Here is a 143827-nt window from a genome sequence, read left to right on the forward strand (position 1 = left end):
CAGGTTCCTCAGCGGGAGATGGACCAGGGAACTGGCTGAAAATTAGCAGTTTTGAAAGCAGTTTGACAACAGCTTAAATGACTTTAAATCAAGTCTGACACAGTCTCACTTCCTCTGTTATGCCAAAAGCTGAGTCAGGAAGCTGAGTAGGACAACAACTAGATATCCTTTGCAGGGTTAGTAACGTTGAGAGGATTCAGTACCTGCACAAACAGCAGGGATGTGGCTGACCCACCAAAGCAACCAGCTCTCAAACTGCCTTTGAGCTAATTTCCTAAAGAAAAAGACTGTACATCAGAGAGATTTGGTCATATCAACATAGGAAGGCTGCTACTCATAGATGTCAACTTTTTTTAAAACATAACATTCATATTAAGACCATTACAGAATCACACAATCAGTTAGGTTGGAAGAGACCTCTGATATCTATGACTGAACACCAGCTTGTCAACCAGACCATGGCACATCCAGTCTTTCCTTAAACACCTCCAGGAACAGTAACTCCACCGATCTCCCTGGGCAGCCCATTCCAATGTCTAATCACTCTTCCTGTACAGGAATTATTTTATTTATTATTTTAATTAATTAATTCCCTGGGCAGCCCATTCCAATGTCTAATCACTCTTCCTGTACAGGAATTATTTTAATGTCCAACCTAACCCTCCCCTGGCTCAGCAGGGATGTTCCCTGACATCCCCTACTGCGTCCCTTCACTTCTGTCACTTGTCTGAGAGAAAAGAGACTGAACCCCTGACTACACCCTCCTTTCAGGGAGTTGCAGAGCACTAAAATCACCCCTGAGCCTCCTCTTCTCCAGACTAAACATCCCCAGCTCCCTCAGCTGCTCCTCACAGGACTTGTGTGCTGCAGACCCTCGCCCAGCTTCCTCACCCTGCAGCCATTAGATGTATTTTGGGAAAACCCCCCAGCAAAAACAAACCAAAACCATCAAACACCAAGCCATCGGGTAGATAAAATGAAACAAAATTTATGATATTTAACCATGATATCTACAAGCAGTCATTGTGCTGGTCCCTGGTTCCAAGTACATATAAATATACTTGGAGACGAAAAAAAAATAAAAATAAAAAGCGATGCAGACAGCGATCACACACTGGGCTAAGATACCCCAGGGTGCAGAGCTGCGGCAGAGAAGAGTGAGGGGTGCAGCGGCTGCTTCCCAAAGCAGGGAACCGCCGGCTCGGTCCCTCCGGCTGCACGCAGCGCGGCCCCTCGCCCGCAGTCCGCCCCGGGAAGGGGCTCCGTGCCCCCCGAGAGGCTCCGACGGGGCTTTACCTCAGCCTGAGCGCGGTTTCCCCTCAGCAGCGCCGGGTTTTACTGCTCAGCCGACGGGCCCCGCCGCTCGCCCGGGCGAGGGACGCGGGCGACAGAGGCGAGGGACGCGCGGGGCCGCGCTGCCGGGGGAGGGGGCGGCCCTTTCCCGGCGGTCCCGGCGGCCAAGGCGGCTCCGGGCGCCACTGAGGCGGCGCGTCCCGGCGGCGGCTCCGGTGGGCGGTCGGGGGCGGTCCGCGGGCGGGGGGCGGTGGCAGCAGCGCGCTCGGTTGTGAGCGAGAGCGAGTGCGTGCGAGCGAGTGCCATGGCCGGAGCCCGCTGAGAGCCACAATAGGAGCGAGACCCCGACGCCCACCGGGACCCCCCGCTCGCTCTCCCCCGCGCCAGCCGCCGGCGGAACAGCAGCGCTCCCCGCCCTGCTCGGCACTGCCCCCCCCCGCGCCCGCCGCTCCCCCTCGGCTCGGCTCGGCTCCCTCCCGCCTCGCAGGGCCCTTCTCCGGGAATGTGAAGAGGCAGCAGCACCGCAGGCAGCGGGGAGTGCACGGGACTGAGCGGAGCCGCCCGCGCCTGAACCCGCCGCCGACGCCGCCCTGCGCCGGGGAGGCCGCGCTGCCGCCGCCGCCGAGGCCGAGGCCTACAGGGCTCCTGCGCCGCCGCGGCAGCGACCGAGCCCGGCGAGAACCGCACTCGGGCCGCCGCCGCCGCCAGGCATCGGCCGCGCTCCGCCAAGGCCGCCGCCGCCTCCCTCCGTCTCCGGCTTCTCTACCGGGAGCGTCAAGGTAACTCCATCGCCGGCCCGGCGGTGCGGGAGGAGGAGGCGCGGGGGGCTGCGGGAGGACATGTTCCAGCTGCGGAGATCCCGTCTGGAAATGACAGCCGAGAGCGGATAATTGCGCCTCTGCTCCCTTCCCCGCCGATAGCCGTCGGTATTTTCACTTCCCCCCCCCACCCCCGGGACCGGCGGATCTGATGAGCGTGGCTTCGTATTTACCAAAATACTCGGGGAATGGAGCGGAGGAAGCAGGGAGCGGTGGCCGGGTTTGCAGCTTTCCCCCTCGCACACAATAAATAATCTCGGGCTTTATTCCCCCCTCCCCCCCCAGTGTTGGTGGAAACAGAGTATTTCCCTGTGATAGTGTATGCAGGGCAGCGAATGTTCATTTGGAGAGGCGAAAAAAAGATCAGTGTTTACTGTAAGGTTGTTAGGCTGGATGTAGTCTTGTTGAATTAGAATTAGATTTTAATAATTTATAAAGCAGGTTAGGGAAACTGTTACTAAATTTACAGCGGTGAAGTGTCAGTAAAGCTCCTTGCTGACACAATGATCCTGCAGTTTAAGTGATCTACTTTAGTCGCTGTCCATTATTACTATTTTTATTATTTTTTGTAATTTAATTTGGAGGGAGCGTGCAAACATTTCTGCAGGGATGGTTACACTTTAATGATGCACGTGATGAGGAGGGGAAGCTTTCTGATGAGATGAGATGGGGCCAAACCGATTCAGGTTTAGGGAATATATTTTTGCTGATATATTCAGAATTTGGTTTATGTAACAGGTAACTTTGTGTGTTTTTTGGCGGACTGTTGAAATCTTAGAAGTGGGTTACTAAAGTACAGGCCATTCTATTCCAGTTTATCTGACTTTTTTATTTATTAATCTTGGCTGGGGCCTGAATGCCCTGGTGATGGTGGCTTTTTTTTTTTTTCCTTGCCCGGGTGATAAACAAGACCAGTTTAAGGTACGGGTTCATGTTGCTGATAGTATATTATATTTAGAAAGCCTAAGCTGGTAGTGAAAGAATACCTCAGGAGAAATCAAAAAGATGCAATAAGGTTTTTTTTCATTATTGTGATGCCAGCTGAACAGTTCAGCTTCTGGGTGCTGCACATGCTTCCTTGAAAAAAGCTATGGAGTTTGTACTCCATTTTTGATAGATTCAGTGCACCTATATGTGATTCTGCACTAAATAGTTCTTATCTTTTGGAGCTTGTTTACACTGTTGCAACAAATCATGCTTTCGAAAGCTTTTCTTACAAAAGACAAACCCAAATAATGCCTCTTTCCGTGGATTTAGTAATCTGCGAAGCACACGAGTAACCAGATATTTCAATAAAAATAATAAGTACTCGAAAGTGTTCTGTATGTTGTGGAATCAACTTCTTGTAGCACACGAGTCACTTTGGTAATTGAAGTCAACAGACATTGAGGATGAGTAATGCTTTCCAAGGACGTGCTGTAAGACCCTGATCCTGCAAGTGCTTACGCCGATGCTTAACTTTGCCTGTCCTGGCCGAAATCGACAGAGCTGCCCTGCTTAATGGTCCCGTCATTAATGCAGATGAGGCTGCTGGAGTTAACTGTGCACCGAGCTGCTCGTAACGTGTAGGCCTGAATTCCTCCTGTCTCCTCTCCCTTGAGTATTACTCATGTATTTCATCAAGCTCTGATGGGCCTTTTTAACAGGCAGGACCAGACTGGTAAATAAAATAGCTGGATGCATTAATTCAGTGTTTGCTAGTGGTACACAGTCCAGCTCCAGGAGTACCACCTAGGCAGGTTTTGTAGGAAGAAGCAAATGCCCATTGCTTAGGCCAGCTGAAGTTGGGAAACAAACAAACTTTTGCTTGCAGAAGCCTTTTTTGGCTCTCTGCCTCTCCCTGCAAACCTTGTGTGTCTCATGCCCTTAGAGCAGTTACTGCTTACCCCACTGCCAGTCGTCCAGAAATGCCAGGACATGGAATCACTACATGTAAAGGCACTCACAGGAAAATACCTGAGTGTTTCTGAAGTGGAGAATAAAGAAGTAATATGCACAATTTGTCAGTGAAATTGTGAAATGTAGCAGTACTCTTTACTATACTTTCCTAAATTTCTATAAAATCTTGTAGGTAGGTGTGGCAAATAAATGGAGTTTTTGTTCTGTCCTGTGGTTTTTGTCCTGTGCATATGGGTAACCTTAATGCCAAAAAACCATCTGTGCCTCTTTGTGTACCCATTCTTTAGCAGAGTAAGTTGAAATTACTTCATCCCAAGGAGCACATAATTTAAAGCTACAGCCAGGTCTGCAGGTGTATGAAGTTCTGTTCTGATGAAATTCTGAATGCAGTGATGTCAGCATAAGGTCTGATTTTTTTTGGCAAATAGGAGACACAGATAAAAAAGTAAGCAAGAGGAATTACTACACTAATAATTAAGTTCCATGAAGTTTATTCCATCCATAAGATGGGTTAGATCTCTCAACAGTTTACCAATGTGAGTTGTCAACAGGAGAGCAGTGCAGGAAGAAGATATATGGAAAGTTTAGATTAATCTTTACCTGTTTCACTCATTTGGAAGACATTTTTAACATGTTCTTTCCTTCAGTAGGGATATGTCCTCAGCACCAACTACTCCTCCATCAGTGGATAAAGTAGACGGATTTTCTCGGAAGTCCGTCAGAAAAGCCAGACAGAAGAGGTCACAAAGCTCCTCCCAGTTCAGGTCTCAGGGCAAGCCTATCGAGTTAACTCCCCTGCCTCTGCTAAAAGGTAAGATTAAACACAGTTTTTAATAATAAAACAATTTTTGCTCAACAGCCAACTTCGAAAATCAAAGTATTCTGTTGTCAGGAATTGCAGGGAAATTTTGCAGGCATAGAGAAATGTTTCATGCCAGATATATATGTATTTAAGCTCTACAAAATATTTTATCTGTGACTTGAGGGTGTGGTAATTGTTTGCAATACTTATGAAAGTTCTAAATGCTGATGTTAACCCCTACCATGACTTGAATTTTCAAGGCTCTCAGGCTTTGTGCAAGAGTGTTGTGGTTTGTGAATCTTCAGCAGCTGACATAAATCAGCAGTAATTCTGGTAAGGGTAAATGGACTTGTGAGCTGAAGGAAACTGGTTTTTAGTATCTTTCCATGGTGTGTGGATCTGCACCCTGGGATAGTGGTGCCAACTGCAGCTCCTACAGCAAGAGAGGAGGTGGGATCCCCTCTCATACCATTTGTGCATGGATAGCTCCCAGGTCCTGCCTTCTGCTGGATTTTGAAATGGAAGGGTCCCATGAGCTGCAGCCTCCCAGGGGGAAAGATGCTGCCAGTCTGGTCTTAGGCAAGGCCCTGCTGTTTTGAGATCTTGCATATCCCAATGCTGGTTGAGTTTCTGCTGGCAGATTTAACCTCTAATTTGAGAAGGAAAAATATGATCCAGCATACTGCTCTTAAAAGGATGCCAATATCTCTGTGATACCTTGACTGCTTCCCCTGAATTCTAGTTGTCACTGAATTTCAGCACAAATCCAGGGGTCAAAAGCACCTCTCAGAATGTCTGTCTGGGGAGGAAGGGGGAATCACCTTTCAGAAGTCTTCAACACTGACTTCTCAAATGGTTTATTTACTTCTGTGTGTTTTTTTCATTGCTATTCTTCATTTCTGCTCTAAGTAGTGAAAGTAGGCATGGCTGGTACTGATAATTCTGGAAAATAGGAAGTTTAGTACTTTGTCTGTCCCTTTTCTTCCTTTTTGGGCAAGTATATTCCCCACATTCTCTCATCTACCTTGGACAAATGTATTAATCAGAGTATTGAAACATGTAACAAATGAGGAACTGCACTTTGGTTACTTCTCAACCCCACTTCATAAAGATACAGTAGTTGCAAAAAAACCCAGCAAACCCCAAACTTCCCAAAAAATCTCTCACCTTAATGTGTGTCTTTAATTAAAAGTAGGATTCTAGGATTAGTTCCTGTGGACCTGTCATGGCAATACTGTGGGCTTCTTTCTGTGGCTCCCTTTAAGAATGCGCAAATGGAATCTCCTGAGTCAAATGAAATTTGCACCCAGCCCCCCTGCACCGTGCCTGGTGGTGACTTTTATTCAGTATTTCTCAGTTTAGGGTTGGTTGATGCCACTGGATTTGATTTTGTAGTCTGCAGTGAATATTATTTGTGATTCTTTGGGTGATCCTGTGCATGGCCGGGAGTTGGACTTCAATAATCCTGTGGGTTCCTTTCAACTCAGGTTATTCTATGATTCTAAATTTTTTTTCCTCTCTGTTGTTGAACTCTTTTGTTGTTTTGTGACAATATGATAAAGAAGCAAACACTTCTTTCAAGTAATTTTAAAGCTCAGTTTTATGCTTTTTCAGGTAATTTTGATATGCAGGTTATTTCATACCAGTTGCTGCGTTTTGGAAGGTGACTGGAGTTTACCCTTTGGCTTAAACGATGGGATTAGTGGAAAACATTAGGATTTGTATTTGTACAAATGAAGAAATTGATGTTGTAATTATTTCACTCTATTCTGTAGTCCCTTTCAAGGAGTAAACCAGGCATGGGCACAAGCATAAGTAAAACAGTGAGAACCTCACCTTGCAGAAACACAGGCGTGTCCAGGTGCTTAATTTGACTACTGCAGCCAGTCCTGAGGATTGAGATATAAAACTATAATAAGATAAAACAAACAGATGGGGAGCAGAGAGTGTTGGTGAGACATTTATGATTAGTGTCATAATGAGTTACAGTGGTCCAGCTTCAAATTAAGAATGTGATCCTGGGAGTTGGTTTTCCCTCTTGGCCTTAATGCGGGATTCCCAGAGGTGCAGGCATCTACCTGTGCAGATTAATTTGTGAGATTTGGGCCTAACAACCTCTCTAAACAGCAGAGCTATTGGTCCCTGCAGAAGGGACACTGGCAGCTAAAAATCTTGCTGCTGTTTGGAAATATTCTTGACCTACATTAATATTTGTAACATTCAGGATTGTTAAGTCTGCTCGAAGTGAGGAAATTATTTTCTCCTGTGTTTTTCATCCTTTTCTTGACCAATTTAATGAATGTCCTGATTATTTTGTAACTCTTATGGTTACACTCACCTTCCAACAAGTGACCAGTCCTATTCCTTCTGTCCAGTAACTGTATGATTTCCAGTTTTATCCTGGAAAAATTTGTCATTTAAACCCATATAGAGAAGAGATACCAGCAAAGTAGCTTTTTAAAGTCTCAGAAAACTGAACTTAGTTTGGAGATGTGCAATTGATAAGCTTCCTGGTTTGAGTAAATTTCAAGTTTAATTAAACCTCTTCAGAAATATTTCAGTATGGGAAATTTTTAGAGGACAGACCTCAACTTCGTATTCCTCAGATGTATTTCTTATGCATGATGGAGGGATTTTGCTTACACAAACATACATGTTATGCTCCCTTCTATTATTTTTTTAAATTTTTTTTTGTGGCTATATTGCATATTGACATTGGCAGGCTGCTTTATCTCACACAGCACTTTATGGCCTTCAGTATCTTCTGTGATTACAAGAATCATGTATGCAGAAAACTGGGTAACTGCTTGGTCCATTCCTTGCAAGTTTTTATACTCTGCCTGTCACCATAATGATCTGAGCACCTTCCAGTAGTGTATTAAGTGACATGACTACACATCTGTCACATCTTATCTGCTCTCCTTCCTTTCCCTAGGGGCAGAGTCACACAGAGTGAAATGGCTTGTTTTGGTAGTGTTTCAATGCAGTCTGTTGCCTTCTGTGAGCATACACGCCTGTATTGCAAAAACAGATAGATAAGCCAGCCTTGTTGTTGTTCATTTGGTAATAAAAATATTTTGGGAAAGAAAAATAAGAGAGATACTATGTTTTGATGCTGTGTGCAAGTCTGAAGGATAAGCTGCTATTTAGGAAATGGAATAAGAACAACTGGAATTTTCAGTGTTGTTCATTTCAGGGGAAAAAAAACTATAGAGAAATGAAGTTGTTGCTCTCATATTTAAAAAAAAAGCCCCATATGTGCATGGTATCAGTTTATAAACAAACATTTAATGTATTTGGAAAGCAAGGTGTTCCTTCTGAGGCTCTGCTGGGCTGAGTTCAGGCTTTCAAAAGCCGGAAGTCAAAAACTGCTGTTTGCCTAGAGTAAAGACTTAAATTTTCAGATGATTTCATTATATTTTTATTTATTGCATTGTGAATAAATCTGCTTTGAAGTTATCTTTTAAAATCTGACTATTGTCCAGTAGAACACTTGAAGCCCAGTGTTTTCTCCTTTGTTTCAAGTGTAGAGGAATGGGATGGGAAGTGCACATGGGAGCTGTGGCACAGTTGCATTTTGCCTGGGTGTGCTCCTCTGTACGTTCCTCACATGCGTTTTTTGAAGGTTGCATGCTTTTCCCTGGTGTGTCTCGCAGTGCATGATGGATTTTGGCTGTACTTTGAAGAGGCTGCTGGTATTACCCAGGCTGACAGGTGCCTTAGGTGACAGAGCAGTCCTGGTGAAGGGCCCTTTTTTGGGATTGAGTAATTCCATCTCTGTGCCTGAGATTCCCTTCCAGGTTTGCTAACCAGGTTTGTGGCGTGCCTCAAATCGAGCTTGTTCTGTAGAGGAAAATAGGATTGTAGATGCATTGGATAGGTGTATTATTTATTGGAGGACTGTTTTGCTTTCATTTTGTATAGCTGCTCTTTTTACTTGGAAGTCTCTAGAGGTGGAACAGCAGGAGTGCAATGTTAGAAAGCATTTGGCTGGAAAAAGAGTATATTGTAAGTGCTGGACATGTGAGAACAGAGCAATTTCAATATTACCTGTGAAAGGGGGAGGGGGAGCTCGTTTGTGTTTCTGCCTGGTGTCTGTAGAGGTAGCAGAGTGTTCAGAGGATGAAAACATATGCAGAGATGATTAAAAACATCATGTGTCTTACCAATGCACATTTAGCATCCTGAGAAATTGCACAGAAAACTTGCATGTAGCTCACAGCATCGCTGCCACCCCCCTTGCCCTCATTACAAATACAGAAGTTAGGCAAAGCAAACTATCCAAAAGCCAGACTGTTAATTGTTAAATCATTTGTATCCCATTTTTGTAATTCAGGGTGTGTTTTTTTTCTTGTCATCCTTCCACATTTTCCAATGATTTAATATAATTAGTGAAGGTTAGTTTCATGTTCTCTGCAACTATTGTATATTTTTGTCAAAAACATTTCAAAGTATGATATTTTTTAGATGGTTTTTCCTCCTTAAATAAGTGCTCAGAGCAGAAGTTCTCTGTCAACTGTACCAATTGCTTTGCTACCTCAATATTATGAAATTTATTGAGCTTCTAATACGTTTATCAGATAGTTTCCATGGCATTAAAGAATTGGTGTAGTGGCAACAAAAGAGCATTACATAGTCAAAAAGGGAAAAATCTCTTTCCACTTGCTGTTTGCTTTTGATCATTAAATTATTTCCCTATAGCTGAGATTTTATTATAAGCTTTTCTTGTGAATCTTATCTACTGGTCAAATGCTGAGGTTCCTAAAGAGTAAAAAATCCTAACAATTCGAAAAGACTCTTGACTGAGAACTGCAAGATGTGCACCTTCTTTTTCAAATGGGGTTACTTTTGAATATTTAAAAGATTCCTTTATCATAAAAAAAGTATCCAGGCATTTGCAGACCTATGGATGCCACCTAAAGCTCGTCATATGGGAAATAATTATGATTTGAGTTGTAGAAGAAGAAAGAGTTTGTTTTCTCTTGGCTTCCATGGGAGCTGCCTGCTTATCTTCTCTGTGCTGCTCTTCATTTGAGACATTTGGAATGTTTTACAGATATCAGATATACAAATATCAGTAAACTGTTAATAAAATCACTGAGCTAAATGCTCTCTTCTCATATATAAACAGGAATTTAGGGTCACAGTGGTTATGATTTCCCAAAATAAAATTCGGCTTTATTTACAGAATTAGAAGAAGATCTTAGGACTCCTAATTTATTGCATGGAAGAAACACTGGAACTTGGTTTGAGCTGCATGTACATAATCAGGGATGAATCCTGGAACTGCTTCTAGGAATTTTATGCCCATTCTGGTTGATATAAATCTGGACATAATAGGTCATTTCTGTGTAAGATTTGGGAACAGGGCCACAATCTCAAAAGGAAGAAGGACTTAGCCCAGTATTTTCTTTATGAATATGTATGATGTTCTAGTCATAAGTAATAAATTTCTTCACTTTCTTTGTGCTCTTGTCAGTTGGTTTTTGAATATGTACTTAACCTTCTTTATAATCTGTTTACATCTGTTGATTGTAGAAAATTTTTTCCAGTAATCTTAGAGGTTTCTGGTTGTTTCAATATACTAATTACATTCTGACTTTTTTATTTTTTGGTTGCTTGTTACTGTCTCCCACATTGGGAATGTATTTTTGTAGGACAACATTTGTAGAGAATGGACAGGTTAAGTAGAAGAAATACCCTTTTATCTTAACAGTGTATGTGTGAAAATGCAGTTGGTGAGGAATTCTGTCAGCTTATCCCCAATCTTCCAATGTGTCCAGTCAGTTCTCTGTATTGATTTCTGAGTCTCTCTAGGACTGGCGATTTTCCTATGGCCAGAGTGGTGGTGGCTTATTTTTTATTTTTTGGGGGAAGGTGGTTTGGTTTGGTTTTGTTTTGTTTAACTTTCTTTTTGAAACCTCCACCAGTGTAATTGTTTCACTTCTGGAATTTCTCAGTCTTGCTTCTGGAAGTGTGTAGTGATGATGATTCCCACCTTTTCCTTTTCTTTTTTCTTTTTAATAATTTTTAAAGTGAAGTAAGTTGTAATTATGTAGAATGTGTTTCTGTACTGTTCACAAGATTGAGTCTAAAATCTTGATAATTTTCTGCAGGGCGTTTAGACTTGATCATAGAATCACAGAGTCCCAGAATGGTTTGAGTTGGAAGGGACCTTAAAGATGATCTCGTTCCAACCCCCTGCCATGGACAGGGACACCTTTCACAGACCAGGTTGCTCAAAGCTCCATCCAGCCTGGCCATGAAAAACTTTTGGTTTCAGTCTGTACTTGTACAGTATGTCTTTATAACATTTCCCAGTAATACTTATCTCTCTAATAATATTGCCATTTTCTTTTCTGTGCCCAAGTGTAACTCTGTGGGTCTGTAATAAAACCTCCTGTTTCTGTAATAAGTGCCTCCTTTATATTCCTCTCCTGAAGTACCTTCATCAAATACAAGTTCTGGTTCAGCCAAGCTATTATTTCTATATAGTGCACATGATTGTTGAAGTATAGTGCTGCCTTTATAATTGATTATGTTATGGAGCTTTACTGTTGTGAAAGAACACATTTTCCATCTCTCTGGAATTATGTGTGTATTTATAAAATCTGTGTTTGTGTATATTACATGTGTATAATATATAAGTGTATATAAATAAGCTATAGACATATTTAATGTCTTATACAAAGTATGTTTTGAGTTTGTTTAATTTTCTCTTCTGTTTTTCAAACGGGATAGTGCTTCTGTTCATTGGTAGAGCTTTATAGTAAGGCAGCAGTCCTTTCACATTTATCCATTGTAAGCTATGCCTCCCTGAGAAAAGAGCACTTTCATTAATGCTTTCTGGGGAGTGGGAGGAGGACACACAACTATTTTTAGGTTCAGGGTAACTTCCTTTCACCTACAGTTTTTTCATTCAAGTTATTGCTGTTTCTTTGACTCAATCAGGCAAAAATCCTTAGTAACAGAGGAAGGGACTTGGGCAGTTCAGGGAGTTTTGGTGGGATGGGTATTTATGGATTACTGTACTCTTGATAACTGTATAACTCACAAGTATCAGCAGATGGGCTCACTTTGCTTCATGAGAGGTTAAGGCAAATCTGTTAGAAAAATACTAGAATCTTCCTTTGAAACCTCCCTGGTAATGTCATTCTGGTTGCAGGTGCAGTGACAGGAAGGTTTTTTTTTCTGGTGGCAAAACTTTGAGAAGTTCTGGAGCCAAGTGTGGCCTCTCATCTGCTGAGAGAAGTATTTGAGGGCCACAGTGTGAAACAGATTGTTGGGAGCATTCCACCTCCTCCTGATTTTAGTGGTGTGCTTGATCCTGTGTCCTCTCAAACAGTTAATTCAGCTGATCTGAAATGCTGGTGAATATTTATGTAGGGTTGATAGTTTCTGTGTCTGTGGTTTTCTGCTTAAAGTAAAAAACAGTGCAGCTACAGTCAGAGGATCTTTATCAAGCATTTCAAAAGATAAGGCATCTGTCCAAAGAATTAGTGTAAAATACTTTTCTGCCCTTAGTTGTTGCACTTGATTGAAAATTTCACCTGTTTTCAATGAAGTCTTGAAGTCAGACCAAAGAGGAATCAGTTTGATTAGGCGTAATAATGATCCACAGTAATGGAAAGTTTTTCACCAGTAGTTTTTTTCTAATTGTTAGAGTAAACGAATCTAAGAGTAAATGCATTTTCAAAATTATACATATCAGTATCATTTTATTTTTGAATTTCCTGTAGGAAGTTTATTTTTCAACTCACAGTATGTCTGGCATTAACCATTATTATTATTTTCTTTTTCTTCAAAACAAAGTACTAAAGATTTTATTTTAAAACACTTCAACATTTTTAATACATTTTATAAAAAAGGATCTTTATTTTGTATTTATTCTCGTTGTTGATTTTTCCACTCTTCCTCCTTTCCAATATGTATGGCAGATTCTTAGACAGTAGTATTTGCCTTGTGTGTGGAGTGCAAGGTCCTTCCTGTAGCATCTTCCAGAGAAGAAAAACAGAGGCAGAGAAGGAAAACAGTACAGCAGAATTGCTGTACCTGGTTAAATGGGCAGAAAGAAAAAAAAAAGTGAAATGCATCATTTCTGGGTAGCTTCCCAAAAGAAAGATTAGAATATCGGATTGCTGTAAAGTCTGTTTTACAGGGTTGGACATGGTGCCAGCTCTTCTGTAACAGCAGTTTCTCGTGTTCCCCGAGCTGAAGAGCTTGTTCTGATACCTCAGTGTTGGACTTCAGAGCTGACCGAGTTACAGGAGATGTGGAGACTGCAGACAGCAGTCTGCCGTTCTGATTATAGAAGTTTGTGCATAATTAGGGTATTTCTGAGGATTTTTATGCATTGGAAAAGGTGCATCTCCTGCAAAACACGAGTCACAGATTTAGCTGTCCTTACTTGATGGCATTTTGCAGAAGTTGAAGTAAACCATCAGTGGTATCTCTGGGGTGATGAGTAAATGCTGACACCTTTGTCCCCCTGCTGGTTAAAAGTATCAGTTATAGAACTTGGCCCCCAGCAGGAGATACAATGAACTACTCAGTTACAACTGTTTTTATTCTGAAAAATTAGATACCATCATGAAGAATAAGGTAAAGTTGAAATTGTGTGTTGTCTGGAGAAGTTCTTTGCTGTCAGATTTTCATTAAAACAATGAAATAAATATAAGTTGCATGGTTATCTGTTTTATATTTTCATTGTGAAGGCTGGCTGGGCAAAATTTAGTTTGGGTATTGGGGGAAAGCATTTCTTTGGGTATTCTTTCATCATAAGGCTAAGAAGATTTGTCATTAGAATCATTTGTGAGTTTCTAACTCTTTGAGGAGTATCAGAAAAAAAGTTTAATGTCATTAAGAAGTAACTGTATTTTGTAGTAACTGTAGTTGGATGTGGTCTGTAGTTTTCTGTAGGATTCCTGGAAGGTTTTCAGGAAGTTTTAGGGATGCATTGTGTGTGATGTATTTTTTCATAAAGCTTGTGATATAGCTACCTGCTCTGAGTTGTGCTTTTGTTGCTTGGGATTTCTATGCTTCTTTACCGGGTCATGAGTTTAATGTTATTATGACTTCCTTGGCTTTTTTTTTTTTTTTTTTTTTGCATGTGCTTGTATTGAACTTGGATTTTCAAGTTTTACAGTGTAGTTGGTAGCCAATTTGTTTGTTGCTTTGAATGCTTTTGTCATATGGATTATGCTGCTAAGGGAATCTACTGCAAGTTAAATTTCTCCTGTTACAAATTGATACTGTGGATAGTCAGAAACTGAGAGAAGGATGATTTCAGATTTTTGAGGAATTAAATATTCTTATTTTTCCTTTATTTTACCCAGTGGGATGTACTGTGAATGCATAAACTTCCATTAGTTTTCTTGGCAAGTTTTGCTCATGTGCTCTCCACTTTCACATTCCAGCAGCAGGACACAGATGTTATATGCAGTCTCTGTATAAATTAGAAAATCTAGTTAGTGTTTTCTGATTTCATATAAGGTTAACTGTTCAAAACTGTTTATAGAGAGTATGTTTTCCCATCTATGTGTAAACAGAAATGCAAAAGGTGGTGATTACAGCTGAGACAGTACTTGAATCGCCGTCGAGAACAAAACTTATTGGTTGAATATTGTCAGGGTTACCAAGGGAGAGTAAATTTGGCAGCTTGCTCTCTTGATGTTTTCAAATAACATTTTTGCGATAGCTTTTTGAAGAAGTTGAGGTGGTACTGTGTCATCTTGGTTCTCCTTCACTTTCTCTTTATTGCACCCAGCCCATACTTCTCCTGTTTTCTTCTGTGCTTGTTCCTTATCACTGCCTTCCTTACTTACTCCCACTTCTTTTTCTTCCTGCACCCTCTGATGGATACGATAACATATTTTTCCACAAGAGGGTGATAAAACTCACACGTGTTAAAAAGGAGCACTCCAGGTGGAGGGGATTGCAGAGGTTATGGACAAACTCAGTAGAATAACATTAGAGCTGTACTTACACAAAAAAAATAGTCTGCTCACCCTCAGCTCCATCCATGTGTTACAGTGGTTGTTTGTGTGCACTTCTGGAGGCAAGACTAGACCTGTCAGGATGGAGATCCACCCTGGGAAGAACATACCAGCTCCATCCTGCCTCTGTTGCAGTAATCAGACCTTGCTGCAAGACAGTCTTTTGTATCTGTTATTCATGCAATAATTTTCCTTTTCCTTTCTCTCCCATGCACTCCTGTGAGTAGTTCTTGTTTTTCCCCCTCCCTCTCCTGTTGACTAGGATACAGACCCCCCTTCTTCACTGGTCCTATGAAACCGCAGTGGTTGAAATTTCTATTCTATTTCTATTTAAAAAGTGCAGAAAGAATGAAAATGTGAGGCAGAGAGAGAGAGAGGAACATAGCCACTCTTCTGATTTGTCTCTAATAGGGAATCTTAGTAAAACTTTCTGGTTTTGACTGTACCCAGACTTGAACAAGTGTTTTACTCAGGACTAGATGCTGCTTCAGTTTTTCTTTTTAGGGCTAGGAAGGCTGATGGAAATAAGTGGTTCTTAGTCCTTCTGTCAAGAGCAGCCCCAAAATTGCGTGCCTTAAGTGATGGAGACCATGCCTAGAGTTCTGGCACCTGGGCTTGGCTCTTGGAAAAATGGTGTGGTGTGGCTGGATGATAAAGATGTGGGAGCAGATCCATTATATATGTGGAGAGGGTTGGGATGCAGGGCTTTTTAGATGACCTTCAAGAAGAAGTCAGCATTTCAGGGTGGTTGTTAGCCTATATTTTGGATGCCATAATCTCAGAAGAAGTGTCAGTTGCTGTAAATTGCTTTGGAATATGATCTGAGCTGCCAGATTAAATCTCTGCAGTCACAAGTAAAAAGAGCTGCTGTGAGTCTCCTAATATTAGAGAAATGAGCAAATGAGCTCTGTATTGTGGGTTAGGCATAAGTCAGGCAGTGGAAAGGCTCCTGGAAAAATTCTAAACACTTCATTGCCATGAGTCAGCGGGAATCGTGGCAAGGAGGGAGAGAGTAACAAAGTACTTGAGGTTATGTTTACTCCATCCTCCTATTAACTGTGAAATTCCAGGTCACAGAGTGAAATTTCTCACTCTTCTTTAATTTCAGGAAGAACAAACAAGTGTCCCAAATAATAAATAAAAAAGATTCTGTCTTTTTCTTAAAAGACAGCCACAGAGTCAATGATCTTGTCAGAATCTCTTTTTTAATATTTTGTCTCTCTTTAACTGTAGGAATTTCCAGTGGAAAGAGAAATGCGTTGAATTTCTCAGGACAAGTCTGTTCCTCTTCCTGCTCTTTTATTGCCCTGTTTGTCCCTAAACTACCACATCCATAATGTGCACAGTCAAGTTTAATAAACAGCATTTGGAGCTCTTGATTCATGGGCCAAGTTTAAGTTGTGGTTCAGGTATCCCATAATCTCAAATGGACAGAATCTTCCAATTAACACTCTTGAGGTGAACTTCCCACCCTCACAGCAGAAAAAAACAATCTACAAAACCCAAATAATACTTAGAATTTCTGTATATGCTTCTGAGCTGATTTTGAGTGTAAGGGAATTGGGGATATTCTAATTTCCATTAGCAATGTAAAACTATTTTTCTTAAGTTTTTGGGATATTCTCCTAATGAAAGAATGCCATAATACCTAGGAAAAAAAAAAGTAAATGGCCAGAAGCAGGCTTTGAGTATCTCTAAGCAAGTTTCTCTTAATTCCTGTTTGGTGAGGATCGTTCCTCTTGCAGAAACTTTATTAATCAAGGACTTTGTAGAGAGGAGGATTGCCATGCCCTTCATATAGATTCTAAGGTGACCTCATTTGACACGAGTGCAGTGTTGGTTTGTCTTCCCTTGTTTTGTACAGTTGTTCCCAACATGAACAGGCATTGCACTATGGCAAAAATTCATTTGAGAGCCAAAATCTTCAAAGTAATTTCAGTTGTGGTGAGATGTGCCAAAACTTCATGGTCAATAAAAAGCAAATGGTTTGGAAATGAGCATATTTTCATGTTTATTTGCTTTTGGAGAAGTATTATACTTCTGGGTTAAAGTGTTCTGATATATCAAATATAACAAAAAAAGCTCTAAAACACCACATCATATACAATAAAAAATTCAGAGACCGTTTTTCATTACACTTGGTCTTTTAAGCTAAAGCACTGGTACTTGATAGTATATTTTGCCTATGCAGTTTTAAATGTCTGAAGGAACAGGTCTTATCTCAAGTCCAGAGTTGCAACAAGGCGTGGAATAGAGCACCCACTCGTGTGTGCTTCATTTTGAGAGAGTTGTCAAATGGGTGAAAGGGAAGTAATTCAGCCTTCCCCCCATTCCTAGATTCAGTGGCTGGACAGACACTCCCTCTTCTTTTTTGCTCATGCTGTGTTTGTGGTTCATGCAGTTTTTCTGCATTGTTGTTTCCCAGGTTTCTTGTCCATATTGAATATCTATATTTGTGATTATTTTTCCCAGATGTATTAGCTGATGTTTTTCCAAACTGAATTTCACATTATTTTCTGGCTGTGTAAGGAATGTGCTTAGGTTCCTTTGTATTATTTCTGACTTTACTGCTACTCAAAGTTCCCTATTTAATATCCTCTGAAGATGTTATCTATATGCTATTTTAATCATTAGATCATTAAGGAAGTTATTAATGTCTGGACTAAATTGATTCTTATATCTCACTGGCATTTCTTTCCAGTTGGATACTTGGAGATTTTTATCCTTTTATTTCTAGACTTTTTGGCAGCACTGTGTGTGTCAGCCTCTTCTATCAAAAAAAAACTGGAATCTGCTTTAAACGTAGGAAAACTGAAGGGAAAACTGAAGTGTGATTTGTGCTGGAATAGAGTAGACCTTGTAAATCCAATTACAATTGAAACTGAAGATGTGTTGTGATCACCACATATGTATCTTCACATGGATTTCAAGATGCTGTCTTTTGTACTTTCATTTGTACAGTAGTAGTTCTTAAATGATAAATTATTAAGTAAATATTTTCCTAGTGGAATGTGCTTTCTATTTTTGTATATCATCTTGAGAACAGAATGTGATTCCTTTCTGTAGGGTCAGCTATTTGAAATACTTGCTTGTGTTTGTTCTAACTGCATAATCTATAATCCTCAATATGTCTTTAATCCACTTTATCTCCTACAGAGCTAAATCTTTGGAATTGGGGAGAATATAGTGTGATAGATGGTATCTAAGGTTATAAAGTTGGGGAAGATTAAATTTACTTCTGAGGTCAGATTGATAGATTTTGGCAAATAACAAAATAAATGACTAGTAAAAAAAAAAACACTACTCATATGTTCATGCCCATGGAATAAACAGATAATAAGTAAAAAAGAGGTTTTGTAGTATTTCATGTCTAGAAATAAGATAAAATTAAAGATGAAATTTCCCACTTGGCTATTACTAAGCATCTCCTACAGTGATAAGGAAAAGGAATTGATTTATTTTCTGTTTTATTTTTCTTGTGTGAAGTTGAATTGAACTCCAAAATGTTTACCTTTGTGTGCATGACTAAGGCAGAAACCAGAGTGCATTTTTTAGCACTGACCACTTGGGAGTGAGTGGATGCATTAATGTGAACAAATTTAACCTTGGGTTCAAGGAGAAGGTGTTTGCATCCACACACACGTCTTGAAGTCTGTGCTGGGAGAAATGAGTGTGTCCTGGGATTGTTTAGGGTGGCTTTAACACTTTGGGGTGCTGGTTTTGCTAAGGATTGCACAAAGTACTTCTGTGGCATTGCATCCTTAGAGAAATGGAAGGAGAAAACCAGAAAAACTCCTGGAAAAAAAACTCTCTTTTTTTATCCTTAAATAAAATAAGTTGTCAAAGGTCAGATGTCTGTGTTTGTCTAATAAAGGTATTAAGTACCGTTTGTTAGGGCATGATGGATTTGTCATTTCACCTAGTGATAAATAATCTGATTTTATAAGGTGTTTGGGGAATGAGGATAATGATCATGTCGAATGGCAGGTTTGCACAGCACAGTCTTTTGTTAATAAAGGCACACTGCGTAGCAGGCCTGGGTTCAAAGCCCACAAGGATTTATTTTGTTTTGTTTTAAGTAGTTGGTGTTTAACACAAAAATACTCCTGGTTTCATATGTTAGAGAAAGCAAGATGATCAGCAATGTTAAGTAAATCTGGCTCATCAGTCCTAATATTTGTTCTTGCAACAACATGCATAATACTGAAAAAAACCCACACGCTTCTAATACTAAACATAAGAAAAAAGTTAGTGTGGCATATCAGTATACTGCACTTGTAAATTTTAGGACAATCCTGCGAGGAGCTGTAAATTGCAGAGAAGCTTATTTACATGAGTAGAGATTTCCTTTATGGAAAAAAAAGCTACCGTGTAAAACATGGTCTTGTCTGGTAGAGACCCTTAAAAATTATTCCATCTGATCCATTCCCTGGAAGGGATGGGAGCTGGCTGACAGGGCAGTGAGTGATTCTGACTGCTGAAATGTCTCTTTTGCCACTGTGATGGCATCCATGTGGCTGCAGGGAGGGAGGGCCTGCATTTTCTTTTTTTTTTTCCAGTGAGTAGGTAAGTGGGATTTCACTCTCTTTTTTGCCCCTTCAGACATCAAGAAGTTTTCTCCCAGCTTCACTGCTTAAATTCGTGTTGTGCTCTCTGTGCTGCCATACCATTTTCAGAAAAAGAGCAGTTGCATGGAGACAAAGAGGCTGCTGATTTAAGTCTCAATAGAGAAGTCTGTTAGGCTTCAGCTGTGGGAGGATGCTAAATGTAGCTCAGAGGTTGGCAGATGCTACCTGGACCAAAACTACTCGAAAATATTAGGAAGCTGTTTAGTAGGTTTGCCTAAAAAAAGACATTTAATGACTGGAAGAATTAGTGGGACAAATATGACAATGGACTTGCAGTTTAAAAAGTTACTTACTGTCTGGATGTGATCTGCTGTTCATGTTGAATAAAAAAAAAAGTTCAGCTACAAATATTTTGCTAATCTTGGTGGGAGGGCAAAAGAAATCAAACCCCAAGCCCTTTCTCTTCCTACCTGTCTTACATTTTTTTTTTTAAATTATGTCAGTTTATGCAACATTTTGAATTTCATTTTCAAAGGGAGCAATACTGTTTCTGATCATGATTATGTAAGTTAAGCTGAAAGCTGTGGAGTGTTATTTTCTGAAGTTTTCAGAAAGCTCAGTGTTACTATTAACATTTTTCTAAGCCATAACACAATGACAATTTACCTAAAGGGTTTATTTTGGGCTGCAGCCTTTGGGAGCACCCTAAGAAGACCATAAGCATCATTACTGAAGTGGTGGGACTGGGCTTGGCTTTCTGCTGGGTGTAAGTAGAGTTTTATGGATGATCCAAGAGGGGAAGTTTTCTTCAGCCCTGCATGAGCATCATCCATCCCTGCAGGTTGGATAGTCCTGGGAGCTGCCATGGTTTCTTAACTTGCTGATGAGCCAGAGTTTAAAGGCTCTTTAGCCATTTCATTTCTGACCTGTGAGATGCTGTGCAGGACACATGAAATGAAGTATCCCAGCATTTTTTGTTATTTTCTCTTTTAGGGATGGAGAGGGGAGAGAAAAGTAGCGTGAAGGTGTTGTGCAGCCTGAGTAAACATAGAGAAAAGACCTAAGGAATCCACTGCTCAGGACCAGGGTAGTTGATTTAACAGGGAGGATGAACTTCTAATTAATTTCTAAGTGGGGTTCCTTTTATGACCAGTTCCATGGGGCGAGTTGATGAGAGGATCTCTGTGCCAGGTTATTAAATAGTTAACTTCAAGGGAGATAATTTTGCTTCTGAAGCAGAGGTTTGCACACATGTGGGTAACACAGTGTTTCCAGTAGAGCACCTTTGATACTTAACCTGCAAAATGTCAAAAGAGGTGATTAATGTTTTGTACCTTTGGAATAGGTTTGATTTTGTGTGCCTGAAGCTTCTAGCAGGTGCTATAGAAACCAGGGAAAAACATTATCTTTTTAGCATGTTGCACTCAAAGTGCACGTTGAGCCACAAAATAATATCCAAATGAATGACAATCTCTTGTTTGAATCTAAATGGAAAATGGAGTTTTCCATGGCCTACTTATTCTAGAAAAGATCATTTCATTGTAGGCAGATTTAACTAAAACCTAGGAGACTTTGTCAAAATTACATGAAAGAAAAAAGATATTATTCACTTTTAAAGTGAGAAAAAGAAAATGCCAAGAGACTTTTCAGAGGGTCTGTGTTGATCTATCTAGCCTGCTAGTTCTGCTTTTGAGAGAAAGCAGTTTTCAGTTTTCATAAATATGTTCTTGGTTGTTTGATTACTTTTTTTTTTTTACTACTACACTATACAGTATTGTGGCTAAAATTGCTATATACAGTTTCTTAAATTTCAGGAGTGTTTTTCAGAGTTTATAAAAATGTAATTCTGAAAGAGTGCCTGTTTGCCCACATGAAATGGTGCTTTAGAACTCTCCTAGTGGTCCCTTGCTGTTTGTGAGGGGTGATGTTTGTGCCCTGGGTCAGCTTTTTGCCTTGTCCATGCACACCAGCCCAAAACTGGCTGAAGTCTGAGACAGCAGATTACTCTGTGTGTAACAGCTAGATAGGGGTATCATAATTGAGAATGACCAGGCATTTTAGAATCTGTTATTAACCAGAATGTAGGTGTGTCATCCTCATGGAGCAGATGAGGGTGATTTGTTTCCTCTGAGGTGTGATGGAGGCATCATTGTTAGATCTGGCTGGGGCTCTGGTAAGACTAATATGAGGATGCATCATGGCCAAAGTTGCAGGAGCTCTAGGAGGGTAAGAGAGATGTAGCCCCATTAAATGATGAAAAACCCAAAGAAAATACCTTATGCAATACAATTAAAAAATAATTTTGAATAGTTTATGAAAGGCTCATGAGCAGATATGGCCATGTCTTATGCGGAGGAAATACTGGTTAAATAGAAGAAGAACTGATGCTGTCAGCTAAAGCAGGATCCATGTGGTTTTAATAGTGAGGAAAAGTCTGTGCTGGCAGGAGCTCTTTAAATGGATGATAAATTCTCTGTGAGTTTCCTAAAAGTCATGGCTCTTGATTTGGGAAGTTGTAGTTGAGCACATGTTGCCAGATTAATTCATGGAGGGTTGCTTCTGTAGGATATCTTAGGGACTGTTTTCATTTAGGTTAAATTACCTGCTTTGGTAGCCTCTTCCAGCTTGCAGTCTCCTAAATCTGTAGCTCTAAGACCCCAGCTTCTCCCCCTTGTGAAGCTGTCAAAGTTGATGGAAAAGCAGCAAGGAATTTGGGAAGAAACATGAGGCTTTCATGAGTTAGACTAGTGGGACGTTTCCTTGGAGGAGTTAGCCTCTGTTCTTTCCTCTGCTCTTTGTATCTTGGGTGAATCTCTGCTCCTTGTCGAGAGCTGCTCCTTTACCGTTTCTGCTGCTCAGCCTGAGACACGAGCTGGTGATTTACAGAATGGACTCAAAGTGCAAGTGAACTTGGTGGGAGCTAGTCCTGAGTATCACACAGTGCTAAGTAAACATCCAGAGGAATCAGGATGTCTCCAGTTGAGCATTGAGAATGAATGGATGCTTTTAATAACCTTTTTTATTTCTCAGCATTCTTTTGCATTGGTATCTTGTGAGTAATACAGCATAAAAATGACAGTCTTTTAAAAAAATATTGTTGTCAGCTTTGAGGAAAAACAAGATAAAAATTACACATGACATTATGCTAACTCTTTAAGATTCAGTGCTTTTATTACAGCTAAGTAACTGAAAGATTGCTCTAATTTTATTTTAATAGAAACAAAGCTAATTGAACTATTTCTGTTTTTCTTTTCAAAAATGAGACTATCACAAACATTAAAAAAAAATCTTGATTAGAGATGATGAAGTGCCTAGTGAAATTCAAGTATCCAGACTGGAGCAGTGTTGCTTCGTCGGTTCATTTTGAGCACAAAGTCTTTTGCTTTTCGATCAGATTCTATTTTTCTTCAGGAATAAAATTTTAAAATTAATTATTATTGTTTTTAATATAGTACAGTATTTCCTGATTTTATTTTGCAAAATTAATTAATTTTTCCCCCTAAGAGTAGTATACTCTTAGGGTTTTAAAAAAAATTTAACTGAAATCCATAGTTCATTTTGTTGCTTTTCTCTGGATTTTTTTCCTCTCCTTAGCATGTTTTAGCAAGGCTCACCAGGTTAAAGAAAGGCCATAGTGTTAAAATAATTTTAAACTGGGATCCTGCTTAAGCTCTTCTATTTTCTCACTTCCTGACTGAGCACAGCTATCTTTGCCTGCCCTTTCTCCCCTCTTTTGTTTACTGCTGGGGACAGGGCTGATACCACACGCATTGGAGATCCTCATTGGAAGGATTCAGTAGCAAATGCTTTGTCTTAGGGAATATTGAACAGCACATCCCTACCCCGTGAAGTGATCTTTTATGGCATCAAAAAATTCATCTGTGTGGGCTTTCAGTGTTTATTCTACTAATTTGATAGTGGACCATGCAGTAATTTATTGTCATGTGTTAAATTTTCATACATCAAAAAAAAAAGGAAAAGCAAAATGAGGTTAAATAAGGTTTCTTGAATATTTTATATTAACTCCTTAAAACTTGCTTATTGGTTTATTTTTTAAATAAGTTTGGAAACATGAAACAGTGTTCTGATGAATCTGAAATTTATGGAGATTTGATATATATATGTCTATTCTTAATTATATGAAATGTTTATATCAGTGAATTGCAGTTCAACATATCTTGTTGAAAAATGGTTATGCTCTTATTATCTTAAAATAAAGGCTTGTAATTTGAGACTGCTTTTTAAAGAGTTTCCTCCAACGCTGTCTCAAGGTAGAGTTTGAAAAAGGAAGCAGTTTATAAACTGCCGAAATACAGCTCAGTGTCAAAGCAACCAAAGAGCAAAATTGCTCAAAAGAAATAGTTGCTCCTATTTTGAAAGCGAGTCAGAGTGGAGGAGCTTGCTTTGTGCACAGCTGCTATTGGCTGCACAAACCCCTCATCTCTGTGGCTAGTGCTAGATAGGAATATTAATAATATAACTCATGCCTCGTCGTATTTTGCCGCTTAATCATCTTGTTTGGCACACCCCCGGTCATGTTCTACGTGGCCATAATTCAGGAAAGAAAACTCACTGGGGCACTGGTGTTACAGTGCAGCAATCACAGAGGCTGGGATTATGCAGATGATGAAAGGACTGCCCGGCGTGGGTTTATCCAGGAAAACTGGAGAGAAGTTGTAGCAGCCAGGAGCTGTGGAGCCACCTCCTGTGCCAGCCCATGGCCGTGGCTCCCTCGTCGCAGCTGCCCTGAGGATCCAGGCTGGGTAAGCAGAAACCTGTGTCAGCAGCTTTGCTGCGAGCAAAAACTCCAGCTCTTACAAGTCCTGCCCAGTGTTGTCTTCCCTGTGCTGTTGCTGCTGTCAGAAGTGGTATTTCCAGGAGGTTAATAATATTTGGTTGGAAAATACTTGATTACGTTAGTGTAGTTTGGAAAGATAAAGAGGGGCTCTAGCATGAATTCCAATAGAAGAGAAAAGCAGTATTTTTAAAATTTCCTCTTAGTTTTTTCTAAACCTAACATTTCCTCAGAGACCAGAACTGAACCTGTGAATTGCTGGTAATTCAAAGTGCTGCTATATTAGTCAGGACAACTTCTGAAAAAAATGTGGAGTAGAAAATAAATGTTTGGCTTGATTCTAAAGGTTGGATCCTTTATAGTTGAGCACTATAAAGGATAAAATGATGTGAGGATAAAAGGAAGTATCTAACACAAATCAAAAGGGAAACTAAATTTGTTTGGGTTTTGTTTGGTTGTTGTTTTTTTACCCTTTGTTTTATTTTTAAAAATCAAGAAGTCCTTTCCCTCTTTTTCGTTTTTAAATAGTTTGATCTTTAAATAGTGTACGTTCTTCCAAGAGACCCATGGTTTTTTGTGAAGTGGCTTCCATGCTCTTGTCAATGCATGAATAAGAAATAATAGAATGGGTGGGGAGGAAGTTGATTGTAATTTGACTTAAAAGCATGAATGTTTTGACCTCAGCGATTGGCAGTTTGAAAAGAATGATTTGCTGTGCTGTTTGTGTGAGTGTTGGGTTGTTTAGTGTTAATCACCATCCAGTTATGAATATAATTCACTCGTTAGACAAGTGAATTAGACTATAGGCTAGTGCTGGACTTCTAAACATACCTTCAGTAAACACTCAGGTTAAAAGGAGGGGCGTTATTTGGAGTGCTTTGTTGAGGGAAATTTCATATTCATTTTGTGGAAATACTCATCTTGTGGATGTAATGAAGGTAACACTCTTCAATTTGGAGAGGTCTGTAAAAATAAGACATTTTTATTATAGTTTCTTATATAGTTAAAAGTTATATTTTCTGAAATACAGTTTTGAGTGACTAATTGGGAAATTTTCATGCATAAACAAAGGATAAGGTGTTAGGGTTTCCTTTGTTGGTGGGATGTTGTTTTATTTGCTTTTTCTAGTGGTTTATGTTTTAGGCTCTAAGTTTCAAGTAGGATGCTTTTTGGTTTGGTTTATAGCTTGACTACTTTAGCAGCTGATATCATTTAGGAATATTTTGTCTTTGCTTGCTGTAGCAAAGCAGTGGAGTCAGAGGAAAGCTGATCCTTACTTTTTTAAAATGATACTTTTGTTTCTGGTTTTTAGAGCTTTGAGACAGTGAGTGGAAATCAAATTAACATATAACCTGATCCTAGCTGCAAAGTTCTCCTAGGCTTGAGAGGCCCAAATCTGAAGAAGTGTAGGATCAGTCTCCCCCATTGTGTTTTTCCTGGGTTTCAGAATTTAGACCAGTTTTTGTGATGCTCAGAAATAATTCTCATTTGATTATATTAGTACTTTGCCTGATTAAGGATTGCTGAATCAGGTTCAATATTTGAAAGGTGAAGCAAGATGAGTATTAATGTTTGTGTTACTCTGGCTGGTGTGTTTTGTGGTTAACATTTTCATAAAGCAAGGGCTGATCATCGTGTTGAAGGATGTTAAGAGGGACTGTATTCTAATCCAAAAGAGAGATTTTCAGTTTATTTTTTGCCAATCTTTTTGCTGAAGACAAGTTTTGATGTTGTTGTTGAACATGCCAGGGCCTGAGTTTGTTCTCCTCCAGTTGAAGGTAGAGAATTATGCTCAGAATAAAGGTAAAATTTTCTTATAAAAATAAACTAGAATTAGAGTTTTCAGAGTTTTTATGTGAAAGTTATAAATCCAGAAGTTTTTGTACCAGTAATGTGATCTTAAATATTTTTCATAGGAATGAAATACTGTGTTTCAGTTTGGTTTAAGAAAGGACATCAGCATTGCTTGTTAGGCATAATAAAAAAGTAGCTTAATTTCAAAATACCAGTCCAGTGGGAAATTCATACACCTCCTGTGTATTCTCCCCCATGGACATTAAGAAAACATTAGGAGTTTCAAGTACTGTAAATAAGACATTTACTGTGGTCACCCTAGTTTTGCTTTTCTTTTGTGCTCCCTAAACATTTTCAAATAGTTCTAAACTACTTCTTCCTACAGATTTCAATGAGTTCATTGCTTACATTGAGAAAATAAACTCCCTGTTTTTTGTTGTTGGTTGTTTTTTGTTTGCTTTAAGGGCTCAGGAAGCCCAAGACCAAGGATTGTTATCTTAGACCTACCGGAAATTTAAGGGTTAATGGCAGCTTCCGAGGGGGTATCAAGGAAAGGTGGGATGATCAGGGAAGGGGGAAAAGCCAGGGGAGTTTGTTGCTCAGTCACAGAATGGGGAACAGAGAGGAACTGGACAGACCTGTTGGATGGGAGGAGCTGTGTCAGGTGCAGGGCAGGGAGCTGCAGCTCCCTGGAGCCGGGTGAGCACAGGGAGCTCTGCTCCAGCCCTTTTATTCTGCAGCCGAGAGGTGCTGAGTGCTGCTGCTGGCAGAATGCTGGGAGAGCTCAGCCACCTTCCCCTCAGCCTTTTAAAGTCCCAGCACTTCCTGACATAGGAAACAGAAGAAAGTTCATGGCCTACTTGATGTGCTGTTCCTTGGAAACAGTGAGGATGTGGAGAAATGATGATAAAAAATTATTCCTGAACAGGTAAAGTTCTGTATAATAATACACTACTGTATAATAATACAATTTTGTTTGCCTTACTATGACTTAATCAAAATGCCTATGCATGAGCTTACATCTGTCTACCAATTTGTTGAATTTTGGGATAATTTGATTTTTTTATCAGGTATCTGAGCTTTTGAAGGAAGGGCCGAGAGTAAATACTTGCCCCATGAGTGCCCTAAAGTGGTGCAGGTGCCTCAAGGAAGGATTATCTCAGAGTGGGAAGAGTAGTGCCCAAAGCAGAAGAACCTGTCATTTTCCTCTTCATTACACAAGCAGCCTTTTTAATTTCCTCTGCTTTGCTGAATCCTGATTGAAACCTTGCATTAGGCCAAGGCAGCCTGGGTGCCCAGGTAAGGCTGTGTGCAGTGACAGAGGTCTGCTCAGAGATTGGATGAGAGGAGTCTCCTGTAAAATGATGAGAAAATCATCAGGCCTTTACCTGGGCAAAAACTACTTGGGTATGCCTGAACCATTTCTTGGAGAGTTGGAATATGTAACTAGGAGTAACCATGTCTGTCCACAGCTAGAAACTCCCAAACGTTTTTTTTTCCAGCATTTTGGGTGGAACCATAAGGTTTGGGAGTTGGAGGAGGAGTGAGAGGGATGCTCTCCAGCTGGGTTCTAGGGCCCAGGTTGCCTGGTGCTCTTGTGATGGGCTCTTGTGATGTCCTGTGGGGTCTTGTTCTCCCTCTGCTCACTCCTTGCTCTCTCCAGGCTCTGATGTCCCTCACAGTGCTGTGTCATGGGAAACGGGGATTCCTCACTGGTTTTGAGGTACCTACATGTGTTTGAACCCAAAGAGATGTGCACTCCCACTCTGTAATTAAGTCGAGCCCTCAGTCAGGACCAAGGCTGTACACAGCCATATGGAACTGTTCCTTTGGAAAGGGAAACAACCCCAGCCAAACCACACTGATGTGAGAGTGGGAAGTAGGGATGTGCCAGCTAATGATGGTGGTGGTGGTTTGCTGGGCAAGGATTTTGCAGTATATTCTTTTCAGCAAAATCACATTTAAAGCAGATTGTTTTAGCCTTCATTTCAAGTAAAAAGGAGTTCCTTTCTCAGCAAAACAAACCATCATCGAAGCATTCAGTTTCTCATTTGCAGAATAAATGGTTTTAAGTTCTCCTGAGTCCAGCATGGAAAAAGTGTTCCATCATTTTACTGGATGCTGTGTTCTCCAAAACATCAGTTTTTTTAAATGGCTGTTTCTTAATGATCCACAGCTGAAGGTCCTTCACTTACTCTTGGGAGCCTGTGCTGTCTTCATAAGGTGGAACAGGATCTCTTTGGTCCTAGGAAATAGTATTAATCCTGCCAGTATTGAACTGAATCCAGAATTACTAACCTGTCAAGACTCTGCTTTTAGTTACTACAGATGATATTCAGGATATCTGAGAGTTGCATTCATGTTGTCAAAAACACATGATGTATTTGTCTGTGGTAACATCAGAATTTTTAGAAGGAATTAGTTATATTAATATTAAATTATTCCTATCTCTATTAGTAAAAATGAGTCAGGTTCTCTTAATAAAACTAATTTTCTAATTATGTACTATATTTCTAAAGTAATGGCTTTTAAGTACCAAGCATTTAAATTTGGCTTTTTAGTGGAATAATGAAGTATTACAAAGGCTGTCAAATAATTTAGGATGAATTCAGATCATTTAGTTATTTGTTTTTCCCAGTTTTTTCCTAGTAAAAGCTGCCTAACTAGTCTTTAGTTTTTTGTTTTTTTTTTTTCCTCCCAGTGTTTTCCTAGTAAAAGCTGCCTAACTAGTCTGTCTTTCTCATGGTCTGTTTTTCCTGTTTGTACCAATTTGGTTGATAACTACAGAGAAGCAGAATAGTTGGGAGGAAATTCCAAGATATTTCAACTTTTCATTAGCAAAGTGATTGGGAAATGAGGGTTCACTGAGATGTCTGGAACATCGTTTTGTAGCTGTGTAGCAAGCTGGGCTGTGTCACATACATAAGAAAGAAGTCTGTGTGGAAAAGCACCCCTCTCAGAATGGGTTGCTTTTATGTGTGTATTGTCTTTTCTTGTTTCAGTCTTCAAAAATCTAAATTTACATCGGGTTTTTGTCATTTCTTTTGAGTAACCCTTGCAAGTTTGCACTTTGGTGTTGGTAATATGTGGTGAAAAAACCCTGGTGAATAGGCAGGGTAAAGTTGATCTCTAGCACTGCATTCTCTATTGTTTTATATGGTGCTTGCTTAAGGGTTTTGAACTTAGAACATCTTGTGCTGGAAGGCTATTATTAAAAAAAAAAATAAAGCATGTAAGTGACACTGCTTTAAAATCTTAGAAGCTAAGTTCTGGTTAATTTGTGTTGAACCCTGGAACAAATTTACTGGCAGCTTCCTTGTGTGAATGAACGTGAGCAGCTCAGAAGGAGTTACTCAGCCAGGTTACTTTTCCAGTTGTGACTAAGGGGCCAATTAGCAGCATCCGGATGAGACGGCAGCGCCTCGGTAAAAATAGATGGCATTTGGAGGAGCTGGGGGCTGGCTTGGAGGAGGTCTTCAGCTATAGACTCAGAGAAACAAGAGAAAGAGGCACCCTTCAGAAAGGAGTAGTACAGGACTGTGAGAAATTCCATGAGCAGGCAAAGGTAGGAGCAGCCCAGAGGAATGGCAAAAAGCAGTATAAATTAGACCCTGAAACCAGCAGGCCTCTGCTGCCAGAGGAGTTCCTGAGCTGGGCTCATATTTCCATTTGACAAGAGCATAAGGCTGGCATTGATATGAAAATGAAACAAGCTGTAGCATCCTCTGAAAATGACAGGAACCAGAGGTGTGGGTGTACAGCTCGCTAGATTGTTAGCTCTTATGTTCAGGATTGATACATTAATGCCTCTGTCAGAGGCAGCAGTAAGTCACACACCAGTGATGCTTCAGTTGATTTGCTTGAAGGCAATTAGTTGACTACTGCTGGCATCTCTGAGACTAAATAATTAACTGCCATGTGGGATACAGCGAGGAGAGCTGGATGGGCTGGGATTTTGCTTTCTAGCCTTTACAGTTACCACTTAGTCCTGGGACCACAGCAGCTTTGATGGTCCTGCCCTGTTGTTTTCGTGGGATACTGAAGCTGCTGGATTAGTTTGGTAAAAACTCTTTTGTTGCCCACTGACCTACTTTGGCTGCATGTTAACTATTGGATTGGGAAAGGGCCATCTGTGTGTGTGCCCACTGATACAGCCTGAGTGCAAAAAAGAGAACCTAGGATGGTGTCTGCCTTCTCTTGATAAACCTCAGTCCAGGGGAGGCAGTTACTTAAAATACTCAATTTTATTGTGAATGGCTCCCTTCACTCGGCATTTAATAATGTATTAATGAATTTGATACTTCATGGGAGAAAGAGGAGGCATGAGGGATGTACTTCAAGTCCTGTCTTTAAATACAAAGGGTGTGTATAAGTTAAAGATTTCTTGCTAGTGGTCTAGTAGTGAGCTGGCTGCTTTCTGAAAAGTGCAAGCCCGGGAAGGTGTGATCTGTGTATTCCTTTGGGCAGATACAAAGCATGTTTGCTGATCTGTACCTGCAAAAGCTCTATAAAAATGCTTGCAGAAAGTTATGCTAATTCACCAGTAGTGTATTTAGATCACCTCACTTTTAGAGTTACCTGTATTTGTATAAACCTGCAGAGCACACACTTTTCCTGCTGAGTTCTTCTCCATTAATTTGTTGTGGAATACATAACTGATATGATTGCTCTTCCTTTTTTAATTTTTTTTTGAATTCATTAGTAAGCAATGAGCTTTCTGCCAATTAGAGCAAAGGTGTAATCACAGTTGTAATGAACCAGAGTAACACTCCTTGACTTCAGTTTGGCCAGGGTATCACCTTCAAGATGAAGTTTGTGACCACAGCACAGCTGGGGATAAATATTACTGGAAATCTAATTTCAGTTTATCATCTTCAACAGAGAAGCAGCTGAACTAATGAGTAGCTTGGAAGAGGTAGAGAGGGTAGCAGTTGATGATGAAGGATATTGTTTGGTAACCACAGAGGAAGGGTTTTAATTATATTTAATGCCTAAACTGTTATGCCTGCTTAATATTTGTAACAGTCTAAACTAAGAAGGCTTTGCAAAGTGACTCTCAGCCCAGCAGAGCTCTACCTTTGGTTGTGTTCCTTGCATGACATAACCTTGTCTGTAAAGTTTCTAATTTTCTCAGACTTGTCCTTGAGAATTTAATACAGAACTTCTAATTTGTTATGGGTCAAATATTTATTTTTAACAGCAATGTGCTGTTGTAGACTGATAGTGATAATGCAGAGAGTTTAAGTAACATCTATAGAAATTCAGGTGCCAAGGCCCAGTGGTCATCAGATATATTTGTCTGCCCAGGAGCAGACAGCATGTCTGAGGGACAAAAGCCCCTTTGATGGATTTGCACACAAGCAGGTAGATAATGTTCTATCTAAAAAACCCTGGATTATTTTCTTCAGTGTTTTTGAAGAGGTGAGAGGTAAAGGACTTGTGAAAAAAGGTCCGTGTACATCATGCTAGTGTAAGGTTATGATAAAGATTGTTCTTTAGACAATTATAAATATTCTGAAATTAGGTCTTTGCTCTCTAGAACCGTGTTAGGTAGATAAAATCCCTATCCCATTTAGGGTTCAAGAAGCAGAATAAAAAGTTTCTGTTCAAAAGAGAGAAAAGTGGCCTAATAGTCTATGTCATTCAATTTTGCAAGTTTTAGCAAAAATACCTGGTTTAGGTATAACAGAGCAATAGACTCTAAAGGTGGATAATTACTAGTAAATGACTCTCTCATTTACATAGCTTTGAAACTGAGCTGAGCCATTCTGTGATGGACAAGATGCTATTTCTAAAGGAATAGCTGTTATTTTTTCATAGACATATGTAATGATAATACATAATAACATAAAATACCCAGCATAGCACATATTAACTTGACAGGTTATAGAAGAGTATTATATAAATGTCATGTTTTTCTCTTCTATTGCTGAGTTGTTCCAGATCCTGAATAATCTGAAGATCAAAAAGTTGCTGTAGAAGTGGTATAGAATGGCAGTGTGTTTCTGTGCACCAGGGAATGTGAGAGAGCTCTACAGCAATTGCAAAAGCAAAATAAAGTCGATTTATATATTTATTTTCTGTCATTTAGACATATGCACTGGGCTTGGCAGTATGAAAAAGGGTGTTCCCTTTGAGTTATTTGAGTTATTGTCACGAGGTGTTGAATAACAGCGTGTGAGGCTCACAGGTGACCATGTCAGGGGCTGGCTGTGTGCAGCCTGAGCCCTGCATGCCCCGCAGGGAGCGTGCGGCAGTGGGAGCCCCTTCCTGGCAAGGGAACCGCATGGGCTGCGCGTGCTGCAGAGCCCTCACGTAGCATCTTCTCAGTAATGCTTTGGAGCTTCTCAGCTGGCCAGGAGCTGTTATCCCAGCGTGTGCAGATCAGGCTGTATACCTTCAGGTTTTCCTGTATTTGCCGTGGCTGGGATGCAGCAGGGATTTTGTTCTTGTGCTCAGGAAAGACGGGGGCTGCTGGCCCCAAGGGACTTGATGCTGCTGGTGGAGCATCCCTGTAACCCCAGCTTGCTTTTGGCATAACGTTGAGTCCAGCTCGAGGTGTTGATTCTCATCTTGGACATCTCAGTGGGCTGAAACTAGAATTTAAGAAAACTAAATGAATAATGAAGGCCAAACCCCATCATTTTGTTGTTGTGTCATGCCGGAGCTTATACAGGAAAGAGGAGATAAGAATAAGAATGTGTAAGAAGTTGAGCTTTCACTGTGTCCATGTGGGGACTTTGGAGTGAATTCCCAGCTTATTTCTGCATCCTTTGAAATAAATTTGGGGTAAGTTTACGAAATACTGGGTTCTTTTCTTACCTAACCATAATACCTTAATGATGTGCAGTTCCATAAAATCTTTACTCCATTACACACGTTTGTCCCCTCTCTGGAGGGAGTGAGAGAGCAAACAGTTGGGTTGTGTAGCACATTACTGGAAAATGTTGGGAGACTATTGTGGTAAATTAGCATAAAGTAGAATATGTTGCTGACTAAATTTATACTGCCAGATGAGAAGAGAATGGAAATCATGTTTTCAGGGTTCAATTAAAATCTTCTCAATGTATAAACAGGGCTAAAGAAATGTATATTTTGTATGTATGTATATTATTTAAGCTAATAAATGTGAATATTTTAAAATATAAGCCTGAGCTCTTAGACAGTGGGTTATGTATGTAGAACAGCTCTCACATAATTATTTGTTTCACTCGAGAATGAATTCCTGTAACTTCTGGGATAAATTAGTGGGTCAGTATCAAGCAAAGCAGCAATTCTGGCACTTGCTCTGAGCCTGCTTGGATAAGAGTTATGAGTTGGGTTTCCTGTGCTCTTGGTTCAAGCTTTTTTGCAAGTGTCTGGGCATTTCTGTATAAATTTCATAAGAGCAGCTCTGTAGTTGAAGCAAAATGAATATTGCATATTTTATTTGGACAGATGGCAGTTTCAGAGCACTTACTAAGCAAGATACAATTTTTGCATTCTTACAGGAAGCATGTACAGATGTATAATTTTATCATTATTTCATTATGTACTTAATGCACTGAAGAAATGAATTGCAATGCAAATCCTGGGCTGCCTTGTGACTGCATTTAAGGGTGGAAGTTAACTGTAAGATTGCTGTGACGTGTTTGTATTCTTATACTTAATGATCATTACAGAGCACAGGCCTCTCATGTCATGCAGAAAAAAAATGTCATCTGGTAAGAATCTTATCAAAAGAAAGACAATAATCCTCTTAAGGATTCTTCTGTCTTAGGTCAGGAGGCCATCATGGGGTTTTTGCAAAGGTTTATTTCTTAGTGTCCTGGAAGTTGTAAACATTTAAAATTTTGCCATCTAAGAAACGTGGAAACAAGGTCCTGTTCATTTTAAATGGTTGGTCTTGCCGTAATACTGCCATTAATTTACAATGGAAAAAAAATTTGTACACACTGTAGCAAGATAAAGCTGAAGTTGCAATGCAATCCATCATGCTCTCTGAAATTAACAGAAAACAAGTATGAGATAAGAGATTTGAGCATAGCACGACCAGGTTGAAATAATAAGCTGAGACTTGGTGTTTCTGTTGATGTTTTGGGTTCCAGTGCTCTACTAAGAACTTTGGAATGGATGTAGGATGGCAGGTCCTAGAGACCAGCTAGGCAGTTAAAAATACACTAAAAAGCACCTTGAAGAACTGTTAGAGATTTTAAAGGAAAGCGTGATTTCCATGAAGCATTAAGCTACCATTTGCTGTGTATTGGATGCTTGAGAAATCCCTTGGAAAATGAGGTGGCTTTGTTTGTGTGGTGTTCCTGCCTCTGCTCTTTGGGATGTGATTTAGGGTAGAGGAGCTGAGCACGTAGGCAAGTTCAGCTTACTTTGCATTTGCTCTACCTGTCGCTTTTGCTATTCAAATATCTACACTAAAACCTGACTTTAATTCTGGTGTGCAGCTCCTGCTGGTAAGGGCTGAAAGGAGCTGGTGGAGGGCTCTGCACTGGAGGCATTACCAGCTAGAGCTGAGCAAAGGTGGAAGGAATAACACTTAGTGACTAATGCTGGAGCCTCACCAGCTGCAAGGATTTCCCATGTAGACTCAGCCTTGTGTTTGTAACCAAGCATGGTGCTAAAATTCGGGAGATCTTCTGACTTTGTTGGTATTTTGATTCTTACACTGAGAATGTTCTAACAGCTCAGGGAGTTGCAAAGCATGAGCTGAGTTTACTGTGTTTTAGTGTTGTCTCCCAGGTTTGGTTTTTTTTAATACATCTGGCTAAATGAAGAGGTTAGTGTCAGAAGAAAACCAGAAGCAATAAACCATCTAAAAAACAAACAAAAAACCGAACTGAAAGATGCTTATGTTTATATACATGTAGAATTTAGAAAAGAAACAGTGGGGTTTTTTGTGTTTTTTTCCCCTTTCTTTTAATAAAGAACATTTATAATCCATTCTGCTTTTTTTCCCCTTCTTGGAGACGACTTTGAAAAGTAACAATTAAGTGTTTCATGTGTAGTGCTGGATGGTATTGGGCAGAAAGTGTGTGGCAAAGGTATCCTGATAACTTTTTGACTACCTCAGGTCAGTGTTTTCTAAGTGGCAGGACAGACATTGGCACCAGCTCTCTCTGGTGACTGTTCAGCAAACTCGGTGACTTCAGCTGAGTGAAGGGTAGCTTGTACTTTGAAAGTGCAATTCAGTAAAAAACTACTTAAAACAATTGGCAGGAGCTGTCTGAGCCAGTGTAAAAGAAACTTGAGTCCGTCCAAGGAACTGGCCACAGTAACTCCCAGTATTTCAGCAAAGTATTTTTGTCTTCTTTTGGAGCTTTATGCTGTGTGTTCAATTTAGAGAATTGAAGTCATATTTATGTGTATTTTTGCCAGCCTGCTTGCTTTCCTGGAAAAAACAGAAATTGCTAATAATTGTTTTTGAAATATTAGTAAAAACTGGGGGGGGAGAAGAGAGCAAAAGCAACCTACAAAACCTTTGATCAGCCCGGGGCTAAAATGTAAGTGTTGATTTGATGTCTAGGCAAACTCACCCCAAGTAATGTAATTGGATATATTAAAGATGTCAGAGTGTCAAGAACCTCCAGATACGTGGCTGCTTAATCAAATCCAGCCCCTAACCTCTAACTCCTTCGTTCTTGTTTTGCTTAACCACTTCGAGCTACTACTTTTTTTTTCTTTTAAAATATTCTACTTTCATTGTGTACATATTCTCTAAACATTTTTTCCTCCATCTTCCAAGTCTCCTGCTCGAGCTCATTTTCTCCCTCCTGATATTTTAATAATTTATGTTATTTCCCTGCCTTCTTTACCTTCCCTCTGTCTGCTCTCCTAATATTCACAGCCTCTTTGCCATTCTTCCATCTCTGCTGAAATTTTTTGGTGCACTCATCTACTTGCTGTTTTTCCATCAATTTTGCCCTGAAATCTTGTCATTTGAATCCTTTTCCTTATGTTCTCTTTCACCTTCTTTGGCCTGGATCATTTTTGGCTTGAATGGACTTGCATGTAGAATAGGTAAACGTTGACTGTCTTGGGTTTATTTCATTAAACTCATCCCAGTTCTTGAGGAACTAATGGGGAAATGTTGAAAATGTTGTCAGTTTACCTAAAAACCAAGGTATTGCTACTTGATTATGAAGAGACACGGTTCTGCTGAGTGGTTATTATCAGTCCAAGCATGAGGACTGATAATGTACAGACCAAATATCTCGTGAGTCTATTTTTGTGGGACACCAGTTGGTGTACCAAAATACCCTGGCAGTCTTGTCTTCCATTAATTGCTCAGGAATTCTCACTATCCATCATGTATTTCCTTGATTACATATCATTATCTGAGACGTTTGATGTAACTGTTTCATAACAGATTCCTTGTGTAGGTCAGTGATGAGTGAGAGCACCCAAACTTGTAAAACCTCGGGTCCCTTGGTGTCTCTCTGCTCACTTGAGGGTGCACATCATCAGTGCCAATTTGCACTAATACAGACCTTTTGCAGCCAGTATTCATGGAATAATGTTTCGTTAGGGCTCATAAAGAGCTTTGACAACCAGGCTTGTGGTCTTGGTTCACTTCCAAGTTGAAAGATGCTCACAATACAGACATTATTGGTGAGAATGGACGAGTGTTGGTCACAGGTTAATGAACCATAGCCCAAAGGAGGCTTTTCCCTGAGACTTGACTGCTGTGGCTCTGGATTGAGCTGTATGAAAATGAAGAGAAATTAAATTATTGCCTGCAACATGCCTGCTGTGGAAATAGGCAAAAGGTTCAACTGAAACTTCATAAAGTGTAAAAGTATAATTTTGAAAAATATGGTTTATTCTTTTTATTGTCAATTTGCAGCCCTTCATCCATGTATTATTCTACTGAGATACCACATATGTGAGTAAAGGCAGAATTTTGATTAATATATCCACGTTACAAAATTTGGGCAGTGTAGATCACTAAGAATACATCTGTTAAGGAGTACCCCGTGTTGTTTGTAATGCTGCCCCATCTGCACTCAAGGCACTCAAATGATATGTTAGATCTACACTGAGTTTATAATACCCACCCCAGTAAATGATGTTTGTTGAATATCTCTGAAATGATTGGGGAGTGTTACAAGCAGTGGAGGCATTTGTGGATCCAGTATCCCTGTGGAACCACCCAGGAGACTCCCACTTGGTGAGAATTTGCTCCGTTTGTGTCAGGGCAAATTTATGGCCAGGGAAATAATTCTCAATTTTGTGACAGATTAGCTGAAGAGGAGTGATTATCAGGAAATTGGTGGATTATGTCCTGTGTTGCATTTCTAATCATGCAGTTTGAATGTGCTGGAAATGGTATGGTAATGTGCTTTTTCTTTCTGAGTGTTTTCACTCAGGAAAGTCAGCTTGAGTTTGTCCCACTGTATTTATTGCTGTGTGAATAATTGTACTGGTTAGATTTTTACATATTTGGAACACAGTGCCTAACTGCTGCCCTGCCTGTATAATTATTAAGTCTAGAGAATGGGTTGGGAAAACAGCTTTGAGAAAAGCACCTCTTATAAATGAATGATTACTGACTTTGGCAAGGCATTCATAATATTGACAGCCAGTTAGGAAAATTAAATCAATGCAATCAGGATAGTGATTATTTTTCCCGAGAAGTGTTTGTGTAAGAAAAAGAGGGCAAACATTTGTACTTCTTGGAATGTTAAGACCAATATTCTGCTGTGAAAAGTGACCTACAGACATGTGGTGGTTCTGTATTTCAGGACTGTAAGTTAGGGAAAGATCTGAGCTGGGTCTCTTGAAGTCAGCTTCTCAAAGAAAACCAAAAGGCTTTCAAATTCAAATTTGCCAGTTTTATTGGAATGAAGACTAGAAAGGTAACTTCTTCCATAATAAAATCTTCATAGTGATTTGTGAGGGTTAGCTGTAGCAGTTTTATGCACCGCTGCCCCCTTTGTGCAGGTAAGTGCAGGTAAGTCTTGATGCAGTACTTGGTTGTATTTAATGTGATTTGGTGAGTAGCAGCAAAGTGGGAGCTGTTTGGGGTTTGGAAGATTTTTTTTTTTTTTGTCACAATGAGATTTTGCTTAACTAGAAAAAGAATTGTGCTAGGTTTACTTAGTATCTGGAAGATAGGGAAACTGAAGAGAGTTGAGAAATTATTTTGCTATTAAGTCAAAAGGGAAAGTTGAAATTTTGCAACTTAATTGAAAGAGGAAATCTCAGCGATGGAGTGAATGCAGAGTTCTCAGATTTTGGGACATTATAAGGAAGTTCTTAAAATTAATGTGAATAAAAATGGTACTATTAGTCTCTCTTCCCCATTTTGGACTTACTTTGGTTTTAGTATGTGTTTTTATTTTTTGTGTTTAATGTAGTGTTTGCTTTTACTGCCATACAAGAAGATGATGCTAATTCTCTATGCAAATGTCATCTTCAAGCTAATGAATACCAGTAATGTATATACTGGAAGCAATACTTATTCTGAGAGCATTTTGATTTTAATGATTCATAAATGTTCTGATATGTGGGTGAAGGGTAGCATGTGTGAGCATCCTCTAGTTCTGCTTAATACTTCATATGTAATCTGCATATTTTGTCTTGTTTCATTCTGATTTTTTACTGCCTTGTGTCTGCAGTCCCATGGCTTTTCCTCACAGTTGTCATGTTGCTTTGAGCAGCTCAATCCCTCCCTACACCTTCACTTCTTCACTTCCCAGCACTGTATCCTTCATTGCAAAATTAGGGGCAGGAGGGAACTGCTCCAGGTTCTCCCCCATCTGGTTGTTCACTTGTCAGGGAGAGGAGAGCCAGAGCTCACTTCCCTGGATGCAGTTTCTCTGGTGCATAGTTTGTTCCCTGTAATCCAAAATGAGTTACTTATAAATGACTTTAATTAAAACGTGAATGTAGTATAAATGTTAATATGTTTTTATGGCTGTTAGAGACTTGCAGTAAAAGTGTGCCATCAGATTTTTATGTCTTTAGTTGATAAAAGGATGCGCAAGGCAGAGACTGATGAGAAGGGATGGGCTGGTTGGATTAGGATTATTTTGGGAAAAGGCTATTAAGAGAGAAACAGAATTGCTTTAGCCATTTTAGTATTTCAGCCCTTGCAGTAAAAAGTGTTGGTCCATGTCTAAAAAAATATTATAGCACTTTCTGTCAGTTTTTCTGATAACTTTATAGAAACTTGACTTTAAAGCTTTGATTCTGTCTTGATAATCAGCATTCAGATGTACTAGCACATGCTTTCACTAAGCCGATTTCCTTTGAGTCTGTGAATGCTCACTGTATTTCAAAAGCTCTGAACAGTTTTAAATGGCTGAAGAGAAAACTGACAAGCCTGAAAATTAAATTGTAGCAAAAACCTGAAAATGAGGAAAGTTCTCACAGTCACCCAAACAGAAATTTATCTTGCTTTAAATTTTGGTTTTAATAAATGTATTCTCCTCTGTGTATTTGACATAAATCACATGTGCCGCTTAATAGTGTCACTTTAATTTTATTTTATAGGTTATTAAAGTATTATGTGTATTTACACAGTTTTATTAGAGTGGTTGCTCAATTTTCTGTTCTTTTATGTGAGAGTAGATACAATGGTAATATTGCAGGTTATTAAATTTTGGGACCTAAATGTGTGGCTGTGTGTTAGCATGGGAGTAAAATTCATTGAAAGCTCTGAGTATCTGCTGAGAAGAAAAGGGTTTGCTGTCTTTCCTCAGCCAGCTGTGAACATCTGTAGGGAAATGTGTGTTTCATTCCAAGCTGCTGCATTAAGGGATTCAGGAGTTCTGCTGTGGGGTCTGTACATATGTGCCCCAAATACCAGAAAAAGAACTCCCACCCCAGAATCTCAAACCAGCCAATGCCATGGTTTGTGTGGGAAGGCTGGGAACATGGAATACTGATTTTATTTATCTGTACCACCCTTTTCTTGTCATAGGACCCCCTAATTTTTCAAGTATATTTACTCTCATGTACTTCCCATGTTTCCAAGTACAAAAAAACCTCTGGCATAGGATGTTGCCCTGTTCCCAAGGCACCCCAAATTCCCAGGAACATTGAGAAAAATTACTGAGTGAAACTTCTTAGAGTTGTATTCCCTAGTGTGAGTGGCAACTTGCTTAATGAAGAAAAGCAGATATGACCAGAACAATTGGTTTGTGGGGTTTTATTCTGTGGGGCTTTGAGGTTTTTTTGTTGTTTGTTTGGAGGTTTTTTGGTTGGCTGTGGTTTGGTTTTTCTTAGCTTCCCCTATGGTTCTTATGGCCTGTTAATGCAGCCAGACTGGCATGAATTTCGTGAAGGGTTTTAGAGTGGTTTTTCTTGAGAAGAATGTAATTATATTTTTTGTTTTGTTCCCACACCTCCAGATACTTAACTGGAGAAAGAAAAAGAAAACAAACTCATAACTTATTTTAATGCTTTAGTAATTTAAAATTTTTTATTTAATATGAACCCTGCTTAAAATGGGTGTCATCTTGAGTCATATATATGAGTCAGGTTTTAACTCGTGCTGAATTGTATCCTAATGGATTCCACTTGATTTCAGCCTGTTTTTCTTTATAACGTCCTTGTTGGTCAAAACAAACGTGTAAAAGTCATGTAGAACAGTGCAACCAAAACCCCATTATGGTCATGTAGCAACATAGATTTATTGATACCCTTAAAATATTTTCACAGTCTGTGGTGGATTACAGGTGTAATAAAGAAGAAATAGAGTAAGTTTTAAAAATAAAGCTTTTGAAAAGTAACCAATTGCACTTTATTTTTTTCAGCCTGTGTATAAGGGCTGTCTTTGGAAGAAATGCTTCATCATTTAACTGTTGCCTGCTTGTTAATAACAGTGAATTCTGAAGTCCATTCATCTCTCTGTTATTTGAAGGCAGGTAGTCAAGAGAGCAGTCACAGAACTCTGCTTCCCCAGGCCCTTTATGTCCTGTAGGGCTGTAACCCTAGAAAGGTCGTGTATAGAAATGATCTTTTTTGTTGTGGGCGAAGGCTAATGAGTTTCTCTGTCTCCTTGGCTCATCTTAGGTTTCAGCTCTGTCTCCTCTGAGGTGTTTGAATGTGTGAGAGAGACCTGGCCAGTGGAATGGCTTCAGGGTCCCTGGTTTTGGGACCTTCAGTATTCCAGAGGTGTTTGTGGAGGATTCTTCTCCCATGTAGATTCCCTGTTCAATCCTGTCACTACTTCAGTGCTGTAAACAAAAACAAGTTGAACAAACTGTTACATCTTTATTTGTACTGCAATCCATGTTTATTCTTTTTAGTTTTAAGCACTGGTTTTAATTAAATTGAAGCTATGTGTTTAAGCAAAACAGATTTGTGGTATTTAAGCCTTAAAACTACTTAAAAGTACCATACAATTACTAACAACTCCCAGCATTTGCCAGGTATTCCTTACTATGACTTTTTCTTGTGTCAGCAATGAGAAGATCCATCTTAGATTGGCCTTTTAGAAGTCCAGGTTTTAAGAAATAAAACGTAAATTCTTTACTATTAAAGGTTTTTTTAAGTGACATCAGGAAGGTCAGCCAATGGATTTTGGTGCTGAGGTAGGCATTGGTGCCTTGAATAAAACCAGGTAGTTTAAAGGAAGCGAAGTGTTCCCTTGTCTGAGGACAGACCTTCAGAATAAAAATGTGGATTTCATCTCTGCAACTTTCTGCTTCTGCTATCCTCTTGTGTACATGAACATTGGATAAATGAAGCTGCCTCTGTATTCTTTTGATGCATTTGGTAAAGTAACCAACAGCTGAGAAGTTCACATTCCTTTTATTATTGTATTAAGTCTTTTCATTTGCTGCGAATTAGGAAAACAGAGCAAAAGTAGTGAGTTCTGCCTACTTTATTGGTCAAGCACATATTATTTTTTTGTGAAAATGTTCCTATTGATGCATGTTATGTGTTCACAGTACAGCAAAAAGATCCTCTATTTCAGTGAAATTGATTTTGCTATGGGAAGTGTCAATGTGGAGATAACGATTGAAACTCAAAACTTGTTTGTGGAATGATGGTCTTGCTGTGTATTCATGTATATGTATTCATGTATATTCTTACAGGGTTATAAATGACATGGTGTTTTTAGAAATACAAATTAATCAAGCTTGATGTGTTTGACACTTCTTTCATCCTTCTTTGGAGTTGAAGTTAACGATGGTAAATCCCAACCTCCAGTCAAAGTAGTTGTTTATTGTAAAATTAAGTCTTGAGTGCTGGTGTGTTTCCGTTCTCTACTTAAGCCTGGACTTTCTTGGTGAACTTTATTTTCCTCATAGCAGTTGATGGTTAAATTCCTTGTACAATACGTTCAAGATCTCAAACACACAATAGTAATATAGTTCCTCGAAGCGGTTCATTTGTTAAATTGAGCTCTGTTTTACAAGAATTGTATGAATGCTGCTTTCCTTTGAAATTGATCTTCAAAAAGAAATCCTGTTTTGTATAATAAGATGCCAGACTCACAAAGATTTCCTTTCTTGTTTCATAGACGTTCCATCTTCAGAGCAGCCTGAACTGTTCCTAAAGAAACTTCAACAGTGCTGTGTCATTTTTGACTTCATGGACACGCTTTCAGACCTTAAAATGAAAGAATACAAGCGCTCCACTCTTAATGAACTGGTGGACTACATTACAATAAGCAGAGGCTGTTTGACAGAGCAGACTTACCCTGAAGTAGTTAGAATGGTGAGTTCTTTCTTTCTCATGGTCTCTTTTTAAATCCACTTGCACTTGCAGTTACACACTGTGGGAGAAATTGAACCCTGGAGTAGGTGGATTAAATGGTGCCTTTGGCTTGGATTTGCTAATAGATGTTGCTTGGGGATAATTCTCCAAAGACAAAAATATTATTTTTATATATTTTTAATTAAAGTCAAGTAGATTATGGTTATTATAGTGTCACAAATTATGAAAGGAAACCTGGATTGTTTTCTGATAGAGAAAGCCAGCTGCCATTAAATCAGAGTCCCTCATGTTTCCTCCACTCTATCTTCCCTTTCCTCCCAGTGTAAATAATGGAATAATCTTTGCAAGTTTCTTATCTTTCTTTGAACTTTCTCCAAGTTCTTGAGTGTCTGCTTTAGGTAGATACACCTAAAAGTATGCATCGATAATAACTTTAAAATAATAAATGCCAGAAATGTTGTATAGGTTTGTTGTGACAATTTCCTGGTTGAGTTATGTGGATTCATTGCAGGTGCTGTTAGAGTGAGCAAGATTGCTCAACTATAAAACCATACCTTGTGTATATAAATTGTTAAATAATAGTGTTTCCATTGTAAAAATGGAAACAGTGCCAGATGCTGTATGGTGAAGAATGTTCATTGCAACTGGCAAAATTAATCACTGCTTTAAAATGTTTGTTCTGTGCTGCTGAACAGAACCCTTGTAACCTGTTCTCTAAATGAGAAAGCAATTAATTAAATATAGATTTGGTCTTGACAGTTTCCTAACAGTACTGTGTGATTTGTGGAATCCACTGGCTATGTGCTGTAAGAAGAAAAACATGAATAGTTTTTGCATTGCATTGTGTATGCTCCTTGCTTCTTTTCTGACACACAGATACATGCTGTGTTGCTTGTCTGTAGTACTTAAAAATAGCTGTAAATTGTGACAGAACCATCAAGCAGTTAATCTTGAAGGAAAAAAACCAGAATAAGGGCTTATGAAAAAATCTTAATACGGCTTCTTTGTGTGTATGCATTGTCAGGAAGCCTGTAATTATGAGATCAGATTATTTCCCTTCTCCCTCACCCTCTCCTGCCCCTTTCTGTACTGGACCAGTCTTGTGAATGAACTGCTTGCTGTGTTATTTCTTCAGAATGTGAACTCATGTACCATTCAAATACCAGGCAGAATACAGAATGACTTCTCTTTTTACTTCTCAATTTTTCTGCTGGTGCTGCACTGTAGTATCTAAATGGTTTGCACGTGTTAGTATAATCTGATGTGTACCCCTTGTGATGAACAAAGTATATCACACCCTTTGCCTAGAAAGGATGTTGATGCACAGATAACTTCAATAAAATGGGCAACTTTTTCTGTGTGTTGCAGATGCCTCCAAACTCATCCTCTGAGAGAATTTGGTAATTTTTATAGCATTTCTGTTACTGAGGTTGTTTTCTTGGGTTGACACTGGTTATATCTGTTTACTGCAGCAACATCTCTTGAGTAAAAACTCTGCAAGTTAGTGTTGCCTTAGCTTGGGCCCCAGGAAGCAAGAAGAATTTGATTTGTAATTGTTTATGAGCTTCAATTTGAATCATAAATAATAATCTATGAAACAATATGATCTTGAACAGCAAAGTAAAACCCCTTTGGTATCATGTCCTATTGTCCCTGCAGTCACTTGTATTGATTCACACAACAATTTGTAACTTAAGGAAATGATATTTGAGTTTGAAAAGCATGGTTTTCCTTAAGTGTAGTCTGTATCTATGGTATGGAGGAGTTATTGGAAATAAAGATACAGCCTGAATATTTCCAGTGGATTTAATAGATATTTACTAATAGTGCTTTATAAATTCTAGTTTCATCTTAGGTCATTTTAGATAGAAATCTGTTCTCTCATCTTTTCCTTTCTTCATTCTGCTTTCTTCTACTTTGCCGTTGTGGTGCTGAACCCAGGCTGTTTCCTCCTCAGTGCTGGGATGCTGAAGCAGGAGAGGACTGTGAATATTCTTATGTCCTGTGTCTGGTTGCCCAGTGGCCCCTGACTGCCCAAACCTGATATTTTTTTTTTTTTAAACAAGTAAAAAGATGCCTAACTATTGAAGAAAGTGAACATGTTTTTGTTTTTTTTTTTCCTAAAGAATTTCCTGAGAAAATTTTAAGTAAATGTAATTGTAAATTGTTATTTAGATTTTGGATGAAGCTCTAGCCTGCAACAGCCACCTGAGCTTTGGTGAAGGTGTAAGCAGTGTAAAGCTGGACTCCCCTGATTGTGCCTGTCACAACCAGTGGTGTTTTGGGTGCATGTGCTGCTGGAAAACCATTTTGGTGGTTGTATTCCATGGGAGCAGGATGCAGTGCTGTGATATTGAATTTGTGTGAGTGAACCCATAGCAGATGCATGAATGATTCCTGTCCATGGTCCCAGTGAATGCTGTTGCAGTGTTTCTGCTAAACCACATCACCAGGGCTTTTGAGAGTTGCAGGTGTTTTGTTTTTTGTTGATGGACTATCTGGTAAAAATGCTGGTTTTTCCTGCTGGTCTTTGCCTATAAAAGCAAGACTTCTTCACCACTTTGAGAACAGGCCCTAGAGGGAGGGGTAGTTCTTCTAATATGCTATAGAATAAGTTTTCAGCGCATACTCCCTGGTGAAGAGATGGCATTAGTCACTTTGTACTGAAGCACTGCTTTTTGGTGTAACTTACTCTTTGCAGTAAGTACATGTTCTTGTTTCAGGCAGTTTTGTTCCCCTAATCATACCCCGAGACTTAAATGTGCGTAGTTGACTTCACGAGTGCAGCTACCACCTTCATGTGCTTTTGGGAATTTTCACCAAGTCTTCAGCTGTGCTCACAAGGGAGCTGTCATGTTGACAATCTCAGGCCTGGCATGATGGTGAAGAAAACAGCAGTATTTATGTCCTGACCAAATTAGCATCCCCACTGCCTGCCTGCCACAATTGTCATGAAAGTGTTTTCATTGAAAGACCAGGATCTCAAAACTGATCAAAACGGAGCCCAGTTGTTTTATGTCCCTTTGAAAGATCTCTGCACTGTTATGTTGAGTCTTTATGAATCTGAGAATTAATATTTCCTGCTTGTCCCTTTGAGCTACTGTGATTTGGAGGTGAAAGGAAAAAAAGTTGTTTTGTGAGTTTTAACATCATCCAGGAGCAGGAAAAAAAAGTGTACCAGTCTAAAACTGGTATTTTTAAAGTTACTAATATTCATAGAGAAGGATTAATAGCTAAACTGTTTTCTCATCTAAATCACATAAAATGTTCAAAAAAGTAGTATCTGTGGAAGAAACTTCTTTGTTTTAAGGTTCTATGATGTATGTGTATGTTAATGATCTCTGTTAGTGACCCAGAAGGTGTTTGGCTGTAGACATGCTAGGCAAGGAAAAGGTTGCCAGGAGAATTCTTCAGAAGAGCTGAGATTTTTAATTGCTTCTAAAATATAAGGGTTTGAAAAAGGGTTTGTGGCAGCTAGATAACTTATAGATGTTCTTCATGCCGACCATCTAAAATTTATGCCATTAAAAGCTTTATCCATGCTTGTAATATCACATGTTTTCTTCTTCTCTTGAGCATGTGATACTATGTTGTATATAGCTAAATGTGAAACCACTTGGCTGTTTGTCAACCTGTGTGCAAATCTGCTTCCTGAAACCACTCTCTATAGCTTGATACAGTGTCTGGCATGTTATTTGTTATTCAAAAAAAATAAACAGAAAACGAATCTCCTAATGACCACCAAAGCAAGTTGCAGAGACCTCATCTGTGTCGTCAGTATCAGTTGATGGGGAGAGTGATTGGGATTTGTGTTAATGGCCATGAGCTGAACAGATTTATTCAGGAGGGGATTGCTCAGCCTGCTTCCCCTGCAGTTTGATGTGTTGTTCAGAAGGGCAGATGACATTCTTTAGAATTAGGCAAGTCTCAGGAAAAATGGCCTTGCCAATTAAGCCACACTCTGCTAAGAAGGAAATGCCAGTGATAGGACTTTATGAGCCAATAATTGGACACTTAATCTAAAATTTATTCCTGTCTGAGCAAAATGTGGAGGCTTAAGCTAATGATACTGATTTTTGCTGGTAGATTAGGCAGTGGTAGATGAAGGAAATAAATGTTTGTTTTTGTCTGTGGTATCCTGAAGGGTGTATGTGGTAGAGCTAGTTTGTGTTTTATGGATGTTAAGACATAGATTGAGGAAACTGATCTATTTAATTTTAAAAAAGAACAAAAAAATTGACAGGCTTTTAAACTGAGAAGTCTGGATGAATCTCTTTGTTCGTGAGCAACCTTTCAGCTCTCCTACTTGCTTCTTTAGAAATTGTAGACCTGGGCCCTGAGGTTTACACATCAGGGTGTGTTTGCCAGCCCACAGGAGATGGCTAATGAAACTCTCTTCAGATACATCTTTTAGAATGGAGTAGTGATACTTTGTTCCCTTTTCTAAGTGCTGAAATGCCTCTGGCTTCCCATTGTCATCTTTATCTTTTCTGTAATGGCAAATTGAGTAAAATAAGACTGTAATTTCTGTACAGCCCAAGTGAAACATCATAGGAGATGTCATGTGGTGTAGAAGCTGTGTTAAGCAACGCAGGGAAAGAAACTTGGTTAAATCAATACCCAAATAAACACAAAAAATGCATTTTAAAGGTCAGATTCTGGTTTGGGTTTGTTTTTTTTCCTCCTCTCTCTCTTGTTTCTATTGACATAAATCTAGAGAGATTGCATTCGTTTTTACTGCAGGTTTGTCTCAACAGATGTGAGAGCAGAGTCTGTTCAGGAGTTTGTTTGTGACAGACCCGTTAAACATAAAGAGTATCTTGCTAAGCCATGATTTTTTTTAGTATGTTGAGGAACCTATTTTTAGGAAGTGTTCTAGCTGTTAGACTTCATAGGCATTATGGTTTTTATATTTTCTATGGCTTTAGCTATGTCTTGTGACTAAGTATGACATCTTCAGAGTTTCTGTATTAAAATGTTCTTGGACAGAGATTTTTCTGCAGGCCCACCTATATTCAGTCTTACCTTTTTCATTTAACAAAAAGCCTGTGTGTATTTTCCTGTTGCTTCTTGCATTAGATTTCAAAATATAATATGAATGTCATTTTGAGTTTAAGGGAAATTAATGAAATCATGTACTCTCACAAGAATTGACAAATCATATCCCTTTCTAATGGGAATTTTATGTAAGTTCAGGAATTCTGTAAAGTATTAGGAATTAATCTTGAACTTAACTTGACTCAGTGGAAGCAGAACAGATTTTGAAGGCATCTGAAATGCTGGAAGGAAAATGCAATGTCCTTTGATTTCCCCCCCCCCACCAAATGTTTTTTGATTAAAAATTGTCATGTAGGTGCAGTCATAATGGAGCAAACACGCTATTGTTAAAAAATCTCCACATAAAATCACATAATATTTTAAATTCTGTTCTTCTTTCTTTAATGTGAGGGCTATCAATTCCATAGAAGCAAGAAAGGAATCTAACTTTGATTTCTTTTATGCATTATTTCTAAATACTTTTGTTAGATGTTTTTGTTACTCACATTCTTTATACGCCTAGCTCGTATTAAATGTACACTGCTTATTAAAAGAAGAGGCTCTGATGTTTTATGCCCTTCCCAAAAAAAACCCAGCTGGAGGCAGCTCCTCTTGCAGCAGTTGTCCCTAATAATTTTTCTGGACAGTCTGTAATTACATTTACCTGTATCCATTATTGCTGTGGTTGGTGACATGGGCCTTGCATCTGTCAGGCTTTATCTGCATAACAGTGCAGTGACTAGGTCTGAAGCAAAGAAATAAACTGGAAAAAACACTGTCTTGTTCAAGAAGCACTTGAGCTTTATTTATCTATTTATTTATTTATTTATTTAAAGGAACTTTACATCCCCACACCCTCTTTTGGCTGTGTCATCCTCTTAAGTACCTTTAAAGCATTTTGTCTACAGACAAGCACAGTGTTAATCTGCTTCTGAGGGATTGTTTTCCTGAGTTTTGAATTGTGTGTTTTGTTCTTTAGTTTGGAGTCCAGAACAGCATGAGTTTTGTAATGCTGTCTAGAGTTCAAGTTCATTCATTGGCAGGCTTTCACTTGATTTCCTGCCTGCTCTGGAGCTGAGGGGCTCTTTCTGCTGGTACTGTGCTTTATTTTGTCCAAGATACTTAGCTACTGCTATGCTTTTTCAGACTGTATTATAGAATTACCTTGGCACACATTAAACAAATAATTCTTCAATTGAATCATCTGAAAATTTAGTTACAGGGGAGATAGTGATGAATGGGGTTACTGGTAGGGTACCCAGATATAGTTTGGGTCTAGGTGACCTAGAGTGGAATTGCAGAGCTCCAGTTCCCAGCAGTGAGGAGGTGGTACCCAGGGCTGGGGACTGAGCTAACACTTCTAATTCAGATCCAAAGTGTCATCATCCACCTTGGTTCTTGTCAGAGCGAGCAAGATAGGAACGAGGGGTAATGGCTTTAAACTGGAAGGGGAGAACAAAGGGTAATGGCTTGAATTTGGAAGGGGACAGGGCTAGATTACGTGTCAGGATGGAATTCTTCACTGTTAGGTTGGGGAGCCACTGGCACAGGTTGCCCAGAGTGGCTGTGGCTGCCTCATCCCTGGAATTGTTTAAACCCAGGTTGGATGGGGCTTGGAGCAAGTGGAAAGTGTCTCTACCTGAGGCAGGGCAGATTGGAATTAGATGACCTGTAATGTCCCTTCCAACCCAAACCATTCTGTGGTCCTCTGAGAAGCTTCAGGGTTTGTAAATTTGGTTTCTTTTGGGCAAAGCATCCCCTGCAGGAGTATAGCTACTGCTTTTTTCAGTGCAGGATATCACTAGAAAGCAGCTCTTCCTCTAAACACACATGGTGTGGACATTGCACCTGAGCTCCAGCTGTTTTCTCCTACAAACTCGCTCCTGTTGTAGTTCTGCCAAGACAAGCATTGCCCAAGGATCTCTGGTTTGCTGCTTCCTCATCTGTATGGATGGAAGCTGCTACCACCACTGAAGTGGGTGATGGCAGGCTAACAAGTTTAGGAGCCCTGATCCAGAGCTAAATTCTTGCAGGTTATTGATTGAATTCTTAGAAGACTTAAAGGTCAAGGGAAAATGAGAAGAACTGTTTTCCCCCCAGACTGTGATCTGGATTGTTGACTCTGTTCACAATCCAGTGTGGTTCATTTTGATGCAGCCAAGTCAAAAGCAGTGCTGCTGGGCAAAAGAAGGCATATAATATTAAGCCCTGAAAGACTGTATTCAGGCAAGCAGTGGTGCAGAAAAGAACCTGAGCATTGTGGATTGCTTATCGTGAGTATCTTAATATGAATTTCTGGTACACTGCACTGTTCAAAGAAGTGAATGTCGATAAATTAATATGACAACATGCAGGAAGAAAGAGGGAGATGGTCTGGCTTTTTATATATACCCCAGTGCACTTGTGCACAGGTGGGAGGTCAAAGGAAGGAAGCAAAAATAATCACAGGATTAAAAACAAACAGAGAAACCAACAACTGCCTGGGTTTAGGAGCTTTGTTTTTCCATTTAACGACACAGAGGTTGAGAGTTGTCATGTCTATATAAAAATACCTATCTATAGATAGACACATACTGCATATGCAAATATATATATATGTATATACAGGTGTAAAAGAGATCTGGTGGTTTAACAAGAACCAACAGGGTATCCGGCAGAGTCAACCTTGAGATCAGAAACAGTGCTGTAGCTAAATTAGTAGGGAAACTTTAGGAAAAGAGAGCTGGTGGAACAGTTTATAATCTTTTAAGATAAAATTAGATACTACATTTTGTAAGATGTTCTTTAGTCAAACTTCTGGGAACAATTCAGCGGGTTTTATAGAGAGATTATAGCTGAGTGACTGCAGTAGTTGCTTCAGGCTCTAGAATATGTAAATCTGTAAATGATATTAAAACATATGCAGATATGTTTCAGAAGGACAAGTCCAGGGTCTTTTCTAGAGGCCAGTGTTGTCTCCAGCATAGCATGGCTTCATGTTATGACTTAATTACATTTTATTGCTTCTCTATGTTATTATTATGCACAGCAGTTTAAACATTGTGAGCAGAGATACTGGGTTTCAATTTTATATGTACATGGGGTTTATTGGGATGATTCCACATATTTGTTATTGAAGAACAGGTGTTCCCTGTAAGCTAAATGGGTATCCATTTACTCTGGCTTTATATAGAGAATACATTAAACTTTGCAGTGTGTGTATTTGTTTTCATTTCAGCTTTGATTCAGGAAGACTATTACTGATAAAAAAAATCTTTGTTTCAAACAGCACAGAGTAGAAGTGCTCAGCTGCAATACAATTTGTGAAGTGTTTCTGTTACACCATTGTCACTTTTATAGCACTCCAGTGGGGGGAAAATAGAGGACTTCTCAAAATAGGAATTCTGACTTCAGACTTGAGCCTCTTACTACCTTCTTTTCTAAAAGTTATTTCAAATACAAATGTGGTGATAAAGATTTCTTGAAGCTTGATGCTTTGACCTGTATATTCCTAATTTTGTGGTTGTGCATTGCCAGGTACCAGCCATCAGATCTGGTCAGAAATTGCAGCTCACTTTCAGGGTGGTTACAGAGCAGACTTCCCTGTCTTGCTTGTTTTTAAAAATATAATTGCCTGGGAGAGTTTTTGTCTTGCATTTGGCTGGACTTAGGTGTTTAGATGAGATCTTAAGAAGAAATTCTTTATTAAGAGGGCAAGTGAAGCACTGGCACAGATTGCCCAGAGAAGTTGTGATTGCCCTGTCCCTGGAAGTGTTCAAAGCCAGGCTGGATGGGGCTTGCAGCAGCCTGGTCCAGTGGGTGGCATCCCTGCCCATGGCAGGGTGTTGGAATGAGATGACCTCAAAGGTCCCTTCCAACCCAAACCACTCCATGATTCTGTGACTTGTCCCTGACTGATACACTGACACAGAGCTCAGAGGTTTCTGTGCATCTCCAGTCTGGAAATCTGTCATCTCAGCATTTCCACTTTGGTCTGGGATGTTTTTGATTCAGTGCCAATGGGTAGATTTAACTGCTTGTTAAGTTGGTTTCTGGCGCTTGGATGTTGAGATTCTGCGTGGTGGAGGAGCTGTGGTGGACTTTGTACACCCAGTTTGGTGTGTGCTTCTGAAAGGTACAGCCATGGAGAGCATGGTGCAGTTGTTTTTGAGGACAGAGAGGGGACATCTGTCTTGGTACAACTTTCTAGAATATTGGAGTTCTGGTTTGCCTTCCAAAGGATCATCTGGGCTTGGAGGCGTTCCTAATCGGTGGCAGACGGAAGTCAGCATCGATCCATAGTCATTTGTGTTGGCTTTGGGACAGGAATCACTGGGGACTGTGTATGCAGGCTGGCAGGGATGTCCTCTGGCTTGATGATCCAAGAAAGGTCAGGAGAGAAATGGTTCAGCTCTCCAGCTGAAGGAATTTTGGCATGCTTCTTGGGCCCAGGGATAAATTCTAAATAGCTGCCTTATGCCTATCTGAGAAAAAGTCTTTCCAGATCTGATGCAGTGTGTTCCTGTGTTGTGTGGTGGCTGTCAGGGTGTCCAACATACAGCTGGGCAGTTCATGCATGGAAGGACTTGTTGCCTTCAGTTCTCCCTTAGAGGCTATAAACATTAACCACCCAGAGGCTACTGATTTAGATAAGCGTGCTATAAATTGACGCTGCATGTAAATGAGCTATCGTGCTGTGTTGTGGTGATTAATGTAACTGTAATGGCACACATTATCTCCTAAAGTTATGATAACCTGGGGAAATCACTTAAAGATAACCTGCTCTGTCTGTTCTCCTCAGGAGGGTATCTGCATTTTGGCTCCACATAGCTTATCTTTATTCCTAATGCAAACCAGAAAATTAAAGAGAGCAAACCGCATACTAGGACCATATTCTAGCTTGCATTGCATTTACTCCTGCATGTTAATTTTCTTATGCAAAAAAAACCTGCTTTTGAGTTGCCTTGAGACTGGCATTTTTTAATAGGCACTCTCCAGAGATCATACTAATTTTGTCCCAAGCTCAAGATCCAGGTGTCTGTGCTGGAACTCAGCGAATTGTTGCTGAACCTCTCATACTTCTGTCATGCTGGTAAGGCCCTGGCACTAACTGCTTGAGGCTTGGTTTGTCTTAATTTGAGTCTCACAGGAATTTGTCTTTATTTAGCTCTTCATTCTGAAAGTATGTACTTTCCCTTGCAGGTTTTGCTTGTGCCATAATTCAGTATTTGTTCCAATTTCTAAACAAAACAGCTGATGAGTGATCTGTAGTACAAGTTTTAATAATACATGTGTAGTTAAATTTGCAGAAAATTTTCTTTCTTATTTCAAATGAAATTTAAAGCAGAAAAGGGGGGAAAAAGCTGCCTTTGGTTTTCTTAGTTTCTTATTTTGATCCAAATCCTGAGAGAGCTGGGATTTTTGACTGTGAAGCATTACCAAAAAATGCTTGAGTAAGTATTTTAGAATCCCAAATGTTTGGATTCAAGGTACATTTCCAACTTTTTAGTTGGGAGTCCTTTGGGCTGTCTATCCTCTCTTGAGTTCTACCATAGAAACTCTGTCTTGCTAATTGCGATCATTCTCCTCCTCCTCCTGCATTTTCATATCAGAGGTAGTAGGAGGAGGAGCTCAGGAATCCTTGAGGAAAGACAAACTGTAACTTGTGTGTATTCCTGGAATAGTTAGTTGACTTCTCATGAGATCAGAAATGTCTCTTCATGAAGGGGTTCTTGAGAGAAGTGAATGAGTTGGGGAAGAGGCTGGAGAAAGGAGGAAAAGATCTTCTCCTAATGAATGCTGGCAGTCACTCAGCTGCTGTGGCACAGGGCAGGAGGAGCTCAGTACCATCAGCACAGGCTGCAGTAAGTGCTGAGTTTCTCCAGGCTGAAAGCAGTGCTGAGCTTTACAGAGTGGGGCTCCTGTAGAGCCTGCAGGACTGGAACTGCAGTGGCACACACCCTCTTGTGGCAGGAAGGGACAAGTCCCAGCACAAACCAGTGTGGCCTCTTGTTTTCTGTGCTCACTGGTTTGCCTTGCTCACTCTTTTGTGTTCAGTGAACATCCCTCACTCGGGTGCACCACGTGTGCTTTCCTGCACTTGCCTCTTTCATCTTTCTGTTTCTGCAGTGCCTGAATCTGTTCTGTTTGTCTTGCAAATTCTAAAACTTCACCCTAATTAAATCTGGTTTTATCAGTATTTGGATTGTATTTAAACTGTGGGCTTTAAAGTGCCCTTTCTCACTAAGTTGCCAACACACTGAAGATACTCCTTACAGACTAAAACATCTACAGGAGCAAAAAGGCTGGGAAAATAAACAAGGATGCTGAAGAGCATACTAGTTTTGTGTCTTAAATAGCTTAGTTTGTCTGAACTACTATGAAGGGGTCATGTATAGATTAGGGGATAACATGCTGCTTTTCCCAGCTGTTTGATTAACCAGCTTAGGGATGGGTCAAATGCGCAGGAGCAGAGCAAGGAAGGCACATCATCACCTTCCGAGTGCAGAGGGGCCCTACAGCATGTTTGCAGTTATCAGATTTGCTGCATAATAAGCTGTACGCTCCATTCAGCACTCTAATTAACCCAGGAAAGCTCTCTGGCTCAGTCTTTGCTGATAGCATGAACCTCACAAAGCCAGGCAGTCTCACCAAAGTACCTCTAAATAAGATTAAGCAAAGCGAGCCAGCCATGAAATAAAATGTAGGCTAAGTGTCGAGCAAATACTATTATTTGCTTTCATTTAGTACCAAGTTCTGTACTTGGCATGAGGTGTCCAAGCATTTAATGTGTGAGTAGCACTGGTAACTCCTAGCAAGTGCTGACAGATGAGACCTTAATCATTAATGTTTCTCTGTACAGACAAAAATAACCAAATGCTGTATAACAACGCTTACAAACACGAGTTGATGGTATTCCCTACAACTCTTAAACAGTCCTGGCTCCCACTGATGCCCATCAGGATTGGGAATTACATGTTGGTGGGCTTCTCTGGAACATGGGTAATGTTGGGATATCAGAGGAAAGGAGAAGAGCCAAGGCTGGTGGCAGGTTTGTAAAGTGACAGGTTCCTTAGCCCTGTGACATGTTCCTTAGCCCAGCAGGAAAAGAAACAGTGATTAAGTGATGGAGGATGGAGCTGGTACAGACATACAGGGTCCTCAAATCTATTACCTGTTGGCAGAATGGATCTCATCCTCCTTTCTTTGCCTTTTCAGGTATCTTGCAATATCTTCAGAACTCTCCCACCTAGTGACAGCAATGAATTTGACCCAGAAGAAGATGAGCCCACCTTGGAGGCATCGTGGCCGCACTTACAGGTTTTTGATTATTTACCTCAGAAGAAGTTCTTGTCATTGCTTGGTGTATCTAATAATTTTCTCAGCTTTTTTTTAACTTGTGAATCAGAACTAGTCTGTGAGACACTAGCATTTATTAATACTGTTTATGATTCTAATATAGTACCCTGCAGAGAAGGGTGAGAACTTTGTGATATTTCCAAAATGTTAAAGCTTTCTTTCAAAATTATATTGATGGTGTCCCTCATATTCCTATTTTCCTTCACTGATTTAGAAATTATTTAGCTTTCCCAACTGCTTTGATGCACAAGTATTTTTCAACTGCAGCAACAGCATTGTGAGGATGCCACTGCTGGCAGTTTTGCTTTCTTGAGGTGGTTAATATTCATAGGAAAGTGCACAGGTGTTGGCAGCTGATCAGAAAAATGAATGAGAAGCTGCATCCCTATCTAAGTCCTCCTTCCTCTCCTCGAGTCAAAGTTTGATCCCAGGTGTTTGGAGCAGGATTCAAGCTCACTAAGCATCCCTTCCTCTGAATTTCATTTGTCAAAACAAGGGATTTTGAGACCCCCATGTGGAATAACACTGCATCCAGGTCTGGAGTTATTAGCGCAAGAAAATTGTGGACCTGTTGGAGTGGGTCCAGAGAGGAGGGTGCAAAGATGGTCAGAGGGCTGGAGCACCTGCCTGTGAGCACAGGCTGAGAGAACAGGGTTGTTCATCCTGGAGAAGACAAGGCTCCAGGAGATCCCCATTGCAGCCTTCCTGTACTTGAAAGGGAGCTTGTATAAAAACAAGTGGCTTTTTACATGGTCAGATAGTGATAGGACAAGGAGAGATTCAGATTACACTTTGTTAAGAAGCTCTTGACTTGTGTGCCAGGGCCTCACAGCCTCACAGGTTGCCCAGAGAAGCTGTGGCTACCCCATCTCTGGGAGTGTTGAAGGCTAGGTTGGATGAGCAACCTGGTCTTGGGAAAGGTGTCCCTGCTCCTGGCAGAGGGGGTGAAATGAGGTGATCTTTAATGTCCTTTCCAACCCAAACCATTCCATCGTTCTGTGATTTTGAATGGGGAACTTAAACTAAACTGGAGAAACCATCCTTGATACTAATACAGTAAATTCCTTTATAGAAAATATAGATGAAGATCCTGTGTGTGTTAGTCAGGATAATGACTCACACCACTGGTAAATTTGCAGGAAGTTTGCTTGAGTAATGGTTTGTGGAGTTTGGGAGTTTTTGTGAGCAAAGGAGCAGAATTGATCCCAGCCTGAAATGAGGATTTTATTTTACAGTTGCATGTACAATCCTGTGAGCGTTTTTCCCCACTCTTTTGTGCTAATTCACAATCTGTTGAAATGTAGGTTCATCCCTCATTTATATTTAAATTTCACGAAAAATAAGAATCTTCAAAACTTCAAGGCAGCTCTGAGGAGCTGTGCCTGCCTGGAAACAGCACATTCAGTGGCACTGGTGCTGCAGTTCAAAAAGTCATTACTTGCATGGAAATGAGGGAATTTCTTATCCAGTGGATGACTTAGCATTGTCAAGAAGAAATTCACCAAAGTATTTGTGAGAAGTCAATGGAATTGATTTCCTGATGATTTAATGTTGTGTTATGTTAGCCTGTCACTTTTCCCTCAACTTATTTCTAAACCTCTCTCCTTCTTTTTGATTTCCTATTGCTTCCTTTGAGAAGTCAAAGAACACTGTTCAAAAGTACCAGCAGCAGTTTTTCAGCATATTTCTGTCATGGAAGAGCTTAAAATGATTTTAAAATGTAATTTTTAAGCTTCCTTTCTCCTTTTCAGTATCAATATTCATACTCACTAAAGACAAAAAGGAAGAAGTTTTCAATGGCTGCTCTTTATGAAAAGGTTCTGCAAAGAGAATGGCTGGCTAGTAGCTCATTATCAGTGACAGATCAGAGTTGCTGTCTTATGAGGCCACAGCAGTCTCTGTTTCACTTCATTTCCTTGTTCCCTGGTTTTTATACTCTTCTTTTTCTGCACTAAATGAAAAGTCTTGCTGTCCCACTGAAGAGTTTAGGTAGAGATGGAATTGCATGAAAATAAGCAGATTTTCTCCTGCCCTGGGGCTAATCTTTACAGTAAGTTAGGAACTTCTGAATAAATTCTGGTTTGTATTCTTCTTCTGCGTTTCAAGTTGTACTAGAACACTACTCTAAGCAGTTTCTAATTTAATTTAAATATTTCCAACTGTTTCACCAACCCCTTCAGAATTGTAATGTGTCTATTTGATGTGACTTCAGCAGTTCAGAGGGCAGTTTAAATGTGCTTCCCAATTACTCTGGGAAGCTTTACAAGATGATAACAAGCATTACAAGATGGCAGTGCCTGTTCTTGGTGATGAAATGTCTTTGACTGGAGTTAAATAAGCAAAAGCAGCTTAAAAGGCTCATGTAATTAATTTTAACTAAAAGGTGGCAATTTGTTAAAGGAGAAAAATCTTTTCAATTTTTTTTAACCCTTTGTACTGGGGAAAAATAAGCATTTAATCTTCCAACAAAATAATTTAGGGAAATAGTAAAAATATAAAGAGTAATCAAGTCATAAACTAAACCCATGTTTTATTTTTTCTTTTGCAGCTTGTATATGAGTTTTTCATACGATTTTTGGAAAGCCAAGAATTTCAGCCCAGCATTGCCAAAAAGTACATAGATCAGAAATTTGTATTGCAGGTAAGCTGGTGTGTTTTCTTTAAGGCTTAGTGTTGCTTTTGGGAAAAAAAGATCCTTTCAAAAGATTTACTTTAGAATTTGAAGGTGTAACTTCATTTGCAACAGAAAAAAGGCTAAACCAGCATCTACAATGAAAGTTTTCAATCTGTGGAGGTAATGGAAAAAGATGTGTGTGTGTGTTTATATGTCAGTCTCTGTTACTATAGATACACAAAATAGATGGTTTGGATCCACTTTCAATACCTCAGTCAAAATATTTGACTGGTTTTGAGACAGAGCTGAAACAGTTACTGTTGAAAAATGAGAAGTTTGCTACCAGGTAGTCTCAAAATGCTGTTCTCTCCATCTAGAGAAACTACTTGAACACCAGTTTTAATGTGTCTTAGTATTGTTTATACATTTGTTTTCTGGGATAAGCCAGGACACTCCACAGATACATTTTTTTTGTCTTCAGATTTGAGAACAGGCCTGTCTTGGGTTTTGTTTTCCCTTTTTGAGTTTTTGTGTAACTGCAAAGTCAAAAAGAACTTTGTGCTTGATGCTGTCTGTAGCTTGCTTTTGAAAATCAGGGGAATTTAGAAAGATTGCTATTTAGTTAGAAAATTGAGTTTCCTTGCAGGCTGACACTTGAATGAAAAAGCAACTGGAGTTGGCAGGAGAGACTCAGCATTTCTGAAGACCTTTCTCTTGCCCCTTATCACTCATGGAGCTTTTATTTTTCCCTGTACTGCTCAGGCAATAAAAGTTGTGCTTTTACTGTTCATCTGTGTTGTTTGGATGAAGAATACCTGAAAAATGTAGTGAACAGAGCAATTTCTGCCCTTACATTCAAAGTTTCAAAGAAAGGAATTCAGTTTCTTTCTTGATATCACAAGACCTTCTTCATCCTACAAAACAATAGGATATACTTAAATTTTTATTTTATCCATCTCCTAAACACAAGAGCATTTTTCATCTGGATCAAACCTCTGGTGCTTTCCTTTTTGTTCATCTCAGTACTGATTTGACAAGGAGGTGCACCAATGTGTTCATCCAGTACCTGGTGGAGATAAAAGAACATGCATGACAAATCACTCCTGACAGGTTTTTCCAGGCTGGTTTTAGTTTGATTAGATAGAGCAGGATTGCATTAGGATGAATGCATGTGCTCTCCTTCAAAATCTAGTAAAAATAATTCTTAGATGCTCCTGTTCTGTGCTGCTGAACTTGGTCATGACTGGCAACATCCCACTCAAGCTTTTTAAGACGTTCAAAACTGTCAGTTTGGCACAGGAGAATGGGTCTAAACCAAGGATTTAATTAAAAAAAAAAGTTTTCATTAAATCTACTAAATGGAAGAATATTATCTACTGAAAGAGGGGAATATGAGATTTTAAAACCTACACGTTAGAAAACATGATATGACAATTAAGAGGTCAAAGGAGTTCTAAGGATTCCTATGTTTGTGCCATGGGGTTTGGTGATGCACATTTTTATATTGCTGTGCACAGTGTGTGTACTTAAAATACACACTTTTCTGTAAAAAGTTCTATTCAGACATACATATACACATAGATATATTACATATAAGTAGTTATAGTTCCATGTGTGTAAATACTTTGTGGTGAGCTGTAGGAGCTGGGATGTCCTTCCACTTCCCATTGTGTTTGTTGTGTGTCAGGAGTAACTCCTGAGTATCTGCAGCTGAGATCCCTTACACAGGAAAGCAATTTGAGACTTAAGAACATGAAGCATTTTGGTGTCTCATGACACTGACAACACAAATGGGACATTTGGAGTATTTGGAATCAGCTTTTTCTCAAAATTAATTTTTAAATTTATTTTTTAAAATTTTTATGAAGTGTTTCTTGGCAGTGAGGATGCCTGTATGAAAAAAAAAGTAAAAAAGCTGTTTTAATGGACTTCTAAAAAACTTTGTGCTTGTTTTATTGCTTTTTGCTTTTTTTTTTTTTTAAGTATAGCTGTGTTTCTGGCTTTCAGCTGTATGTTTTAATAAAATACTGTATTTACCAGTTTAGCTGTTCATTTCTAAAGCCTGCTTATGTACAATTTGAAATGGTTGGCAGTGGTTGCTAAGAGACATACTATTCAAATATATCCACAAGTCTCTGTGTTATGTAGGTTGCTATTTTGGAAAATTAATTTCCCTTTTCTATGTATGTTTAGAATAGTCAAAATAAATTATGGAAGTCTTGCAGCTTATTCATAAAAATAAAACTTTATTGTTGAAACCTGAAAACAAATTGGACATAGCAAAATAATAGTCTTATTATTATTATTTTAAATTAGAGACTTAGTCTTAGTTTAGCAGTGTTTCCAGAGAGGATCTGCATAAGAGAACTGGAAATACAAATACTTTCCAATCCAGTAAGAAAACAAAAAACATAAGTGCTTCCAGCTGTTTGCTGTCTTAGGCTGAAATGTGCTATTTGGGGAAGGATGAGGTGACTATTTATTTATTTAAATCTAGAACTAATTGAGCAGAGCAATGTGTTGATAACCTCTGGAGGGCAGCTGACAAACCTCATACTTCCCTCATGAAATCCCCACCAGAGATTCTTACTGCAAGGAAAATACAGTGAGGTCTCGTGGCAAGCTGCAGAAATGTTCCAAACAATGAGGAAGAATCTGTGCATCAGTCCTAGACCTGGATGTTAGAAAGCAAAATCCCAGACAGCCTAACAACTTTTAAACACACTTTTTGTATCTTTTTTCACCTTCTCAGAGATATACACTAGTTTAACAGAGATCAGGTGTAGCATGCACACACTGATATACCTACTTGAATAGGTATTTATAATTTATCTGTTTGTGAATCTAAGATAATTTTGTTTTCTGCCACTCCTGTAATGATTTTCTGACAGCATCTTACCCATTTGTAAGACCTGTTTGACAAACTGTCTTTATTTCTCTTGCAAGACAGGTACTGGTTCTCAGTTACTTTTTTTCCTGCAAGACGGATACTGGTTGCCTATGATTACTAAAAATTACCTAAAATTCCCTAGTTTCTGCACATTTGTGGCAGTTGGTTGTCCTTTTTTGCTTTAAAGTTTACCTCTGAATTTATTCCAAACATCCACCACAATACCCAATGTTGTTGTGTCACAAAAAAAAATGAAGAGGGTGGCTAAGGGAAAGCTCATACTGTTGTGGCAGAGGATTCAAGGGGAGCAAAACAAAGATCTGCAGGTGATATTCCTGCTGCTCATTTCATGCAGCTTCAGGTGTCAGCATTTGGGATATATTTTGTACAATACCAGACACTAAAACACCTTACCTCTTGACTGAGTCTCACATAACCATTTTGCTGTGTATTTAAGAGCTACTTAGTAAATGTGGGTTTTCTATTATTGTTGGTTTTTATTATTAATTGTTTTGGTTTGGATTTTTAATTGGCATTGATAATGAAATCACCATTTTGTTCAAAGTGAAGGATGAATTCCCTCTGATGCTTTTGATTTTTGGCCATTGGTGGAGATCCTGTAGCAGCAGATCCAGTGCTGGCATGGACTTCCCTGTTGAGTCTTTCCACAGTGTGAGGGCCATGCAATCACTAGGAGGGCTTAAGAGCTCATCATATGAATTACAAGCAATTAGAAGAATGTGACCTTGACTCAACCTTGTGAGAACAAAGTATTAGAGCAAGTGAGGATCTTCTGGTTCTGCAGAGTCAGGGAATGGTGGATGGTAAAAGGCAAACTGTCTCATCATATTTATTTTTGGGGAGAAGAAGGGCAGCAGTTTGGAGCTAGTTCATCACAAATTTATTATTCTGAGTTTTATGATGTTATACTGAGGTTCCGGCCGATTTTTTTAATACTGGATATCTACTCCTTGGGTACCACAGATGTCACTTTCTTTGACTCATGTGTTTTCATGAATTCAGTTTCATACAGAAGTCTGTGTCGTACTTGTCAAATGTCTCCTGTTTCAGTTCTCTTTTTCCTTTAAACACAGCTGTTGGAGCTGTTTGACAGCGAAGACCCTCGGGAACGAGACTACCTAAAAACAGTCTTGCACAGAATTTATGGCAAGTTCCTGGGTCTTAGAGCATTTATCCGAAAACAGATTAATAATATTTTTCTACGGTAAGTTGTGGAAGAAGGTGCTTTTCACTGATGAACCCTTTAGGAAACTGATATATTGCTTATATTTAACTTTTCTTTTTTTAGATTTGTTTATGAAACTGAACACTTCAATGGCGTAGCTGAACTGTTGGAAATTTTAGGAAGGTAAAGGAGTCTTTATTTATTATCTAACTCAGACTTCCCTTGTGGACACGTCAGGGTAGTGTCAGATTCGGAAAAAGTATTATGATAATCCCTGATTCTGAAAACAGATGTGTGCACATGCTCATCTTTAAGCCCATGTGCAACTCTCTGTCACATCTTTGCCAAGAATATCTAAGTGCAAGTTAGAGCCAAAGTGTTGGATTGATTTTATGTGTGTGAGTCCATTAAATACCGCACACTTCATCCTTACATGCTGGAGGATTAATTTCTTCCGAGCACACTTAGCAGAGGGAATGTTTTGAGTGAGTCTAATTTTGCTGGGTTAATTAACTCGAGACCACCTTGCTCACGTGAATTTACAGGCCACGTAGACAAGGTCTTCTCTGTTTGGCAGCAGGTTTGTGCAGCTGTTTATGTGACTATTCCTGATGGGAGCTGGATTGCTACCTAGATATGTAGTGCCCTCCTGATGTAAAGCAGGACCAAAGTCAGCAGCTGTTTACAAGTGCTGTTTGTAAACAGCTGCTGACTGCTAAATACATTTGAATCTAGAACGTGCTGGTTCAGACATAAGTATTACTGTTTGTGATGATGACACTAACAAATATTTCTTTTCTCATTTCCAGTATTATCAATGGTTTTGCTTTACCTCTCAAGGCGGAGCATAAACAGTTTCTGGTGAAGGTGCTGATCCCTTTACACACAGTCAGGAGTTTATCACTCTTCCATGCACAGGTAGAAATTATGAAAATATTTTCTGTTTAGTAAGAATTATATGTACATTTTTAAAGGTTACTTTGTAAATTTAATTACATACACATAAAAAGGGGGGAGGAATTCTAAATATGGAAAAAATTATAATAGATTTTTTCAAAATTAGTTCAGTATCTTTTGTATGATAAATATCTAGCTTCTGTTCTGATTAGGCAATTAAAAGCATAACATACATCTGTAATAGTTTGGAAATTTTCTTTAGTAGTTAAGCTTTTTCTCTAGGTTTTCCTCTCTGCTCTTTTCTCATTCTCACAAGTTTGCCTTTCCCATTCTCTCTCCCAAGAGGATGTTTGGATTTCCTTAGTCTTGTCCTGTCAAGGCTCTTCTTCACCCTGGCAACCTTCTGAATACTAATAACCTACATTTTTTCATTTAATATTCTCCCTCATGGATTCCTTAATACTGCATTTATGCTCTCATACGTTGTTTTTTACCTTCAGCTTTCATTTTTTTCCTCTGATAATTGCTACCTGTTGCCTTTCTCTCTGATTTTCAGCTAGTGAAAATTTTCAGTATTTCTTACGGTGATAAAGCTCTGCTTTCTAAGTATGTTATTCCAGGTTTTAGCTGTGTCAACTCATCTTCCAAGACTTGCCATGACTTTGCTGTATAAAATTAGTAAAAAGTTGCACTCTAAGAGAGTAGCAGAAGCTTCAAAACATTGCTTTTATGACTGTATTTAGAATTCCAAGTTGTTCTGGTTTTTATTTCATATGCTGCTTTGTCCCTCTAATTGTTCTTGTATAGTCCTCTTGTTTCTTATAAACTGACTTTGGAATGGATTTCTCAGCCTAAAATTGGAAGTGTAGTTCCAGTGTAGTTTGAGAGAGCTGAATAGCATCTTGCCTTAAGTGTCTCTTTTTCAAAAAGTTGGGGTTTTGTGGTTTCTTTATAGAAATGTTCTAATTTTGTTTTTGTAAATTCTTACCTCTTCACAGCTGGCATATTGCATAGTACAGTTTCTGGAGAAGGACCCCTCACTCACAGAACCAGTAAATATTTCTTTCATACTTTTTTTTCTACTTTTTTTTAAACTATGAATGGTTTACCCTGTAGAGAAAAAAAGTAAAAAATCTAATTTCTTTTTCCTTCTAATTTAGGTCATTAGAGGTTTAATGAAATTCTGGCCAAAAACCTGCAGTCAGAAAGAGGTAAGTGATGTGCTGGTATTACAAAGGAAAAATAAGAGTTACTTTGCTCTAAAATATAATAAGCAGGAATCTTTTTAAGTAATTTATGGTTGATAGCACATGCTGTAGTGAATCCTGGTATTACTTCTTGCAGATGATTTTTCAATACTTTAATTCTAGTTTTTTGAACAGTTTTGACTGTGCAAAGTTTGAGAAGTCTGGTTTCTATTCACAAAAGAATTCCTGGTACTGCCGCAGAGAATTTTTAGAAAGGAGAAAATAAACATAGTTAAGGATAGGTTGGAAAACTCTGTTAGATTTGGAATTCTTTATATATGAAGACAGTATTTTTCCAGCGAGGATGAAAGATACTTTATGTGGTGTTTACCTATTAAACATGTAAAAGATGCAGTTAAACATGTGCATTTTTGTTTCAGATGCAAATCAGAGTTTCCCTAGTGAGGTTTTGTGAAACAACAAAACTGTTATTTTCAATGTTGCTCTCAAAAATGAGATAAAATTAGGAGAATCTCCTTAGTTACTGAAGTTTAAGCCTTTGTTCAGATCTTTGTATATGAGACAGGTTTTCATCATGGATTTATATACTGGTGCAATTCTGAATTGCATTCAAAATACTTTAAATGCAGCACTTGAAGAAGAAACTTGTCCTTGTTTTTAGGGACTGAGTCCAAAAGCTGCCAGTGGTAGAACTGATGACATTTTTTGAGAGAGGGTGTCACTGAGCTAGTGAGGTTTCCATTTCTTCCTGAAGCAGTAGAATTTGGAGGTTACCAGCATTCTGCAGAACAAGATGATTTGGAGTTTTTATATTCAATGCTTTCTTTTTTTGTCTTTAGGTCATGTTCCTAGGAGAGCTGGAGGAAATCTTGGATGTAATTGAACCATCACAATTTGTCAAAATCCAGGAACCCTTGTTTAAACAAATTGCCAAGTGTGTCTCTAGCCCTCATTTTCAGGTCAGTGGTAAAGGTTATTGTTTGTATGGGAATGTATAGTCTCAGTTTCAAACATACCTCCCTCCAAATGTAAATATTATTCTATGTTATGTTTTTAAGTACTTGTCTTCTGTGGAAGAGGATATGTTGGGGTGGATGGTTAGGTCTGAGCTCCATGAATAACTTCTTAGAGGTGTTTGGTGTTACAGCACAGAGCTTGTCCTTCTGAGCCCCTCACAAATCCTTAACCTGTGCCCAAGCAGGCTTTGAGCCCTTCCCACTGTGGGTGACAGGTGCTGGTCCTGTAGACCCTGCGGGATTGATTTGCTCCCTGTTTTTGGTGCAGTCCTGTTTTTAGACTTGCTTCCTTCTAACCATGTAACCACGTGTGTGTCTGGTTAGAGGTGACACAAACTGTAGCCTGTTTTAATCACATTGTATAATGGGAGGAAGGGGAATGCATGGGATGCAGATGGGTATGAGAAGAGGATATAGAGTTCATGGCCTGTAGTGTCTCCATATTAAGCCTGGTGATCTGTCCTGGCACAAAGACAGATGTGACTTTTCAGCTCTTCCTTGGATTACATCTTTTTTTTAAATCATAATTCAGATGAGCATCCTCCTTCCTACCTCCCAGCTCCTCTCCAGGGTAATTACTGTCCTTGGTAGCTTCCCCACACTTCAGATTTCTCCTCCCTTATCCAGCCCAGCTACTGGATCTTTCCCTGTCTCCTTCCTCTGATATCCCAGCACTGCTGGGTTTTTTCCAACTGCACTCTTCCTAATTTTGAGGGAAAGGGTGATGGGAAGTCTGTTTTTCTTTCCCTCCTCAACTGCAGCACTGATGCTGTGTCTGCACTCAGTCTTCAGTGAGCAGTAACACATGGCTCAGGAAATAGAGTGGGTGCTGTGGGATCAGAACTACAGGATAGAAATTAATTCCATTAATGCATGTTATGCTACTGATTAGAGTAGTTTAATTCCAAAACTAATGACTCCTGGTAGCTCATCTTTGTGGAGTTTCTCTGTGATTTGTTTTTCTGTCAGAAAATCACAAAATTACAGGTATGTGAATTCCTGTTCATATTTTATTTCTTTGACTCAAAGGTGGCTGAAAGAGCGCTGTATTATTGGAATAATGAATACATCATGAGTTTGATAGAGGAGAACTCAAACGTTATACTTCCCATCATGTTTTCCAGCCTTTACAGGATTTCTAAAGAACACTGGAACCCGTAAGTTTGTGCATTTACACTTTTATCTCTTACCATTTGACATCCCACTGATAAACTCAGGGAACGTCTGCTGAAGAACATCTGAATGGGATTGAGATGCAGACTCAAAGCTGCTCTGAGCAAGTGCAACTCTGTTAATGACAATATATATTAGTCTGCACTTGAGCTTGTCTCAGTGTTTTTAATTAACTGGTATGTGTACAAAAATCACTACTTTGTAGGATAAAAATAGGCTTTCTCACAAGCTGGAAAAAAGAAGAAATTAAATGTTACATTGTTATTGAAGGAAAAATGTTGCTCATCAAGTGTTTCTCCTACGCAGTTTTTTTATAAAAGGGTTGGCTCTTAAGCCTGATTCTAAATTGTCTAGAATATCACTTGGCATTAATGAAGCTTTGTGGCTGTATCATCAACTGATACCTCTGGAGACTTTTGGTGTTGGCATTTTTTGAAACATCCATGAAACATACAGACAGTATGTTCTTAGGTTGGGTTGTTTTTTCTAAATTTATTTAAATACAGCTGTTCTCTAGGACAATAATTGAGCAGTTACTTTGTATTGATATTGTGATAATTAGGCAATTTTATTTTAAACTGAATGGCCTAGTAAAAATGTTTTTATGAAAAATTCTATTACAGTGAGATGACACATGTCCTTTATTTTAGTTGGAAAGTTTTTTTAAGTCAAGACGATTAGCATTTAGTAAACACAGTATTTTTAATAAGCTGTGCTATGTTGAGGTCCCAGTTGCTTTGAGACCTTACTGTAAAATGTTTCATCTTTTCAAACATTGGTCTTTTATTCTGTACCTATTCAAACTCTCAAGGTTGTGTGCTTACATTACAAATCTAATGCTGCTGGAAAGCCTCTGTAACTTAACACTGGTCACAAAAGGACACTTTCCAGTAGCAATCTCCAGCCTTTTATATTATGTACTGAGATGCTTCTGGTAATGAGAATATTCCAGTATCCCAGTTCACAAAGTTTTCATGCCCATAGAAATTTTGTTATGTGAGCCAGGTAAAGATACATCTAAAAAAAGGCGCTATTTAAAGAATTTTTATGTTTATAAGAAAATTTTTCATGTAGGCAACAAAAATGAAAGTTTATTTAAGGAGATGAGAGAGACAGGGGTGCGTGGGAAATGGCACATAGTTTGTGTGTCCTGTAAGGATTAGCTCCAAAGGTTCCTGGCACTTGTACTGTTGATTCACTGCCTTCTGGCTGAAGAGCTGCTTCTTAAGCAGCCCTGGGTCTGAATATGACAGCCAGAGTAGTGGATCAGGAACTGTGAAAGGGAAAATGAATATGAACTGCATGAGCACAAGGAAATCACTCTTGAAATACAGCTTTGTATTTTGCATAGATGCACTGAATATTCAGCTACGTAGAAGAGTCATAAGGAAATATGAATCACTTTCATTTTGTGTTTGAATTCTATCCCTTCTGCCAGCATTGATGATTTGAATCTTTGAAGTTGCATTCAGAATTGCTCCACAGCATGAGGGAAGAGACTGTAGTTATGTGTAATAGCTTTCTGTTGTTGCCTTTTACCCTAGAGTTTTGGCCTGCTCCATTTCAGTACAGTCAGTAGGGACATGAAAGCTGATTCTCACCTTTAAGTATGTTAATCAAAAGTAGTTTCAGTGAAATCGAAGAATTTACATAACCACACTTGCAGGAACAGAATTGGTCACAGAAAGGCTGTGAAGAGAAGACACTTTTTATTTCACGTTTGATTTCACCTGAAACTAATGGATTCCCTTCTTTCTTCTTTTTCCATGTTTCACAGGGCTATTGTGGCTTTAGTCTACAATGTGTTGAAGGCATTTATGGAAATGAACAGCACCATGTTTGACGAGCTGACAGCCACTTACAAGTCAGATCGTCAGCGGTAACTTTTTAAAGCTTTTTTTGTCAGCTGTGCACAAGGCCTGCAGTTTAGTTCTCCCCTTACACTCAGGTGCAGTTGCAGAATCTCAGGCATTATAGACACTGCCCCATTTTTGCCCTTGCCTGCTCGTTAGGCTTCTCCTTGCAGGATGTGAGATTGTGTGCAGGTTGTTCTTTAGGCTTTATTAAGTACACTATCCATTGCATGGCTTGGGAATCCACATTCCTCATGCAATTCCTTTTTGACTCCACATTCCAAAACACTTAAGTGTATCAAGATCTTCAATGATGAAAGGAAAACAGGGGTTGAAAGGTAACACTTTGCTTAAAGACTTTAAAAAAAATTTACACTGAGGTTTGGAAAGAGACATGAGGGAAACCCCTAAGATTTGGTTTTCCAAGCTGCTGTTTGTTGGCTGGATGTGATCTTAAAGCAAAGAGACATCTCTCAGCCTTTTTGTTTCTTATTCAGAGGTCCTGTTGTATCTGAGTCTTTCAACATGCAGGATCCATTAAATACACCACTCATAGAGCATTAGTTCAACTCCAGTGGCTTCTTATCTTTTCTCCCATTTTCCCTAATCTTTATTTCTCCATTACAGTGCAGCATCTTTTCTCAAAAGTTTCACCTTATGCAAGGATTAGGTGACAAAAATGAGCAAATTTCAGAAACTTTGAACAGGTTGCACCTTCATTTAAGCCATGCTTTGGCTGTGACTCAGAGTTCCCCCAAGCAATGCAAAGGGCACTGAATGTCAGCCGAGGTTTTTAGGGTAGTCCAGCCTTGAAAGTCTCTTGTCTGTTGTAGTTTTTTGGCTTGTGTGACTGGAGTCACTGGCCTTTTGTTGCTCTTTGTTTTATACCCCTAAAAATCTGCACGTAACAGCCTCCTAGTTCATTAATATGGTATTTTACTTGTAGAGAATTGTTTAGAGATAGATTTGACCTAGGAATCCAGATATTCTTGATATGTATTAAGTGCCAATCACGTAGTGCAGTTGAGACAAATTCTGTGGTTTCCTAGCAAAAAGGCAGAGAGTTTTAGGACAGATCATCTAGTCCAGATATTCACTGAGGCAGCTTGGTGACCTGAATCAATTTGTGGTTGCACTTTGCCCCCTTAAGATGAGAAATTCTGCTCTGAACAGGACCAGACACTGCAGTGGTGTGTCCCATGTCTGGATAATGTGGGAGGTTTAGTGGCTGAACAGCACAAGAATTTCTTTTGCACCTGCTGACATTGTACTTCTTACTAAGGCTGGTGCTAACCTTTTTACCATTTTTATTTGCTTCTTATAATTTTAAAATCTGAATGTGTAAACCAGGATATTTACCTTAAGGTTTTCAGAAAATCTTTAGCATCTTAATAAAACCACATTTTAGAAGGGTAGCTTTGATACCACTTAAAGCTTGAGGAGAAATATGTTCAATATTAATGGCTAGGATAGGTCAAATAGGTAAGTTGGATGAGGTGGTTATCCTCTAACAGACCTTTAGGTGAGCAGGCATGTATTTCCTAATGATTAGAAGATAAATATTGGTAAGTAGCCTGAAAATGTAAGGTTATTTTACTTACTCTTGTATTTAATTTTAAATACTTTCTAGTAACAATAGGCTCTTTTTTTTTACCTTTACTGTTCTTCAGGGATTTATCTGAAAGTTGTTAGTATTTTTTTATATGTTTAAAATCCTCTTGGGAAATCAAAATTCCAAACAAATGAGCCAGACGTTGGTATGTTGAGTGAATCAAAGTGTGTAGGAATGTTTCTAATCCCTTGAAATACTTCTCAAGACTTCTGTAATGTGACTGGCAGAGAATCTGTGTATCTGTCATTGTTAGATTTCCATTTCATCTAAACCTACAAGGTGATGTCACAGAACCTGAGAGCATTTTGTGCCTTGCAGTCTCAAGGAGATTTATTCACAGTAAGCTGTGGCAGAGACAGGAAATTTAGAAAGCAAACAATGCAGGTAAAGTAAATGTTAGGTTTGCTGTTTAATTTTCTCAAATCAGCCACTAAAGTCTGTTTTCAAAGCAAATGCTACGCAGATCTTTCAGGAATTTGGTGGGGAAAAAAAGTAACTCACTGAACAAAAGGCACATCTTGTAGGTTGAACTTTGCCTTGGTTGGTGCCTAAGCTATAGGGAAGCCAGCAGTCAATGTAAGTAAAAATAGTCATTCTAAAAGGATCAGGAAATGCTTTCTAGAAGTTGCTGTGACTTATAAGATTATTTATATCTTAAATAAATAAACATAAAAATAATTACATAACTTAGTCCAAAATGTTAATTTTTATAATTTTGACAGATCAGTTCTGTAGTCAAAGTCCACTGCATTTTTAAATTCCTCATTACAAATTAGTGTCTGTGAACACTGTCACTTTGCTCAGGTTACATTTTATGATCTTCTCATACTGCTTTGTTTAGTTAAGTTTATGTAGGTAACAAAAAGAAAAAAAAATACTGAAAAAAAGTTGAATATATGTTAGGAAAATTGCAGTTGTGTTCAAGAAAATTAGTGCAGCTCTTTAATGTCAAATGTCTATTTTTTAAACATAAATATTATTTATCGCCAGTCTTCTCTCCTGCTAACTCTTTGTTTTATTTCATCTGTCAGTGAGAAGAAGAAAGAGAAAGAGCGTGAAGAACTGTGGAAAAAACTGGAGGATTTGGAATTAAAGAGAGGTCTTAGACGTGATGGAATAATTCCAACTTAACAAAAATACAAAACAGCATTATTAACCTGTGGAGTCACACATTTATGTAGTAGAAGATGGAGCAACAGTTTTCTGTATTGTGCAACTTTACAGTAGATTTCACATTTGTTTCATTATTACAACAGCACTGTATATACCTGTCTCTAAGTAAAGGAAAAAAATAAGGACTTTAATCCAAAGTTTGGACAACAGATGGACTTCTCAGAACTTTGCAAACATAATCATTGTTTTAACCCTTCTTTAAAACCAGTCTTCAAAGATCTGTTGATGAAAATTGCAATGTCAGATTCCATTGTCAGGACCTGTTCCTTATTTATCGTTAGCAGAGAGTATAATACAACTTTCAAATGTGAACAATCTTAAAATTTAGCTTGTCTTTCTGCTAAACTGTTACGTGTATTTATAGTAAAAGAGAAAAAAGACTGTCATTTCCTTATGAGTTTGTGTAACATCCTCCTTCTCTGGATAACTTTACTGTAATTTGACTTTCTTTTCCTTTTGCATATCTTCATAAGTTGAATGTCCACTCAGATCGGGGCCATGAAAAACACTGGTCCTGAATAAAAGTTTTGTTTACTGGTGTGAGCATTTTTTTAGTACCAGGCTGTCTCTGGTGCTTCCTTAATTTGAACATTAGGAATTAAAAAACAACTAGGTGATAAACATAGTAGGAAAGGGAGCTTTGGATTCGTGCACCTATTTATTGCAAATCCAAATTAGTGTCCACAATCCATGGACAAAAAAATTGGGCAGTGGTAACACCCTGGACTTCAATACCTAGCCAGTATTAGTGATGCAGCATTGGACACACGTACCAGAGTTGGTTTAGAAACACCAATTGCTAAATTATTATTACAGTATGTTCTTATTGGACCATTCTGAAAGAATAAAGACACGTGCTAAACAACACAAGCATGAAATTGCTCTCCAGTGGTCATGGATCTAATTGGAAATTGAGTTGAGATAGCAGTTTGGACAGTTTGGAGCTGTTGCCTTACTTTTTAATATGTATTTATAAAGTGTTCCAGCAAAAGAGGATGTAGCCTCTAAGAAACATACTCTAGTGTTTTTGTGGTTCTAGTACTATTACTCATCACAGTACCAGCCCTATGGTCTTAGCTGGAAAGGATTCTGGATAATACACTTCTGCATTCTCATCTGGATGCTCATTCCTAACTACTGTATTTGTTACCAAAAGTGGTTCTACAAATGCTACTGAAAAAAAAAAAAATTCTGGAAATCCTAATGTTCTGAGTATTAATAATAAAGTTTAAAATGCTTTTATATCAAAGGTGCATTGTGACCAAATTGTTTAAAACAAAAGAGGAAAAAAAAATACAAAAACAAAGAAGAGGGCTGTATTATAAGTATACATTATTGGCTATCTGCTTTGTATTTGAAAGTGGAATCTTACATCTTTGGTAGGTAAAATGCTGATAAGACTTCTGTACAGTATATATTTAGCTAATGCAGTTGCATTATTCTATACCGGAAGGTATGTGTTTCAGGATTTTTCTCCAGGATGCTTTTGAACTGTTATAGACATATGACAACAGTGAATTGATAATCCTAAACCATCAATCCAGCAGTATTTACAGTATAAAAATGAATTGGTGTTCATGAGTCTTTGTGATAGTTGCAAACATGAATTTATGACCTGTTGCCATTGATAGAAATACAGTATAAATACAAGCTTGTATATTTTTCTTCCTACCATTTAAATATACAGTAGAATTTGAAGTTTTCTTGTTTTCAGGCACGGAAAAAAAAAGTAAAAAAGAATTCCCTCCTAGACTACTGACTGTTTCAGGATTATCAGGTCACAGTTTGTACTCCTGGGTCTGCACACACAAATGTTGTAAACTCGAGGCTTTGTAAGAACTTGACACTGTTAATTCTGGAAAAAAAAAAAAAAAAAAAGTGGAACTAGTCATATGCAACACCAAACACAACATGATTTAATGGGATTATTATGAGCTTCTTTCAAGAACATTGACTGGGACTCAATGTAAATTAGGCAGTTACTGTCATAGTTGAAACATTTTATTTTAAAGTGCTGAAGCAAAGGTGCAAGCTGAAATACTGAAGATTAAATAAATTTATAACAAATCATGTCCCTTAGCCCATTGATTTTGACAGTCTTTTATTTCTGTTACCAAAAAACCAAACTTGCTAGTGTGATTTCTGTGTGAAATGATCATTTCACAGTACAAGAGGGTGGACTCAAACTCATGCTCAAAGACTATGTTCCATTGTGAAAAACTGAGAAAGAATGGAGGAATAAAACTTGATGTTCTTCACCTGGTGGAGTAAAACACAACAATGTGAAATTAGAAAAAGCACCTTGTCCTGTACTTAGAGCTTAGGTGAGTGTTGTTTGTTCATAACTATTTTTGGTTTTGCCATGTCATTCTACTCTTGATCATACAAAACTGACCAGAACCTGGTGGGTTGCAATATTTCGTGGCCTCTGCCGCGGGGACAGCGGGGAGTGTCTGACGTTCATAGATGATTTATCGCTTCTGAGAAGGAATGTTCCTTCAAGGAGAAGGAGATGATGTGCTGTTGTTATGAAGTCACTTGACTCTAAAGGCTGGGCGATGCACCTGAAGAAGCGCCTGCTGCCAGGACCCCACGTGTGCCACAGCCCCAGCGCCGTGTCCGGCCCCGCGGGGCGCCCACTGCTCCCGCTGGAGCTGCAGCAGGAGGAAGAGGAAGGCAGCCCGTGGGCCCAAGTGTGATCAGTGCATCATAAATTACACTTTTGTTTGCTTCTTGAGTTCCACAAGCCACCTTTGTTGGTGTCGGTGTTGTTCTTGACTGCTCGTCCGGCAGGCGTTGGGTGGTCCTGCGTGTCCTGGGCCACATTGGTCTCAGGGGGAAGGGTTGAGCACTGTCTGCTCACAGGAAGGAGCTGCGAGGGCATTGGGTCATGGGGATGTAACAACTGTACAAGTAAAGTTCCTCTCATACACTCTGAATTGACCACATGTTGCTTTCTTCATCTTGCACGTCTCCTGTACTGTTTTCCTTTCGTTTCTTTCGAGTGTTTTTTGTCTCTCTTCCAGAGGTTGGAATGCTTTAAATAAAGGTATTCTAATGCTGTTGGAGCATTTGCTAGCAGGGTTACAGTAAATTTAATCTTGGTTTTGTTAGCATAAGTAAAAGGGTTTAATTTATTTTTTTATCTCTTCTCATATATGGAAAAATCGAGGGTGTTGGAGCCAAGAATTGCTTCAGTAAGAAATGCAGCAGCTGTACTTGCATTATACGTGCGTAAGTACAGCCTTAGGCTCTCTCACTCGATGGAAAAGAAAATATATTATGGGCTCAAAAAAGCTCTTTATTGTTTTGTGAGGAGTGGGAGAGATGAGATTCTTCTCCCTCCAAGTAAAACTGACATAATTTCCTTTTAGTTCTGTCTTTGAAAACAAAGACGCCCTTTTCTCTTAATTGTGTGACACCACTATCCCAGAGCAGTTGCCCTTAAAGAAGAGTGATGATGCTCAAGGTTGAAGAATGTTTTTATTTACTTACAGCTTTTTAAATTTGGCTCCTGTGCTTCCCTTAGCAGCTCTGGAGTGAGCCATGAGTTAGTTCTTCCTAGATGGTATGTGCAGCAGATTTTATGTAGCCCAGTTTTCCATTTTGAACTCTATGGAACAGCATTTTGAAAGAGAATGGAACTACTTTTGGTTGAAAACTTTTATCCAAGTGCTGCTCCCCATCCACAGAAGCGTGCGCTTTTTATCATGACCTCTCTGAGTAAGAGTTTTTGTTACTTGGATCACCTGCTGTAAATATGTTGAATTCATAACCACATGGAGCCATGAGGAGTTTTCAAATATAAATAGTACCAATACATTTCTTGTTGTTGTCCTATTTTTGATTGTAGTATAGCGAATGACCTGTCATGCTTTTTGTTTCAAGGTTAGCATTAGATTCATAGATCTTAATATTTTAGCATTTCATTGTTTAAGCAGGAGAGGGCAGCAAAAGTTCATTTTTCCCCATAGGAATGCTCTGGTCCCATTACTGTTTTTAAACTTAGGTGCATCTAACTATCTGTGGGTAGGGGGGAAAAATGAAACTTTTTTATATATATTAAAAGGTACATATGAAAAGATATAGACTGTCCAACCAGACTGTGAAAATGTCTTCTACTCTACATCCAAGTAATAATAAAAATATCTTCCACCTCTGGATAAAGTACAAGCAGGTCTTAAACTCTTGGATTCAAATGTCATTCTTTGGAAACAGTTTACTTTCTTAAAAGTGGTATCAAAGAAACTCAAACTCAATGGTGCTCCCAGCTATAAATGTGTTATCTTCCTCTTTTGCACATGCTCAAGAGGCTCTGTACTGTGGGTGCATCTAAATAAAGAAGCAATGAAGTGTTTTCCAGGTGCTTGGCTTTTTTTTCCACCTCCTCCCATCTAAATTTCATGAGCCTTTTCCGCAGTGAACTTGGAGCAGTCAGGTGCCCATCCACATGTATCAAATGTAAGGAATCTTGTCTGGAGAAAAAAAAAAAAAAAACCAACAACAAAAAAAATGAAGCAATGAGGTGGTAATTTTAAATTTCAGCCAGAATTACCATAGTAAACACTAAGCTTCCATTAAATGAATTTTTTTCAGAGGTCTCTGATGATGGTGAGTATCCTTGTGCCTCACACAACCCCCCTGTGAGGGATGTCAGGATGCAGGAAACAGGCATTAAAGCCACACAGAGTTCTTAGGGAACCCTCTGAGCCGTCCCCTTTGCAGCTAGTGAAGGGATTTGTTCCTTTATGGCAGCATTCTAGTGTTTCAGTGCTCGTGCTGCTCTGCTTGCAGTTTGGAGGTGAAGGGAAAGGCTGGAGGTCATCAGGGGAAAGCCTCTGGAGAGGGCCATGGATGGAGCCTGGAAAGGGGCACTGCAGGTGAATGGCTTTAGCAGCAGTGCAGGAGATCTGGTTGCTCCAATAAAATGAGAAAATGTTTATTAAACACATGATTTTTAAATAACATGTTTTTAACATTATTTGTTCCAATAGTCTAATCCTTAATTCTTTCCATTTTCCCCCCCAACTTTAATCAGTTGGATCTTGCCTGTCATTGTTAGAAGAGCTCATTATCACAAATCTCTTTAAATACTTGTAAGACAATATTCAGAGCAATTCAGCTTAACAACTCCGTGTCTCTCTACTTTCTTATTGCAAGGCAAGTATTTTCTAAAGACGTTAAAAAAAAAGAGAACATGCAGTAAGTTGGCCTCCAGGGTAGGATTTGTCTTCTTACTTGCAAGTTAGAAATCAACCTTTACAGGATCGGAATTAAAAACTTAAATTAGTTTCCTACTTTCAGTAATGATAATTGCTTTGCTAATTTTTCATCTTGGTCTTTCCTTCTCAGGGATGTTTTGGTTTCTCATGCAGCAGCAGAATGTCTGGTGTATCTTACATTAAGTTTGGATCTCAGATCACAAGTGTGTAGCCTACAAAAGTAGTTTTGTGTGCAGGCACAGGCTGTTCCCAAGGCTGCATTAATTTGTGCCTCAGTGTACTCTGAGCTTGGGAGTTAAACTGGACACTGATAAAAGGTCTCAAATTATGATCTGTGGTTTTAAAGATTCAACACTGGAGCTGAAACTGAAACAAATACCCTGAATTTGTTAGTAAATACCTGGAAAGCAAGTGTACCAAGCCACTGTGAGCAGTGACCACAGCTCTTCTGGGGGTTTCCATGGCATGAAAATAGGTCATACAAAAACTTTATCATATTTTCATGTTCGTTTGGTTTTGTTCCCCCCCGTCCATCTTGTCTATTCAGTGTTATCCCCCCTTCAGTCCCTGAAGGTGTGAGAAACTGGGGGTCACTCAGGAAGGATGGAAAGCTTGAGATGCATTTAAAGAAATGTCTGGTTTTTATTCAGTGGTTCATTCTTCAATACACTCTGAAAGTGTCTGGGAACTTGGCATTATCCCTGCATCTGGGAAGGGCTCCCAAGAAGAGAATGAGAAAAGAATATTCTATACACCATCTGAATCTTGTCAAAACTCTTACTTTGCAAGCTTTTCCTTGTGTAAGAAGCCTGTGCACTTCCCTGGCAGAGGAAGCAGTGGCCCAGCAGTGAGTACTCCTGGAGCCCCAGCCACAGCAGGAGCACGCTGGGGCAGAGTGGCTCTGGCAGCCAGGAAGGAAAGACCTTGTGTTTGCACAGGGATTTGTGCAGCCCTCCAGCAGTAAAGGCAGAGGTTACCTGCAAACCTTTTGAGAACTGAGCAGGCTCAGGTCAGGTTTGAATCTTTGCCTTTTGAACCTCCAGCGCACGTGGTTGAGCTGTGTGAGCAAACTGGACAACTGATCCAGCTCAGTTTTAGGGTTTTATATTAATTCTGCAAGGTGTGCTGAGTGGGGTTACAGCTTATGCTCATCCCAAAGGCTGTGCAGCAACTTCCCTGCTTTTTAGATATTTGGAAAGGTTTATGATGCGCATGAGTCAAAAATCACTGAATGTTTATTTAACTGTCTCCAACCAACATGGGCATCTGCAGTACATAATCTTCCATTTTAGGCATCCTGGAGGCACCAGGCTCAAGTCTGCAGGTGCCAGATCCTGGAGTAAACTGCAACTTGGCAAAGGGCACTCTTGATTTCTGGAGGAAGGAAATGTGGAATTCAGACAGTGGTAATTAGTTTATTAGCCCACAGACTATTTCACAAGCACAAGGGGATATTATTGCTACTTGCTCTCCATGACACTCATCAGACAATAATTGTCACGGTTAGTGATTATGCACATTTCAAACACCAGTTCTGGCCAGACAAAAATTACTCAGCAATACAAAGAAAAGAGTATTTCCCACTGCAGCGTGGTGCCCCCAGCCCCTCTTTCTCCTGTGGTGCACTAGGTCCTGCAAACACAAGTGCAAGGACTTGTACTGGGCTGAATTTAAGCAGAATGTGCTGTTCTGGTTGAGATTGTCAAAAAGGGAACCCCCTCCAGACCAGGGGGCCCTTCAGCCTTTTCCAAGCAAATGCCTTTCTAAGCGGTCAGCTAAAGAAATGGGATTGTTTTAGAGGCCCTTCCACCAGATCAGGTTGTTCCAAGCCCCATCCAATCTGTCTTGAACGCTCCCAGGGATGGGGCAGCCTCAACTTCTCTGGGCAGCCTGTGCCGGGGCCTCAGCACCCTCACGATAAAGAATTTCTTCCCAATATCCTGTCTAACCCTGCCCTCCGTCAGTTTGAAGCCTTTCCCCCTTGTCCTCTCACTACACACGGTTGTAAAAAGTCCTCTGATCAATGTCTGCAAATATCCCAAGCTCACAAGCTGCACAAACCCTTTGGATTCTTCTACTAATACAGCCTAGACAGGCCAAGCATGTGCAAGAGTTCTTGCTTGCTTGTTTTTTGTCTGAATTTAGGAGAGCAGAGGTGGCCACTTGCCCCGTGGAATTTTAGTCCCTCAACTTCCAACTTTTTCAGCTGCTTTTTTTTCCCCCTGAACTCTTCATCTGGTTTTCTTGCACGGGGTATGAGTTAGTGACTTTCTCTGCAGATCAAATACACTTTAGTAACAAAGATCCCCCTGGTTTACATCAAGTGCTTCAGACTTACCAAACCTGGCATTCTGGTGCAAGAGAGCATTCTTCCAGCAGGAATCAGGTGTGCCCAGAATGTACCCTTTACCCTATGATTTCAGTTGCTTGGAAAAGAGATTAACTAAATTAAACTCTGAAAACACACACATACACAATTTTTCCTATCTCCTTCCAATAATAATTTCTATAAATTATATTTCTGTTAAATCCACAATCAAACTGCTTCTCACTTCCTACTCTAATTTACCAATCCCCTCTAAAATCACTGACAATGATATGTATGCTGTATATAGTTTCATGGGACAATGTCCAATCTATTACTAGGATTTGAAATCTAATATTTAAATTTATATGCTTGAATTAATTGTCTAGGAAAACAATCTATAAATAAGCCATTGAATGTCATAGTGGCTTTTTGGTGTTTTTCTGGGTATCAATTAGTCACTGATATAGAATATCCTGTTTTGATTGCATCATCAGTGCAGCAGGGAGTGTGGGCATGGAATCCAGATCTTGCAGAAATAAATAAAACTTAATTTCTAATGCTTAAATTGTTGCTTCAACATAAGCCTGATTTCATGGGATTGCTGTTGGGGCAACCTTCATTCATTGTGGCAGGGTAGTTTGAAGCAAAAATGGATTCAGTTTAATATTCCAGTGCTTTATTGACCAGAAACAGAAAAATCAGATGAAAGGAAGACATTTCTACCACAATATTCTTTTTCAGTAGCCCGAGTGGGCAAATACAGGTGAGGCTTAGCAGCAGTGATTTCAAGCTTGCTATGGAAATGCTGGTAGTTAAACTTCTGTGACCTTACTTCCACACTGGCTTGTCTCCTTCTGTGCTGCCTGACTTGGCAGCAGATGAACTCCCTAAAACACATCTTTAAAATGTATTTTCCTTTACTGTAACCTTGAATTGTTTTCCATGTGTTCACGTTCTCTCATTCCCATCAGGCCGCTCATGCTAATACATTTTCCAAGTAGTGTCCCACCTTCTGGAAGTGTCTCTCTGCAGAGCTGGGGCTGTTATCTTTTTGCCCTCAGAACGAGGACTGAGGAGGTGAGAGGAGCAGGAGGAGGTGGTTTCTGGCATCCCTGTGCCAGTGGGGTGGGAGTGTGAGCGATGCAGGGAGGACATCCCTGCTCCCTACGTGGTTCCTCCCTTCCCTGAGGGGAGAGGGTTGTGGGGTAACCCTCACCCACTCTCCATTGGATCCCCAGTCCTGAGGTTTTCCATCCCACCACACACTTCCCTGAGTTCTTCACTTCCCAAAGAATCAGATGCCTGGAGGGGAGGATATGCAGAGAAAAGGTTTGTGTTAGTCTGGAATAGAGTTTGTCCCTTTGCAGAAGGGGATTTTGTTTAAATCTCAAAGATAAATCAGATGTTTTCTATCCAAGGCTAAGGTTTGGGGTCTTTTAAAGATTACTGTAATTATTTTTACCATGACTGCACTAATATGAGCTTGAATGATGGAGATCTTGCCTCTTCCAAGTACAGAAACACGACGAGACAGATTAAGTACAGCTCTTCTGTAAACTGCAGGACTTAATTCTCTTCCTGCCAGAGTCAATGATGGAAGCCCTGTTGCTGTCACCAAAAGTAAAATAAAGATCTGTGAGGAGATTGGACAAATCTGCTGTGTCTGTGTGGGAAAGTGGTCAGTACTAACAGGGGTGACATGGACTCATTTCCTCTTCCTGCAGCAAATGGATCCCGTTCACATCATCCACCATTGTGTGTACATTGGCTGCGCGACCTCTAGAAAGCTTTTATGGATATGAACTTCAGAGGGAATGTGTGATCCCAGTCTGCTTCCTGCCTATTTTACAACGACACCCATCAGCTCCAGGAAAAAAACGAATAAATCTCTGCTGCATAGTTTGTACCTGAGCATCCAGGTAAACACTTCAGCACATGCAGTGAACCCCACCCTGGGATATTAAGTGAGGCAGTTTTTCTGAGGCTGTCTAGACACAATGTCTGCCTACAAAAGAATTTGGTTATGAACAGGGCAGCATTGTTCAAAAGATGTTATTCTGCTACTGGGGAAATGGAAAGGGTTTTTTTTTCTTTCAGGAGCAGGGAACTGCCCTTTCCTGGAGCAGTTGTCACACTTCATGACTGGTGTTACTAAAATTTTTCTCCTCTGAGACTCTCCATTATTATTAATTATGTAAAACATGCTGTCTTGCAAAAAAAAACCTGCTAACCTATTATTTGACATGAGAAAAAAATGGACAGTAAGCAGTATAATTTCACCTGCTTTGTTTGGAGAAAAGCATCCAGGAGAGGTATTTTGCAAGGACTGCAGTAAATGTCACTGTGATGCTGAGAAGCAAGGTGTGTACCATCTGTTCTGGCACCCTGTAATGGAAGTGGACCAGCACTTTGCAGACTGTGGAAAAAGGGACCTTGCATGGAATGTGCTGCTCTGCCCCAGACCTGAGAGGAGAAGGAAAAAGGTGGGTTGGGAATGAAGTTTTAAAGCTGGAGAAGACCAGTCAAAATCTGTTCAAACATTTATCTGCCTTGAAAGATGATCAGATGTTTAAGGAATTATGGAGACAAGGCATTTTTAAGATGTCACAGGATAGGGCTGTCTCAGCCACGTCAGTGAAAAGCTCAGTCTGGATCTCTTGACTGCCTGGGGGTGCTGGTCAGCACTGGCTGAACATGAGCCAGGTGTGCCCAGGTGGCCAAAAAGGCCAATGGAACCTGGCCTGTGTCAGCAGCAGGGTGGCCAGCAGGAGCAGGGCAGTGATTGTCCCCTGTGCTGGGCACCTCAAATCCTGGGCTCAGTTTTATGCCCCTCACTACAAGAAGGACATTGAGGGGCTGGAACAGGAAGGACAGCAGAGCTGGGGAAGGGTCTGGAGCACAAATCCTGTGAGGAGCAGCTGAGAGAGCTGGGGGGGCTCAGCCTGGAGAAAAGGAGGCTCAGTGGAGACCTCCTCACTGTCGACAGCTCCTGGAAGGGAAGCTGTAGCCAGGTGGGGGTGGGTTTGTTTTCCCAAGTAACAATGAACAGGACAAGAGAAACCACTTCAAGTTGTGCCAGAAGACATTTAGATTGGGCATAAGAAATTTTTTTTTCACTCAAAGGGTGGTCAAGCACTGGCAGAGGCTGCTTGGGGAAATGAAATCACCATTCCTGAGGTGTTTAAAAGATTTGCAGATGTGCAGTTGGGGACATGGTTCAGTGGTGGGCTTGGCAGTGCTGGATTAACAGTTGGACTCAGTGATCTTAAAAGTATTTTCCATCCTTAATGATTCTGTGGTTTTACCTGTCCTTTACCTGTCCTTTACCTGTTTTAGGCTGACCTCTGTGTGGGGTTTAGAGAGGTTGTTTTTCTCTTCAGGTGCTGAGGAGAGGGCAACAGGAGTGGGGAGCTGTATTCAGTGCCTCCAGTGCTTTCCTATTGGCATGTGCCAAACAGGTTTGGCAGAGGAGAGATTCTGAATAACACCATGTCTGGATGAAATGCCCTGAGCCTTTTAAAAAAATGTATGAAATTTCAGTGTCCAAGGCTTCGGTGATAAAAACCCCCTGACAATGATGACAAGAAGACCACACTTAAAGCAGGGATCCTTGGACCATGATTTGAAGTTCCCACTTTCTTGTGACATGGAGAATCCTTTTTATTCCAGAGTTCCCCTTGGGTCAGGCAAAATCTGTGTTGTTCAGCCTGCAGCCCTCTCTGTTTCTTACATATTAATTAGAAGGTTTGGAAAACCTTTGCCTGGACACGATCCTGTGCATGCACTCAGTTCAAATGGGGGAAGAGAGCAGATTAGAAAATTTTAATTTATCTGTCAACACTGTGGCTCCTTGGATTAAAGAAAAGAAGGCAATTTCTCAGTTGAAAAAGGCTGTGCAACTGTGATGTCCAGAAGCTGCCACTGGTATCAGTCTCTTTAGAGACACATTATAGTTCCACCAGTGCTCTCCACTCTGTGCAGGGAATGTCACCCAAAGCAGGAAGATCAGTAAATGCTGGGCTGTGGCTCTGGAGTTTGTTCTGTGTCTTCTTGGCATTCTGTGGCCAATCTCTGTGAGGAGGGTTTTCTAAAGGAAGTACAGACCAGCAGTTTTCCCCTTTCAGTGTCAGTGGAGATTTGGCCATTGCTAACTCTGATAAATTTAACCTGCAGTGCTTGTTGCTCTTGGGTGATGCTTTATGAAGTGTTCAGAAACTGGAGCCTGCAGGACATTTGATTCTTGATGCTAATTAAAGAGGCAAAACCTAAATTTAATTTTCTAGCCTTATGTTTCGAGTCAAACCCAGCATTTTATTATCATTTCAGCTTAATCTGTGAGTCATTTGTAATGCATTTTCCTTATAAAGCAACATCTGCATACTGGATTCTTTACATGTCCAAGAAGTTCAGAGTCTTTTAGTACTTTGAGCTGAGTGGGAATCCCTGGGGTACAGTTTGGCACACACCTCTGCAAACATACCTTTTAGTCATTTACTGCTGGGTTAAAACCTAAATGGATGATCGAGGATTTAAGCAGCTGGATTTCAACATTTATTTGCCACATGCCAGCTGCAAGCAAAGCAAGAAATTATTATACTTAGCCATGATTTAAATATTTGACCTTTGAACTTCAGAGGATATAGCCGACATTGTCAGAGTCAAATACTGTAGGAAGCTCTGTGAAACATGAAACTTGTCTTGTTAGACTTGTCTGATCTTTATAAATTAATGTCTGGTTTGAAAGTGTCTTTAAATGACAAAAGTGTTTTGTTTTTATCAGGATTTGTCTGTCTGATCTAATTGAAGTAGACATAGCTTACAAAGACTGCAGAATAAAAAGCATGTTTGAAGAAAGACAGAGGTATGTAGCATTAGCACCATAAAATTGAATTTGTGGTACTCTTTTCAGTTAATCTCTATTGATTAATCCATATGCAGGAGAGTGCAGGCTCTGACCTGAACTTTCAGCTCAGGTGAAATCGTCACTACTGTGATATCAGAATTTGTAAATAAGCTGTAAACTATTATGACTGATGTTAATTAGGAAGAAATTCTTCCCTGAGAGGGTGGTGAGACAGTCACAGTGCAATGTGCCTGTGGCAGTGATGCTCAGAGGTGACAGATGGATCTTTGTTATCTCTCACTCTTCTTATCTTCCTCCCCTGGTAATTCTTCAGTTGCTGATCAGGTGGTGACTCAAGACAGACAACAGAAACCTGGGCAGCCTCTGGTACCTCAGCTGTCTCTGCAGGGTGGTGGGGTTTGTTTCTGACCTGCTGGAACACATTTTTCTTCCCGGCCTCTGTGAGCCCTGCTGGTCCCATGACATGGGGTGAATCTGCACCCACAAGGAACTTGTTAAAATCGGTGGGAATAGGGTGAAGAACTGACACTGGAAATAGTCTGAGAACTCAAAGTGTTGTCGGAGATCCACATTTCCTCAGGGGGTAAAAAGAGTTCAGGCTGGAAGATTTGGTTCTATCTGCTTCTGCCACTTCTTGCCTGTTTCTGTCTGGGTCTGCGCCGTGCCAAGGTTTGACTTGGCCAAGTGCCTCTCTGGGGTTTGGGACTCTCATCCTGCTTGTTTCCCTGGCTGGATTTGGATTAGTTCAATAGTTCTATGAGTTTATTTTGACAAGATTCACAGGAAGAGACAGTAGCTTTGTTTCAGGAGACTTCATTTCCAGCTTTGTCTAATTTGCAAACTTCACTCACCACGAAGGCAATGTTAAAAAGGAGCATTAGCACTGGGGGTGATGTGAGTCACACAAGGTGTCTGTTCTCCAGTGCACTGGCCTTGAACAGTAGGGAAATTATTGAATTAAGGTAATGTATCTTTGAACTTCTGTCGTTTTGATTAAGAAGCTTCATCTTCAAATTCTGAGCCCAGAGCAGGTGTGTCATTGCTCATTAGTCTGTCCTAAAAGACTAAAAGGTCTTTTCAAAAAAGATTATAGAGGAAAGGTATGGAGTGCAGAAGGGATTTGAGCTAAAGTGGTTATTGTCAGCCACATAAAGTTTGCATAGCATCTGTATTTATTGGAAAAATCTTTTCCACACTGCAATGAATTCAGATCAAATCTCCAGGCAATTCCCTGGTGTACAATTAGAGAGCCCAGTTCTGCCTCCCATCAATATTCAGTCAATTCCATTAGATTTGAATTCTTGAATCTAGATTCTTGGCTGAATGTGATCAGGATCATCACCTGAAGGGACAGTTTGGTAGGGAAGAAAATGTGTCTGTGTTTGAGGACAATGTGAGGGTGCACACACTTCCAAAGTGCCTGAGAAAAATGAGAAGACAGTTACCAACAGCGTGAAGTGGTGTTTGATTGCTTACTATCAGCAGCTATGCTTGACAAATACACCTTTCCAGAGCAGCCTTAAGAAATGAGTCTCCTTACTTTCCTAAGGGCCATGACAAAGGAGTTCCACAGCCTGGGCTCAGTGCTGAACCTTTACTCTCCTCCTCATCCATTCTGGATATGTGTTTTTGTGTTTGTCCTCTCATCATTGTATATATCACAACCCCTAAACCTTCAGGGAGCTCCCCAGGAATGCCCCTGTGGCAGGTAAATTCTTCCTGCCAGTCAGTCTTTGAGAAATGTGTCTTCAGCAGTTGTTAATCTTTGCAACACGTAACTTACTACAGCCACAGTAGAGTAGGACTCTGGAATCAATATTTGCACTAGTTAGACTGGGACAGATATCAGACAAAGTGGTCTGGTCTATTTTTTATTTTAAATTTTGCTATCCTTTGCCATTGGGTCAGGATTAATTTTGTTTGAACCTGTTATTTTCTTGACAATGGAGAGTCTTTACTTCCTTTTTTGCCTTTATATTTTTCCCTTTGATTTCTACTTGCGAAGCATTTTGCTCAAAGTTTAAGGTTTGAGAAACTAGCTTTTCTGAGGTACCCTGTATATAAACATATAAAAAAGGAATTTCAGTAACTGTGTTCAAACTATAGTTTTTTTCCATATAGTATCAAATCAGGTTCTGATCAGGTTCTGAACTGAACCTGCAGTTCTGCCATGGATTTATCTTTATTGGAATTACCTTGTTTAGGGTGCAATACCTGTATGTTAGAGATGTGCACTACCAAATTTTAGAAGCTTCAGCTCTTCTAGTGTCTGTAGGACCTTCATTAGTTCTCTTCTGGATTGAATCCATCATAGCTACAGGGCTTTTTTAGCAGAAGAGTGTTATCTCTCTGGGATAGATGTGCCTCAAGCAAACTGTGGATTAGTGTTTTTTGTTACTGTTAAGCCTCACCCTTGGACTTCATTTTCCAAGTCTGATGGAAAAGGAAGAGAAGAATAGTGTCTGACAGATCCCTTATAACAGCCGTGCTGCTGAGGCAGGGTCTGTGATGAAACAGCTGGGATTCTGCTGCAGTCAGCACAGAGCTTTTCCCCGGCATTTCAGATCTGCAGGGCTGGATTTTACAGGTGTGTTCACTGGGCTGTTCTGCCATTCCTAACACAGGTACCCCCACAAGCTGCAAGAGGTGTTTATCTCCTCTGTAAGAGGGCTCATTCCCCCGAGTACTGAGTGTGGTGTGATTTACTGCCACAGCAGCCTCAAGAAATCCTCTTTCCTCACTACATTCTTCTCCCCTAATGCTCATTCAGCCGGTGCCAGCTTGTGTTGTGTTAAGCCCAAGAAGCAAAATGAGCAGAAAGTCTTTTAAAGCACAAGTCTCTTTGTGTGCCCGAGACCTTCAGCAGGGACTGGTGTCCCATTGTTTGCAGGGAGAGCCCACATTTATCTCATTCCTGCCCAGGAACACATTTCCTGATGGCTGCATTTTGCTCCCTGTGCTTGCACTTGGCACTGTTTCTATCAGAGCCTTTCAAGGAGCTTTACTTGCTGCCTTTGATTTTCATTTACAGATCAGCCATGCCCTCTCAAGGTTAAACCTGCTTTGTCTGTCCATTTACAAACCAACTTGTTGCGTTCTTTCAGACTGTAGAAAATGACAGAAAGTCACTCTCCAAGACAAACACGCAGCAGCTGTGGGGATGGATTAAACAATCTTAATGCACTTGTTCGAAGTGCTGTTTTCAGGACATAAAGGTTATCTTTTCTTCAAAACTACCAGCAAATAGTAAACAACCTACTGACATAAAGTCTGATGTTAACTTGTATAGGAAAAAGTGATTCTAGTGCTATTTTTTTCTGTGACTTCATCAAATTACATCTAACATTTATAGCTACGTATCCTACCCGATAGTTTTATGACTGTTCTAAACTGAACCCTCATCTCTCTTGGGTGCCACCTCCTGTGAACTTGGCCAGCCATCCCACACCACCTGGATTCCTCACCCATTTCTCATTCTGTGGTGCTTTTGAACTAATACCTACCTTTCCAAATCCCTGCTGTGTGCAGTGCATTAAATATCTCCTGTGCTATCACTGACTTTTCTTGCCTGAATGGTCACCAGGTTCTTTTGGCCTCCAGAGCCTACATGGCTCTGTGCAGTGCTTACTGTGTGCAGCCACTCTGCATTGGTATTTCCCTTGGTCAGTCTCATTAAATAGCTCATCTCAGCTCCTTTCTCATGATCAACCCAATTTGAAATCTGGTATATTTATTGATTAACTTAAGGAAGATAAACTCACAGAACAGTAAGACAGCAAAAACTCTGCATGGGAAAAAGTCAGCACTCGGGCTTTTCACACAGCACAATGCAAATCCTTCAGGAATTGGTGTCTGTCCCACAGACAGACAGGATTTTCTAGAGACAGAATAAGTGAGAGTCTGCAATTTCTCTTTTGTTTCACTCTAAGAGGCCATTCAGTACAAATGGAGATGAGAGAACAGGATCTTACTTAGCTGAAGTAACTGAAACCAAGCTGAATTACACAAAAACTCCAGCACCTGGTTTTTTAATCCATAGAAGAAGAGGGATCTGTCAAAGCTGGTTCATCTGCCATCTGGCACGTATTTCCTGTACCTGCCTCTAATCTTGGGCTGATTTTTGCTGGTACATTTCCAGAATCAAATAAAGGGGACTTAAGCTCAGTATTTTTACTTTTACATGCTTACCCCATAAGTCAGGAACTTTTAAACTGTATATTTTTGAAAAAGCTTTAAAAGTTTATTTTCTAACTTTATTTTCAGTCAGTGAAAATTACAGAAAAGTAGTTTTAGGGTAATTTTAGTGAATATTTTAGATCAGTGACAGGACTTGGGCTGATCCTCTTGTCTTCTTGTGATCTCATTTGTCTTTGAATTTCCTGCTTTTCCCCGTTGGTTTCAATGGGGGAAAAAGGTGTCTGGGACATTGTCTGGTGATCTGATGGAGACATTTACAACACCTCCATTCAACATTCCACCTCCAAAATCTCACCTGATCACCCTTCACTTGAATCTGGAGTCATTTACTGCCAGTGAGACTGGGAACAATAATGAGGGAGAATACTGGGATGGATTTTAAACAACCCCTCCCTCCTAGCTTTTCAATTTTTTTATTAAAAATTCTGTTCCTTCTCTTTTTAAAATGATTTTGATGTCTGTTAAGTGAATTAATTATTTGAAACAGTTGTTTCCCATGTCATGATGGCAATATGGCAACAGCACTAAATGCCTGCTGCCTTTCTGTTTTTCTGACAGTCCCCTTCCCTCTTTCACATGTTCCAATCACTGTTTCCTATTTTAGACAGAAAAGGTTGACCTTGAGAGTAAATAACCAGCCTTTTACATTCCAGCTTGTGTGGCTGCTCCAAGCTGAATAATGAAACCCAGCAAGTGCTCTGGGGTTCCCAGGGCTCTGAGAACAAGTGGGAGCTCTGCTGCTGCACCAAATGTGGGCTGCTGACCTTGGCAGTGAAACAAGGACCTCAAGCCAGGGGTTATTTACCCTGAAAAAGGGACAGCACCATTGTGGTGTAGCTTGTTTGGTCCTGAATGGTTCAATATGTCGTTTCCTCAATGGCAGTTTGTGTTTTCCATAGCTCATACTACAGAAAGCCTGAATGCAATGTATAGGATATTTGTAAGGTAAATTAAAAAGCTCATGGTAATCACTGCTTCATATTTGATAAGATGCATGTTCTGGACGCCAACAGATGCTGTTTTGCTTGGTTGTTGTAGTTTTTTCCTCTACTATTTTTTGATTTCCACTTATTTTGTTTTTCCCTCTAAAACATTGTAGCATGGGTTTTATTTGAATCAAGATTTCACCTGTATTTTCCATTCTCATGGCTGGGTTGTGTTGCTGTGGCTGCCTCTCACAGCATCATCCTGAGGGGTCCATAATCCCTGACACTTGCCCTGTCTTTTCTGGATTGTTCTGGGTCCTGGAGCTGGGAAGTCACTGTCCATCCACGGTGGAAAGGAAGGGAGGTGACTTTGTCCAGGTGACTGAGCTTATGGCTGCACTTCTTTCTCCCACTCATCTTTTATGAACTCACTGACCAACAAGTTTTCCACAGAACCAAGTTCCTCAGCAGCTCCCTGTCCTGTGGACAGCTGAGAATTGGGTTTGCACAGTGAAGGCAGGGGACATGATTTCTAAATTTCCTTTCACAGTGGAGCTCACCTGCGTTTCAGCTGCCTGGCTCGCCAAGAGAAGAACACTTTCTTTCCTTGTAAGCTCACACCTCCTCCCCCCATCCCTAGCCCCTGCTTGTACAGAGAAATCAAGTAAAAAAAAATCTTCTGCAGTTGACAAAAATCCAGGCAATTTGTTTGTACAAGTATCTGAGAAGTCTCCCTTGAGGATGTTTACTTAGGGCTGTTAATTATGGGGGTAATGATAATTTCAGAGCCAGCTTCCAATTCCTTCACAAAGGTGTTGATATTCCATTATGGAAAAGAAGACCCATTTTGCCCCAGTGCATGCTCATAATTTCACTCACCGAGATACTCCTTTTGTGATCAGGTTATGAAACAATAACCTGCAATAACAATTATTCCCTTGAAGCTAATCACTGCTGGAAAGGGGAGCCTTGCTTTACAGTCAATGACTTTGATGCCTTGGGTGGTTCAAGTAAGGATCTGCCTTGATTGACAAGACCCTTTCTATAAATTTGAGCAATTAGACATCCCAGTAGCAGCTGCTGGGGAGATCTACTGGTCACAAAGCTGACAGAGATTGCAGTGCAGGTCTCCTGCTGCTCACTCTGACATCCTGAAACACCATCCGCAATTTAAAACTGCAAAAGGAATTCCGACTCCAACGAGTTAGGTGAGTGCATGTCTGTGTTTGCTCCCTGTCATGGCTCTGGCTCATGAATAAAGCAGCAGGATTTGCTAAAGTGGCAAAGGATAAATGTTTGATTTGTTCTGAAGTTTGTCCATTTTGCTATACATATATATATTTTTTTTTAATAAGGAATTTTAGCATTTTTTACCCCGTTGAAGGTTATATATAATCACACTCTCTTTAATCACATGTAAGACTCTAGTGTATACATGGTGACATATATGATGCAGATCATCATGCGCTGATCTGAAGCTCTGATTTAGCAAATTTAAATCATTTTGTTTAAGAGGAGCCTAGAGACTCAAGCATCAGCCAGGCAAGTGGCAGTCCCAGCTCACTTAATTTTGGTCTGAGGACAGACCCAGCACACACCAGTCTGTGCCCCATGCAGTAGATGACTTTCTCAAAATTCAGCGTCAAATCTGGGGTTTCTAAGATAGATGTATTTAAATGCAGTGCTAGTATGTGAGTTGTAGAACGGACCTCATGGCTCAGAGTACTTCTCAGCCCTCTTTTTTTGACAGAAAAGCTGTTCCAGAGAAGTTGCTCACTTTCTTTGCTGAGACAGAAGGTCAACAGGTGTCGGAGGGTCTTGGTGGTTGCTGGGCTGCTCAGGTGTGAGGAGTCCAGGGTTCCTCTGGTCACCTGGGCCATGTCCCCTCTGCTGCCCAGCTCTGATCACAGGTTTGGCAGCCTGGCTGGGTCTGAGCTGTGCTGAAGGGACAGCCAGCTCCTCTGGCTGCAGCCCGGGGAGAGGAATGGCACCAGCCCAGTGCACTGGCTGCTGGTACTGGCAACTCCAGTGATACTTCTGGGAGATGCTGAGATTGTAGCACAAATTCAGGGATGCTTGGCTCCCAGCTATGCAGCTCTTGGCTTTGTGTGAGCTCAGGACAGCCCAGGCAGGCTGGTAGAAAGGCATATGCTGCAAAACAAATCTGGAATATGGAGATTTCAGGGGGCTGAAGCATGGGACGGTGACTTTATGTCTTCTAGGCAAACTCCCACTGCTCTGCAGGGAAAGCCTTCCCACTGCTGCATTCTGTGGCAGACCTTTTTACTGAGATTCTCCACTTCTGGGAGTAGTGACACCCCATTCCTCCACCTGCCCCTCTTCTCCCAGGCTGAGTGAGGATGAGGTTTGAAGGGAGGAAGGGCTACCCTCGCTTCAGCTGAGCCCATCCACTCGCACCTCTTGCCTGCTGGGCTCTGCTGGCTCCCCCAACCCTCCTCTCCTCTCCCGTCTGCCCTCAGCATGAAGCTGCTCCCCGCAGCTCTCCTCGTCCTGCTCCTGCTGCTGCCCGGCCGCGCCGCCGCCGCCAAGGCCTCGGCCCTGGAGCTGCGGACGTTCGTGGGCTGCGCCGTGAGGGAATTCACCTTCCTGGCCAGGAAAGCCGGCTGCCGCGGCCTCCGGGTCACCACCGACGCCTGCTGGGGACGCTGCGAGACCTGGGAGGTGAGGCTGTGACCCAGAGACACCCCGGCTGATGTCTGTCCCCCCAAAAAAGCCCTCTGAAGACACCCACCCTCAGCGTCCACGGCCCCCTGGCTGCGCTGTCTTGTTGGCTGTCCCCTCCCTCCTGCCACTGCCCCACAGGGGCACGGGAGCCATGTGGTGATATTAATGAAGCACTTATGTAATGCTCTTACTGCGCAGTCTGAAAGCCTCTTACGGCTTGAACACTTAAGGAGAGGGGGACTTTATTACTTCGCTTGAAAAAAAAAAAAGTATTCCTTGGAGATTAGGATGGAGCTCCCGATTAATGGGCAATATATTTTGTTCCAAAAAGCAGATCCCAAAGATAATGTGTATTTCTAATTTGGTCCCGTTTCAAGTCACAGCCCACAGTATAAATATGAAGTACTTAAGTTTTAGGGGTGTACAGAGGGAGAAAGAAGGAGCATAAGTTCATCCACACACATGTCAGAGAACAAGTTTCTGACTGTCTTTGCCGTTCAGCAACTGGAAAGCTCAAGGGGCCAATCCCAGCTTAATTTATTCAGCAAACCTCGAGTGACTCAGAGGGATTTTGTCCACATGAAGACAAGGACTCTACATAAGTGCCCAGAGGACGAGCATGGTCTGTGTGCCAGCCCTGACTCCCCTTCTTCATGAGGGGAAAGGCCTCCAGTGGCCAGATTCCATGCTGGGATGAGGTGCCTGTGAGGGGTCTCTTGATCCCTGATTCCCCCTGCTGCAAGCTCAGACCTTGCAGCCACTCCTGCTGTACTGCAGTACCCCTGTACTCAGTGTAGCTCAGCTGAATGCACCTGGCTGTGGGTTCAACATCTTCCAGAAGGCACCACAATGTGTTTGGATGGGCCTTTGTAAGAGGGAGGGTTTCTGCACATCTTCTTGCTGAAATGTTGTATTTGTTCTCTCCCACTTCTTTGTTCCCAGGGTGGGCTCTTTGCACAGCATACAGGCAAAGAAAGAAACTAAAATGTCTCCTGGCTGGGAGACAGTAGGCAGTGGGCTCCCATTCCTTTGTGGGCTGGAGTCTCCATTCCTGGAGTCTTTGGAAAATGGGTGCCCCTGTTAAGGAGAAACTGATTTTTCAGCAAAGCCAATGCCACTGTGATACCACATGGCAAGGTGAGTTTCAAGGCCTTCAGGCTCCCATCATCTTCTGATGGCTGAGGTCTCTGGCCAAGCTGATTTTCTCCAGAGGAATTGCACACTTCTCTGCTGGCTGCTGTGCTGAGAGCTGTCCCCACAGTGTACAGCCATTGGGATTTGTGGGAAGTGCAGCCTGACAGGGAAGACTGGTCTGGCTGTGAAAAAACTCCAGCCCTTGGCACCTGGATGCACCCCTGCTCTTAGGCAGCATGTGCACATGAAGGGTTTCCAGCAGAATGTGTTTAATGGAAAATCAATGCTCTTGGAAGAAAGCAGCTGCTTTTGGCAGCATTTGGTCGAAACACTCATACTCTGCTAGAAACCAGCTTTTGGAGTAATCTTCTGTTTTCCTTCAAGCAGGTTTTAATTGGAGCTTTATGCTTTAAGCAAACTGAAACACATACATGTACCCACTCCCCTCCATGGCAGGACTCCAAGATTCAAGTGTTGAAGGATGCAGCCTAAAATTTATTTCCACAGCCCCTTCCACCTGATCCAGTAGCTCCTCTATTCACACAAAATCCCCTTGAGGAAACTGAGGCTCCAGATGTTTGTCTTGCATCTTGCTTGAGGCCAGCATTTCTCTTCTGCAGAAACCAATCCTGGAGCCTCCTTACATTGAGTCCCACCACCGGATCTGCACCTACAACGAGACCAGGATGGTGACGGTGAAGCTGCCCAGGTGTGCCCCTGACGTGGACCCCTTCTACACCTACCCGGTGGCCATCCGCTGTGACTGTGACATCTGCTCCACTGCCACCACCGAGTGTGAGACCTACTGACCTCCCGGCCCAGCCTGGGCAAGGAGGGGAAAGATTCTCCCCCAGCTTCATACCCTTGGTGCCTCCAGCACTCTGGGGGGTGTAAATCAGCCCAGAATTTGATCTCTCCCTGTAATGCTGCTGCTCACTGAGCAGATGAGGCTTAATCCCCTCTCCTCATGCTGCTCAAAGCATTATTGCTGTAGAAACCCACGGCCTTACAATAACAAATCACATGGTAAAAAGAAATGTTGCAGTTTCCATTCCTCCTCATGAGCTTTTCACTCTGTGTGACCTTTCTCCCTGCACAAAGTGCACATCGACTGAACAGCCACTGGGGTGTGGAAACACCCCACAAGGGCATTGCCTCCTCCACAACAGCCTGATTCATCTGGGGTTTAGCTTCTTCCCAGTAACATAAATGCAGTTACCAACATGTCCACCCCCTCCCAGTTACCACCTCCCCCTCCCAGCCCTATTAGTTAATCTTACCCTGCAGTCATTCAGGAGTAACAGTCAAAGAAAAAGGTCTCAAGGCCAATGAAATGGAAATAAGTATTCAGATCACTACCTTGAAATTAGGGAGAATGCATACTCAGCCCTGACTCAGCCAAGGACTTAAGCTCATGATTAAGTGTTTTGCTTAATATCAGCGGACTTTTACAGTTAAGCATGTATTTCAGTGCTTTGCTTTATTGGAACTATTTGGTTGAAAAAAAAAAAAATTACCTCACAAGGGACAATTCCTGAAAAAAAGAAAAACCAGAGAGATTCACATTATGTGCAGAACCATCTGCTTTTGTCCAGGGATTGGAGGGGAAATGGCTTCATGTGGAATCAGTGAGACTCTGCAGAGCCCAAGGCATCTCTTCTGACGATTTCCAGAGTCAGAGGGACCAAGCCAAAATGCAACGATCATGGTTTGGTTTCAGCGAGCCCCTGGCTGAGGTGGTGGGAAAGGGGGAGCTAAGGAAGGGTGTTCCCACAGCTCCCTGAGCTGCTCAGCTCCGTGGAGACCTGCTCCTCTGAGGGTGCACACAGAGCTGGGAGACAGCCAGATGTGCTTGCAGGAAAGCTGTGGAGTGTCCAGTAATGGTGGATGAGGCAAGTCCAGCACAGAAAAGAGAGCAGAAGTTCCACAGGACACATCACACCTCTTCAGACGCACTCTTTACAAACTAGGGGGACACCTGGGACCTGCCACAAGAGCCTCCTGTGACCACAGCCACACAAGTGCCTTTGTTCCCTGGTTCCCACCTGCAGGAGGACACACTCACATTCATCCCTCATTTCTCCCCTGAGCAAAATGGGAAATTAAGTGAACGAAGGAAGATTTGCCAAGTGGGAGAGGCCCGAAGGAGCTCACAAAACAAAGACACCTTCTCAGGTAGCCATTAGGAAAGAATTGCTGCTCAGAGTAATACCTGCACCTGTCTCCCCCCACTCAGTGCCTTGTCTCCTGGATGCAGTCACCTTCAGTTACAGGGATGCATGCTTGAAACTACCTCAGGTCTCCTGTCCACACTGAGACAGATTTAATTTTACCCATAATTTATTGGTTGATATAATTTTTTTATCTGTAAAAGCTATACTATGACTGAGTAGGAAGATCACCCATTCTGTAATTCTGAATAGAGACTGCTCTGTCCAACAGCAGCAGAAGCAGTTTTTTTGCTGATGGAGAATTTAACTACCCTTTAAAAAGTCCTCATGTTTTTGTTTCAAATTGCCCCTCACGATCCCTCTGATATTGTCAATTGGCATTACAGTTATTATGGGAAACCTGCAAATTGTTTTGTGTCCTTAATAAACCTCAAAACTGTAGTATGAAAGCAATTTCAAGCGATGTATCCCTCTTTTTCTGTGTGTAGAGATTTCTCACGTAGAATAACTATAAGCTCCTACAAACTCTTTGCCAGAGCTGTGAACACCTGCAAAACTTCTCCTTGGTGTGAAGTCATTTCCTTCACTGAATTTCTCTGATGGAGTCTGGCTGTGCTACAGTCTCAGGATTAGAGGCAGGGTTAGAAAGTGGCAAACTTCCTTCCTTTGCAGCCAGCAGGAAATCAGGGCTATACCTGGACACGGTGAGACAGTAGAAACCTCAGCAAGTGATCAGAACAAAACACTGCAGGGTGGGAAGAGGGTTTTGACTGAAGCAGCCAGCCTGGGGAAAAGAAGGGAGAGGTAGAAAGGATGTACTGACTGAAACCAAGTCAGCAAAATGCCACTTTGAGATGATCTTTCAAGGAGGAGAGCAAAAGAGATGCTGTGGATCTGCCCTGAGTGACAGAAGTCCAATCAACACCAGATTGCAAATGTGGAACTTTTCCCCCAGACATTATTACACTAGTAGGTCTTAACTCTGTTAAATTCACATCAGTTTTTATACTTAAAATCACAGAATCGTTTTTTCTCCCACAAAAAGCAGTGGATTCTTTGTGCCTCAGTTTCCCTTTTGGACGCTGGGAATGATGCTGCAGATGATTTTGTCCTCTCTACAGTGTGTTCTGCAGTGAACAGGCTGTGAGGCCCCTTGTGCCCAGTCACATCTGTATCCTGCAGTGCACTCAGTGCCTGCAGGATAAATAGAAATTAATAGATTTATCGTAGAAATTAACAGGTTTATTGTAGCTCATTGAACCTGAACAGCAATGATCACTGCCATGCAGTGCTTTGGTTTGCCAAAATGCCCTCCTGCTCCGTGACAGCCACAGCAGTCCACTGGCCCTGGGAGCTCAGCTCCCCTGCAGCTGATGTGCCCAGCCCCAGTGACCATGCCAGAAATCAGTGTATTCACCCCAGTACAGAGCTGAGTTGCCATGACAGGCAGGGCAGGATGCCTCCCTGGATGGGTGTTCCCTGCACTGCCTGGATTTCTCTTTGGGAGATGGGACAGGCAGCTGCCTCCTGCTCTCATTGTGCTCTCATGAAAACATTGGAACCAACACCCAGGCTCAGAGCAAAGCCTGTCTCACCCAAGCTCCTGCCAAGGAGTGTAGCCAGCCACGGGTATTCAGGGAAATGTGAAAGCATCAGGGCTGCATGGCTCCATCCTTCCCTTGGCTACTTCCACCCAGCCTTATCTGGCAGCAAATTTAGGAGTTTTCTGCTCTGGGAGATTCCTTTGGCACATTGCTATTAATCCCAGACATGTGGGGTCCTCCGTGCCACTTCTTCCCAGATAAAATCAGGCCATGGAAATTCTGGTGAGTAATGCCACCTTCCTCTGGGGGAAGGTGAATAAAATATATTCCATGCTATATGCTGTGCCCTCTTGGATTGTCCTGGCTCCTCTGAGGACGTATCCATTTATAGCAGCCAGGGATTTGGGCTGCAGTGCCTTTTTATTAGGAATAAACCTTGATATGCTTTGTCTTTTCTCTGCAAGTGCTGCAGGCAGGGCTAGTTAAACCTGCTGAGGTTCACAGGCTGCAGGAACATGAAAAGATCCTTCCTCTGGTGAAACTTGCTTTGGTCCAACCAAGATGAGGGATGTTGTTCAGGAATGGTGGGATTTCAAGGCTTAACTTGAAGACCAGACCATAATGAGCAGCTGGGTAACAAAGGTACTTTTTTTTTTTTTTTTTTTTACTTTTTAAAAAACAAGATCCACATCTCTGCACTGAATCCCTGGAAAACTGGAGCCAGTCATATCCTTGTACCCAGAAAAGCAGGGCTGTCTTTCCTCATGTAACTTCTCCATCACTGTAAGCCTTTCACTTTCCCTCCTGACCCTACCTGCCCTGGCTGCTGGATCACAGATGATGATGCACAGCTCATCATCTTCCTTGCCAATATGTTGGTAGGTGTTTTTCCTACCTGAAACATCCTGCAAGGTGCATGTGATTAGCATCTGGGAAAATAAACACAACAGCACACCTCCCCAAAAGGATGCTGTCAAAATACTTTGAAATACATTTATTTTGTTAAAATAAACTATGTACAATAAACGATATTAATGTGCATTACAATATACAGTAATTACATGTTTAAAAGATGATAAACAAAAGAGTACAGAATTATGTGCTGTAAATAGGAAATTAATAGTGTTTACATGATTTTTAAACTATGCAGAACACATTTGCTTGAAAACTGATTTTCCTCGGTTTGGAACTGTTTTGCTTTGAATTCTGAAGATTTGGTTAATCTTTGGAAAAAAGGCATACCACTCAAAAGTCAGACGTCCTGTTTTAGTGCCCATCCTTTGGTTTCACCAGCCCCATATTCCAGCAATATTGCACACAGCAACTTTTAAGAGAGAAAAATTCAGTTGCTCACATCAAGTAAGTGACTCTTTCTCCTAACTGGCTGAGACCTGACTGGTGATAAGTTAGGTCCTGATTTGTGTTGAGGTCATTACATCTGCTTCACAAATTCAATCAGAATAACTCACTGAACTGTTAATTTTAAGCATTTCTTAAGGAATAATTTTACATATTACTGTTAAGTAAGCACAAAAAGAAAGGAATGAAATGTCCTTGTCTTTGTGTTCTTGGGGGGGAGAAGCGAATCCCTGTGCAGTGAAATTCTTGTATTTGTATAAGTGCATCAACATCATGACACATTAAACTGGATTCAGTTGTCCTCACACTCCGCTTCCCTGCTCCTCTCTGCAGCCTTCTTTGAAGTCCTCCCAGTCTCCAGGTGCTGCTGAGCCCCAGGTACCCGGGTGTGACTCCAGAGAGGCATCTCCCAGCCCATTCACCAGCCTCAATCCATATTTTTTGGGGCATCAGGGCCACCACACCATGTCCTCCTCTGCAGCATTTCCCACCTGGCACCCTGGGCTTGGGTCACTTCTGCTCATGAGTGAAGAAGACTTTGCCAGTGTCTTTCCCCTCCCACATAACTTTTTGTTATTGCTTATTAGTGAATTAATGTTTACAAGCTTGGGGAGAGTTTGGGCGCATTTGCTCCATGCTGACAGGGCAGTTCAGTGCCTGCCAGGTCTGTGATGCAGTTAGAGCAGCTGCCTATTTAGGGGAAAAATACAGAGAAGGACGACATGATAGCCACACTGGATATTTACCCACAAACTACTTTGACAGATATCAGACAAATTTTTCTGCATGTTATCAATACAAAAAAATGTTGTGTTGGAAGATCTGGAAACTGTAGACTGGTGTCAACTGTTCACTCTGAATTCATTAACCTCCAATCAAATCAAAATTCACCAGAGTTGGTATCAGTGAGAGCTCAAACTGATCTTCACCAAAACTGCATCAAACCTGGTGACCTGAAGGGCATGAGATGAAATTAAGTGACAGCAATGAATTTAGGGGCTTTAAGCAAAGACAAGCACATGTCTTGAATATTACACTGTTAATAAAATGTAACTTTCATCTTCAGCTCAGTAGTTGAACTGAGGTGTTTTGGATCCAGCTTCCAAAGGTGAGCTCAGCAAAGTCTTTGGATGCCCCAACTCCTTTCAGGAGTCCTTAACCAGCAGCCAAAAGGTATAAAGGATTCTTGGATGTGGCTCAGTGTATCTGTGTGCTCAAAGCTTGGTCAGCCAAAATAAAAGGTCAGAAAACGAGGAAACAAAAAGGCTCAAACATTTTCCACATTAGTCATGTGGAAAACCCCATTGAAAATTTCCATTGCCTTCATGAGAATCGAAATGAAGCCAACATAAAGCATCTTTGAAAATCCCACCCTACCATTATAGTTAGAAGCAGCCAAACACTGCATTATGGTCTGTACAATCTGAAAAGGGATGGTGATCCATATTTTTAAAGTTGAAGAGATTTTTCACCACTGACAGCAATTCACATGATTTTTGCTTGTTGCTCTGGGTTTCTGAACTAATTTTCCTCTTAGAATGAGCTTCTGACTCTTTTTGCTGTTATGGTGTGGCTCCTGGAACTGCCCAAGAGAACAGATTTTTGTTCCCATGTTTCTGAAAGCTTTAACTGAAACGAAGAAAAGAGAATTTGAAGATTTTTTTTGTTGTTGTTGTTGCTGTTCTAGTTATGGGCGTCCCCTTAACATTTTAAAATGAAATTTAAGGTTTAGGATCAAACTGACTAATTGTGGCTCTAGGCCCTGATTTTGCAGCTCTTCCCTGAAGCAGAAGTGATTCTGTTGCATTCATGACTTGGTGATTTTGTCCTGACTTTTTGATGCAAAAATATTTCTATTCCTGTTTTGTTTTGATAGGTGAAGACAGCTGAGATCACAAGCCACTACTGAAATCAGTGGGAGGCTTTTTCCTGCTTTCAGATGGTCTTTATTCACGAGGAGGAAAATAAACATTCATAGTGGAAATTTGTCTTCATTTTTGCAAAGAGCTCAAATGTGACTAGAAGTTATCTGACGTAGCTCACTCCATGCTCACCTCCTGTCACAGCAGATGCTCCTTCAGTCCTATAGAGTTGTGAACCAACAAAATGTTCTGTTATTTCCACATTTTCCTTTTTTAATGTAGGATAAAACAATATTACGGTGCTCCCCAGGGAAAAAGAAAATACATGGAGAAAGGCATGTGCAGCCACATTCCTACATTCTCCCTCTTTGTTTAACAAATGGTCCCTGGGCTAAGTGAGCATATGGACTGCTTTGTGGGAGAAGAAAAATGTGCTTTTAGACAATCCTGGCCTGAGACAGATCGATGCCACTGCAAATTATTTTTAATCCAGATGAGGTTTCCATGTGGTGAGTCAAGAGGTATTTGCTGTGTCACTTGGGGGAAAAAAAGTACAGGAAAATGTCACAGGCTCTGAGCGAAGTATAAATGCAGATGGGCATCTTTCATATATGAATGAAAGGGAGAGATAGGCTGCCCAGGGAAGTGATTGGGTCACCATTCCTGAAGGGATTCAAAAGAACACAGGCCACCACCACTAGAGCAGCTGGCAGAGGTTTTTGATAATTAAACTGCAAGGACAGATCACCAGTCAGCCTCCCTCATGACCTGAGCAGCGCCAGTGGGATTGAATGAGACACAAACAACTTGGAGACAGTTTCTTGTGAAGAGAGATTCTCTTCAGTATGAGGAGGACTGCCAAAATCTGCCCCTTTAATAAAAGTATTTGGAATAACTTTATTGCATATTAAGATGCAGAGCTATATTTAGTTCTGTGTCTATTTTGAATGCTTTGATTGCTTCAAAAGAGAAAAAAGGTGACAAATGTCAGCTGCTGAAATGATTGTTTTGATTGTCATACTGGACTTGGGCATATATCCAGTTGAGCAAATGAGAATGGACCTGAGTGGGGTTAGAGCCTTGTTTCTGCCTTCTCCCCAACTTTTCAGAGCTCTGGGAGGCACAGGACAAACGGTGAGTTTTTGTGGGACCTTCTTCAAATCATGCTGGAAGTGGCAGGACTGTCCCAGTTCCACTGTCCTGGTGTTTTCACAGGGCTCTGAAGGGCAGAGCCATCTGTAGGTGGTTTTAATGTGATAACAACTCTCTGACGAGTTGAGATCTCTCTCAAATATCTCTAATATCTCCTTGCAGGGGTTTGCATGAAGATACTTTGGGAGCTCTGTTTGAAACTGCAGCTTCAGGCTAAGAACTCTTGGTAGAACAGGAATGTTTCAGAAGAGGCCAAAGGAGATGAGTTTTACAGGATCCAGCAGGTTTCCTGTAAGTTGTGAGTGCTTTTGAAATGACAGCAGACTATTAGCAAAGGCAGGTCTGTCAGGAAAGGCTTTGACATCAGCTGCATTAAGGGGACATTGTCAAATAAGTTCCAGGGATGGTTTCTAACCTTTATGACTCTCCTTAACAGTGTTCCTTTTAAGGTGAAATTGGGATCTGATTTCTAGCTCATCTCACAGTGAGTAAACCCATCTCCTTTCACCTGGCAGTCCTTTATTGATTTTCTTTCCTTATTACTAATGGTGCTTGAAAAATAACTTGAAGTTTATATCTGTGGCCTTATGCCTGCACTTGCTCTATGTCTGGTGTTGTGGTTTTTCTGAAAATAAGCTTTACTGCCTGTTCACACACCATCTGCTGCTTTTAAAAAAGGCATTAGGTATGACTTGCAAGATAGTCAATGACTCTCCTTACATCTGCCTACAATCCCTTTCTAAAGCCTCTTGGCCTGTGCTGTCCCTGCCTCCCCTCAAAAAATAGTGTAACAGGGCAGATCACGGAGAAATTGCCACATTTCATGGGCAAGTGTGTGTACATAACCTAACACAGGAATAATGTTTATGGGACCCACATTAAACATGGCTTTTCAAAAAACATTTATTTTTGCTGGAAGAAAAAATAAAATAATTGGAGTGCAGAGGCCATTTCTCAGTGGATTGTAACCACTGTCCCTCTCTTGTAGCTTCCAGAATTCAAATTTTGGTCAAAATCAGTTTGAAAAACTTGAAATTTTACTGCCTCACAAGCTTGACATGCTCCATTTTGTAAGTGCAAAGAAACCCCTGCTTAGCCTTAACATTTTTTGTATGTATATTAACATTTTCTATCTGCTTCCTCTATGTAAGGATTTGTTCAGGATGTTACAGTTTAACACATTAGGACAGCAGCATTTTAGCTTCTCCATCACCATGTGTTTTGTAATTTATTTCCCTCAAACCACTGCAGTTACATCAAGCTACAACTTCCCACTTGCTTTTTGATTTTACGGCCAATCCTATGCCTTTCCATTAAGATTAACAATCACCCCTGGTACTCAGTGGCAGGCAAAAAACCAATCTGATTATTTGTGGCATTCCCTGATGCATGCCAGGGTGCTCCATTTCACTTTTCCAGTGTGCTCGTTACGTTAGGATGAGCTCAGCTGTCACTCTGGATTTTCTATTTCCTCTATTTCCACATTTTTTGAAGCTCTAAGAAAAGCAGGCAGCTCCAACCTGAGCCCTTGTATTGTGCTTCAGCTAAACCAGACTTCACCTTCTTCCACCAGAGACTCATACATCACCCTCCAGCAACCTACATGAGCTAAAACAATCATCCTAATTAATTTCCACTGTAGTAAAAGGCAGCACAGTGCAGATATACTTTCCCTGAAATCTGATAAAGGCTTTTTTGTTGTCGTTTCAGTGGACTTCTAGTCATGTTGTAAGCCTAAATATGAATTTATTTAATCCATGCCTAGTTCTCCTCATACTCCTCTCATATATATTTTTACATGTTACAGTTCAGCTGATAGACAGTGTGCTGTTAAAGTGAACACTCACTGCTCTGCCTGTGGGTGGACACAAACTCTGTGGCATGGCATGAGCTGGGCTTTAGTAGCCAGGCCATCTGCAGTTAATGCCTGGGACATATCAAAGCCAAACAGAAGATATGCACAAAAAATCACCAGCAATGAGGGGAACTTGTTTGTCTTAGGTATGGCCCAGCTGTGTTTTCATCCATGCTTGTGTGCAAAGGGAAAGGGATGGTGAGTGGAAGCCACTGGGTAAAAGAAGAGCAAAGCATTTGCCTCAAGTCTGATGGATTTGGTCAGAGAGAACAGTTGATTTCCACCTGGAAATGTTTTGGGGTGTCAGAGCTGGTTTCTGGAGTTGTCCATGGTAAACTGGGGTTGGAATTAGATGATCTTTGAGGTCCCTTCCAACCCAAAGCATTCTACAGTTGTATGAAATTGAATTAGTGCTGGAGGAGGAGCTCAGATCCATGAGCCTGGTCCTGATGCGGGACTGGGCACTGCTCCAACTTCAGTTCCTTCCATGTGCCCTGGGTGCTGTTCCCATGGTCCTGCTGCATCACTCTGGCCAACACCAGGTCTGGAGTTCCTGGTTTGTCTGGTGACAGGAGTGTTCTCAGTCAGGACGCTGTGCTTCCCGAGGGGAGAGGGCTGCCAGTCTCCTGGGATGGGGAGCAGAGGGGAGCAGGGTCCATGCCCCTGGGCTGGGACTGGTGTCCCACTGCTGTCACTTGCTCCCTCCTGGCACTTCTGGACACGCTGGCGACAGACACAGCTTCTTCAAGGAGTTGCATCTTCAAACCTGTGTGTGCTGGTGCTGGGATTTCCTGCTTGGAGAATGAAACCCAGGACAAGGCAGACTTGTGGCACTGCCAGGGTACCCAGAGGCAGCTGCAAGTAACAAGACAGCCTTGACTTCACCTCTGAGTGTCTGTGTGCTGTGATGTGCAAAGCTGCAGGGTCCTGGCAGAGGCTTTAGTGACAAGGCACAATTTACCCAGCAGCAAGGGGAGATCACAGGAGTTTCCCTTCCTCCGTGGGCTGGACTTCCCATCTCCGTGCTGTTGGCTGCAGCCCATCAGCTGCCACTCATGGAAAAGTCCACTCCTGAGGACTGCAGCCACACTGTGGAACAGAACTCTCTGTGGAGATGGAAAAATGGGAGCAGTGAGAGAAGAAATGAATGGGAGGAGGGAGGCTATAAAAAGTCAACAAGTTCACAACTCCACTTTGATGAGGTTTTTTACAGAAATACTTCATAAAAAAAGGATAATTTTAAGGCAATTGGATCACCTCAAAGCGCTTAAAGTCAGTATAACCTTTGGCTTTTTTTTTTTTTTTTTTTTTCCTATTCTTGGCTGTTGGGTGAGATGTAGAAATCCAGCTGATCTGTAAGGTAAATTCTCAGTTGCCATGGCAATGTGTCTCATTCTTGTTCTCAGTTAGAAGAGAGATTGTTCCATACTGCTATTTCATGTCTAGGGCAACATTCTTTGGTGGTAGAATTTCTTTGTTCCAGTACATTAATGCTACAACTCTGTACTTCCTTTCCCAGCTTAAGGAAACATGGCTCAGCCTGAACATTCCTCTGTAAAAATACAGTTATTTGCATTTTTTTTTTTAGTTGTAAGAACATTCCTTGAGTCTGGAGGTAAATGTTGATCCATTTTGATAGCTTGGGTGCAGCAACATCCTGATGCTGTGAAGTTTCACCATTAAGTGAAAATGAACTGGAATCACTCCACCTTTGCTTCCACGTGGTTTGAACAAACTAAAGTATCTCCTGAACTGGCAAGTCTTATAAAAGAAAAGCAATTTTAAAGTACATCCTAGCTATAGTGTATATCTTACATATTAGATTTCTACAGATCTCCATGTGCTTTCAGTCAATTCAGATTCAATTCCTAAGGACTGCAAATTCCTAATTTGGATCAATTCTTACTTAAGGCCACAAAAGGAGTTTCTCCTGTTTCTTTTGCTGTCTTTAGCTCTTTGTTTTGTCGCAAGCCACCTTCACCTTATTCCTAAGGTGGGGAGCCAAGCAGGCATCCTGGTTTCTGTTGGTGCAGTCTGCAGCAGTGGAAACAGGCTGCCAAACAGCTCTGGAGGGTTGGGAAAGCACAGAGACAGGAGTTGGCCAAGGGTGAAACAACTTGAAGGTTTCACAGAATGGAGAGCTCCTATATTTGGGTAAGAAGGACCCTTTTCTGGTCATGCTCCCCATTTCAGTTGTGTGTGACCTTCATTTCCTTTCTAACCTGCTTGGTTTCACTGAACTCAGCTGGCTCTGCTTCCCAGGGGACGTCACACGAGGGTGCAGCACCTGTGGCACTTAGCACAGCGCTTCTTCTTCTTGGGGTGAAAAATGGTCATGATTGCCTCGTCAAAGACAGTCTTAAGGCCTTTCTGTGTGAGTGCTGAGCACTCCAGATAGCACTGGGCTCCGATCTGAAAGAGAGGAGGGAAAATGAGAGTCAGTATCCACTGTTGGGAGACACAGAGTGATGCTGCTCCAGCATCTTTCTGCATTCAGACCATTTCTCTGTTTGTATCTGGCTGCCTGTGGGGTGAAGGGACAAGCTCATGTGGTCATCCTGAGGAATCAGCATCAACATGAGTATCTCACCACATGGGGGTGAATGGCTGCAGGAATTCCCTGCACAACCCTTCAGAGAGAGGGGGGCTGCACCCGTGTTTGAGGGCTGGACCAGGAGCTTGGCCTCCTGCCTGTGCAGCTGGGGAGGCTTCTGAGGAAACGCTGGGTTGTAGCTGAACCCCTTCACACACTTGGCTCTTCTCCCCTGAACTGTCACTCTTGTGTCCTGCCTCCGCCAGTCCCAGGGAGCTGCTACCTGGGGAGGGCTTCCAGCTGGTTTCTGGGAATGGGGAAGCATCATTTTGAGATAGGAGTCTCCTGGGTATGCTGGCATGACACAAACACCCACAGAGGCCTGGGAAAGCAGCCTCAGTTTATTCAGCAACCGCAACCTTGTGGCTTATTCAGCTTGTTCTGCTCATGGATGCTCTGATTTTGAGGGCCAGGGACAATAATAGCACTTGCAGTATATAAAGGGACAAGGCCAGGATCCAGAATCCTGCACCCCAGGACTTGGGAAGTGCTTCTAGTCCCCTGCCTTTCTAGCAGAAATGTACAATCCCACAGAAACTTTGGGAGCACCTTCTCTGTTTCCTGAAGTGCAATGGATAAGTGGGAATCCAGTTGTCTGTGCTTTTATAAGGGATAGGGAGGAGTTTGACAGGAGGTGGCTTAACTGCAGAGAGGGGTTTGCTACATGCATCTCCTAGCAGAACCCTGAGCAAGAAACACTTGACTTAGATAAAACAGGCAGGAAAATCTGTTTTGATGCCCATTTGCCACCTGCTGTCCTGTGTTCCTCCATGCTTTCCTTAGAGCTCGGTCATGGCACCTGCCAGAGATCAGAAGTGTTTGGACCATTCTCTCTGACATATGGCGTGATTTTTGGGGCTGTCATGTGCATGCCCCGGAGTTGGACTCATTGACCCTTTCGGGTCCCTCCCCACTCAGGATATTCTATGTTCCAAATGACACTGCAGCAACAGTGCAGGCTCAGGGGTCACAAGGTGTGCCTGGGTCCAGCCTGTTTGAACAGAGGCTCCAATCTCTGTCTGGGACCAATGGGCCTCGGGGGAGCCTTGAAGGAAAGAAACCCAGAGGAAAGCTGTGGTCAGTCAGCCTCATGTAGCATCAGAAGAAGCTGTTACCTCCTTTGCCAGCTTCACTCCGTGCTCATAGGTGAGTGGTTTCTCCTTCATGTAAAGCAGCCGCGCCAAAGTTTTGGGATCATCCCGGAGGTCAATCTAGTGCCAAATACACAAAATCTGTGCTGTAATTCTTGAGGCAGATACTCATGGCTTTACAGACCCACATCAGGGCATCTGTACCACTCAACTCAGATAATACTTCAGAAATTAACTGCACATTTACATACCATTTCTTTTTTCCCATTTACCATGAATTAGCTCTCCTTTGCAGGTTGTTGGGCCACAGCTCAGATGGGTATGGTACAGAAAAGAACCCCACTGGCAGGGGAAGCTGCTGCAACCCCCCACTGCATCACCCAAACCCCACCTTGACAGGCCAGACAGACACAGCTCAGTCTGACTTGAAACAAAATCCTTTGTTTCCACAGAAAACATCAAAGTGAAGTATTCTGGGATTTCAAACCTGACCATTTTCAGACCGTGTGATCCAAAAGATAATGCTTTTATTTTTAAATGGGTGTTTTAGATTATTCCGTTGTAGAAAACAAAGCCAGTGTTTGAATTATTTGCCTTTCCTGTGGCATGAAGACTGATTTTGACCAGAATTTGATCTGTTTCTCTAATTGGACTTAGGTTACTGTGCAGTGCTCTGACATTTTCCACGTGGTTGAATCCCTACCCTCACAGTCTCTATCCACTCTGTGTCTTGGTAACAAACCCTTATTTAAAGCATTTTTATTTGATTGACAGATTAATAGATTTTCAGGCCAAAATAAAGGGGTTTGATCATTCAGTCTGACAATCACTGTAACACAAGCAGGATGGTGAGTCACCAGTTGTAATGTTGATGCAAAAGCATGAAGGGAGGCTACTTCCTTCCCATGTCATTTGGCTGATGACTCCCATTCTTAAAATTTAGTTTGAAGTTTAGCTTCAGCTTCTAGCCACAAACTTTGATGGTTTTTTTCCTCCTCATTAGAGACCTGTATGAAAACTTTTCTCCCTATAGGTTTTTATGACACATTAATATATATTTGAATAAAAAGATGGGATGAGCTTTGCCACTCTGGACACCTGCATGTTGGATTCCATTCCCAGTCCCTGCATTTTCCTCTAATGGGAAAATCTGGCTGAATTTCCTCTGAGTTAAACAGGAAACCTTTCCAGATGCTCAGCAGTGGCTTTACCTGTGTTCCTATGAGGACATAAGGCACGTTGGGCATGCAGACTTTCAGCTCAGGCACCCACTCCTCCTGCACGTTGTGGTAGGAGGCAGGATTGACCACGGAGAAGCAGATCAGGAACACATCTGTGTTGGGGTAGGACAGGGGTCTCAGCTGGTTGTAGTCCTCCTGCCAGGGGACAACAGCAAGAGTGTCACAAGGAGGGGGTGACTGCAAGGGGGGACGTCACGTTGGGTTTGATGGAGTGGTCAGCACTGTCCATACTCATTCACACTTCCCGAGCTCCAGGTGACAGCTGGAGTGGGGAGTCACCCCTCAGAGGGCAAAGGTGCTGATTTATCAGCAATTTACCAAAAAGAGCTAAAAGATGCCCATCTCTGGAAGTGCTCAAAGCCACATTGGATGGCTGTGAGCAACCTGGTTTAGTGAAAGGTGTCCCTATTCCTGGTGGGGTGGGTGGGTGTGTATGTGTGTGTAATTAGACAGTTTTGAAGGTCCCTTCCACCTCAATCATCCTGTGATTGAGTGAACAAGTCTTGTTTGTGTTATCTGTGGAGATGGTGGTGCAGAAGGTGATGCTGAACAGCCCTGCACGGTGCACAGCAATGTGCCAGCCAGCAGAAGACACTCATGCTGAAAGCAAAAAGCAGATCAAATCCAGCCTGCAGTACCTGGCTACTCACTGTGGGTGATTTAGTGTTTCCACAGGCCATGGATGGTGGAAGGAGGGATGTTTTCTCCATGGGCTAGTGGTGAAGAAGGCAAATTTTCTGACACTAGACTCACAGCTGTGATATGTCATGGGCTGTGATGACAGCTGAGGTTCAGGGAAGAATTTAGGTCTGTTTTCAGGCTTGAGAAGCTGAGAGCAAGCAGAGGTTTCCCAAGCCATGTGAAAGGGATAGCCTGGCTCTTTCTGACAGTGGGAGCATTTGTAGCTGTGTCTGGTGGGTACTATTCAATGAAACCTCTTAGAAAACTTCAGTGCAATGAAACAGATGCTTTTTAGAGGGGATACATCTGTTCCAAACGCTTTTTTAGGGGTTGCAGAATTAAAAAAAGGGGAAGGAGCACAAAGTTGGAGTGTGGGAAACAATAATATGTGCTGCTGTCAAGCCTGACTGTGATGCAGATCTGCAGTTTATAGTTTCTGCATTCTGGACAAGTCTCAAATCTCTGCAGTCTGGTCACTTTTAGTTATAATTGTGTGAAAACTCAACTGGTATGATCTGCTTTGCAGATACAGACTAGTTAATAAAAGGGGGAAAAAGACACCTGGGTGCTGTTTCTCAGACTCAAGAACATTTATTCTAGGCAGGGAAAACCCACATTAGGGGAGGAACAATGTAAGCTGCTGCCTGTCCTGCAGGAGAAAGTGATGCAGGACTCTATCAGTGTGTGTCAGAATAGATGGTGTTTTAGTGCAGCCTTACTTCTGCCTTGCTTTGATTGGGTCTGAAAATGAGGGGACTTAATTGTGAAGTGAGACTGGCAAATCACCTTTCTGAAGTCTCTTTTTCACTTACTATCCAGTAATAAATTGACCCAGCCTCCTTCTGGATCAACACCACTTTTCAAAAGACACCAGTGAATTACTCAAAACCAGTTTGCACCAACTGTTTCTAAAAAAAATCCCCGAAAATTTAATTATTTATTCTGAAAGGAAGCATGAGCCCAAATTTAGCTTAGTGGCAGGAAAGAAAAGTTTTAAAAAGCATCCTGAAACACAAACAAAATGTTTTGTTTTGTCTAACTGGATGTTTATTGTCCCAAACGTAACTTGACAGGAAGAATAAATTCTCATTTACTACCTCCAGCCCTCACAGCCACAGTATTTGGGGTAAAACCAGAGTATTTTTCAAGTGGCATAACTGTCTCTTTCCAGTGGCATAGAAAGATCTGAAAAAGGATTTACAGGAGGAGGTGTTTGGGTTTATCACCTCCCAAGAAAGTGGATTATCTACATTCAAGGAATAGCAGGAAAAAACCCCTCAGAGATGTTTGTGGGTGCACCAGCGATGCAGCTCATGAAGAAGTAAATTCAGTGAGAGGAGATTTATCCAAGGCTCTGGAGATGGCAGCCAGCTCCCAGCAGAGGTTAATAGAGACAAAGTGGATGCCAAGGTGGTGGGATCAGAGGAGAAATTGCATTGTAGAGACAGTTTTATGTGCATGCTGTGGGTTAGGAAAGCCTGGCCTGAATATGGGACATTATTTGAAGCCAGAACATCAAACCTGATGTTGATTATGGCACAGACACCACGGGCTGATACCGGCTGCTTGGCAGAGATACCTTCTGTGCTTTTGGTTTAGCTCCTGAAAGGCTCAGCTCTTTCTGAGCTTTTGGTTTAGCTCCTGAGCCAGCCACGTGGTGGCAGCAAGCCTCAAGGAATCCTCATCTAGGAGTTTTGGGAGGAAATTGGCAAAATATAGCCATTTTCAATATTCCAGACGTGCATATTTAGAGGGGCTGGGACTTACTGTACCATTAAAACTACAGATTAAAGCCATGAGCGCTCTGCTTGGCTGTGACAGCTCCAGGAATATGCATTAATTTCATTTTCCTTGTTCCTTCTGAATCCCTAGAAAATCCTTTTTTTCAGGAAGAGCATTCCTGATTTGAGCTATCAGCACAGAGCATTATATAAGTTGTAAGCAGGGACAGCCATGTATTTCATAGCAGAGGTCTCACCTCCCACCAGGGCACATGGGATTTTTCACAGACAGGTTAAAACACAAAGATCATGGATAAGAGTAAATCTGGGCTCCTGTACATGAACAGGATCCTCCAGACCACATCAGACAAGGACCCCTTCTCTGTACCTGCTCTCCAGGAGGAGGCCTGATAGCTTTGCAACAAAAAATAAAAAAAATAAAAAAAAAAATAAAAAAAAAAAAAATAAAATAATATAAAATAAAATAAAACCTTGCCATGGACCTTTAGGAAAGACAGCCCTACTGGGTCATTTCTCATTCTGAGATGGTCAACCACACAAATAATGTAAAAAAGGGACTGAACATTTGCATAGGGATGGGGCCTATCAAGGGAGGGGTGCTGTAGCGTGTGACAGTCGTGTTTGGGAAGGGACTCGAATCCTTGTGGGCTTGGGCTGTGGCTGATCAATAATTTATTTTTATTTATTTATTTTCCCAGCTCGTGCTTGCATTGTGCTGCCTGCTATTTAGGGAGTTCTAGGCTTCCCAGTTAATGTTGCCTGGCCACTGGTTTGGTCTGGAAATGCCAGTGCCAGACCTAGCCCTGCTGAGTTATTTGCCTGTGACTAGCCAGGACCAAGATCAGCTGGTGCTGCTCCCTCCCCTCCACCTTGGCCATCAGCTCAGCAGTGTTTGGGCCCCAAAAATGCAGCAGAATTGGCTTTTTCTTTTTGTTTTTATGTTGTTGCTGTGCTGATCTCTTGTACACTCTGCTAAAGCATTTTGCACCTGAGTCCAGCCCAGCAAAAAGACCACAGTTTTCCTCCTAGGACCATTTGTGCCAGGGATACAGAGAACCAGATACCTCAAATCTGGGGTCTCTGCCAGCTCTCCCTTCAGGCTGACAGAGGGTCCTGCTGCAGGAGTACATTTTTCAATTGTTATTTCATTAGCATATGTTTCATAGCATCGCAGTGTCAAGGGCTATTTCTGGCTATGACTTCACACTGATGCCTTTGGAAAGCCACACAGCACAAGGAGAAGGAGGGAGGAAACAACCCAGATGATCTGTTGTTATAACTGGAGCATGTGGGAAGCATCATCCCTCCAGCCTCCACGGGGACAATCGAGTCATCGAGGGCTGATTCACGCTCTGAGCTCTGGCTAGAGAGCCACGTCCTCTGGAGCAGGGTCTGGAAGGGACCCGAGCTTGGTGAGCTAGAGAAAGGGCTTGGAGGCAGGTGGTGAACTGTCTAGTTTGAAGCAGGGGATGGCAAAATGATGAGGAACGGATGGAGGGGTGAGGCTTGTCAAAGAGACAGCTGAGTGTTCCTTCTGGCTCAGGAGGACAAATGAGAGGAGGTGTTGCTGTGGAAATGGGTGGCAGGTGGAACTGTCAGCCCTACAAAACAAGTAGGAATATTAAGGCATGGGGTGAAAACTGACTGGGAACTGAATATAACTCCAGTCTGGCTTGCAAAGGCTTGCAGGGCTGATGGATCGTGGCACAGGCTCTGAGCTCAGGGTTTGTGAACACAGAATAAAAGACTGAACAGGCTTTGGACATGGGGCAAAAACTTGGGTCATATTTTGGGATCATCTTATGGATCATCCATTTTCACCATGTGGATGGGAAGGATGTGTGGTCTGTAAGGGCCACCAGAGCAACTAAGACTGATGCTGCCTACAGAAACATGATAAGAATAAAATTTAAAAAGTGAAACCCAAAGCATCAAAGCCCCAGTTCTTCTGAGTGCAGGTTTTTCTGGAAGTGACAGTCTGTTCTGGTGTGGGTTTTTTGATCTCTCTGCGGAGTGCTGCAAAGTATATTCTGTAAGAAGTGGCCTTTTGCAGACAGCAAACTCTCCTTCTGCACTGTTTGTGCCTTTCATAGCAGTCAGTCATGGCCAAAACCAGTACAGCCAAGAAGAGCTCCTGGTGAAAGCAAAGCCCTGCATCCAGGGCTGCTGGAACCCAGAGGGAGTGAAGCAAGTTCCCAAATCTGCTTTCTCTCCTGCTGGCTTCAGTGTCAGCTGTGACTGGAGGAGCTGGTGGATGTGGGTTACAACATTCCCAGTCTGTGAAGAACCTGGAACCTCCTCCCTCTGCTCTCAGCAGATGATTTTTTGCAAGGTTTCCGTGCAGATTGTGTCCCTTTCTTTATTTTGTCACTCACTGGCATTTGGAGTCGGGACAGGGAAATTTCACCACAAAAAATGTGTTGCTCCCTGTACTTCCTTCTGCCCTTCTGCTGGCAGAGCAAAGCAGTGAGAAATGATTTCTCCTCCTCTCCTTTGGGTGAAATTATTCTGCAAGCTTTGAGTGCAATCACACCATATCAGAGTGTGGACAGTGCAAACAGCAGAAGCATTCTAAATGTAAGTAAGCATGGGATACAGACTCCCTTGTAATGGACACCCTTGTCCTGGGAGAAGAACGTTGGGATGTTGGGATGGATGCAAATCTGGCTGGGTTACCACTTAAAAGGCCAACAGCTGGTGACTGATGGACTGGTGCTCAATTATAACAGTTTTCTAATCTTGAAACTTCTTATTCTCTGTGTCTTCAATGCCACCATGTGGTAAAGGTAAGAAAACACTGACTACATAAAGCATGGTATTTGCAGTAGGGGGTGGATATATGGGGGCTGCACAGCCTCATCAGGCTTTGTTTTTTGTGATTAGGCAAAACACAATCTTAGGGATGAGTGTATTTGTGTATGTTTTACTGCTGAAACAGAATGAAAACAAAAGGGAGAAGATTAGCAGTTCAACCATTGCAACTCAAAACTGATTGTTGTTATTTGTGAAAAAAAACCCCAGCAAACTCCACAGACATTACCAACAACAAACCCCAGTGTATGATAGTAACAAACAAACAAACCATGGGGAAAGATAATGATGAATGTTTTGCAGTCCTTTACCTGCCCTGCAGTGTCATAAAGCCCCAGCAAGTGTTGTTGTCCTCCCACAGTCACGGTTACTGGAAGAGAGAAACAAGAAATGTTATTAAATATTATTTATGCACAGGTCAGTGACCTCATTTTGATGTGTTTTTATCCCAAAATGCCAATAGACACATTAGCACGTGTCCTCCACTGGGCATCCTGAACTCAGCACATCTATTCAACCCAAACTGAAGGCAACTTAAATCACAACAAAATCAAATCCTTATGCCAAGATCTTATTTCTGTACAAACAGCCAAGGGCGATGAGCTGCACACACTGCTGCCACCAGGGTCCCAGAGACAGGGGGACATTTGCCTGTCTCTGCAGCCACCAAATGAACATCCTGGGCTTGAAAGCACAGGATTCCTGCCTCCCCACCATGGGCATTGGAGTGGATTGGTCATGGATCGTTGGGAGGGTTTTTTATTATTTTATTTCTTCCAGGCTGTGAAATGATGAAGCATTCAGCAGTGGCTGGTGTTTGGTGGGTCTCACTGGAGGTGCAGCTGTCCTGCCCTGTGCCATCACAGGTGAAGTGGCAGTGTTTAGTGCCTGGGGCTATGTGGTGCATGATTTGAAGGACAGGAAGGAAGAGCAACTTGAACATTTTCACAGATGTTGACCACATTCTGCGGCAAATGAAGGAAAGCTTAGTTTATTGATCACATCCAGCATATTTACTCCTTTAGCAGAAATCATGTTGAACTTCATTTTGAGCCCATTGACAAATTTTGGCATTGACAAAAATGTTTTCTCATTGCCTTTGGATGAACCCCATTATTAGCTGATTCCTGTAACTACTGTTATTTCTTGTAAAGGACATGATCTAGGTTAATGACATTTAGTTAACCAGTTAATCTGCTTAAATCATTACTACTCAACTGGAAAGAAAGGGGGGCAGTCCAGTTCCACCCATTAGTCAACAGGAAGCCTCCAAACATTTGTCAGGAAGGTTGCTTAAAATAATTATATTGTTGCAGCATATGGACTATTAATTTTTTTAAACATGAGGACAAGTGGCAGAACATAGGAACGAACATAAAGCTTTGTCAGGAATGGGGGAACAGGCTCAGACTGGTGCCCATCAGGTGATCACAACTTGCAATTAATGAGGGCTGGGAATGAGTAATAGTTATTTTGAACAATAAAAAAAAAAGTGACTTGAAAACACCACACTGTATCTTGCTGATTATTTTTTTGTTTGGTGATAAAATTTGTAGTAGAAAAGCAGGTACAAATTTATGGAATTTAATAGCTCCTGCACTGGGGAACAATGTCCTGTTTGAAATCTCTTGGACTGAAAGTCTCTGCCAGTGTGACTGGACAGGCTGACTACTCAGCAGCTTTATTTGCTTGCAGAGACACAGCAGTGTTGTCAGCACATAAACAGAGCAAACCTGACACCCTGGAAGTACAAAGTCTCAGTGAGGACCAGACTTGCTGATGAGGGCAGGATGGGCTGCCCTCACCCACTGCTGGGGCTGCCTTGTGATGTGCGCTGGAAGAGGAGGTGGGGAAGGGGAGAGAGCTCCCTCTCCTCATCTCAGCTCTGCACTCTGCAGCTCCCAGGGGACTCATGGACACTGGGCATGGATGCCCAAGGGTGGGAGGGCTTGGGGAAGAAGTACAAGAGTGGGGAGATGGGCACCAACACAGACAGGAGACAGTCCAGATGCCCCATCCTCTTCCTTCAACCTGACTTGAATGAAATAATTTAAAACAATTCTCCCTGGCACCATGGTTTTCAACTTCTTGTGGTGTAGGGAATCCCAGAATGCTCCAGCAGGGGTATGAACTGTGTAAGTTACTGGCAACACTCCTGCTTTTCTTAGCTGCCTTCTCAGAAGCAGTGGGGGTTACAGGTGGCCAGCACAGCTCACCGGAGGCAGTGGGAAATGTGCTTTTTTCCCCCCCAGTTGCAACCTTGGCAGGCCTCCAGTCCCCTTTGTGCCAAGAAATGCAAGAGCCAGACCTGCTCTGAAGATTTTACCCTGCTCAAGGACCAGCTGTGGGAATATGTACCCTTCAGCTGAAGGCAATTTTCCAGCTGCAGTGCACAGCTGGCCGAGGTGGTGTTTAGGAGGACACGCGGTCTCTAGGGCTGCAAACAGCAGTTGCACTGTCAGTCCTTGGTGGAATGTGCATGGAGCCTGCAGAGCTCCTGCAAAGCAGGATGCTCTTAGGACAGCTGTGAGGCACATGGAGGTGCAGATCAGCTTGAAGAGAGCACACATCAGTGCTGACAGGGTTATCCAGCTCTGCCTCTCCTGCTGGCTCACCCTGAGCACAGGCAGACTGGGTTGGGTCCTGCTTGCAAAGACGTCTTCAGTGCTTAAAAAACTTTAAAGCTGCACTGAAATTTACTCTGCTGTGAAGCTTTGCTGGCCCATCTCTTTCTTGGTGGCATCTGACTGAGAGAGCTGTGCTGGCAAAAAGCCCTGGTGCAGATACAAATTGCTGCCATGTTCCAGTAATTAATATGGTTTGGAGATAAGCTGTTTGGATAGAGGATCAGTCCACCTCGAGTGTGCTACGCTTTGCCAGAAGGATTTAACTCCTAGACTCTTATCTGTGCTTTGTGGTCCATGAAGTCACGGTGGATGTTTTGCAGCAGGTCTGTGGAGCCACACACTGAGCAGTGATTGATGGCTTGTGCAGCTCACTTTGGCTCCTGGTCACCTCTGGGAAATGCTGAGGGGGAATAAAGAGATTGGTGGTGTCCGACCATTACTCTTCCCCCACACAAGGCATAAGAATTGCAAGGGCTCTTGGAAAAATACATCCTGAATCTACCCAGCTTACATATCACATTTAATTCTGCTTCTACATCTTGTCCCTTAGCATTCTGCTGTGAATTTCTGCATGCCACCAGTCCTATATTTTTACTTTTTCTCTTTTTTTTTCCTTTTTATTTTTTTCCCCCCTTTTTTTCTCCTCTCCTGCTTTTTCTTTTGCCCATCAAACTTTACATTTTCTTTCTTCTTGTTGATTGCTCTAACCTGTTTCATCATCAGAGGATATTCTTCCTGCCCATATCACCTCTGAATTTGCAGCTACCACTCCAGCAAAACTGCCTTGTTGGCTCAACCTCGAGTGTTGTCTTTGGATTCCTGGCTCTGAATGCCATGGGGACCAAATGGCTCACGCTGGCAAATCAAATGATCCCTGGCTCTTGAAACAGTGACGTCCAGATTAATGTATCGGTGCTAAAATTTCCACCACACTCAAGCAGGCAAAACAGATGTGAAAATAAATGGCTTTGGCCTGTGAAATAAATGGCTTTGGCATGTGAAAATTCATGGTGTTTTTATACCACGAGTTTATCAGTCTGCCTCTGTCAGGCAAAAGTCTGTTCAGAGTATCCACTTGGTGGGTCATATTTATGAGCTGAGATTGCCCTGCTAGATTTGTAGGCCTTGCTTTTGGCTTTATTCCAGTTTACTCTTACTTACCCTGTTATTATCTTTTCCTGTTCTCTCCGTGGACAGGCCTATGGGAAGCCAATGCGGAATTCCTTCCCAGCCACTGGGGTAATGCAGGCTCCTTTATGGGATTGTGAACTCGACTTTATGAGCAATCTTGGAGTAACAAGACAAATATGAACTCCCCTTGTCATTTACTGACTGTATTGATGTATTGATTAAGCACTGAAACGACCTGGCCTTTAACACTGAGTGCAGTCAGGGCTGCAGTAAAATGAGGCTGAATATTTGCACAGTCCTGGCCCTCATTTCTCTCCAGTCTGGGTTGCACCAGATGGTGCAGCAGGGCAGATGTTCCCCTCCCTTCACTAGGTGGTTTTGACCACGTGCAGAATGCGTAAAACACTGCTTTAAAAATGATTGCTAGGTCATAAATTAGCTGGGTATTGCTTACTAGAGTTTGAATAGCTATTCTGGGTCACCTCCAAGGCTTTGTCACAAGTCTGTGTGTCTGGGGTTCTGCTAATGGACCTCAACACAGAGCTTGACCACAGACAAGGTGTAGGTGGAATATTGTGTGGGATGGACCTGGTGTGTGGACCAGGAACTGGTCTGAGCTGGGACCTCTGTTTTTAAATCTGTGCTTCGTTGGCATTTCTGGGGACAATGTGACAATTTTCATTGATGTTCTCAATGCCCAGATTGCCCCAGATCCACCGGTCAGTGGCCAATCTTTGCCAAACCCTTCTCCCATTGTGCTTTCTTCAGTAACTTTTTGGGACTGAACTGCACCTGTGGAAGAGCCCTTCAGCCAGACAGCAGCAATGTTCACTGCACTGACAGAAATGGGACATAAATTGTCTGCTGAACTCTCAGAACATTTTCAGTTTGATTAATGGAGCAAAGCAACACATAAATCTCTGCATGACACCAAGCTAGGATGCAATTTCTCAGCCACGCTTAGCTGTGGCACGGGAGAGTGGATTTGCACATCAGGGGGATTTCTTCCATGCCAGTGAAGAAGTGCTTGCAGAACCCAAAGACTGTGAAACCCTCAGCCAGAATACACACAAGAGCCAAGCAGTGTCTAATGTGACATCAGAAGGGAAAAGTCATCTATTTATTCTAGTGCCTTCCTGCCAACAAATTAAGGTCCAGCTGCTTCAGAGAAAGAAGCCAGGAGCCTGTGAACAAGCAGGAATGGTGGCACCTGCCTGGGTGGAAAGACTTTCTCATGCTTTTGGGCAAATTAGACTGCTTCAAGCCTCAGACTTTCACATGGGCCATCTTCTGCCCTAGGCAGCAAGCTCTGAGCATTAATCTGTGCATTTGGCTGTTCACTATGATTACACATACCTGGTGAATGTTACTTAACAAAGAATAATCCAAAAATGATAAAATTATTGGGGTGGAAGGGACCTTAAAGACAGTCTAACTCCAAGCCCCCTGCCATGGCAGGGATATCTGGCACTAGACCAGGTTGCTCAATGCCCCATCCAGCCTGACCTTGAACACTCCCAGGGATGGCCACCAGTATAAGAACAACTGCAGTTCTGGTTGACCTGCTGGCACTAGAAATGCCTGAGTCTGTTTCTTTTTTATCTGGGAAAAAGGATAAAATCAGAACATGAGCAAAAGGACAGATCTTGGTCGGCAAGTTCCTTCTAAGGCACCTTTTAGGGTTATTTCTGTGATGAGAAGTCACTGACACAGTGAATGGGGTCTGTTCTCCAGCAGCTGATGTCCCTGGGGATACTGACTGTGTGTTTGCTCACTGGGTAATATTTTTCCTTCCTTCCTAAATGCAGTTTTGTGAAATCTCTTGTAATGAATTGGGAATTCCCCTCCACTCTACAGATGTCTTCTGCTCTCTGGAGCTTACACCAGACAGGACAAGAGTGTTCTGGTAGGAGTTTGTTTGAAGAAGAATGATTTCAAAAGTCTGTTTTATAAGTGGTCTTCTTTTTGTACAGCATAGCTTCTAAATAAGGGTCTCTGTGGCTGGAGTTTGAGGATCCCTGTCCCAGCTAGGCACTGAAACTCAAAAACACCTCAAAGGCATTTAGATCAAATATATTCAGATCTCTAATTCCCTTTGGTTCCCATAATAGTCAGGCATCTAAGTAACTGAACTGGAACTACATATCCCAGGCTTTAAGAAATAGGATCTTTGAATATTCTATCAGAAAACAAAGTGAATGTGGGCAGTGCATTTTTATAGGACCTTCTAAGTGCCTCATGTGCATTTCTGAATCCTATTTTGGGTAGTATTTTTCTTCAGAATACCTTTCTTTGGCTAATCCAGGTGGAGAAAATAAAACTCAGGGATTAGGTGTCACACACTGCTTTGATTTTGTTTGGGTCACTGTCTGGGAAACTTAATTTCTGTTGCTGTGGACCACCCTTCAGAAGATGTTGCACTGCTGCAGCTGAAGCTGGGAATGCTCTGGAGACAGCAAATCAAAGCCCTGGGGACGCTACAATCCAGCAGCCACCGAAGGAAGACAGTAAAAAAGAAGAGTAAGAAAGACCGTAAGGACAGACATGCAGGCCAATCCATGACAATCAGCTCAGCTGAGCTCTGTGACTGGTTCCCACTTTAGCCAGAAGCCTCACTTGCAGTGTTGTCCTTGGAAATATCCCCTTCTGCTTTGGCTGAAAGGCAGTCCTGCAATATTTTGTGGCCAACACACCCAGGGCAGGTAAGAGCTGGTGTTACAGGACCCTTGGCTGACCAAGCCCTTCTTCACTTCCGTGCATAAAGGTCATCTCCAGGAACTCCAGTGACTTGATGCTCAAGGAATGTTCCCCCACTCCCTCCTTCATGACAAACAAGATTTGATTACAGCCAAATCAATGTTCTACCCCAAACTTACCCTGCAGCTTAGCTACATTCTTCTGAAAGGCAAATCAAAAGCATGCTATTTTACCCTGTAATTGGCCTAAACCCCCCATTTTATATGTAAATTTTACTAAATGCTTTGAATTGCTCTTGTAATCGTCTACCACCAGTCACACATAGACATCTGAGAGCCAATGTTTTCCAAAAGAAGGGCTCTGAGTAAACCTCACCATTCCCTGTCACCTCATCAATGGATGAGATCTATGTTCTGCTGAGCAAATACTTCTGCCCATCTGATATTTACAATATTTGAAAAACATTTCCAGTCTGCTCCCTGTGGTGGGAGCACAGTGAGGCCTCCAGGGCTGGGATTCAGCTGATTTCACTCCTGTAGCTCTTGAGGCTAATGAGGTGGTGAGGAATTCACTGCTTTGTCTTTAGGCCACAGACATTTAGTGATTCTAAAGCCAGATAGGATTCATAGCATAATTTATTCTGCTCTAAATAGCTTATCTAGCGTCTTCCTACAAGGCATGTTTTCTTGTTCTTGAATCATTCTTGCAGCTGTTTTCCAAATATTTTGTTGAGCAGTTGCTGTGACCAGGCAGTGTGGTCTAGCAATGGTTTCATTAATGATCTAGCCAGAGGTAACATGACTTTCCTATTCCTACCTGTCACCCCCCAAATGGCTCATCTAAAGCTCTCACTGGTTGATTATCCTCATTATTTAATGAGTCTTGCTGTGCTTTATTCCTTTCTTAAGGCTAAAGTCCAGTCATTCTTGGCTTTTGTATTTGCAAGCCATTTTATTACATTCTTTTTTAACGCTGTGGCTGAGTGGAAAATCCAGAGGCTGTAACTCAAACACCCACTGAAGGCATCTCACAACAGGAGAGGGGAACAGCCACGCTCTGCAATGCTCCCAGAGCATGGAAGTCAACAACAAAGCTTTTTTAGAAGTCAACATTAAAAGTTTTGGGAAATTTGGGGTTGTCTATGCAGTAACAAGCTTTTTCAACAGAACGTTTCAGGGCAGAGAAATGCTATCCAAACACTTCTCAATGTTCTCTTTCCAGACTTCTCCCCATTGCCTCTAGGGACTGCTCTTCACCCTGGGCTCTTATCTCTCAGGGGCACCACCTCCCCTCTTCCTTAGAAGTTTGAAGATTCCAGTGGAATCAGTGGGAAAATGCCCAATCCTGCCTCGTGCTGCAGCCTCTGTGGGGAAGGAGGCTGGCACCAAATGACAGTTCCATTGTCCCATTCTGCAACAGCGACAGATTCATGGAGACAGTGCCATCCTAGAGGAGGAGTCACAACTTGTGCTGTGTGGTTCTTTTGGAACGTGAGAGAAAAAACAATGCAGCTCTTCACAGAGATGTACCAGTCCACCGATCATTTTTAATCGAGCAGCTCAAGTGAAATGTTCTAAATCTTTCAAAATGCACTGAGAAGTCAGACTCCAGTGCTGGCCAGCATACATGACATGGAACACAAGAGCAGTGGAGGTTGATTAGGAAAATGAAACAGAACGAATTTGGTCCAGAAATGGATGAAAGAGAATGGAAATTCCCAAAGCTTTCAGAAACAAGCAGAACACTACATCTTGAGCCAGCTTCTGCTCAGTCTGGGACATTACTTATTTATAGACAGCATGAATGAAGTTGATTTATCGGAATCATCAACCTCATTGTTTGTAAAATCAGCACTGGAGGATTTCCCCTGTATGCCCATGAATTATTGCTGTGCTAATCAATCCTTGAACAAATTCAGCTCCACTGATAGCAGAGTCCAAGGAACCCTGGGGTCTCTGTCTGCAAGGAAACCGTGCCCAGTTTCTCCAGTAACACAGTGTGGAGGGAGCTCCTGGGACCTCAAGGTTGTGCAAAGCCATGCTGGATAGAAAAGGCAAACATGATTACAGTCCCTGGGGAGTTGAAGAGCAATTGACATTGTGTCCAAGAGAGTGTTTTGTTAGATTCCTGTCTTAAATGGAGGGCTGAGCACTGCCACAGGCTGGGAGGTTCTTCCTGAGTGTTTCAGCTCCCTGTTGAGCATCAGTTGTCCTCATGGAAGGCAGCTCTGCTCCCGAGTTAGAAACCAATAATAACTGCCCGATAAATGTAGCGAATTTGTGGGCACATAGGCTCTGATGTGTGAATTTCAATGGTAATCTAATTGAAGGTCTTTTTGCTCCTTACTGAAAGTTACAGAACTAAATCCAACCAAATGCAAGGCAGAGTAACAACTGCAGCATTGAGCAATATAACTAGATAGAACCTGCTCATGTTCTTTAAAAAATGTGATTGTTCCTAAACAATGAGGAATACTGGATATTATCTTAATCCTGATGGAGGGGAAATGCCTTTTCTGAGACCATGTGATTGTCTGTGACATTAAGATGAATGAAAGAACAAAATTTTGGCTGTGTAGTGTAAACCTATTACAAAAGGAAAAAAAAGGCAACACATAGATTTTTAAAATACTTTAAGCTCTACTAAATATTTTTGAAGTTTCCATCACTCTAGCACAACATTTAGGAAAATCTATTTTTTGGAGCTGTGTTTATAACTCAAGTAAATAGCAAGCACTGTAAAGCTCTGAGATTATGAAAGTGTAACTGCTAATTGGAGTACCTTTAATAGTATTTTAACAAGTTATGCTGACATGACCTGTAAAAGACCAGGTACTACATAATTTTCAGTTTATTTTAATACAGATAAAGTCAGTCAGGATTCTTTAATTAAATCTTGAAACCTAACAGTGAAGTATGTATTTGGAGACTCCTTCCTAACAGTGATGCTGAGATCATGGTAAGCAGAGAAAGGAGTGGGAATTTTCCACCAAACACAAAAAGTGGGAATGAAGGGAAAAAAATACAGGAATAAAGAGAGATTTTGACCATTTCCTGTCTCCTTTCTACTATTCATGTGAGGCAAAAGTCATTCCCCTAACTCAGCTGAGTGCTGAGGAAAAAGAATATCCCCAAAGTTATGTCAGGCATCTGGTTATCAAGGGAGCATGAGACTTGGTAAATAGCATCAGAATAAATGGGAGATTAGTGGCAAACTGAAATAAATTGCACTGAAATGTATCCAGGCAATACACAGGGTGTTTCCCAGAGCATGGGAGGACAAGCCTCCCTGTGTGGCTGGGGGGAATCAAGGCAGCTCATCTCTACACTTGCACTGTTCAAAGGTCAGAATAGGGGGATATTTTTCCCTGGAAAGGAGAGGAATGCAGCCTGCAGGGGCAGTGCTGCCTAACAGGGCTGGCTCCTTGCTCTAGGTGTCCTTCTAAAGCCTATGGTGATCTGCTTTGGTCTGGGTTAGATGACAGAGGGAGCAGATAATGCTGATGGAAGGGCACAGAAAGCCAGCTCTGCTGTGGGATTGTCCCCACTGTGGGCTGGACCTTCCAGTGATGGAGTGACTCTGTCCCAGGGACTTACACTGGCAGAAGGCCCTATCAATACTGGCAGAGCACTATGGCACATCCTACTTTCACCAGGTGTGATTCAGGGGGAAACAATGCTGCTTACCAGCATCTTCAACAAAAAGCACAGATACCAATGCTGGAAAGGAAGAAAAAAATTGCCTGATATACAAGATGGGGATAAGAGTGTGTTTTCTATAAGAACCTGTTATTAGGGGAAATATGATAGATAATATAATAGAGGAATATAAGCCAGGAAGCAGCCACAGCTTGGCTGCTGTCTGTGCAAAGAGCCTGGGACTCCTCTTCCTCAGCCATGGTGCCAGGTAAGCTGGGCAGGCCTGTCCTGAGCTGGCTGTGGTACCTAAAGCCAAGATGTGTCTAGTGCCAGGCTGAGGTGTTTTGGGTGCTGTATTTGGGCACAGACCTGCAGGACATGTGTGTGTGTGTGTCCCAGGCACTGCCATGAGCACTCAGCAAGACCTCTGCAGTCAGAGGCACTCCCTGGCTCAGCCAGCACAGCGATGCCTCGGGCATCATTCCAGAGTTTGGGCAGCGTAACTTAAAATAGCATCTGATGACTCTGGGTAGTGGGACTTAAAATAGCCTCTGATGCTCTGAGCCTTGGGCTGATGGGGCAGGGGCACGTTTGGCACACTGAACTGAATCCAGCAGGCTCCAGTGGAATGCTGAGGTCAGTGTGAGAGCCTAGGAGAATCAGGTTTGCCCAAACTCCAGTGCTTCTGTAGCTGACATTTCACATGCCATCAGTCCTGTTTTGGGCAGGGGGAAGATGAAATGGTATTTTGCAACCCCTTCCCAACACCAGCTTCTTTAACACTTTGTCTGCATCTTGTTGAAGTCTGACCTTAATGCTGGTTTTTCCCATGAACTTCTCCCTATGAGGTGTTGCATGAGAGACTTGAAAACAAAATACCTGTTCCTGAGCTTAAGGAGGACCAGGACAGAAACTCTGCTTTGCATTTCCCAGAAAAAGAATCAGGCCCATTGTCCTTTGCACCAGGACCAAGCCTCAGCTGCTATTTGCCCTGCAGCTTGCAGAGATTAGCCAAACATTTGGGCATCAGCTCTAAGCCTGTATGACTTGAGAAGCAGAAATGTTGAACACTGTAAACAAGAGTCTTGGAAATATTTAAACTTTCTGATAAGAAAATCTGAAGTTAGGAATTATTATTTTTCTCTTGGCTACCACAAAGGTTTTAAATGCTGCTAATGCTTTCTCTACACCCTGCTGAGCATCTTTCCACTCTCCTGTCCAGTGTGGCAGCGCTGCAGACAATGGAGTGATTGTAATGTTGGAAAAGCAACAGATGGAGATGGATGAAATGGTCTTAAACCTCAGTATGTTTTTGTGTGTCTGTGAAAAGGAGAGGTGAGAGCAAACCTGAGCTCTGGATACCCTTATCCTTTATTTCAGCATGGTTGCACTCTCATGAAGCAGAGTGTGATATTCCATGATCTCAGGAGGGCAATTTCTAGGGATGATTTGGTGGCCCTTTCAGCACAGAACTGGGCCTTGCGGGCTCCTCTCAGGGGAGCAAGAGGCTGCAGGTTGGCTGCAGCCCAGGGTGTACAGAGGAGCTGCTGAAGTGTCTGGTTGAGCTGAGGCCAGAGGATTTTTCATCTGAACAGAAAAAAATAAATCCAAATTCCTTTGTACAGCTGGAGAGGAATTTTCAGCTATAAAATGTGATTTCTACAGAATCCGAAGTTTCCATGGGAAGCTATAGCTTTCAACAGAGGAGTTCAGATGTTTCCACTGGGAGAAATGAGGTGAAATGGTGTGAACTAACTGACCCTGATCTGCACTGCTCCCTCTGTTCCCTCTTAAAAAGACCTGAGACAGTTTGAGCAAAGCTGTTTCCCTGTCAGTGGCAGTGACTCTTGCTCCTGAGGCAGTGACCCTGGATGGGACCCCAGCCCTGGGGTGCCAGGGAGGCACCATGGACACTGGGACAACTGGTGGCTTTCTGGGAGAGCAGAGCTGCAGCCTGCACTGAGAGCAGACACAAATAACCAGATCTGATCCTCCAGCTGCCATGGAGTGCTCTACACAAAGGTGAAAACGAGCTTTAGCACAGAGTCCAGATTTTTCAGGCTGTTGGAAATGCATTAAACTGCTGGCATGGAAAAGCACAACCCTCACCTTGATTTAAAAGTTTTGAAGTGAAATGGTTGAGTATTTTTCATCAGATCCATTTATTTACTTCTCTTTTTTTTTATTTGCAGGAAGTTTGTTCTTATGAAAATGTTATAATTTCAAACCTTTCATCCACATGTACAATGAAAATGAATTCTGAAATGTGTAGCTTTTCCAAGTGACAGGAATTAGTGATGGGTTTCTGCTCTAACCAAAGCTTTTTAAACTTCTAGCTCTCATGTTAAGATTAAATAATTTAACTGTTCTGTTAATCATTCCATGCTTGAATACAATTTCTGAATCAAATGTTCTAATTCAGTGGTATTTCCACGAATTTCTTGTACTGCCTGTTAGCTATAACTCCATTTAGAGTGTATTTACTCTTGAAAAGATTTATTAGGTTTAATTCACCTTCTCTGCTGCCTTGTGAACATCAGAGGCAGCTCTGCTGAGCTCAGAGGAGTTACTTTTGCTTGGGAGAAACATCAATCATGTAGCTGCAAAACAAGTGAACTAATTTTGAAACAAGCAGTGTATATTTTCATGTAAATTGCTGTTAAAATGTTATGCATGCAAGGGTCACTGGGTGCAGAGAGTAGAAACTTATGAGGAAGTTATTATTTTTATAACATTTAATTTTTTGCCTTAGGTGAAAAAGGAACACAGTTAGAAAAATACAGGATAGCAGCAAATAGCTCAATTAAAATCAAAATATTAGCCTATATGAAATTTGGCATCTCTCCAAATTATTCTTTTACCTAGCATAAATATTAATTCTTTTATACCTCATTTTATTTAAAGCTGTATTTGCTTAAGGACTGACTGAAATACACAGCTCTTGAGCATTCTGAGAGAGTCTTAAACATCATGCCTGGTAATTTTTCTATTTCCCACTGCTCTCCTGAGAGCCCAACAGTTCATTCCCTCTTGTTTTCTGGAGCTTTAATCTATATTGGAAAACGTTGACATGCTTCTTCAGCTACATGAAAGTGCCACTAATGGGGATCCCATCTGACTTCAGAGGAAAGGGACTTTGAAGAAAAGAATCACAGAAAACTGCAAATAAAGGAGAAATGAATCAAGGTAGAAAATCCACAGCTACTTCCCCCAGTTGATTTCCAAGTATGATGTGAATTCTGCCTTTGATTTAAGTTGCTGCTTAGCACAGTGAATGGATTTTAAGCAGTGTATTTTACACAATGAGATACATGAAAATTCTTGTTTTGAAGAGCGACATTGTTCTCCGCTTCTATTTTTGCAGTGGCAACACCTCGGATTATGACTCCATTGTATGAGGCCGGTGCAAACAGGCTGAGAGAGGCCCTGCAGAGCAAGCACCAACAATGAAGGTGGAGAAAGGAAATTTCCTGTTGCACAGCGAGGGAAACGAGGTGCACAGAGGGGACGTGGCTCCTCGGCGTGGCGCCGGGCAGCTGGGGAACAAAACCCTGAGCCTCAGTCTGTGGCTTCATCTCAGGACAGAGATTGGGTTTGGCCATCCTGAAAGGCAGCACATGCTGCTGAGTGATCAGGCAATCACAGAACCAGTGGGCTTGGAAAAGACCTCTGGGATCAGTGAGTCCAACCTGTGACCAAGCTGCACTGTGTTAACCACGCCAAGGCACTGAGTGCTCCAACCAGCCTACCCTTACACACCTCCAGGGGTGGTGATTCCAACTCCTCCCTGGACAGCCCATTCCAGGGTCTGATCACCCTTTCTGTGAAGAAATTCCTCCTGATGTCCAACCTAAACCTCCCCTGGCACAGTTTGAGGCTTTGTCCTCTTGTCTGGCTGCCTGGGAGAAGAATCTGACCCTCATTTGGCTACAGCCTTCTGTCAGGGAGCTGCTGAGCAATAAAGTCTCCCCTGAGCCTCCTCTTCTCCTGTCTGAACACCCCCAGATCCCTCAGCTGCTTCTCACAGAATTTGTGCTCCAGACCCTTCACCAGCTTCATTGCCCTTGTTTGAACCTGCTCCAGCACCTCAATGTCCATCCCAAATGCAGGGGCCCAGAACTGGACACAGGGCTGGAAGTGTAGCCTCAGAGCCTGGCTGTTGTGTCCTGCTCATCCCTGCAGGATGCTCCCAGGCCACAGAATCACAGAATCATTATGGTTGGAAAAGATCTCCAAGATCATCCAGTCCACCCTTTTGTCCATGCCACCTCACACAAAACTGTATGTCAGGATCCATGTCTACTTGTTTCTTTGCTCTGGCAGGTGCCTGGAGCAGCAGAGAACAGAGTGCATTGTCCACATGTGCTTTTGGAAAGTTAAAGTTCCTGCAATATTTCATTTGAGCTGTTTTCCCTGACAAAATGATTAGAGTGGTAAAGCATCACTGCTGCAGGAAATTGATGTTGAGCATCAGCCAGGCACACGTTCCTCTCAGCCACAGCTGCCTGGCAGGGCTAGTTTCTCTGCAGTCACTGGGACGTTGCTGAGTTTTTTAGGCATTCTGCAATTTTCTATTGATTTTTAATGAAACATGCTGATGCTTGTATAAAAATGCACCTCAGGGTCTTGTGCTGATTTTGTCCAGAGCTGAACTCATCAGATAAACTTTTTTTTCCCCGTTCCTGCCTTGTTGGAGCAATGTGTCTGACAAGTGCACAGAAATCAATTCAGAAAGTACATCCTCGAAGAAATCAGGCTGCCAGATTAAGTAAAACAGATATTAACTCAGACACCTCTGGGCTCAGCTGAAGCATACTTCTGTGCACAGGCAAAAGCCAAGTTGTTTGCTTTGTTTCCTTGTTTAAATGGGTTTTGATCATTTTTTTGCATTCTTATAGCAACAGTTTCAGAAAGGACTGAGAAACTTTGAACTCTCTGCTTTGGTGTCACAAAATTGGAGTGAACAAAATAGTCTGAAGCATTTTATACCAAGCCCAAAGGAGTTTCAGATGGCCCACTGCTGGAAGTGTTCAAGGTCAGGCTGGATGGGGCTTTGAGAATCTTCGTCAATTGGAAATTGTCTCTGCCTGTGGCAGGTGGGTCAGAACTAGGTGATCTTTAAGGTAATTCAAATCATTCTATGATTCTTGGATGGTTTTAGCCATCTTGTGCCACACTCTCACTCATGCCAGTGGTGTGAGCAAGCTGTGGTGTGGAGACCTGGTTTAGAAAGGCTGCAGGGGTGGAAACTTGGGTTTGCAGGGGTTATACTCGGGCCAGGGCTCTCATGTAGCAACCCAGGTTGCACTTTGAAGATCTTTGTTGCTGCCACAGGCTGGAATTATTAAGGATATCCCTTTGACTGCTTTCTAACCCACCCATATAAGGAGAGCTGCCACCGAGCTGCACCGGGAGAGAAATTCAAGGGGGAGGACGCTGCTGGTTTTAAACCCTCTCTGACGCTGCTGCATGGGTTGGAGGCAGCACCCTGGACATCTGGGATGTGTAAATCTGTCTGCCCAGCTGCCAGCTAATGCTCTGATGCACTGGGAACTCTGCTCTGCAGTCAGTGACCACATTGTGTGCTCAGCCACAGCTTGGGGCCAAACAAAGTGGAAGGGAAGACGAAGCAAGCGTGGACCACAGATCTGTGCCCAAAAGCCCGAAGGCACAGATAAAGTACAACAAAAGGAATAAATTTTGTTTAAATTTCTGATATTTCTAGTGCTCTGAGCAAAACACCATTTCTATTTTCCTTCTGCCTGTGTTTCCTGTTCTCGTTCCACCCAACATTTCTCACAGGGAGGCAGGGTGTAAGTGAAACGCAGGAGGCAGAATGAACTCAGTTCCTTTCACCTAGTGTACTTTATCCATCTGTCTTTTTCTTTGATCCCAGGGTTATCCAGGGCTCTTACATCAAAAAAGAAACAGGACAAAGTCTGTGTATAAAAGGGTTGGCTGTAGATGTTACACAACCAGGCAGGGAGGAGAGGCAAGGGAAGGGCTGTGCAATCTCGACCACGTGGAACTGGAAGCAGGAAGGTGAGAAAAATGCTGCTTGGGGTGAGTTTATTCCAGTGTCAGCCTCACAGCCACCCCACTCCTTGCACTGCTGCCCCTCTGCCAGCTCTCATGGCAGCTCCCCCCCAGGGCTCCCCATCAGCCAGAGCCCCTTTGCAGGTCAGGGAAACAGCTCTGCTGCACCTGAACTGACCCAGCTCTTATGGAATATGGATATTTTACCATTTTGCATGCCCTTCTGAGAGGCCATGGTGCAATGGAGACCCCAGAGGATCCTTTCCCAGCAGCAGGCTCTGTGTGCATGCACAGCATTTGCTTTGTGTGCCCCTCTGCCAAGTGACATTTTCCACAGATGCTGGCTGGGATCAGTCTGCACCTGCACGTGTGTGTAACCCAGGCTGTGATTAGCCCATTTGTCTGAACAACTGTGGTTTCAGCTCTTTTTTCTTCCCCCACCCTCCCCCCATGCTCACAGCTCCCCTTTTTGACAATTTGATCTGCTGCATGCAGCAAACCTGTGCTGCAAAATAGACACACTGCAAATACTGCCCTTTCCTACCACACAAAGTGAACTTGATGTTCCTCTCGTTCTCCTCTGCCAAACAGACCCTTTGTTGTTTATTTTCAAAGCATTTAGCATCAGAGCTGAAAAGTAAGCTGAAATATTTGTGGGCTATACCTACATTATTAAATAAGACTGAAAATATTCATGGAGTGCTTTCTCTGGTTTAACACACATACTTTCATATTAAATTGGCAGGGCTGTATTTCATAGAATCATAGATTAATTAAAGTTGGAACATAAGGTTGTTGAGCCCAGACATTAAGTCCATCTCTGCCATGTTGCCACTAAGCCATGTTCCCAAGTGCCGCATCTTCATGTCTTTTGAACACTTCTAGGGATGGTGATTCCACCACTTGCCTGGGCAGCCTGTTCCAGTGCCTGACCACCATTTCAGTTTGCTATGGTTCCTAGAGAGATGCTAGAGGAAACGGGCAGCTCTTTCAGTGGATATAAATACGGCAACATTGAAGGGCTTCCTGGTCTTCTTGGAGAGCGACAGAAAGTTGGGAGTGACTTCCTGGCTTGTTTCATCCTTGGAGACAACTTAGATTGGAGATAGTGGTAGCCATGTAAAGGAGTTGATTTAGTGACTGTTGAAATATGTAAGGATTAGGGATCCTTTGTAAATCAGAGCCAGGATTTGGAGGAGGATGGGAAAGAGAGAGCACAGGCACGACTGCAGCCTTCTCTCACTGCAGGATTTCTCCCTGCCCCTCGGTGTAACTGCACCACATGCCATTGGTTTAAAACCAGCCCAAGGATTGTGAATCAGAATCTGTGGTGGAAATCCCTCTGCCCAAACTGAATGGAGCCACATCTTTGTGACAGAGGGATGTGATGCAGAAGCCTGGCATGGGAGCAGGATGGATGGAGTCTCTCTGTCTGAGGTGCACAGCACTATTTTTGGCAATTTAACTGCACGGTCAGTGATGAGTCTGGTCTGATGCAAGCTGGCAGGCTTCACTGCTGAGGCTCAGATGGCAAGCACTGCTGCTTGGTGCATATTCCTGAATAATTTCCCTTTCATCTTGCCGTACTTCTGTCTTTTCTGGCTGTTTTGAAATATGTCTCTAGTCCACATGTATGGAGATATCTGCAAGGCAGTGCTGCCTGTGGAAGGAACAGCACCTTGCCCTAGATACTGAAATGTCAGTACAGCCTTGCCATCCTAAAGATTTATGCAGCAATTCTGCCTGGAGAGCAGGAGCCTGCTGCTCCCCTGTGTGTCTGGACAGGCTGGTTAGATATTCTGGTCCTGGTTTTACACACTCTATTTTTAAGAAGCTCACACCTTGGTGCCTTTCCCCCTGACTAATGTAAAAAGGCAACCCACCTCTAATCTGGTTATTAGAAGATCATCCAGCTCCACAGGTCAATGAAAAGTCAAAAGCATCATTTAATTCTTGAACTTTGCTGCTGGCCCCTGGCCGTGGCTGGTGCTTGCTGTGAATCCAAAGCAGTTGCACAGAGAGGAGCCAGGATGTGTCTGTGCAAAGGCAGCCCAGGGCCAGAGGCCAATTGTTTCCCTGAGTTGGTGGCATTTTTTTCTTCCTGGAATTTTACTGCATCTTGACTTGCAGATCATCTTTCTCTCAGCCAGGGAAAGAGGCTGACCCTGATCCCACTGCTGCTCTGGGGTTGTTGCTCAAAAGGATTGATCTTACAGTGTGGGTACAGAGGAGGAGTGGGACACACCTCCACTGGCTTTATTCACAGTTCAATACACTGCCAGGAAAGGCCTGATAAATCCCTTCTGAGGATGTTCCTCTCAAATGCTGGTGTCTCATTTTCCCCTTTCCCCACAAGGTCATCACTTGTGTTAATCTTGCTCTGGTGGTTCATACTGCCCTGTCCTTCCCCACTGGGGGAGAGACTTCCTGCCTCTGAGTCAGTCTGGCAGCTGAACCAGAGAGAGCAGATGGAAAAAGGGATGGATGGGTTCTGTTAACACACTGCATCCTCCCTCTGCACCCTGACACGCAGCATTGCATCCTCCCCACTCACACCAACACGGAGTGAAGCTCTGCCCTCTCTGCCATGCCGTGCTCACCCCACAGAAACCAGGACTTCTACAACCCCTGCTGGCTTGCTGCACCAAGACTTGTGTTTAGAGAACAGCAGGCTGGCTTCCAGCACGGGGATCTGTAGGAATCGTATTACAGTGCTTAGGAAATACCCATAAAATATCAGCTCATTAGACACACTCAGTGGAAATTAGACACACTCGGCATTGGAGGTACATCAACAATGAGTCAGAGTTGCTGTTTGTCACTGCCCCTCATGCCTGAAGTGCTCTGAATAACAGCAGGGCTCCCTCAGCTGTGTTGTGTACGACAGAGAGAGGCAGCCAGGGAGGTGCTTAATGTGCTTATGGCTTGCTCTAATGTGGTCCACTTCAAACAATTTATCTTCTGAAGTCCCAGAATCATGGAATCATAGAATCATAGAATGGTTTGGGTTGAAGGGACCTTAAATTTCACCCCCCTGTACCAACAAGGTGCCTGGAGCATCAAAACTACTCAGCAATGAATGCCAAAAGAGAGTATTTCCCTGTGTCTTGTGCTGGCTTTTTATAATATGTTTGTTTAAAAGAATGGCCATTTCCTAAGAAATTTGCTTTCCAATTAAAGTCTATAAAAGGAAATGTTCTCTGTGAAAGGTGAAACTGATTACTTTTCTCTAAAGACAAATTAAGTGGGAGCTGTAGGTGTTTCTTCAGAAAATGTTGAATTGAATTGAATGAAATTTTGGCGGGGGGGGGGTTGGGGAGAGGAAGGCTGGTTTTAATCAGTTCTATTGAGAATTGTGGCTAGTGCAGTATAGCTCAGAGAAGATATGGATACCCCATCCCTGGAAGTGTTCAAGTCCAGGCTGGAGTGAGCTCTAAGGAACCTCATCTAGAGGAAGGTGTCACTGCCAGGGGCAAGGAGGTTGGAACGAGATGATCTTAAAGGCTCCTTTCCACCCAAACCATTCCTCTGTTCTATGATGTCTTTTATCCACACTTCAGAAGGAAGGAAGAAAACCTTTTGGACCTGGATGGAAAATGTATGACTTTTTCCTCCTCCTGTATCACAGGATGTGAGTGTGGTCCACATTCACCTCCCCATCACACTGCTTCCGTGCGTGTAAACGTTAAAACTATTCTTAGGAAAGTTACTGCACGTGTGGACTTGCAAACAAGTGACAGTAGTGCTGACAGCAGAGTTAAAAGACAGGGAAATGCATCTGACAGGTATGTGCTTTCCTTGCAGAAGTCTGAGGAGATGATAGCATTCATCTGACTGGATATGGTGCTTGTGTCTCTGGACTTGCCTGGTTACTCTATAGATTTTACCATTGCGTGACAGCCTCTGTTGCTCTGTGTGTGAAGAGATCTTTTGTCCCTTTAAATGTCACTTGCTGTCAAATTGAGGAAAAGCTTAGAAGCCGATGTTGGCATTTATGCAAACAGATCTAAAAAAAATTTCTGGTGAGGTTCCGCTGATGAACACTTTGGCCATGCTCTTGAGGTTGGGTGAGTTCCTGCAGATCCTCTCTGACTGCTGGGAGAGGACACATATTTTTGAGTCAGCTATTTGCCTTGAGTTTTTTGCTGGACAGGGTTTTAGCAAGGAGTTTTGAGAGGTAGATGAATGACCGAAGAGCACAAAGCTACCAATTCTCACTGGGAATGGTATATCAGAAATGAAGTCAGGCTCTTTTGAAACTCTAAAGTTGCTTTATTTTTTAAGAAATTGTCTAAATCATTCTAATTTTCCTTTTCCCTCCTCCAAACATTTACATTTTTTTGTCCTGTTAAGTAACCTTGTTACCAGCCATGAGGGCCTGAATTTTGCCCTCAGCTGCTCATGCAAACCCTCATCTTCAACCAATGAGACATCAGCTAGGTAAAGGATTAGATTAGCCTTTCATGGAAACACACAGAGTTCCATGAGGTTTCCTTGGGCATGTTGCATTATGCAGTGATTCCTGAGTATGAAAATCATTGAATTGTCTAAAAACAAAATTATGTTTTAAGTGAATCTTGATTTTTTACTCAAATCTTTTTGATGACAAACCAGCAGACATTAAGGTCATAGTTGAACATTTAGTTTCAGATATTAGGACCTGGGTTTTGTGTGTGCACCCAAGTTATTTTTGTGGCAGAAATAAGAACTGAGAGAACAGAGCTACTGTAAGGTTTGTGAATTTTAAGTGAGAGCACACCACTTCTGTCTTTGTGTCTTTCTGCTGCTAGAAGCTGCCCCAGAAGTTTGTCCTGCCAAGGTGGCTGTTTGTCTGTCAGTGACAGAGTCTCAAATTTGTCTGAAGAGCACTAGGAGCTGCGCTCTCAAGAGATGTCTGTTCCTGAAAGATGTCTTCCCTTCCAGGCTTCCCAAGGTCATGCTTCACCATGAGACTTGAAAATCTCACATGACAGCGAACAGTGGGACAATCTGGTAAGTACACTCAGAGGCTGAGTAAGCTGTCTTTTTTGTATTGCTGAGTAAGCTTAAAAATGCAGAGAAACTCCATCGACCGTGCTACCAAACTTGGTGTTTTTCAGCCTGCTCCTCTGCTGCTGTAGTGGCTTTTGTGTAGATGCCCAGAGCCCCCAGCCTATTGCTTTGGTTATGTTTTCTGTTCTCTGGTGTTCCAGCATTTCTGATGTCTCCCTTGGGTAGAATCCCAATGAGTCAATGGAAAATTGTGTTGATAGTATTGAAAGCTGGAACTGGCTTTTAAGACCCTCTTCCTAATCTGACCTTGACACTGCCTGTAATTCACAACATATGCAACTAGAAGGATAATAATAGCCTAGGAATGAAGGTTATCTGTCACCCTTAAAAGTGAAATCACTATGCAAAGTGGATACTTGTGTTCACCCCTCTGTTCTCTGTTATGCTTTGGTCTTAGAGATCCTTCTTTAGAACAGTAATGATTTTTGGCACAAAAGGTTTAAGAGCTGTCACTTTGAATATGAAAAAAAAAATATCATGAGCCATGTCAGATGATTTAAGCTGGTGTTCAAGACCAGCCAAACCAGAAGAAAATGGTCATTTGGAGTTCTGTCCCATTAATAAATCACAGGAGCTTCACACCTGATACATGTCCCTTCTGTGGCTGTGTGGGAATCAGCTCTCAAAAGCAGCACATGGCTGGTGTGATCCAACACCAAATGACAGCTGAAGTTTAGGGCACTGCTTTGGACTCTCAGATCACCCAGGAGAGCTTGCCCTTGCTCTGAAGGCAAGCTCACAGGCTGCATGTAATGATGAATAAGGATGATAGCAGCTGAGCTTGTTGGTTGGCATACCCTACTGTCTTCAGCCCAGGCACAAGAGATGTTATGTATTTGGACTAAGAAAATAGGGAATGGAAGCACAAAATACTTCAGGAAGGAGCTTTCAGAAGCACTAAGTTCTGCAGAAGCTGAAGACTCGTGTTCACTTCAGAAGAGAGGCAACTCTGGATCATGTGCTGTACTCAGATGTGTGTGTGCTGCATCTGGAACACAATGGGGGCTCCATCTGCTGAGAGTAGAACTCTGCACAACATGAAAAGCAGCCAATGCCTCCGCTGGATGCAACGCACTCAGGAGAATGGCTCTGTTGTACCCAGCTTTCCATAGGAAATGAAAGAGCCTGCCTTGTCCTTTCCAGGCACAGCCTGAATGCAAATCCATAAGTACAGTTAATATGGCTGTTCTGCTTCCACAAGTTTGTTCTTACAGTCTCTACTCACTAAAATGTTAAGTCCTTAATTGAAATTCCACCTCCAGTGGAACAGCCCTCCATCATCTGTCCCTGGGAAAACAGGGCAATGACAGCAAAAGCATTGTGATGAGCTTTTCTATCCCCTCCTGGTGTTTTTAAAATTTTTTTCATTATTTTGGTCTGGAAACAAAATTGGCTTTTGATTCTCTATTATTGAGCAAAACATAACATAATTTAAAACAAGTACCAAAATCAGAAACCTGTCCTTGCACAGCTTGGGAAGGGCCTGCTTTAATAATAATTTTTTTCCCAATGATCCTGTGTCTCAAGCAGCACTGAGTTACCATACTCATCTAGCCATATATATTTAGATATAAATTGTTTTTTCACAGCAGAGAATGTTTGCACATAATTTTACATAAACTTGTTGTAGTTTTCTTGTCCTTCTCTTCTCTCTCTCTTCCTCGTCTCCTTAGATTTAATTATTGCTTTTTGTCCTTGTTCCTTTGACGAGTAACCTTTAACAAAAAGCTCTCAGCTCACACAACACAGCTCTCCAAAGACAATCATGTGAGGCTTGAAGACACTACATGCAGGTCCACAAGAAGGGATAGGGTAGAAACAGGGTCCCAGGAAACCTCCTGTCTGCATATCTACCTGCCAGTGCAAGGCAAGACATTGGAAATAGCAAATGGCAGATAGCAGGAAAATAGCAGATGGCAGATATCTCCCAGAGGTGCTGACAGGTGATTCAGTGTCTAATATTTGCACACATATAACATCTCATGAATATATGCTAAATATGGCAAAACAGAATCTGCCATAGGCTCTACTATGGACCTGGTTATCCTTGTACTCAGTTAATGTCCTTAGGGGAAATTGATATTCTAAAATAAATGGGGTTTTGTAGGAACGTGTTTACACACACACATGCACTCACATTTACATTTAGAAAGAATTTCAGATGGACTTTGCAGATTTAAGGCAGTTTTTTGGCATCACTTGCCATGAGCTCACTTCAACCCCTTCTCTGACCAGGAGGCTTCCTCACAATTTAAAGAATCCACCTCCCCCAGGTTTGACTTTGGTGGAATTGCTCCTGGTTTCCACAGTTGGAGGCAGGCAGTGATATTTTGTCGCTCTGAAATTGATTGGAAGAAGGAGGAGAGAGGAAGAACACACAAAAGCAGAGGGGAAGGAGGCAGGCAATACATCAGACAATGTGGACTGTTTCCCAGCATCATTTAATGACTGCTTTGAATGGCTGGAAATTACACCAGAAGTCTTACAAAGGCAGAATATATGTTTCAATGTATAATTATATGGTGATATTGTAGTCATAAGGATAATTATCACAATTTAAAAAACCCCAAATCATTAATCTGTGCTCTGTCTGTTCTGTTTTATTTCTGCATTACAGCTATTTCATGCATCATAAAGTATTATCCACTACAGGAATTGGAAATTACTTGTTTTATATTGTTGTGGTTTTATTTTGCATCAATCTTTACATGTTGTCAATGCATATTTCTCAAGAACAATTCACTGGCAAATAATACTGCTGAGGACCAAAGCATCTCTGACCAAATTCTGATGCACATACAGCCTGCAAATGCTGCCCCAGGTGGCTCAGGCTGTCAGGATCTGACCCAGTCCACAACATTTCATTCAACAAGTGGCAATCTCTCATCGGATCCATGTAGGCATTTTATGGAGCAAAGTCCTAAATTTCAAGCCTTATAACTTGCTCATATGTTCCTGCCACCCACCATGGGCTAGTAATATTCCAGCTCAAAAAGGCACTCTTGGTTTTGCTTGTTTTGTACATGATACATGAGCATGCTTGTTTATGTGAAATTTGGGAGAACAAAGGCTAACTTGATCCCACCCTTCCAATAGGTTATATGTTTTTTCAACCCTGAAGCAAAATTCTATGTCTGTATGTTTTGGCTTTTAAACTCAATAACCTGCAGGCCTCAAACACATCAGAAAAGAAATGGAAATCTCATTATGACACAGAAGGTTTAAAACTTAAAACCAGAGGCTAAATCAACAGCAAATGGGACACCACAGACATGCCCTTCTCCTTGGGACTTCCACTGGATTCAGGATGGAGGGATGCTGTGAAGGTTGTTTTACTTTGCCCGTGCACTCTTCAACCATCACAGTATGTTGATGGCACAATGGCTTTTTTTGGATATTACTGCAGATTCTTATTTGACCAGATAAACAGGACAAGAACAGACAGTGTGACTTCAGAAGGTGAAGATGAGATGCTGGGCCATGTGAATGAGCCTCCAGCCCCTGCCCACTCTTCCTCTGAACTGCATATCTGCTTTGACTGTGCCACAGGAATTTCACCGGGCAGTTGAATTTTAGTGGAAAACTTTTATTCTAAATTTTGGGCAGTTGAAGGTCACTTAGGCTATTCTGTAGTTATGAACTCCATTTAAAAAAAGAGAATCCTTCTGCCCTGAGCTTCCTAGTCTCTCTTCCTCCCTGCTCCCTCTGGACTTTACCTTGCTGCTCTGTATTGTTTTTCCACACAGTCCCTGGCTTTGATGTCTGCAATGCTGGATTTTTTTTTTCCTTTACACACCTTATTTTTGAAACCTTCTATTATTTTTGTGACCTTTTGGGATACTTTCCATTCCAAGAGCATTCTTTGCAAGACAGACTTGATATAGAGAGGAATAATCCCAACTCGGTCTTACGGGACATGTTTTTACACCCTGATAGCGTGTGTTTTTAACCCTGTGGGTGTCCTTCCCTGTGCTCCCACGGGTGCTGTGCACAGCTCTGGTTTGCACCCAGGGTGTGTGGAGCTTTCCCAGAGCTGTGTGGGTTGCTGTGTTGATGGGGAGGGCTGTCTTTGGAGGATGCTGCCACCAAAAGCAAAATGCTCCTGTCTGCCATCCAACTATTTCCACACAAGCAACAGGTTTAAGGCTTTATCTGCACAGATATCCCCTAAAGGGAGTCTCTGGTATCCTGTACTGTTGGTTTCCTAAGGGAAGAAAAAAAAAACCCTGCTTGGAGCAGACCCTTTGAGGGATTCAAAGCTCCCTGGAGAAATGCGGCCCTGAACCGAAGGCGTCAGGTGCAGCTGATCCCAGGAAAGCTCAGGGCTTACAGGGGTTGAGTGGGCCATGGAGGGGGGAAGGAAGGATTTCTGGCCAGGACCCAAGGCCAGGCAGCTGGAGATTTGCAGAGCTGCTCTATCTGCCCTGATTTCTTGGATGTGGAACAGCCACTGAGGTGTGGGGAGAGCAGTCGGGGACTTGGCAGGTTAAACACAAACCCACGGATGAAATGGGAACAGCAGCAAGGAATCCTTGCTTTTCAGCTGCTGCATATACAGGAACCTGTATCCTGCTGGGCTGGGATATACAGGAACCTCCAACATTGTCCATGATTTCTGTGTGTTCCACACAGGGATACTGTGCTATTTTTTTCAGAGGCAAGCCCTAGAAAGTGTGGCTGGCTGATGTGGCTGCCAAAGCTCTGCCACATGGGCTTTGCTTGTCAGAAGTGAAAAACACGGCTGGTGCTTAAGGCACTTCCAGAGTAAACACCAGCAACAGTCCCTTCACTTTTGAGACAGGCAGCTGAATTTAAAAATGCTTCAGTCCTAGTGAGAAAGGCTGTGGGTCAGGGGACTGTTTCCCAGGGTTTGTTTTTAACCCTGTGGATGTTTTTTAGGGACTGCACGTGCTCCTGTGAAGTTTCCAGTTTGGCTGCGCTGGGGCCAGCGATGCTGGCTGGTTTCTGAGCCTATGCAGAGAGGACAATACTGGATTGTTCCAAATGGAACTGGTGCTGAACAGCACAGAGGCTTTGCATCATCTGCTAAGAACCAGGAATTAAATTATTTTTTGCTTCCACCCTACCAAGAAAATTTAAATTTAAACCTTCAGCCTGTGGAGGTCTTGGGGGGCCAACCCTGTGTAATTTATGCAAAACAAAAGCAGGAGGATGATCATTCTCACTCCCCATAGGCTGGCAGACAAAAAGATTTGGATCACTTTAGCAGGCCCTTATGAGATGCAAGAACAGCATCACTTCATCTGTGCCTGAGTGCTTCAGCACAGTCACAACAGTGAATTGAAGGCAAAAGTGTGTGGCAGCAATTACTGCCGTGAGGGTTGCTCTGGAAAGAAACACAAAAAATTAATTTAACTCCTGCACTCGCCACTGTAAGGTAATTTGGACATGCTGTATTCCCAGCACAGTTGTAAATTTAGAAATAAGCACAGCCAGGGCTGTAGTTGGAGAGGGACTGGATGGTGCAACTGATCAAAACGTGCTCCAGAACATACTGGAGTAAAGTTTACAAAAAGCTGCCTTTTAAATCTTATGCCTACGATCTATTTCATTCTGGAACAAAATATGGTCCTTCCAGCCTACAATATGGAGTGAGTCATAGTATTGCCATTCTGCTCCCAGCACAATTGGAGCATACCTATGGTATGAAGTGGGAGAAATATTTGGCCTAGAAGAAAGCTCCAGAATGTTTTTTTTATGTACTGACACGCTTAATAAATGGCGAGTATTCTTTCCATATTGCGTAATTCCGACTTTCCTCATTCTGGGTTTTTTTTTTCAGCAGAACACGCAAGTGTGTGCTTATCTTTAATGAGTGTTTAAACCCAGATGAGTGTAAAGATGATTATGGGAAGGACTTTCCTTGCCATGCGTGGAGGCAAATGTGTAATTACACCTGCACAGGGGCTGAATGAAGATATGGAGGGAAGCTTTTAGTGGCAGAAAGCACAAGAACCTGCTGTGGTCTGTAGTCCCTCACTCTGGATTTCTGCTGCTCCCCTCAGGGCAGAGCTCAGTGATATCCAGCATCACTCACGTGGGTATGGACTCAGCAATGCTGGGAGAAACAGCGCGAAGGGCAGCAAAGGGAAAGCCTGGCTGCCCAGCTGGAAAGGCTTTGGGGCACAGGGTGAAATCCCTGTCCGGGCCATGCCAACAGGAATATTGCCTTCAGCAGAGTGATTCCACTCCCTGTGTATGAGCAGGCACTGTAACAGAAAAGAAATCACGATGCGATGGCCGACTGGGAACTGTTTTGGCAAAGCAAACACGGCTTAAACCTCCAGCTCTTCCAGGGGAGAAATAAAGGCAGGAGCAACTTTAGTGCACACGGGGGTGCAGTGGGACGGGCTGTGGGTAAGGCTTTGGTCCATGACACAGATGATTTGGCCATGATTCCTGCCCTGCAGCTGTGGGACCCTCCCAAGCCAGTGCCTCCCTCCAAATAAAATGTGAGTATTGACACAAACCTGCTTTTATGGATTGCTGTGCTCATACTAGAGACTGCTTATGGGTTGAGCTTAATGTTTGCTTAATATATCCTACTCCTTGATGTTAAATGCTGTTACTATCAACTGCTGTGATGCCTGCTGCCCACAGGGCTTTAATGATCAAGGTCATCTAAAATAACAGTGGTTCATTTTGTTTTTAAGCATTCAACAGTGTGCAATGGGTTGCTTAACATTAGGCAGCATATGCATTATTATGTTGTGCTCATATATGAAGTGTGTTTTTTGACCAAACAGCCCAGAAACCTTTTTTGCTCTTGGTAATGAGAGCTCCCAGAACTGGAGAGCTCATGAACATTTGAACCCTCCAGAGTGTGAAATAATAATGGCCAGCTGGTGCCATTTCAGTGGGTAAAGCAGTGAGCAAATGGCAAAGATATGAGAATTAAATCTTGTTTATACTGCACCACTGAGGACCACTAGGAAACTGGTTTGGTTTGGTTTTAAGAGGATTTCAAAACAAAGGGGTTTCTCAAAAATCTCTGCCCTCTCAGAACAGCAACATTCCTCTGTACACGCAGAATCTTTGGACTTTGAGTTAGGAGCAGATTCTCAAATAAAAGATGGATTGACCACTGCTGAGACCCTCTGGAGAAATTAGGATGCGAAAAATGTCAGGAAATGTACCCGTATATATCTCTTCAAACCCATTCCCTTCAGCTAAAATGCTAAATTGTTGCTGGTGTGTTCATAAGGCAGCCTGGGGTGTCTGAGGGGCTCCCTGACATTTAACAAACGGATGGTGGAAGTCAGACCCCACTCAAGTTATATCTACCTGGTCAGGGATGGATTGGTGTCCACAAAACCAGGGCTAAAGTAAGCTGTGGGTGAGTTATGGAAAACTTATATCTTCTTGTAATTACAGGAACACACCAGGGAAAAATTAACTCAATCCGACAGATAATTTCATCCTCCTAACCTTCTGTTCACTTTGTAATTTTGAGTTGAAACAAGGGCCGTATCCTCTTGAACTCAAGACCACATCCCTTAGCTTCTGCTGCCGTGTTTGCCTTTGTTTGCACACTCCAAAAAAGCTCTTTTTTACCGAAGACTATGTGGATGATGGCAAACTGCAGAGGTTTTTTTCTAGCAAATATGCTTTCCCTCTTGAACGTTATTCCCTGGAGTTTTTCCCACCCCTGTTCCTTCAGACATATTGATCTCCACAGTCTCACTTCTTCCTGGTAGAAGATCTGTTTTCTTTTAAGACAGCTACAAGTCTGGGAAATACACACCCTGGTGTCCAAGAGGGCAGAGGGAGGTATTTCTAGAAATAGCTGGATGACAAACAAACCACTAGACGTTCTAGTCTTGGCTACCTTACTATAAACTCAGCCCATAGATTTTTTATTTTTTTCTTTTTCGGAACTGAGGTTTCCCATCTGCCAATGGGTGAATATAAATCCCAGCAGATGTTAAAGAGACATCTGGAGTGTATCCACTGCACTCCCTGTGTCAGTGATCATCTCCCAGTTACTCTGTACTTTTGCTGAGCTAAGGGAATTTGTGGCCTTCTCTCCAACTGGGTGACTGCAGAAATTGTGATGTCAAACATCCTCTGCTACAGCTACCAAAGTCCTGATGCTGAGACTCCTACTGAGCACTTGTATTTCCACAGCCAAGGGTTTAATGACCACCCAAATAAACCAGTCTATAAACTAAAGCAGTGGGTGCTGAGGGTGGGCTTCCTGCTGGCCTGCAGGGAAGACCCTGATGGCTGTGACAGGACTCTTGGCCATGGAGGAGCTGGGAACCTTCAGCAGCTCAAGAAGCTGAATGAGAGGATTTGAACATCTTGGAAGTCAAAATGAGGGGGAGGATTTCCCAAGGAACCCAAAATGTTTGTTTCCTGGCTGAATTGGAACGGGATCTCCAGCTCTACAAGGTGGCTTCAAAAGCCCTGCCCTCATTTTCCACAAGAGGTAGATATATTTTTCATCCTCTCACATCTGGCCGTGGCCTGAGGTGTGCAGGCAAGAGAGAAAACTTTTCCAGCCAGCTACATATTTTTCTACCCTGGGAAAGGCTCCATTGTACAGTGTGAATGCAAAGTCCAGTTTCCTTCTGGGCTCTGCACATTTTTTGAAGTTGGTGTTTATTTTGCCTGATCTGCCCTGACTTTCTGGTTCCTGTTACTGTTCTCTCCCATTGTTGCTGGTGAACTCTGGCCCTTACCAGGATTTTGGTGGGGTTGCTTTTCTCTGAGCAGGTACATGGGAGATTTCCCAGAACTGGAGAAATGGCATCTGTATTCCCCTGCTGATCAACCTTTATTCCTCTGATTATTCCAAAATATGGAGAGAAAGAAAGCTCATTAATGAGCCCCTGTAATTAACAGGGATTGAGATACAGAGGGACATTAAAACTGTTGTGTTTTCTTGGCAAGAGGCATCTGTGAAATGATTTTGGGGAAAATTCCCTGGAATGGAAACTATAGGTACTTCTCTAATTGTTTATACAAATTAATACAACAAAGAATGAAATTTGGGAAAAAAAATCCCCAAACATATGGCTTGTTTGTAATCTAATTCTTTGACAAAAATAAAACATAGAATTATTAATATATAAACATTTCCCTGCATGTTCTGTAAATATAAAAGGAGAAAATTGATACTTTATTCTTGAGAAGTTAACTACTGCGTGTCTGTATCTTTATTCTGATTCCTTAGGAACTTAGAATTTTGCACAGAATTGCGTTAATTAAAATACCTGCTTCTTTTCCTTTTTTTTTACTCATCTATTGTCTTTTTATCATATGTCATACATTCCTTCACCTCAAGGATTTCCTGACTTACTTAGATTTGCTTGGCCCCAGCTCTGTGAGCCTTCCAAAGCCAGATGAACCCAAGTCTTGTGTGAGCACAGCCAGGCTTGAAAAAGACTGCCTAAAATCTATCACTTCTTCCTTTTTCTATCTGAAAGTGTATTTACCACAATTTCTTCATGCTGAAGATCGTCAGACTAAAAGCCATTTATTATGGCAACAGGCATAAATATTTACAACTAATAGAGGCTATATCTAATTTTAGGCACCCACACCCACCACCCTGACTGGGAAAGGAAACCAGCCTCTTTCAGGTTATGCTTCCAGCTCGTCTGAGGAAGAAAATCCATCAGGCACCGTCAGTAGTGACTTCTCACTACTTCTGTTGTCTCTGTTTTATTTCTTGCCTGACAGCTCACAGCAGGAACACATTCAAAAGGGTTGCCCACATAGGAAATCTGAAATTCAGTGGTCCTCAGACACCCCAAATGAACTTCCTTAGGTCAGATGTAATTCATACTTATGACAGGATTTTGAGCCCTCCCTGGAGAAGCTCCTGGGAAGGACTGCCAGTTTTAGCTCCAGGCTTATGGAATGAATCCCTCCTATCAAACAGCAGTGCCTTGGCTTGTTAACATGACAGACAACAGAAATGCAGATACATGGGAGGGGTCCTGGAGGTGACGTGACAGAAATGGGGATATAGGTTGCATTCCAACTGAGCTGATTGCATAGAACCCAATTCCCCTAACTGTAATGGTGTTCTTCCTAAGTGAATGCAGAATGACCTCCCAATCTGGCCCTTTATATTTCCTCCATAGCTCACAAACAGCATTTCTAGAATGTGGCCACAGACACCTCCCTCCATGTGCACTGGGCAGCACAGCTGAGTCCTTGTTCCAGTGTCACTAACTTTGGGGGCCATTCACTGGAGCAAGATTGTGTCTGGCAGAGGGAAGATGTCCCTTGAAAACCTTTGAGAGTGTTTGGGGTAACTTCCTTCTCCTGGTAATCAAACATATATCATCTTATAAATCAGAAATGTGGATTTATTGGACATTTACATGATGACAGAAATCATCAAAAGAGAAGAGGAAAAAACCCCTCTGCAGTAGCCTGTACCAGAGAGAGTGAAGACAGAATGAGCAACGCTCAGCTCAGAGACTGTTTTCCCTTCTCCTGAGCACTTGCCTGGTTCTGCCATCAGGTTTGCCAAGGCTTGTGAGGATTGCCAACCTCGCCCTGCAATCACTGCAGCTCTTCATGCTGAGAGAGCCCAAAACCACAC

At 41.7% G+C, this 143827-nt stretch overlaps 3 protein-coding genes across 5 annotated transcripts in view; 2 read left to right on the forward strand and 1 right to left on the reverse strand.

The window, feature by feature from the left end:
• The first annotated feature begins 610 nt into the window (after positions 1-610).
• PPP2R5E (protein phosphatase 2 regulatory subunit B'epsilon) lies at positions 611-74983 on the forward strand. Of its 3 annotated transcripts, none has more exons than XM_038137272.1 (14): positions 611-2072; positions 4658-4821; positions 42433-42629; positions 54864-54965; positions 57553-57645; positions 61603-61733; positions 61818-61877; positions 62504-62612; positions 63590-63643; positions 63752-63802; positions 64639-64758; positions 65845-65972; positions 67766-67852; positions 70485-74983. In XM_038137272.1, exons 2-14 carry the CDS (start codon positions 4665-4667, stop codon positions 70582-70584), a joined length of 1389 nt encoding a protein of 462 aa, XP_037993200.1. In that variant the 5' UTR covers positions 611-2072; positions 4658-4664; the 3' UTR covers positions 70585-74983. The 3 variants fall into 3 exon arrangements, with proteins under 3 accessions (XP_037993200.1, XP_037993199.1, XP_037993198.1); XM_038137271.1 differs by having other exon boundaries at positions 1502-2072; positions 67766-67867; XM_038137270.1 differs by having other exon boundaries at positions 1937-2072; positions 4661-4821; positions 67766-67867.
• Positions 74984-90624: 15641 nt separating this feature from the next.
• GPHB5 (glycoprotein hormone subunit beta 5) lies at positions 90625-92771 on the forward strand. Its single transcript, XM_038139289.1, has 2 exons — positions 90625-90825; positions 92583-92771. The coding sequence occupies exons 1-2, from the start codon at positions 90625-90627 to the stop codon at positions 92769-92771; spliced, it is 390 nt and encodes a 129-aa protein (XP_037995217.1).
• Positions 92772-99874: 7103 nt separating this feature from the next.
• Positions 99875-143827, reverse strand: part of RHOJ (ras homolog family member J) — a 57439-nt gene continuing 13486 nt past the window's right edge. The window contains exons 2-5 of the mRNA XM_038137889.1: positions 112376-112434; positions 106801-106965; positions 105614-105709; positions 99875-104317 (exon numbers count right to left, since the gene is read on the reverse strand). Coding sequence (XP_037993817.1) covers positions 104174-104317; positions 105614-105709; positions 106801-106965; positions 112376-112434 — 464 coding nt within the window. The 3' untranslated portion in view covers positions 99875-104173. The remainder of the gene's footprint in view (positions 104318-105613; positions 105710-106800; positions 106966-112375; positions 112435-143827) is intronic.

This window comes from Motacilla alba, chromosome 5 (genome assembly GCF_015832195.1).
Source record: "Motacilla alba alba isolate MOTALB_02 chromosome 5, Motacilla_alba_V1.0_pri, whole genome shotgun sequence".
NCBI lineage: Eukaryota > Metazoa > Chordata > Aves > Passeriformes > Motacillidae > Motacilla > Motacilla alba.

Bases quoted from the DNA above. Each gene is read 5' to 3' on its own strand.
- GPHB5 (XM_038139289.1), top strand. From the start codon at position 90,625: ATGAAGCTGCTCCCCGCAGCTCTCCTCGTCCTGCTCCTGCTGCTGCCC. The intron at 90,826-92,582 runs GTGAGGCTGTGA...TCTCTTCTGCAG, and splicing joins GACGCTGCGAGACCTGGGAG to AAACCAATCCTGGAGCCTCC.
- PPP2R5E (XM_038137271.1), top strand. From the start codon at position 4,665: ATGTCCTCAGCACCAACTACTCCTCCATCAGTGGATAAAGTAGACGGA. The intron at 42,630-54,863 runs GTGAGTTCTTTC...TTGCCTTTTCAG, and splicing joins ACCCTGAAGTAGTTAGAATG to GTATCTTGCAATATCTTCAG. The intron at 54,966-57,552 runs GTTTTTGATTAT...TTTCTTTTGCAG, and splicing joins CATCGTGGCCGCACTTACAG to CTTGTATATGAGTTTTTCAT.